Source organism: Ascaphus truei, chromosome 3, assembly GCF_040206685.1.
Source record: "Ascaphus truei isolate aAscTru1 chromosome 3, aAscTru1.hap1, whole genome shotgun sequence".
Classification (NCBI taxonomy): Eukaryota; Metazoa; Chordata; class Amphibia; order Anura; family Ascaphidae; genus Ascaphus; species Ascaphus truei.
In genome coordinates, this window is record NC_134485.1 from 79,059,703 (window position 1) to 79,199,832 (window position 140,130).

The 140,130-nt window shown below is 43.4% G+C and overlaps 2 protein-coding genes across 5 annotated transcripts in view; one reads left to right on the forward strand and one right to left on the reverse strand.

The window, feature by feature from the left end:
* Positions 1-18,389: 18,389 nt before the first annotated feature.
* Positions 18,390-80,353, reverse strand: CCDC92B (coiled-coil domain containing 92B). Of its 4 annotated transcripts, none has more exons than XM_075594375.1 (4): positions 79,947-80,353; positions 68,873-69,020; positions 38,702-38,749; positions 18,390-19,648 (listed from the first exon to the last, which is right to left on the reverse strand). In XM_075594375.1, the coding sequence occupies exons 2-4, from the start codon at positions 69,000-69,002 to the stop codon at positions 18,903-18,905; spliced, it is 924 nt and encodes a 307-aa protein (XP_075450490.1). In that variant the 5' UTR covers positions 69,003-69,020; positions 79,947-80,353; the 3' UTR covers positions 18,390-18,902. The 4 variants fall into 4 exon arrangements, with proteins under 4 accessions (XP_075450490.1, XP_075450489.1, XP_075450491.1 ...); XM_075594374.1 differs by lacking the exon at positions 79,947-80,353 and adding an exon at positions 78,926-79,007; XM_075594376.1 differs by lacking the exons at positions 38,702-38,749; positions 68,873-69,020; positions 79,947-80,353 and adding an exon at positions 37,567-38,685.
* A 55,010-nt stretch (positions 80,354-135,363) lies between these two features.
* LOC142490653 (uncharacterized) overlaps positions 135,364-140,130 on the forward strand; it is a 16,297-nt gene continuing 11,530 nt past the window's right edge. Inside the window, exons 1-2 of the mRNA XM_075593069.1 lie at positions 135,364-135,451; positions 139,478-139,783. Coding sequence (XP_075449184.1) covers positions 135,364-135,451; positions 139,478-139,783 — 394 coding nt within the window. The remainder of the gene's footprint in view (positions 135,452-139,477; positions 139,784-140,130) is intronic.

The following is a 140,130-nucleotide window of genomic DNA, read 5'->3' on the forward strand; positions in this document are numbered from 1 at the left end:
TTTATAATAAATCTGTCAAAATTAGTTGCATAGTTCTAAGTCTGATTGAAGCTTTTATTAACCTGTATAATACCAGGAAAAGCCCTCTGTATTAGATTTGTCGCAATCAAACTGCATGCAAGTTCCCAAGAGTGTGGAAGGTGGAATGGAGTGAGCTTTAACCATTTAAAAGTGGGAGGGGGTGAGCTTCAAACTAGGGAATGAGGAGCCACCCTCCAAATCAGCTAGGACCAGTTGAACAAGAATTACAAAACATACAGGACCACTATAAGCTCATTTTGAACCCCCAAAATAACCACAACCTACATATATGCATATAAGTGTCAAAGAGGAGTGCTACTGAGCATGGCAATATATATTTAAAACCAGAGACAGAACATGGAACACAGACAGAGCCCAGTGCTACATCCAATGAGACAAATACACAGTACAGTGCCTAAATATATAATATATATATAGATATCTTTTGAATAAAATGGTCTTTTAGTTTAACTCTTTGGCCAAAGTGTTGTAAGCCCTTGAGCCCCTCCAAGGCAGACCACGTCTCAAGGGTCCTAACACTAATATAAATTCTTAATAACCTGTACATTACCAGGAAGAATGATTTATAATAAATCTGTCAAAATTAGTTGCATAGTTCTAAGTCTGATTGAAGCTCTTATTAACCTGTATAATACCAGGAAAAGCACTCTGTATTAGATTTGTCGCAATCAAACTGCATGCAAGTTTCCATGAGTGTGGAAGGTGGAATGGAGTGAGCTTTAACCATTTAAAAGTGGGAGGGGGTGAGCTTCAAACTAGGGAAGGAGGAGCTACCCTCCAAATCAGATCTGATTTGGGCGAGCCGCTCACATGACCTGCCCGTCGCACTGTGGAATCAAATTGAACTGATTCCTCACGCACCCCCTCACGTCCATGGATGTGATCATTGCCTTAAGGCATTATGATCGCACCATGCACGCCCGCGCGGTTTTCGGGAGCATGGCCGCAGCTCAAGGGAGATTTTTATACTACGTGGTGTATCATGGTGCTGGTTAGCTCCAACTGGTGTGCTACCGGACTCACATCCTGGCCCATGTGAAAGGTATTTAACCCTAACACTGCCACTGCCTGCACTTACCAGGATTTATATGCTAGGGCCGGGAAACACATAGACAGGGGCACTAGGCTACACTTTTGTAATGGTGTTTCCCCCACCCAATTGCAGACAGGGGCCATTACAGGGTGTATGGTGCATATTTAAAACCAGAGACAGAACATAAAACACAGACAGAGCTCAGTGCATATCCAGTGAAACTTATACATGGTACAGTGCCTAAATATATATATGTATAGATATCTATTAAATAAAATGGTCTTTTAGTTTAACATTTTGGCCAAATTGTTGTAAGCCCCTGAGCCACTACACGGCAGACCACATCTCACGGATCTAGGAACTGAAGGTGATCTCCCACGGTAGAACTTATTACCTCTCCCCCCAGTAAGGTCACACACCAGGCAGAAGGTATATTGCAAAATAGGAACGGGTTTATTACTACACTCTGCAGTAACAGTTACACAGCAGTCTTCTGTCGGATACAGTCTGTCAGGTCAGATATCACTGAAGATGGTCCCTGGACCGTCACCACAGGCCAAGGGCACCCGCAGCTGTCGTAGCTCTTCCCTAGCAGAGGCAGAGGTATGGTCCACACTCACTCTCCCCCGGAGGGAAGAGCACATGGGCTCCCATGGGATCCCATGAGCACGTGTGATCTGCCTTCCTCAGAGAAAGAACAACCTCTAACTTTAGGGCGGTCCTGCCCTTAAGTACCAGAAGGTCCCAGCTACAACAGGATGTACCACCCTCTGCTGTCACTCAAGTGCAGTACCAAAGGTGAGGGGAAAAAACCCCATACCAACTACTGGCAACCTGATAGTACCAGGGTTTACTGCCAGCCCTATGGCAGAATAGTAGCCAGGGAGGTACCCTGCTACACTTACAATGGGGAAGTGTATATATTGTCTGTTCTTGTATAGCAATGCTAGTTTTTTAATAGTGCTTTACAGCGGCATTTTTGTTGTACCTGCCCTGTAGAGCTTACAATCTATGCTTTTGGTGCCTGGTGCACAGAGAGATAAAGTGACTTGCCCAAGGTCACAAGGAGCCGACACCAGGAATTGAACCAGGTTCCCCTGCTTCAACTCAGTGCCAGTCAGTGTCTTTACTCACTGAGCCGCTCCTTCTCAGTGCTTGTCAGTGTTATTTGCTACACTCGAGTTGTTAGGTTATCAGATTTATGGGCACCCACCCCATGTCCATGAGCACTAATGGGAACAAAGATGATAAAGAATAAAGAAGGATGTTCAATAAAATCACTCGAAACTTCAAATAACAGTACAGTACGTTAGAAGGAACGAATAGACCAAATGGTACCAAGATTAGACTAGGTTTTTCTGAGTTCAGAAAAGAGCAACTGTCGTCTGGATTATTAGACAACCGTGGATATGTATCACGCAGGATGCAGTGATGTAATGTAGTCATTCCACCAATTTGAGCTCCTTCATCTTGTTTACCAAATTTAAGTCATTTTTAGAAGGTGTTATACATTTGACACAAGTGCCTTAGGCAGATAAGTTTAACTACTTGCTCAAAAATGCGGCTTAATTCTTATGATAGGTGGAGTAAAATGATGGCAATTTACGAAATCATTATAATATGTGCATCAAGACACACCTTTGGTAGTTTTTCCTATTGTAACATACTCATTAAGGAGCAGTACCCCTTTGCTCCCCCTTTTTTCTTTTTAACATAGGTAACTGAACCGCATTTATTTCAGCCCCGAAGAACCCCATGTTCCTGGGATACTTGCCCTACGAGGTGCCACTGGTTAATTCCTACCTATTACGAGGACCAACAGGAAGCTGCAGCAGTTTCTCAGGAACCAGGGGGTCCGCAGAACTGAAAATGCTGCAGTTCAAATTTGGGCAACCCCTTGCTTCCTATGTACAGAAAAAAAAAACAAAAAAAAACTTTGAAGGCGGAACTGCTCCTTGATTCAGAAAAAAAAAGGGGTAAGACTGATACTGGGCACTTTCTATGTGAAGAGCCATATTAAGAATTAAAGTTTAAACAAAACTGTGTCAAAATGGCCAGTCTGTGAGCTTGTTACAAGTGTCAAGTTCTCTAACTCACAGTTTGTGTGGGAAAATTGAATTGGCAAGTTGTGAGTTTCCCAAGGACTGCGGGCTCTTGCAAGAAATCACCACCTTAAAAAGTTGATGGGCAACGTATGAAGGGGATTTGAACAAAAATTGACACAACTACGCATTTTTAACTTTGGCATCAATGTATCAAGGTACTTCTTCCAATTTTACCCGGTGTATATCAGCTTGGGATTTGGGAAGTGTTTGAGATAATTCCCTTATAATCTCAAATTCAGCATTCCTACCCCCCCCTCCACACTCCCACCCCCCATTTTTCTGCATGAAAAACTATTTGCTTTGGTAGATATAGAATAAGTTGGAGTAAATTCTGGCTAGTATTTGAGGTAGCTGAATGCAGAATATGGTGCGATGCGTTAAAGTAAATGTTTCTTTGCATTGATACATACATCTCTAAACTAGCTCGAGGTTTCCCTTCCTTAGTTGAATGGGCAGTAAGGTGTTCTCCGGCACAAGAAAAGTATTTCACAGTATTACACTTAGTGTCGGATTTCCAATTAGGCCCGGGCCTAAGGCGGCAACATTTGGAGGCGACATAAAATGTCCGCCCCCATTTGCCGCGCTCTCGGGCTTATCGGACCTAATGAGAAGGGATTTACTTACCTGCGCCGGCCGTCTCGGTTCTGCCGCCCTGCTTTTCCTTCAAAATCGAGCGTCAAATGACACCTCGGATGTCACATACGACATCACACGGCATATCGTTGACATGGCAACTGTGACGCCATGCAACGTCACGTTGGTGATGTCCACGGCGTCACTTGACACTTGATTCTGAAGGGAAAGCAGGGTGGCAGAACCGAGGCGGCCGTCACAGGTAAGTGCCAGAGGGCGGCGAATTTGGAAATGAGATTTGGATTTGGAAAGGAGATTACACTGCTAATAAATAAGGTTCTATATGCCTACACATATACAGATATATTTACTTAGCGGTGCTATTTCATAAGATATCTTGGACAGTGTATATAGATGCCAAAAGCCCTGCTTAGTACATATGGTCCATTCCGTGATATGTTAGGCAGTTCTACAGTTTCACCTCCCAAGAGTATTTTTTGATCTCCCAAATGAAAATGTAATATTTAGATATTTCTCTTAATTTAATGTTTTTAGTTAAGAGAGTGATATACTTCAGTACAAAGTCATACTCGGAGGGGAGTGGGGTAGATATATATATATACAGATATGCAGTGAGTGTGTTCATTTGTATGTATGTGTAAATATTATCATCATCATCATCTTTTGTCAATCCACTGCTGGATGAAGGCCTCCCCAATGATCTTCCAGGTACTGTGATTGCAAGTCTCTCTTCTCCACGTTGTTCCAACAAATGTTCGGATTTCATCCTGCCATCTTACCTTTGGTCGTCATTTTAGTCTTTTAACTTCCGCAGTTACAGAGTCCCCACGCTCTTCCCCACAGCAATTAAATGGATTGTCATCGAAGAGCGTGTGGCCTCTGTAACTCTCTTACCTTCTCCTGCGTGATTTCTTGCGGTCAATATCCCTCCTCACGGTGCCGTGACATGAAATGGCGCCACATTGCCGTGACATGAAATGGCGCCACATTGCCATGACAACGGGACAACACGCGATGCCATGCAGCGTTCCATTGTCATGGCAACGCGATGTCCTATGGCGCCGCGTTGCCATGGCAACGGAACGCCACATGACGTCATGTGGAAAGAGACTTGAACAGCAAAAGGTAAGAGGCCCTGCACCAAGCCCCGCAATTTACCATGACCGCTTGCAGAGGCACTTTACATAACACCCCACCCCTCTACTGTCTCTGTAAGTTCTCCCTACTTACCACTTAGATTGTAAGCTCTTTGGGGCAGGGACTTCCAACATTCATCGCTGATCTGTTTGCTGCAGCCGTGGAGAAATGACTATTCGAGTAGGTCCCCCTGAAGACACCTTCTGGCTCGGGACTGCAGGTCTATACAGTACATTTTCCCATCTGGTGTTTAGAAACTAGCACGGACGGTTGTGCTGAAACTGCGCGTTTGCATCTGAAATCCTGTGAGTGGGCATTTGTCACTTCTACATATTTTACTTTTGTTAATAAAAAGGTACTGCACTGTGGAGCGTGCGCTTCTCACTTTTGTTTTTTAGGTTTGATCTTTTGGATGTTGTTCACGTCTCCGGTGACGCATATTGGACACGAAGCTGGACACATTCTATTTATTCACTGGATTTATAAGAGGATTTTTAATGCATGTTCATTATCAAATTGATGATTGTTTACATGCTAGATTCATTTATCTTATTAGAGTATTTACTAACACCGCTGTTTTTGTTGCATTACACACACACACTGTTACACTAGCACAATCACTTAATATCTTCACAATTAGGCTAGTGCTTTTTGCACCTTGTTTTGTTTTTATATATACACATATATACACATATGTACTGTACACATACTGACCAGGGAACAGCACGGAAAGTATGACATCGCATTGGAGGATGAGGAAGTGCTTTACACACTGTATACAATGGCAGCTGTGACAGTCTTTTTTAAGCGTTAAGATCAGCAAAATATTTTTTATTTCACTGTTTGAATTCAAGTTATTACACTAATGGAGGTGGTTAGTGTGGTGCTTTTTTGTAGGATAATCTTTGGAAGGTGGAAGGACCTGAACCCATAAGATAGATCACCAATATAACGTCTTCCTATTGTCTCTCCCGGTGGACCAGCTCTCCTACTCCCTGCAATGGCCACTCCCTTAATCTGGTTTTCTCCCGCTTCTTCTCTAACACTCCCCTCTCTCTGATCATCACTTCCTAACCTTTCTCCTCCCTCTTCCTTCTGCACCCTCCACAACGCCTCCTTATACACAAGCATATTTAGAAACCTACATGCTCTACACCCCCTCTAGTTTTCAACATCTTTATAACCTCTCCTCTCTCCCATCTGTAACTTTTCTAGCCCAGACTTGGCAACCTCCCTATACAACAGTGCACTTTCTTTAGCCTTAGGCTGCGCTTATAGTGCCGGCGACAGCGACGTGACGTCAAAACAAATGCATTGTCGCCGTCATCGGCGCTTATAGTGCACGCGACCAAGCGACCAAGCGACAGCACTACCAAAAATCTGGTAGTCACTGTTATTTGATTTTTTCGGCAACGGTCTCTCCTTGTGGCCAATCAGAGAGCTTCTCCGTCCCTCTGCCTTCCCCTTTTATGATGTCACTGGCCTTGTAGCCAGCGACGTCGCCTAAACTTGAATTACAACTATCGCAATGGCGACGGGTGATGTAATCGGTCGCGTTGCCGGCACTCTAAGCGCAGCCTTAGACAAGCGAGCTCCTGCCACCACATGTCGCTCCCAACAATTTAAGTCACAACCATGGCAAACAAGCTCTTCCCACTACCTCCAAAAATGCTCACACACTGCTGAATGTTACTGGAGAAAATCACGCTGTAAAGCCGATTTCCTCCGCTATAAATTCCTACTCTCCTCCTATAACACTGCCCCTTCCCTTGCCAAGCAAACCTACTTATCATACTTGCCATACTAACACTGTCCTCTAAGCTTCAACGCCTATTTGCTTCTTTTAACTCTCTTCGCTGCCCAACTGCACCTTCGCCCTCTTCCACCATCACAGCCCAAGACCATGCCACCTACTTCACAGGTAAGATTGAATCCATGACCTTTTCATGTCATGCTCCACATGCATCACCTATCTCCCTTCGCATACCTAAATCCACCCTCAGCTCATTTTCCCCTGTAACTGAAGAGGAGGTCTCCACACTTCTCTTATCTCACCGTATAACCTGCCCCCTTGATCTCTCTCTCTCTCTCTCTCTCTCTCTCTCTCTCTCTCTCTCTCCACCCCTCTCACGCACTTGCCACCTTGTCAAAACTGGAAGCAGAGATTTTATTACTCATTTTTCTGGTGTAGGCAGGAGGACCAAGGGGTGGAGGCTCAGGCAATTGATCCAAAGGAGCAGAGGAATGGAGGGGAATTGATATGAATGGGGTTGATCTGGAAAAGCAGAGGGGAATTGATGCGGAGGGGAGGGGGAATTGATGCAGAAGGGCACGGGGTTGGTCATTTTGAAAGAATCATAATAATGAAAATATATAATTTAAGCCTATAATAGTAATGAGCCCCTCAGGACAGGGCATTCATTACCTGTCCATTAATGCTTGGGTGGTTTTAAAGGCCCTTGTCTTTGCCTCAACTCTTCTACCCTGGGAATTAATGGACAGGTAATGTCCCGTCCTTCTGGGATTATTATTTCAATCATGATCATTCCGCCCTACGACGTAAGGAAATGCCAGACACGGATGAAAATAAAATCAAGAACTTTCAAAGAAGATGCCCAGGCGCATGTTTTATTGAGCTAAAAAGTAACAAATGAACAAAATGCATTGTTTTATATAAAAAGCTTGTCCAGCTAATAACAATTAGTATCTATTGCAATATAAGATGTGCGCATTCAAATACATTATCTAGTGACTGGAGCCCCTTCACTGCACCGCAATGCATTGCAGTCCCCTCCAGCGGTGAAGGGATTACATGTCCAAGGGCTAGAGTGGATCTGGCATGCTAGCTAAATGTAGCTTGGTTAAGTGAATATTGATAGTGAGAACCTCCCACTGTTGTTGCTTGTGCTGCATCTACTCAGTGTATCAGCTAAGACTTCTATTTGCCAGTAATGCCAGCCTGGCAGCCTACACAAGAACTAAGGCACTCATAAGATGGTCCTCATGCCCCACACAACAGCAGATTGCCCTGCATTATTTATTAAAACACAGTGTAGCACGAATAAAAGACCGCTAGGGCTGGATATATTGGAGGGAGAGCAAATTTGATACATATTTCAGGCTCCAGAGCACACTTTTGCATTGTTTGTGTCTTATTCACTAAGGTTCATATGTGTAAATGGTGTGCAAACTAAGCCTTTACAATACTGTTTGCTGACACAGCACGATTACTGCTATTTCTGTCATCAGCGTTTCCAACAGAACAGACAAATGTTTTCCTATTTTTATTATGTAACTGTTTACAAGGTCAAAGTACGTTGTGTCATTTTCTTTCAGTATGAGGGATACATTGGGTGACACAATTGGAATAAGAGAATAACCCTAAATTTCAGCCATTCTTTTCAATGTGCATAAATATCACACATCAGAACACAGCCAGGTATGTACTCACCAGACTCACTTTAGCATATACTAAAGCACATTTTAATGAATAACTAAGAGCATTGTAATAACATTAGAACAAGAAAAACAACATTGTTTAAATAATAATAAAAAAAAGAATATCTTGATTGTGGCCCAATCTTGCCATGGAGAAGAGGTTGCTCATTTTAGCGCTAGCAAATCTAAAGAGTAAGTATTTTAGATTTGCTATCCTCCCCTCAAAAACATAAAATAACATATGTGATCACACAACAGATATTGAAAGCCCTGTATTTAGGGTTCTGCACGTATTAGAACATTGCACAGTGGTTTACATTCTTCGGTGACAAATATTATTTGAATTTTTTTTTTAACTAGATTCATCTATAGTTGGTGATGCATTTTAATAGACCAGCATGACAATTCTTTATCAAATTATTTTTTACATGAGCTTTCAAGACCCCCACAAATCTCTTCATCGGCTTTCAGGTGACTTGAGAGGTCTTAAAAGTAAACTACTGTATGATGGACAGCAACAAAAAATGCAAAAAGGCACTGTCCAGGAGAAAAGGGAAACAAGTGGTAAAAAAAATATGAAAAGTGTACACCTTCTTTTTGTAATGTTGGTTGGGCAATATATTGTTCATATTTTTTTACCACCTGTCTCCCTATTTTCCTGGGCAGTGCACTGCTTTGTGCATTTTTGCATTTGTTGTTGCTGTTCTGACATATATATGCGACTGGACACGCCTTCAAAGAATTAGTTTGGCTTTAAGAGTGGGTAAGATATAATGAAGATCTTTCAAGATTGACTACAAACTTTGGTGAGTTCTTTGGACTTTTATTATACAAATTGTCTCCAGTGAGGTGCGTCGAAGTGAGAAGATCATTTTTCTGTTACCTTCAGGAGGCCTACGAAATGTCAGACTATAGTCTCTCACCTAGTAGTATACGCACTCTTTAAGAAAGGCCTCAATTCTATGATATTTTGATGTAGATTAATTGATTATAATTCCGGAACAGTTGGAGCACCCACTACCTGCATACTCTACTGTATGATGGGGACTTATATTAGTTAATTAAAAGTTAATACTAACTGCAATAGGTTATCATTTTTTCTAGGATCAATAAAGCTAGTACAAATGTTCCCAACTCTTATGTAACTCGTGTTACTTGTTACCCTATAAAGCAGCAGCATGATATGCCTGTTATAATACACATAACATGATATGTAGGTTGGATGCCACTAAGTTTACCATACATTTTAAGCAAAGAAAACACTGTAAAATGAAATGTCTGCGTTTTGTACTCTCTCAATTGATCAAATGTGCAGTCAAGATTTTGTAAGTCTAATTTCAACCGAAGGATTAGTCAGATGTCAGGAATGTATCTGGTTTTAAGAGGAAACTTCCCCAAACACCAAGCTCTCCATGAACGGATGCTTTGCGTGGATCAATGCTTTTAATGTGCAGCTGCACTTAAACTTTAAGGGGCCGGCAAAATGTCCAGCAAAGTAATGTGTTGTGTTCCCTTCTAGCAGGGAAGGGTTAAAATAATAAGACCCTCTTTTTGATAAGTGGTTAAACCAAAAGATCTCTTAGTGGTGGCCCACTGTGGTCTCTCCCAGGTTATTGTTGCCCATTGGCTAGCACGCAGCTTCTTGCTACCTTCCTTTCTATGCTGCCGAAATAACTGAAATGCCTTGAACCAGAGGAGTGTCTGCAATTACAAAGCAGCGGCCCTGCACCTGGTTAAAGCCATGTAAAAAATGAATACAAATTTCTTGGTTTAATATCACTATGTTTTTCCATTGGAGTATCATTTTGTGGACCAAAGCTGGTTCAGTTAATTGGGCCATGAGAACCATGTCCCTTTGGTCGTCTGTCAGGGATTTCCCAAGCATAGGTTTGAAAACCACCGTACTTAAAAGCCGAAGAGATGTTACTGTGGGACCTGAATAATTACTATAAGGCAAACTTGTCATAATTAAGAAGTCCATGGGTTTTTTTTTATTACAGTGCCGTAGTGCTTAGCGTACATAGAAACTCCCCGGATGGCATTTTTGCTAACTCCTTAAGGCCTCGGATATAGTACATGACTTCCCACGCGCCTCTACTAGAAGCGATCTGTGGCCTGTAGGATTGTGCGACGGGGGTGTGTGGTGAAGGCGTGCCCATGACATCACATGAGCGGTTCGCCCTCATTGGCTGAACAACGCACGTGACCCGGCGTCGAGCGGCAAAATAAAACATTTTGTTTCGCAGCCGCCCCATCGCTCTCGTGCACGTGCACTCTATGGTCGTGCGCATTGCCTTACGGCCTTTTGTTTTTGTCACTCATACTACTGTATGAACGCGGGCTACGAATGACCTATGCAGAAAAATTGTCCGATTTGCTGCAACACCACCCAGAAAGTGACAGACATATCTCTCTGCGAAATAGGGCTTTTTTTCCCCCCAGTGGGGAGATGAAGAGAATGTGAGTTTATATACTGTACTCCACATGGTGACATGAAAGTAATTATGCAAATGCAAATAATAAATATGTCAAATGTGTTCACATATTTATTTGCATATTTCCCAGGTATCTCTTGCTCGGGTATCTTTCGTCTCACCACGTGGAGTACAGGTTCAGCTATTTGCAGGTAAATGGAACCACTCCTAAAATGATTGGTGTCGTCTGATTCCTGGCTGTTACTTTCCAGCTAATATGCAATTTTGCAGCTTACTGAATGGCCAGTGAATGTCATTTTGTGAGGTTGCTTCACTTGCATACACAATTTGCATGTTGGACAGAATGGCACAGCTCGAACCAAATAGCGTAAATAAAAGTTGTGTTTTGTATGGTCTGGACATGCTTAATAAACATGGTGATTATGCAAATTCGTATGAAAACAGAAATGCCATTATTGCAGTTTAATGAATAGGCCCCTAACATCCCTTTTATTTAAGCAGAAATATTCTAGTTTTGCCATGCCCGATTCTTGGAAATCTAGGTTTTTTGTTCACAATAGTGTTTTACATGAAATACTTCTGTGGTGGGAATGTCACAGAAGGAGTTGGGTGAACACATTGATGTTAACATAGCTGAACATCTGGAATGATTTAGTGCTGTAAAAATCAGATGCGATAACGATGGTGTTAGCTTTCATTTTTAAGGGCTTCCAATGTATTTCTTGATTTTGCCATTTTGAAGTTTTGCGATTCCTTCATCACCGCAGCGGTAGCACAACTAGAAAGACTTGTAAAACTTAACTGCAGATTCGTTACAAGCCATTACATCAACATCGTTTAATAAGGGCCAAATTAACTAAGCGCCCATTCACTTTAATGGGACCACTACAAATTTGCCAGTGCTGGAAGGTGTCTTACTTATATAACTTTTGTGTACTTTGTAGCAAAGTACGCTTAATAAATGTAGCTCTTAATATCTTTAGGGACAAGGAATAAACATGTGCCTAATGGAAACATTGCATTCCTATCCATTGTTTAATCAGTTGCTACATGAATTAGTGATGAACAGTCAATAGTCAGACAAATATAGGCAGAATCTCAGTAATCCTGTGAGAAACTATATATATATATATATATAGGCCCATGCAACAGGAAACATGGAACAGGTTTACCTTGTTTCTGCCAGAAATGCTAATAGAAGCAGCATCTTTAGCAATGTATGGAATCTTACTGGATGCTCTGACAGTATTCACTGCATTTATACGTACTGTAGTAGAATTTCAATGGCACAATGACTCCAAAGAGCTTACAGTGTATTCTAATGTAGGTGCCAGTGCCACAGTGATATAATGGGGGCTAATTATCCAAGCCTCTTGTCTATAGAACTTGAACAAAATTGATGCACAAAATGTCAGATTATGGAACAAAATGTTCATATAAAAAGCAACTGTCTTTTTCTTTGATAGACATGTTTGTGTTTTCAATTTCACGTTATCCATACAAAACGTTATCCATAACCCCCCCTCCCCCACCCCCCGGCTTTGGTATTACTGTTTAGTAAAAGGGCAGCTGAGGGAAGGATGTCGCCAAATGCACAAACGGGGGATACAGCAACAAAAAAAAATGATTACAATAGAAAACATTGTGTTACATTTATTCTATGAATGAGACATGAGACAAACACTGGACTGTTTGACAATTAATTGAACTGTGTAACTAAGACAGGGAACACATTAGTAAGGGTGCATAAAATTGGACCATACAAATGGGACTGCTGCTTCTAATCAAGTGAAACGGCTTTAACTTTTCCATTCTTTGTGTTTCTTATTGCTTCAATGGTTCCACAGCAATGGCGATAGCACTAACCATAGTTTGTTTATTTTACCATATTGGGGCAGCACAATTGACGTGTTTTCGACCATAAAAGATAAAACACCATTCCCCCTGCTTTATTTATTTTTCTTTAATCTATCTGGGTTGTATTAATCTTACTACCAGGAGATTTGATAAAGCAGCGATTGGTGCAAAACATGTTGGGGGACTTTTTGCCCCCTTTTTATTCATGGCATAAATATAATTCATATTTCTATGTGATTTCTGTCACCGTTTGCTGTGCGCTGCTTCAGGTTTTTTTTTAACCAACCAGGACACTCCAATCTTTTTAAGGAATAAAAACAGCCCCTTCAACATCATGCCAACGAGCCCGCAAATGTCCTTTTTTTCGTTTCTCGGTCTGCCTATGGTCACTGTATTCGCCAATTTCTGAAGATCCCGAGTAGCCCTTCAGCTGCCCAATCATCCCATTTAGCAACGGGAATCACATTAACAATGGTACTTACGTAATCAGATGAAGTGGATACACCTGTGACGTATACAATGCTAGCACAAACAAACGACCTTTTGGGGGGTTATATGGGGTGATGAAGGAGCGATATGGGGTGATGAAGGAGCAGGGTTGCCTTACCTGGTCATTCTGCTTTAACAGTTTTCCGGTTTACATACTGATTTGCTGTAGGTTGTCATACCTCTTATGGGACAAGCATGAACGTTCAGAGTAGATGGAATTATATTGTACAGTTTTCTTATACAGCTACCAATGTGGAGTCAAACTAGAACAGGAATCATCAACCAACAGGCAGTTGATATTTTAGGTTCTATTGATAGAACCTTCAGGACATGAGCTATTAGAGAGTCCTTAAGGAAAGCATTGCTTGGAGCTATTAAAGAGTCCTTAAGGAAAGCATTGCTTGGGGACTCCAGAGGAAAATATTAAGACAGTTTAAACATGGAATGGGACATTTGGGTCGCGGCCGTTTTGCCGTGATCAAATGGCCACCGGCGCTTCCGCGTCTCACCCTTCCGCCACCGCCGATACACTGCTGGTATTCCCGCCACCGGCCTCTTCTAAGGTTAGTTTTATTACTGTTAAGGGCTTTTAGCGCTAGGGGTTAATTTAAGGGGCTTAGGCACTTAGGTTAGGGGGTTCATTAGAGGGGTTTTAGTTGTAAGGTACAGGGTTAATTTGAAGGATATTAGCGGTTAGGGTAGGGTTTTTTTTAAGATAAGGGCTTAGAGTATGGGGTTTAAGCACTTACCTTAGCTGCGAAGTGGCCGGCGATAGCAGGTTCCGGTGGCGGGGTGAGTCGTGGCAAAGCACCGGCAGCCATTTGGTCGCGGCGAAACAGCCACGACCAAATTTCCTAGACCGGTTTAAACATATATATTTATCTCCCTCTATAATCTAAATATACTAATCTGAAATACGTGTTTTTGTATTTAATGGGAAGACAGAAAGTTTTAGGGTGAGCTCTTGGATAGGACAGCCATTATTGGATGCAGTAAAGATGAATGGGTTTACATGATACACCCTCATTGTGAGCTAGGGATTTTTGGACATGACTTATTAAAGTCTTCCGGCTGCAAAACTGGGCTATGTAAAAGAATTGCAACAGTTAAAGGAAAAACTCAAATAGCTTTCTATTGGATTAATTTCCGTTGATAAATACGGTGCTGTTAATTCTTCCTTTCCTTTGATAAATATGGTGTTTTTCGGGGTGGGGGGGAGGGGGGGTTGCACTGGTTTGGTTCCAGTTTTATAGCCGTGATACGTTTGTAAATAGATTCCTTTGTATTATCCGGTTGTTTTTTAGAGAAAAAACTGTGGTATGAAGCTCTGACTGCGATGTAAGCTTATTATAATGTACCATGGGTCTACATTTACATGACAAGTTACCTAAACACATATAGGAATTCATCACTTCTTTTGCTTTTCACCATCATTTAGAAACAATTTGCCACCATCATTTGTTTACAGACCATCTTCTTAAATCTCCAGTTTGTGCCAATGCCTCTAGTTTGGTAGATATGCAAAATGCTCATAGCCATTAAAAAACTTCAAAAGTGGTTCTCTGGACACAAACAAAATGTTGTTCTCATTTGAGCACGGTAAAAGGTCTAAGTTCTATTAGATACGAATAATACAAAATCCCCAAGTATTTGCATACACATTATTTACCAAACCAAAGAAGCAATGCTCACCTACCAGTAATTAATTGGTACACTTGCTCATATAAGGCCCTCTCAATACTGACATCTACTTTACTCACTAAGCTGAACGTATCCTATCCCATGAAATACTGAAGCGCCTGTAATAATTAGTTACGAGTGTTGAAGTCCAAACAATATAAAACCATAGATGAAAATGTCCAAAGCCATTAAAGAGCAGTTTCAACAATGTTTTCAGTTAAACTGTTAAGCTAAGCCCTATGGTGTCAAAACGGAAAACTGCATCATTTTACGATTAAAACACATTGAACATTCTCAAATTAGACTGCTTATTCTCAAATATCGCTAGTACTACGGTTGCTTGTACTGCATGGTACTGACCTGGTTGCACTGATATTATTTATGGTTACACCTGCAAACAGAATAATACATGAGAATAGCCTACTCATAAACACAAAAAAACAGAATTTTTTTTTATTCTGCATCAGAAAGAATTTATTTTTCCCCTTATGAGATATCATTTGATGATATTTCACTGGGGGTATTTTTTTGCCTTCCTCTGGATAAATATACTGTAAGTACAAATACAGAATAAGTACCTGTCGTTTAAATTTAGCATACAGTAGGTTGCATTTGATGGACGTACAGTAGGTATTTTTTCAACCTCATCTACTATGTAACCCCCAAATCAAGAGACTCCACTTTGGAGCACACCCAGGGACTAGTTAAAATATAATATCTATTTACATTATATTATAAATGATCAGAAATCTATGGTTACAGACAATAGTGCTATGTACCAGGTAAAAATAAAGAAGGAATGGTAAATAGGCAGAGCCCAGGGTACACCTATCAACAAAGTAGGTGTTGCTGCATACAGACATGAGGCTAATTTATTCCCCACTGTAAATTATCCTTATTCATTAGTGTTACTCCCTATTATTATGGATATGGGATTTTAGAATGTTAGTAGAAAGGCTAACTAGAGGCTACAGATCCGGTTAGTGTAGGCAGGGTATCTGTGCACTGAGCCAGCAAAGGTAGAGAACCCCAGGTATGATGGTTGCAGAGATACAGTATGTGTGAAGTGCATATGTACTGTACCAACGTAACGCAGAGATTTTGTGAAACAAGGGCTAGAAAGGCAACAATAGCTTAGCACAGCATGAAATCAGATACATGAATATAGATGAACAGCAATAGCAATGTTAGCTCTGTGAATTGCCCCTCTTGGTGTTTGGAGTGTGCTCTAAAAAACATTATACAAAGGATTTATTGATTATTTTCCTGACATTGGGGGTAATCACCCCAAACTCTGCAACCATCGTACCTTGGTTTCTTTACCTCTGCTACTGTAAATCTGTGTATAGATACACTGTCTACACTAGTCTGATCTCTACCCTCTAGTTAGCCTTTTTACTAGCATAGATCCCCAATCCAGAATAATAGGGAGTAACACTAATGAATACGGCTAATTTCTGGCGGGGAATAAATTAGCCTAATGTCTGTATGCAGCAACACCTACTTGGTATATACAGTCATACCCCGGTTTAAGGACCCTCACTTTAAGTACACTCGCGAGTAAGGACATATCGCCCAATAGGCAAACGGCAGATCGCGCATGCGCCTGTCAGCACGTCCTGGACAGCAATACCGGCTCCCTACCTGTACCGAAGCTGTGCACAAGCAGGGAGACTATAGAGCCTGTTACAAATGCGTTATTTCCATCAGTTATGCACGTATATGATGATTGCCGTACAGTACATGCATCGATAAGTGGAAAAAAGGGAGTGTTTCACTTTAAGTACATTTTCGCTTTACATACATGCTCTGGACCCATTGCGTACGTTAATGCGGGGCATGCCTGTGGTGTACACTGCACCCTGCCTATATGCCATTCCTACTTCATTTTTACTTTGTACATAGCACTATTGTCTGTAACAATTAGAGCTGTGATATTTTATAAAATATAAATAAGTATGGGTGTGCTCCAAAGTGGAGTCTCCTGATTGGGGGTTATTGCACAATCTTTACTAGACTCTTTTTTTCCCCAGCATATACATTATTATTTGTTGGTAATCCCCAGGACGCCTACTGTGGGGAATTTGACTACTTATTCCATTCATGTCTTATTGACTACATATACTAATGATATGTATGATAACTAAGTTGAGTGGTTCTGTTTCATTTGGATTTCTTACTGTAAACATTAGTGTGTCCTTGGTTTATCTAGAAACAATGTAACATAAAACGTATGCTGAGATCTTTTCTCTGAAGAGGCCATCCCATCAGTTTTACATGAGCCAGCTAAATGTGAGGATAGAGCCAAATTGTAAAGATAAACGAATTGCATTAAGAGCTGTGAAGTTTAATCATTTGTATCATAATAATTTGGCAATGCCATAACTTCACAACACGAATGAGCTTGTAAAGTGCCTTACAGTCCATCCAGTCAAATGATATCATAACCTTAAAACAACACTAATGATGTTACTTTCTAAACATAATACTGACTATTCCATAGACTGCTATATAGGAAGCATTAGGCATAAATGGCCTAATCAGTAAATGTCATGGGGATATTACTCCAGATTACTCTGTCGCAACATAACTTTGGTATGCACTGGAATGGTTTCCCATTGAAATGAGCGATATATTGCAATAAAAAAAACTGGCTAATCATTTTGCATTCGTGCAAAACTGGAGTATAACTTTGATAAATCTTTCCACTGTTGCCTGATGTAAAAAATAAATAAGTCTTTGTTTGCTTATTGCAAAAAAAAAAAAACTTAATACACTCCAACCAACTAAGGTACAAAGGTGTAGGATTCTTCAAGGTTTCACACTAGATTTTTAATGGAGTACAATTGACTCCATTTAGCATCGTTCTCCCATTGAAAAAGGAACCATCTTAAATAATGGCACTCAAACCATCTGAAGTTGAACCTTTCAAGGGAGAACTCCTTAAGGACTCCATTGTTCGGGAATCCTGAGTTTGGGCCAGGCATGTCTTACCTGGATTTTAGGTCCTGGGATTCCAGAGGAATAGTAAGGGCCAAACATATGTTTCAATGTGGCAAATTAAAATCCGTCGAGATCTTTACATTGAATCTCAGTCTACATACAACAGAGTTCTTCAGATATCTTCAAATGAGAATGGTTTTAAATGCAAGCTCCTGTCCTCATAATATATCCAATAGTATTGTATAAAAATAAACTTGCATTATCACTGTAAGAAAGTAACCCTATATACAGTACCCGACTGAAGCGATACATTGTGAACCCTTCCTTCGTACCCCTCTTAACCAACCCCCCTTTTTTTTCCTTCTGTACCCTCTCAACTGTCCATCTCTCCTAATGCTACATTATGCAATAAAAACTTTACATAAAAAAAAGAAACAGTCTTGTGATTTGGTGTAAAACTTTCAGAATTCTCCTGTTTCAGTTTCAATTTACCCTGAATATTCGGTTCCATTAGTTAAATACACATATTTTCTCCTAGTGGTCCTGCTCTAGTTTTCAATGTGTTATATTTAGCATGGCCGTGCAGAAGCAAAAAGGTCTACAGTTACAGCAAGAACTGTAATGACTTAAACATACTCCGAGTCCAATTTTATTTATAATATCAAAACTGCCACTTAGGGTGAGATGGCAGAATGAACTGCATAGGAAAGTCTCCAGTCTGTGTTTTTTTTTCTTTGCTTGCATGAGTATTAACTGGATTTTGATATGATCAATGAGGTCAATTAACTCTTTTGTTGCTAGAGACCTTGCAGAGCTACTCTGCATTACATGCAAGAAGATTCATTTATCACATCTGAAGTGAGACCTTAAGTAAGAAAATAGAACTATAGCAAAAGAAAGGTCTCTTTGACAATAAGACGTCCAAGGAACACATATAAGGGAGGAGATTTACTTTTCTAGTAATCCAGAGGCAGACAGTAAAAAGCCTACAATGTCCACATTGTACATGGATAGGTGGGGTCGTGAGAAGTCAATATTTCATATTTTAGTTTTAGTTTTTAGTATCTCTATAACCAGTTTGCTGCCAAATGGGCTTTTCCAGAAAGGCCCCCATAAGCAAAAGCAGTAGATCAAATCATTTGCCCTGCTTTATTCTGAATCTCTTGAATCTTGCCTGATCATAGCCCGGCGTTTCTCCGTCCCACTTTTTGGAAGCTTGGCTTTGACCACTGGAATGGTGGATGGTGTGTCGTCCTCTGTTGAAAGCTTTTCGCCCCGTTGAGAACAAAGTGTCATAGCTCCATCAGCATGGCCCGATCCAGGTTTAGCTAGGACGTGTGATTTGGATTCTGACCTGTGCCGGTGAGGATGCATGTACTTCTTGGGATATAAAAACAGCGCTGGGTCTGGCATGGCTTCCACGTCTTCAAAGCTGCTCATCCTCTCTCTCTGAAAGCAGTCTCTTGCCACGCCCTTGCTTGAGGGACATTCTGAAGCCTGTCGCCAAACACTGTGGGTCTTGTGGGTTCGCCTTTTCACCTTTCCCTCATGATGAGGTTGCCTGGGTACAGTGCAGTCAGGAGGCCTGTAGGACACCCGGGAGCCGTGCTGAGGACTGTGCAGCTTATGTTTGGTGGTGTGCAGCTGGAATGATAAATAGGCTGCAGCCTCGGTCTGCTTCTGCAGCTCCGTATTCAGGATTGTGACTCGGTGACTCCTCCTCTTTAGTTCTTCCAGAAATCTCCTTTCCTTGTCCCTCAATTTGGATCTCAGGGCAGCTACCCGAGTCTCACGGTAACAGAGCTCCTTTTTCAGCTCATAGTTCAGCTGTTCCTTTTCATCCCAATTGGCTTCTATTATCCGGCATTTTTCCTCCATCTCCTGCTCAATGTATTCTAGGTGAAGAAATATAAAAATGTGATTAGATAAGGATTCATTATTTCTGGACTAAATAAGATTAAGGGTACACATAGACTATTTTAGAATGTAAAAGGAAATGGGCAAAATACACCAAATTTAGCTCAGTAGTGAAGTACTGTACATTTAAACAACCTTATACAATACAATAAATGAAATAACACAATCAAAGATCAATGGTGAAAGCAAAGGTGTAAGAATAAAACTACAGCATGAACATACGTTCAAGGACGTTAAAAGGACAAACGGCCTTATTCAATAAGGTCTGAAAAAGTCAATCGTGCCTCAATCTGCCATGGCAGTTTTTGTCCGATCATAATGCGAAAAAATACTGAATACTGCCCATAGTCAGTAAACCAACAACATGTATATGATGTTATGTGAGCTATTTAAAAATCCAAGACAACTTTCATCCAGACCTCCTTTTTAGTGATGTACCGAGTACCCGGAAATTACCCGGTACCCGACACTATTTTAACTACCCGGAAATTACCCGGAACCAGGGGGCTGGACCCGGTCCCGGGTAATTTCCTTTCTGCTCTGCTCCCTCAGTCCTCCTCTTGGAGAACGTCAGGAGCAGAGCAACAGAACACTTACATAAACACTTACCTGCAGCCGGCGGTGGAGGGTGAGGAGGACCACGGCGACATCGTGGGAGGAGTGGCAGACATCCTGGTGGCGGTGGCAGCAGAGGACATCATTGTTGAGCCGGTTTGGAGCAGCAGAACACATCCTATCCTAGTTGATGCCAGTGGGAGCTGGTGAACATGTGACCGGAGCAGGAGCATTACTATTGGACAGCCCTGGCTGTCCAATAGTAACGCTCCTGCTCTGGAAACATGTTCCCCGGCTCCCACCGGCATCAGCTGTGATAGGATGCGTTCCAATGCTCCCACCAGCCCAACAATGACTTCCTCTGCTGCCACCGCCACCAAGATGTCTGCCGCTGCTCCCACGATGTCGCCGTGATCCTCCTCAACCTCCGCCGCCAGCTGCATGTAAGCCAAAGCTACCCAGTCGGATACCCGGCCCGCACATTTCCCCTGATACCCGGTACCCGGCAACCTCAGGACCCGGTACAACACTACTCCTTTTCAGATGCAGCTTCTCCTGAAGACTAAGAGCATGAGATACAAAAGGCATTATGACTAGATACACTAACAATGCAAGCACTTAAATGTCATTTGCACTAGATAAAATGCTTGAATTCGATAGCTAATTTAACAGGCAGTATAAAAGGAAAAGTGTGTGCTACATAATCTACACCATTCTTTTATGTTCATATTCATGGTTTACTATGAATACCTTTGATCATAAACAAAAAATAATGTATCTGATAGTATTTGTATAGTATCTGATAATTAAATACTGTAATTGCATGGAACTATAAATATATATCCTATTTATAGCATATAAAATCAAACAAGATAGTTCAACAAAGGTACAAATTCTTACCTCGAGCTTAGTGATTTACTATGGTACAATTAGTATTACATTTTCTCTGACATGGTAAGAAAGAGGTAACTGAATTAGTTATTAGGGAAATACTTGAGTGTAATCCGTGTGTAAATGTAAAGTACAGTTCCAAAGTGTGGGGAAATACTTTCAGGCGAGGAGAATCCTGCGTGTTCAGCCAACACAACATAGACAAACAAACGCTTCAAATTGCAGGTCTCCTCTAGGACAGAGGTACAAAGTAGAGCTCTACTCACAAGTTCACAATGCAATTCTTCATATATTGTAACAGCCAAGAACAGAGGAGGAACGATGTTTTAGCTCCCATATGGACTTTTCATGATGAAAGGTCCATATGGGACCTGAAACGTTGATCCTCCTCTGTTCTTTGCTGTTACAATATATGAAGAATTGCATTGTGAACTTGTGAGTAGAGCTCTACTTTGTACCTCTATCCTAGAGGAGACCTGCAATTTGAAGGATTTGTGGGTACATGTAAGATATCTACTGTACATTACAACCCATTCCTCGATATGCAGACTAGGACAGGTATTATTTTTGCTAAGGCATTTTTATTCTATATTAAGCATACACATGGTAATGGGGAGGATCCTCCTACGCCTTTGAAAGCCGCTTCCAAAAACAAAATAATGGCTGTTAATAGGATATAACTGAACAATTCGACTCGGGCGTCAAAAGCCCTCTGGGGAGTAAATAATTGTGGCCATTGTCTTGTGAAGGGGAACTTCTACAGCAGATAAATGATTAGGTGCAACATCCCTTTATGCTCAAGTACTATTTCTGAGTCATTCTGTGGGCTTTTTGTGTACAAAACCTGCTGTGTTATTACACTACATGTCTGTTTTAACCTTGCCAAATGTGAGTGAGTTTGTCACACGGTGTGTAATATATATATATATATATATATATATATATATATATATATATATATTTATATTTATATATATATATATATTATATATTTATATATATATATATTTACGTGCTATACAATATATATATTTACGTGCTACACAATGTCTTGCTTTTTCTTATTTTGAGTGTGATGCATGACCCCTATAAAGAGGAAAGAAAACACCAGAGTCCAGACCCTACATACCAATCGCAACAAGAGTCGACACGATTCCATTTGAGTGCACAGACCCGCACAATTATTCTCACGTTAATATTTCACTATCAAATGTTTTCATTTCTTTTTTCATTTTTTTTGTGCGCTCCACCAATCCAAACCAAATAGATTGTATTTGTGTACAAAGCCTGTATCATATTTATGCACGTTCTTAACATGAAGATGACACAAATGTGCTGAATACAAAGTAAAACCGTTTCATTGTAAATGAAAAGGCACAGCACAAAATAATATAAACGCTAATTTCGGTGCTAATCAACAAGCCTGCCTGCGCAATCAATCCAAGAGGATTTTGTAATAAGCTAGCCTCTGTTCATAACTTGTTATTCTTGCTGGAATGGTTCTATTCAAGTTGGATGACTATTTTTCCAATATTTTGTTGAGTCTCTGACAGCCCCAGGAATACCTCCGCCCAGCAGAACAGACTCTAACAATTTTGTTTCACTTGAGTCATTGCTCCAAACCTTTATGCTCTTCACAAATGCCTATCTAAAACCTGCTAAAACATGATTTAATTGGTACTGTTAATTAATCGTGTTGGCAATGTCGTAAAAATAAAATAAAAAAACCCTTTAAGATACTAACAGGCTTGTTTTCTCATGCTAGAAGATGTTCAATTGTTAGCTCTGGAAGGCTTGGAGATATTTTATAGTATGTGCTTATAGAAAAATAATAATGATAAAAACACTTTTGTTTTTAATTTAGTTCCACCAATGCGCGGATTGCTCTTTACTCTATGTATGTATATCTTTATTTATATAGCGCCATTAATGTACATAGCGCTTCACAGCAGTAATACACGCGACAATCATATAAATAACAAATAATACAAATAACACATAATGGGGAGAAGTGCTTCAGACATAAAAGTAACATTTAGGAAAAGGAGTCCTTGCTCTGAAGAGCTTTCAATCTAATTGGTAGGTAGGAAAAACGTACAGAGATAGCAGGTAAGGGCGTCTGCAAGGAGCCAAGCTTTATGTATAAGGTTTAAAGTGTCAGCCATGGAGCTACTCATTTGCTTTGTTAAGCAGGGGTGTTTTAAGGTGGGACTTAAAGGTGGATAGAGAGGGTGCTAGTCGGATATTGATGGGAAGGGCATACTAGAGGTGTTTGGGCAGTCAATGAGAAAGGTTTAAGGCGGGAGATGGCTTTAGATACAAAAGGGGTAGAGAGAAGACATCCTTGAGCAGAACGCAAGATTCGGGATGGTGTATAGCGAGAAATTAGGGCTGAGATATAAGGAGGAGCAGAAGAGTGTAAAGCTTTAAAAGTGAGGAGGAGAATTGAGTGTGTGATATGGGATTTGATAGGAAGCCAGGAGAGGGATTTCAGCAGGGGAGACGCTGATGCTTTTTCGGAAAGAGTAGAGTGATTCTGGCAGAAGTGTTTAGAATTGATTGTAGGGGAGACAGGTGAGAGGCAGGAAGGCTGGACAGCAGGAGGTTACAGTAGTTGAGACAGGAGAGAATGAGGGTCTGCATCAGAGTTTTTGCCGTATAGAAACAGAGGAAAGGGTGTATCTTTGTAATACTGCGGAGGAACAAACGGCAGGTTTAAGCTACCTTTTGAATGTGAGAGGAGAATGTGAGAGAGGAGTCGAATGTGACATCTAGGCAGCTGCTTGTGCTACTGGTTGTATAATAGTACTTCCAACAACAAAGTTTAAGGAAGGGCCAGGTTTGGGAGGAAATATGAGGAGCTCCGTTTATGTTATGTTAAGTTTAAGTCGGCAGAGGGCCATCCAGGATGATTTAGCAGAGAGACATTCAGAAACTTTGGTCGGTACAGCAGGTGTAAGGTCAGGGGTTGAAAAGTAAATGTGTGTGTCATCAGCATAGAGGTGATATTTCAACCCAAGAGATGTGATTAGGTCATCTAGAGAGAGTGTGTACAGAGAAAAGAGAAGATGTCCCAGGGCAGAGCCCTGGGGTACCCCCAAAGAGAGATCGATGAAAATACGATGGGAGAGGTAGGAAGAGATCCAGGATAGAGCTTTGTTACGAATTCCAAGAGTATGGAGAATGTGAAGGAGAAGATGGTGGTCCACAGTATCAAATGCTGCAGAGAGGCATAGTAAGATGAGCAGAGTATAATGCCCCCTGTCTTTGGCAGCATGGAGGTCATTAGTTATTTTAGTGAGGGCTGTTTCAGTGGAGTGAGCAGTGCGAAGGGTCTAGGAGAGAATAGGTGGTGAGAAAATGGAGAAAGCGAGAGAATACAAGACGTTCAAGGAGTTTAGAGGCAAAAGCCAGGAGGGAGACAGAACGATAGATAGAAAGACAGGTAGGGTCAAGATTGCTTTTATGAGTAAAGGTATAACTGTTGCATGCTTGAAGGTGGAGAGAAAGTACCTGAGTAGAAGGAGGAGTTAAAAATGTGTGTGAGCATAGGGATTATAGTAGGAGCAAGAGGTTTTAAGAGATGGGAAGGAATGGGGTCAAGCGATCAGGTGGTAGAGGGAGAAGAGGAGATCAGCAACGATACATCCTCCTCTGTGACAACAGTAAAAGAGTTGAGGAAGGCAGGAGGAGAGTTAGGAAGAGGTGTAGGATGGGAGGTGGATACAGAGGGGATGTCCTAACGTAAAACAATACATGCATGCTGTGAAAAGCTTAAAATGTGATTTGGGTGTAATGTAATAAGAATGTTTGTAAACTGTTGCATATACATCTATATTGTTGCTAGATTCCCCCCTCCCTTTTATTATTTTATTGGAACTATTATACTACAATCAATGATCAAAGATAAAGATTGAAGAATACGAACTAAACTAGGTTTTGAAAGTTCTGTAATTACATCTATGAAGGTCCCTGACTTCGGCCATCTAAAAGGTATCACAGCTAATCTACATTACTCTAGAACCGGCTACTAGAATTTTCAACTACCAATAAGATTAGAATTACACTGACTAGAAGAAAATAGAAACCTATTCCATATTACAGAGCAAGCAGACAAGTCAAAATATTACTTAAATGGTGATTGCATTTTTCTAAGGGAGCCAATTACAATGCTATGTAGTTAAAAAAATTATTTTTTATCTTTCCGATATGTCTTTTTTCCTCTAAGTGCTCCATGGCAGCCAGAACTGAATGGGTTAATATCCCTACTTTCACAAAAGGTAGAGCAAAATGACTTCTGTCCTCCAGCATAAGAACGTCCTTCGAGGACTGTCTGACAGTTAAAATCTCTATTAATGCAAACACAGCACAAAATACCACAAACTATGAAAACACAAGATAATATTCTCTCACCGTACCCCATCCAAACTGAATAAATATAGGGAGGGAAAATACTTCTGGTTACCATGGATGACTTGGAAGAAAAATAAATCGTCCCAGCCAGTACTGAATAGAATTGACTAAAGCAGTTCGGATACGGACAGAGAGACTAAATTGCTGCTTGTAGGACTTTTCTACCAAACTTTGTATCTGTAGATGAAGATAGATTTAGTCGGTAGTGTTTAACAAACGTATGGACTGATGACCAAATGACTGCTCTACAGATTTGTTCTGGCCAAGATGTTTTTCTGTGGCTTTTCTACATTGTGCCTTTATGTTTATGGGGGAAGGCTCCCCTGAGCTCAGCTATCCCTGCTGGATACAGCTTTTTAACCATTTAGAAATTGAAACTTTGGATGCTGGTAGACCCTTTTTCTTACCCGTCGATAGGATAAAGAGACGGTCTTTTGAGTATAGCTTTTCAGAGTTTTAAGAATGTTCAGAGTATGTAGACGTTGTGTAGCTAGATAAAGTTGTGTATCATTGGCATAGAGATGATAGGTGAATCCAAATGAGTTAATGTGGTCACTCAGTGAGAGGGTATATAGAGAGAAGAGCAAGAGCCCTAAAACTGAGCCTTGAGGTACACCTAGAGTTCCATAGATGTTGAGGAGGAGTTGGCATAAGAGACACTGAAGGAATGATGAGAGGTAGGAGAAAAAACAGGTAAGGGCAGTGCCACAGATGCCAGGAGGAGAAGAGAGTTGTCAACTGAAAGCTGAGTAGAGGACAAGACGAATCAGAATAGAGTAGTTTCTTTTAGACTTGGCAATATGGAGGTCATTAGATGTGCGGAAGCCTAATTGGCGAGGGTCAAGTAGGTTATGAGAGTTAAGATGGTGAAGTATATGTAATGAGACAACCCGTTCCAGAAGTTTAGAAGCAAAAGGCAAGAGGGAGACAAGGCGAAAGTTATTGTATTGTATTGTATGTCTTTATTTATATAGCGCCATTAATGTACATAGCGCTTCACAGTAGTAATACATGTGGTAATCAAATAAATAACAGAGCATGGGAATAAGTGCTTTAGACATAAAAGTAACATTAAGGAAGAGGAGTCCCTGCCCCGAGGAGCTTACAGTCTAAATGGTAGGTAGGGAGAACGTACAGAGACATTAGGAGGGAGTTCTGGTAAGTGCGTCTGCAGGGGGCCAAGCTTTATGTATCATGTGTTCAGAATATCCACAGTGCTATTCATATGCTTCTTTAAGCAAGTGTGTCTTAAGGTGTGTCTTAAAGGTGGATAGAGAGGGTGCTAGTCAGGTACTGAGGGGAAGGGCATTCCAGAGGTGTGGGGCAGTCAGTGAAAAGGGTTTAAGGCGGGAGAAGGCTTTAGATACAAAGGGGGTAGAAAGAAGACATCCTTGAGAAGAACACAAGAGTCTGGATGGTGCATAACGAGAAATTAGGGCTGAGATGTAAGGAGGGGCAAAAGAGTGTAAAGCTTTAAAAGTGAGGAGAAGAATGGAGTGTGAGATGCGGGATTTGATCGGAAGCCAGGAGAGGGATTTCATGAGTGGAGATGCTGAGACAGATCTAGGAAAGAGTAGAGTGATTCTGGCAGCAGCGTTTAGGATAGATTGTAGGGGAGACAGGTGAGAGGCAGGAAGGCCGGACAGCAGGAGGTTACAGTAATCAAGATGGGAGAGAATGAGGGCCTGAGTCAGAGTTTTAGCAGTCGAGCAACAGAGGAAAGGGTGTATCTTTGTTATATTGCGGAGGAAAAATCAACAGGTTTTAGAAATGTTTTGAATGTGAGGGGCGAATGTGAGAGAGGAGTCGAGTGTGACCCCTAGGCAGCGTGCTTGGGCTACTGGGTGAATGATCGTAGTTCCAACAGTAATGTGGAAGGAGGTAGTAGGGCCAGGTTTGGGAGGAAGTATGAGGAGCTCTGTTTTAGCCATGTTGAGTTTAAGGCGGCGGAGGGCCATCAAGGAAGACATAGCAGAGACATTCAGAAACTTTGGTTTGTACAGCAGGTGTAAGGTCGGGTGTTGAAAATTATATTTGTGTGTCGTCAGCATAGAGGTGATAATTAAACCCAAAAGATGTTATTAGGTCACCTAGAGAGAGTGTGTACAGAGAAAAGAGAAGAGGTCCCAGGACAGAGCCCTGGGGTACCCCCACAGAGAGATCAATAAAGGAGGAGGAGGTGTTAGCAGAAGAGACACTGAAAGTACGATGGGAGAGGTAGGATGAGATCCAGAGACTGTAGGGCCTAGGGTAGTATTTTAAAAATAGGTCTAACTATAGCTTGTTTAAAAGAGATGTAAAAATAGCAGAGTACAGAGATAAGTTACCAATGTTTGCGAGGATGGGGACCATGGTAGAAACGAGAGGTTTCAGGAGATGGGAGTGAAAGTGGTTGAGGCTGCATGTGGTGGGGGGTTGAGGAGAGTAGCAGTTTCCTATGTAACTGAAGCTGAAACAAAGTCTGATGGAGGAGTATTAGAAAGGAGGATGTGGAAGGGACAGATGGAATTTCTTTGCAGATATCTGTAGCTTCCACCTTGCACTTGAAATAATTGGCAAAGTCTTTGGTGTATTGGAAGGAGTGGAACATGGTTTGGCGGGAGGTCAAAGAAGGGTGTCGAAGACAAAAGAGGTTGCATGGGTTGGATTTATGCAGAGTTAAAGCAGGACAGGATACATTTGTAGGGAAGGAAATCAGCCAGAGTGTGACAACTCCTGACGAAGCCAGCCATTCCATTGGCGAAACGCGTAGAGTGGACCCGCCCAGGAAGTGAGAGGATTGGTGCTGCGAGCTGTCAATCTGTTGCCGGACCGGAAGTGACGCGACGGAGCTGATCATGCCTACCGGAAGTGACGTGTCGCGCCGGAGACACCGCTGGAGGCGATCCCCATACTGCATGGTGCAGAGGGAGTTACAGAAAGCCTGTGAATCAGCCCATCCGGGACGTCGGCGGTGCGGTGAGCTGCGGCAACCATCTACAGTACACACTCCTTTTCACTGATATAGTGATAAAACGTTGTTATTGATTTTAAACATTGTAAGTGCACATTTTTATTATTACATAAATATCATCCTTGTACCATTGATCTGCACCATGGAGGTCTGTCTTTATCTTTCCATGTACGTCTGCACCTGATATCCTAGTCCTAGCGCTTCCTGTCTGTGTCCAGAGAGACCCACCAGACTCCACATATCCCGCCACTGTTTTTATCCTACTGACATTTTGTGAGTAGGCAGCACATAGGAGCCAAGCATCACATTTTTGCACCATTGAACATTATTGTCTGCACTTAGTGTGTTTTTTCTTTGTTGTTTTTTTCCCATATGCTCCCCCTGGGTTGAGAAAAAGAGTGTGACTACATCCAGAGGTGTTTAGCAGAACAAGTGCAAGGGCGCAGAAAATGTGTCTGTGTATTTAGCTAGCGTTGTGGGTTAGAATGCTGTGAGTGTCGACATACAGGAGGAGCATTCTGGTCAAGTGGGGAGGCAAGGATAATGTTGTAAGTTGACAAGGTGGGCAGTAGTAAAGAAAACTTTGATTTTAGGTTGGATTTCAAAGACTGAAGGTCCTAAGAGGGGAGTGGGTGAGTCAGAAGAGAGGAAGAAGGATATCCAGGTTTTAAAGTATGAAAGGAAATTGGAGTGTGAGGATGTAGAATTAGGTGGCCTATATATGACAGAAATACGCAGAGAGAGTGGAGAGAAAAGGCGAATAATATAGGCATCAAAAGATGAGAATTTCAGAGAAGCGGGTAGGGGTTGAAACTTACAGTGAGAAGAGAGAAGTATTCCTACTCCACCCCCACGTTCCAAGGGGTGAAGTGTGTGTAAGAAGGATAGCCCACTATAGTATATAGCTGCCTTCAGGGCAGAGTCCGAGTGTTAGAGGCAAGTTTCTGCCAGTGCAAAGACGTGAAGAGAGCGAGAAACAACTAAAATATAGAGGTCGATATGATAGTGCTTGGGTCTTGCCCACCCTTCTTGCTGATGTTATGGCCATCAGGAAGACTGATTTTAAGGTAAGACTTTTGATTGAAACCCTCCAGGTAAGATGATTAAGGTCTGAATTAAGTTCCCAGGTGGATATATATATATATATATATATATATATATATATATATATATATATTTTATTATTACACACACACCTGTAAACCTTCAGGAACTCTGGTAAATGGGGTATTGGGACAGACTTAAACTCCAACATATGCTTTAAGCACCCATAAGATTAAGTTCTTCCATAGCCTCTAATACACTTGGGAGGTAGAATTTCTTCTGGATTGTAGTAAAGTCTGGATAACCCTCTTAGAGAGACCCTTTTTTTAAGGTTTCTACTCAATCTCGAAGCCGCTAAGGAGAAGCCGCCTGGATGCGGATGTTGGAACAGTTCCAGATGTAGAATCATTGGGAGTGTAGAAAAGACACACAGACACAGGAAAGACCAATGTATTGACATGGCTTCCGGGTTTGGTGCTTTTAGAATACTCCACCTTGAACAGTAGAGTGGGAGCTTGTGGTTTCTGTGTGATGCCATCAGCTCTATGGGAGGCTTTCCCCATCTTGATACATGACTAGAAATATCTGGTGAGATAATTCCTATTCTTCGGGATGAAGCTTGTTTCTGCTTAAGAAGTCTGCTCCTATATTGTTGATACATGCTAAACAAACAGGTTGAAATCTTGGGGACGCAGGCCTCTTGCCTAATGAAGTATGCCAGCTGCTTCTTGCATTAACCTGGTACTTCTGGTACCGCCCCACTTGTTGATATAAGAGACTGTCGCCGAGTTGTCAAAAAGTGTAGGATGTTTCAAAAGCGAAAGATGCCTTTGAAGATGGCTTTCAGCTCTGAAACATTGCCTGGATAATCCTTCTCCTGAGTTGACCATTGCCCTTTAATGGTGATCTTCCCGAACTCCTCCAATCTGAATGCACTGGCTTCTGTAAGGATTTGACAGACTGGCAGAGCTAGCTCCCAACCCTTTCTGAGATTGCTCTGATTCTACCACCAATCTCGATCTTTTGATTGACTTATTTTCCATTTGGTTTATAACTTGTGCATATGAAACCTTGCCAATGTGACTACTTATACTGAAGCATTACATGATCCCCCGCTGGGATCTCTTTCCCCAGAAAATGTTGGATTACATTCTGGATCTTCTGTATTGTTTCTGGACGCAGAATAAATTTTCCCTTTATGGTATTGAACCGGACTCCTAGCAATCAGATTTATTGAGATGGTATCAAACAACTTTTCTCTTGATTGATGAACCAGCTGTGACTGCCCGATACTGTGTGGACTACTTGGGTATGCGTCTCTGCCTCTTTTCTTGTCCTAGTCTTGATAAGCTAGTTGTTGAGGTACATTAAATTACATTTTCTGTAAGATCTCCCATTATTTTTGTAAACGTATGTAACAGGTTTCCCCCACCCAATCGCAGATAGGCCCCCCTAGGGAAATACTACTCTGGTTACACATGGCTATAGTGTGGTGCACCTGTTGGCTTACAGGACTCCTGAGTCTCCCGCTTGATGGTATTATGGGGAATAGCATCACGACTGGCTTATGAGGTAATGCTGAGTTATACTCACTCATGGTACAGCGCCTCCATCTCTTCCAGACCCCCAGCGTAGTAGGGAGGAGTCTCTGAAAGAGAACCTCTATGTGCACCTTCTTCCCAACTGACTCCACAATCAGGACAGAAGCATTCTCTCTCTTTGGCATCCTTTATTAACAGCAGACATGGGCAGCCGCCCATCATAGTGGCTGGTCGTCTAGCCACTCATTCTCAGGTTGCCAACCCAAAGGAAGTCCCTGACCGAACACTCCCAGTCAAGGGCACTGAAAGCAGGTCTAGCTCTTCCCTTACTCCCTAATGAAGTAAGAGGTATAGTCTTCCACACCACTCCCTAGAGGGAGAGCCACAAACACTGCCAGAGCCCTGACAGGTTGCTGGATAGACTCACCTCACTCAGATGGTGAGGCACACACTCTAAATTCAGGAAATGCTGCATATTATATAGCTTCAGTAGACACCACCCCTGTGTCACTGTTAGTGGACACAGAGCCTGATGTCACTTCCTTCACTAAATAATACACAGCATATGAGGTGAGGGCAAACCCCATGATTACTCCTGGCAAACCTGCCCTTTAACAGGGATTATTGCACAGGAGGAGAAAGACATTTAACCACTAAATTACACAGGGCTACACGTATGTGGGGCTGTGGCCATGGTGAATTGAACAGGGGAACATTGGATGCAGAAATGCAAGCTTTTGATGTTCTTCATGAAATATCCCCTTCTTATCCATGTATTGGTTGTCATCTGGGCCCACTGTTCACAAAACTAGGACAAACTGCCACCCACCAGATCTTGGGATGGGGCATTGCTGACCATCAGAAGTTAGGCCTTGTAACCTAGTGCTTGCCTATTCCCAGGTGGGGATGAAACTGCGGGGCCCCTGAGGACCTTGAAAATTCTGATTGGAGATCTGCCTAAAAAAGGCCTTCCTGGTCTGTACACGTACTGTACCTTTCTTATAGGATCTGGCAGGACACAAACTATTCCCATTACAAGCACGCTTCCTGTGGAAGTCAGAAACTTTTGGCTTTGGAGAGTTTTCCTAGAATAATATTCAACTCTTTGTGACGGTGGACGTCTCCAATCAGGAAGTGGACCCGCAGTGCTGAGGTATTAACTGACCAGTGCCCAGGGACAGAGTCCTGTAAGAGTATCCATAATCAGTAAGCAGGCAGGAGGTCAGGGCTGGCGGCAGTGGTGCAAAATCCAGGCAACAAAGGGTCAGGGGAGGTGGCAGGCAGCAAGGTGTGGATCACGGTTCGGGGGACAGCAACAAGGATTCCAAATGAACAGACTAGCCTCCAGAACAGGGAAGCCACAGGGGTGGCTCACGAACAAGGGAGGCTCAGCAACAGGCTAGGCACATTAACAGGCTAGCCTCAGGAAAAGGGAAGGCTCACGAACAAGGAAGGCTCAGTAATTAGAACCCAAGGTGGCCAGGAACACAGGGAAAAATATACAATGTTCAGGCAGGGGCTGGAAGTCATTGGCTGCTATTTAAGCCCTTGAACAGGTGCAGCCAATATAGCAGGCTGCCAGTAATCAAAATGTCCACAGCAGCCAGGTACGGGCAGGTTCCAGCCAAAGACTGGACTGGAACCCTTACACGCTTCTCCAAATAAATATGATCCTGTAAATGGAAGAGTAATTCGATTTTTTTTATCAAGTGTCTGCTGACCAAGCTTTTAGCTAGAAGGCACGTCCAGCAGTTAAGACAGGTATAAATCTCTCATTGTCATTCTGATCACGCCATAAGATGCATTCAAGATTAAGTCAATGGCCAACATTTGTAGGTGAGAAGTTCCCGCTCCTTGATCTTCTAGATGCTCCAAGAAGTGAAAATTACTTTGAAGCGTTCTCTCCATCCTTCTTTCCATGCCATCCGAAAAGGAAGATCTGTCTTCTAATGAAATAGTGCTAAGGAAGCGATAGCCGCATCAACCTTTGGTGGTTTATCCCAATATTTGGTATCTTGTTCTTTGAAGGGGTACAATCTATTAAACTTGTGATTAACCGAATGTCTTCACTTAGGAGAGATTCGTTCAGAAGAAACTATATTGGTCATCGACTGGATAATAGTTGGATTTCTTTGTCATTCCTACGATGGCTCTATATGTTTTTGTTTGTATATTTGGCTACGCTCAGTAGCACGGCTTTTTGACACAAATATATATGATGTGAGAGTGGGTTTTGGGGCTCTTGAGCTTGCTGGGTTATTGCAACTATTGTTGTTTGGAGGTGTGGCCCCTCCTCCCAGGGTTTAAGCTCGCCCGGGCCCACTTTCCAATTAGCAGTTTTTATCATGTTCCTGTGTATGACAGACCCAGTATGGTCTTTCTCCCTCCAGCAAAAAAAGAGGTACATGAGGATTTTACCAGGTACCGTAGAGTTAGGACCTGCAAATTGGTCATGCCTTGATATAGGCTGCAGGCTTATAATGCTTTGGCCAAAGGGTTTAACTAAATGACCCTTACTCATGAGCAGGTTAGCACTGAAGTATTGTACTATATGTTGTGCCCTTTTTCTGCAGCTGGATGGAAGCTTGGCATCACAATTACTACAAACCGTGCCATAAATCAGAAGGACAATTCTGAACTGACCTTCAAGTCTTCTGGGCTGCAGGACTCAGGACATTACATTTGGTATTGTATCTTGTCATATAATGCAAGGAATATACTTTTGAGCGCTAAGGTTGTGTACAACTAACATTCTGTTCACTACAAACCAAGTGTTTTGTTCTCAGATAAGGCCTTTTAAGTCTTCACAGCAGGATCAGCGTCTGAGGCGCCTGTCTTATGCATCAGGAAAGGTAAAATTAGACATTACTAACGTGCAGCGTTACAAATGAGACTATAAGGGGTGTTTAAATACCTCAATTAACACCACTTCAGGCCGGTGAAAAGAAGGAAGAATCCCCATAAGCGGGTGACCCATCCCCGTCGGTGGCCTAGCCCACGCCTGGACTATGTATAAAAATACCTGTTATTTCAGAGGAGCCACTTACTGGAAGCAGGATCTGACTGACACCCACAAAGATATGGTCTTGGTCTGGTGCTGATCCAAGGTGGCAGCTGACCAGTGGGGGAAGGAGGGACCACCCAGACACGCAGGCGTAAATTCAAAGTGGCTCTCACGCCGTGCACGGTTGGCGGCATCCACGTGTTGTCCCTCCATCTCTTCTCCCGGCATGCACTTGTAGCGTGGCTCCGAGAGGCATCAGTCATGTGGGCCTGGCAAAAGGTGGTGCGAAGGTGGCCCAGAAGGATCCAAAAAATAACAAAGTAATTGCTCCGAGGTAGTAACACTCCTACATCCAGAGAGAGTAGAGCACAAATGGCAGACGATCCTCGAAAGGCGCTTAAACTTAAGGACAGGAAGTGTTTTTGCTCTACCGTTTATGGAAGTAGGAGTGCTAATCTATTCAGTACGGGCTACCATGGGGACAACGAGGAAATAACTAGAGTGTAAACCTGCAGCACGTGTTTGTTTATCTTCTTTTTTGTGTTCATAAGTACAGCATAATTTGCTTATTACTTAGGGAACATTCGGGTCAATTTTAAAACAGAAATAAATACATATAAAAGAAAATATGAGGGATGTGAGAGAGAGAGGAGAGGAAAAAGAGAGAGAGAGACGGAGAGGGTAGAGGCGTAGAGAGAGAGAGGGAGGAGGAAGGGGGGGGAAAGAATGGGAGAAGAGAGGTGTAAAAGAGGAAGGAGAGAAAGGGGGGTTAGAGAGTAAGGAGAGAGGGGGAGAGATGGAGGAGGGAGAGGGAGGTGGGGCAAAAGAAGGGAGAGAGGGGGGAAGGAGAGAGGGGATAGGGGGCAGGAAAGAGAGAGGGACAAAGATAGAGAGTTGGGGAGAGGATAGCAAGGGAGTTAGACAGAGTGGGGTATATAGAGAGAGTGAGTTAGAGTGGGGAAAGATAGAGGGGTGAGAGGAGGATACGCCGATATAAAAAATGCTGCACTGTATAATGATGCTGATTATCTATTAGCTGATAACAAATACGCCGCGCTGTATAATGATGTTGAGTATACGCTGATATTGAAACCACTACTTTTAGGGATAGTCGAAGTCAAACTGCAGAAAGGACAGGGGGAAACACAAGACAGTGTAGCAACATTCTAAGCATCATGCAAGTGTCAGCCCTAAGAAAGTGGCTAAACATTCTAAGACCAGTGTAGACATTAAGGGGCATATTTACGAAGCCATTAAATTCTATGCTATTAAATTCGAGGCTATTACATAAGACTTTACTTGAATGGGCTGTAAGGTGTCTTCTGGCGTCAGAAGGTGCATTATGACAGCACAGCTTAGTAAATATACAGTAGGCCTAAGTGCTTGATTGCATTCAGTATTGCAAATGCCATATTGTTAGGGCTAAGCGGTGACTTTTACCAGTACTCAGGTGCTACAAAATCAGGTGCTATGTAAACACAGGACAAACTTCAGTGCCTTTGCATTTGGATTTCATTGATCCATTTGTTGACAGAAAGCGGCCTTATGGAATATCTATCACGTCACATAGTTAAGGAGTAGAAGTCAAGATAACAATTACAGTGCGCTGCACTCACTCTGGCAATAACAGTAGTATCCCAGTTTGGGCTGGCGTTTTCTGTTTGTTCTACACTTCCCCCTGCTGGGCAAAGCGTTACAACTTTTGAAACTGGAATTTTCTTAAAAGGATTGGAATTAGAGATGAGGCTGGTGTTATTACATACGTAGCAAGGAGTACAAAAGGGATACAAAATGTAGTCTTGCTGCAGGACCTAATCAAAGCGCCAGCAGGAGAATCGCCCACTATCAGCCACATGCAAAAAAGGGGGCAGGGTTAACATGATATTTCACCCGCGGTAGCGGGAGCAATAACGTCTGCTACATCTGTACCACCAACACCTCTATTCCGAACTCTGTGTAATACGAACATCAAATCACTCTCTCTCTCTCCGGCCAGGAGTCATCACAGAGCGATCCGCAGCCAAATCGGTGACATCAACCACTGACTTTGTCAGGTATCGCAGATTCGGTTGTGACTCCCGCCCTCTGTCTCTCTAACTGATTCTTTATCTATATGCTTCAAATCCCAACTGACACCCTCAATATTCCGAGCTTGTCCTCAGTAGTATTTGTGTTGTCATGTACTGCATGTCACCCCCTCTAAGCGGTTATCCATTAAAATAGCGGAGATCGGGGCACTATTGCACGGAAACTCCCATTCAAGTCAATGGCAGTTTAACCTGTTGAGTGCCGGTGGTCGGACACACGTCACCGCTTGTGATTACACTGTCACTGATGAGTCTTCCCCTTCAGTTCCACTTAGTGACAGATCGCATGCACAGAACATGATTTTCCCTACAAAAACAAGCAGGGAATTTAGGACTGAACAACTATGTTATGGGGCACCCCAAAGGGTAAATGTATAACCACCTTAGATATGAGTGACGTTCAATGTCATTGATTTATTTTGGGATGAGGGTACTTTTGTCAAAGACTAGGTAGCAAATGACCACATTTTTGTATGTAATTACCAGGGAGGCCCAGTTGCAAGCACTGTCCTAAGGTCAGGATTTACCCAGCGTTGATGTGGGGTATCCCACCCCGATCCGGCGTTAACGGTCATTGACTTAAATGGCAGATAATGTCTGATTGGGGCACTTCGGAAATCTGTGATGGTACTAGGTGACGTGCATTACTATTTCTTTCTCATTTACAAACCCCGAGTTCCTTTAGAATTTCCAAATCTATCATTCCACTTCCATTTTCAAGGAGAAAAATGATTAAAAATGCTCTCAATCTTTTTTTTTTAACGCGATATCTAACAGGTACAGTATAGCATTCCTTGCACAGTACCACTCTTTTTTTTTTTAAAGCATTATGACCTCTGTTTGCAAGAATTGGTTATGTACAGGCATACCCCGGTTTAAGGACACTCACTTTAAGTACACTCGCGAGTAAGGACATTTCGCCCAATAGGCAAATGGCAGCTCACGCATGCGCCTGTCAGCACGTCCTGAACAGCAATACTGGCTCCCTACCTGTACCGAAGCTGTGCGCAAGCGGGGAGACTATAGAGCCTGTTACAAATGCATTATTTACATCAGTTATGCACATATATGACAATTGCCATACAGTACATGCATCAATAAGTGGAAAAAAGGTAGTGCTTCACTGTAAGTACATTTTCGCTTTACATACATGCTCCGGTCCCATTGCGTACGTTAATGCGGGGTATGCCTGTACTCGTAACAAGGCTGGGACAATTCATTATAAATCCAGTGATCTGGTATGTTTTCATGATTATGCAAAATGAATGCTAGGTTTCAAGATATTTCCCAGCTACTGCCGGGGCATACAGAGCCTCTATTCATTTGATGTTTACATTTATGTATGTAGCCCTCTTCCCCCACCCTATGGAAGATGGTGTTGCTACAGGTGCGTAGTGGTGCATAGTGCCTGTTTGGCTTGCAGGAGAGCTGAGGTTCCACCAATGTTGTGGGGGAAACAGGACAGGCTTTTGTGGAAGTTGCATATTTCCTTCTCTGATGATGCCAGCACCTCCATCTTCAGCAGGCTCCAGGAGTGCTGGAGGCAGTCCCTGCAGAAGCACTATTCCCATACTCCCACTGAGAGACTGCAGACTCAGGCCAGGAGTGTGTTTGAACAGAGGACAGATTTATTCAGCAATCAGTATACCATAGCTATACACCGATTGCAGACTGGTTTTAGGTTCCAGACCTCTGGATGGTCCTTTGGTCAGCTTTGAGGCATGAGGACTTCCCAGCTGCCTTTGCTATGCTGCAGCCCGCTAGCTGGGGACTGATAATCTAGTCCCACCCTAGAGAGTGAGACTACACTACTGACTCAATTTAGAGTTTCAGCTTCTGAAGTATAGAGGGGGAAGGTACAAGTCTGATCCCCTGATTGGGCAGAACACAGACCCTGTCCCACCTCCACCCCTGTCAGTCAAGGACGCTGCTGGGGGTGGGGAAAACCCAAGATAGAGCCGGGCACTGCCTGTATTTTCCAGGACTTACATGTCAGGGAGGGCAGACTGGTAGCCAGACCAGGCATGGCTACACGTAAAATACAACAAAAATATAAATAATTCATAGATGGATGTGGATACCTAACAGTCTGTATTCTCAAATTTCCTCAAAGAAAGGGCATATGCTGTTTTCATTTTTGTTTCATAAAAAAACTGCTGACATACAGTTGAAGTGTTAAGATGATACATTTTGTGTTAAAATGGTCAAAAGAAGAAAAAACACACAAAAAGAGACAATGAGAATGTATTATATGCTCTTTACTTAAAGCATATTCGATCAAGAAAAGGGACCTAGTATGCCATAGGGGCTATTTAAAATTAATGTCATGTCCATATTTGCCTATTAACCCTTTGGGTTTCCCTGGAACCCAATGATGCAGTAACTAGTCATAATCATTGCTCATTTTTGTAGGGGAGATCTCTGGCACTCAAAGGGTTATAGCCATGATGCAGAAATTCAAATTGAAAGGCTTGCATTAGTGCATTGGGAATATAGTTGAATCCACGTTTCTATTTTTTTTTTAGGACCTTACCATACAGTACCTTGCTGTGTAAACTCTGCTTGCTTTGATTCCAGTTCCTGGGTTAGTTCTAGGACAAAAAGAGACAGAATATCATGTTAGTAGGTCAGACCTCAAGGTGAAAGGTAGAGGACATTAGCAGCAGTCATTGATAATTTACAGTTCCTAGCCACCCCACTCCAGTTACTAATCTGTTGACTGGATCAACCAAAAAGTTAAAACTTCTGGCTAGAATGTAAGGCTAAGGCCCCGCTGCCTCAGACCACGCGCCCGCACTGCAGACAGGCGGCGCGTGGAGAGGTACTTGACCGCTATCTGCGGTCTGTAGGGAGCGGGAGCTGGAGCAGGGGGCGTGGCCAAAACGGGTCGGTAGGAGCAGCAATGACGTCGGGGGGCGTGGCCATCACTGTGTGCCAGGGGGTTCCCTCCCCCGCCTCCCCACTCCCCGACGCCTCCCTGAGGAGAGAGTCTGTTGGAGGGAGCAGGGGGGCTCCCTTGGTGCTGCAGCTGCCTTCCCCGCTCCCCGAAGCCTCCTCTCCTCATTGCCAGGGGTTCCCTCCCCCTCGTGCATCTGCAGACACAGAGGAGAGAGTCTGTGGGAGGGAGCTGGGGGGCTCCCTTGGTGCTGGTGCTGCAGCTGCTTTCCCCGCTTCCCGAAGCCCTCCCCTCCTCCTCTCCGAAGCCCTCCCCTCCTCCTCTCCGAAGCCCTCCCCTCCTCCTCTCCGAAGCCCTCCACACCACGTGACGCGTCGCCGCCTGGGATTACAATTCTCTTGCATCCCCTGCCAGATGACGCGTCACAGTGTGTAGTGAGCCGTGCAGGGAGGAGGGACTGGGACCTGCTCGGGAGGATACCATCAGATGGTAAGTAGCGCGCACGCAGCCGCGCGCGCCGCCGGACGCAGCGGGACCAAAGCCTAACTATTCAAGAGCTCTGCAGTGAAAGTGGACGGCTGCCTTTCCAACTATTGTAGGAAAAGGAGACTGAAAAGTACTGCCTTAACACCATTGTCCAACCAATTTCTGGAACTTGTCTGATGTAACTGACACAATTAGATGGTATTTCTAGAAAATACTTAAATGGGTGACACTTTCATAATATTAGCATGATAGCTTATTTGAATGGCATTTGCTGAGTTTTAATGAATAACTCCATAAGGATAAAAATGCGTTGCGCATTTAAAATGAATGACTAGTAAATAATTAGGTTTCAGTTGGATTCTCCAAATAATAATGCCTCAGTAATGTGCTCTGATATGTACCAGTTTTGTATATCCATTCCTATAACAACAATGGAAATGTGTAGTTTATAGTAATGTACAGTATAACGAGATTCTGCAAATAGATCTATTGTGAAAATGACCTTCTCAAGTGCTAGAACATTTATAACTGTTTTCATTAGTGAAGCAGCAATGCCCTCCAAATGTATGTAGAGATAAATTAGTATTATGATCCGCAAAAAACAGCCTTTTTTCAAATATTCAAAACAATAAAGTAGTTATGGAAGGATTCAATACCAGGGATCCTTGTTTCGGCATGATGATACATGATGACACATAAAACAAGACTGTGTGATGTGCAGCTGAAATAACACAATTAATAATAATAATAATTTATCTATATATAATATATATATACAGGCATACCCCGGTTTAAGGACACTCACTTTAAGTACACTCGCGAGTAAGTACATCTCGCTCAATAGGCAAACGGCAGCTCGCGCATGCGCCTGTCAGCACGTCCTGAAAAGCAATATGGGCTCCCTACCTGTACCGAAGCTGTGCGCAAGCGGGGAGACTATAGAGCCTGTTACAAATGTGTTATTTCCATCTGTTCTACACGTATAGGACAATTGCAGTACAGTACATGCATCGATAAGTGGAAAAAGTTAGTGCTTCACTTTATGTACATTTTCGCTTTACATACATGCTCTGGTCCCATTGCGTATGTTAATGCGGGGTATGCCTATCTATATATATATATATATATATATATATATATATATATATATATATACATGTAGAGGTATCAGTACCGTGTTAGCCGAGCTTCAATAATCAAAAAATAAATAGATGATACCGTTCTGTGGCTAACGAAATGCTTTTATTTTATATATATTTTTTACAGTGTTCGACAAACCTATACATTTGCTCGCCCCGGGCGAGTGGATTTAACCCCCGGGCGAGTAAATATTGGCCACCTAGTAGATTTTTTTGTGTGGCGAGTAGATTTTTTGCTGATTTGTCAACCACTATATATATATATATATATATATATATATATATATATATATATATATATATATATATATATCCCTGGTGAAGTTCACAGGACGTCACAAGGGCCGGCATGTGTGTAGCCCTTATTATGTTTATGTGAACGTCAATCCTATAATGCTCGTTCCTAAGGGAGAGAGTGTCTACAGCTCTCAGGAACATGTGTATCCAATTGGAATGAACCTGGAGGACATACTCTTTAATTCCCAATGTCAGGGGCAGATCACAACCATACGCTTGCTACACAAGGAACCTCATGGTAACGATGACAGAATGTCCATCCTGCTCAAATGCTTTCGACATTGCGCCACTGAAAGGAGTAAGATAAAATTTCTCATCTCCTAAGGGAACCCCATCCAGACCAGCTTTTAGTAACAACCAGTTAATTAGAAAGAACACATATGTACTTCATTAATTTGTTCATTTGTGATTGGTTACTACCTCATCAAAAATGACTTGGCTATTGTTCGATCCATTCTCAAGAATAAGACCCTTGACCCTACCCCCACTTCTAGGTATCACACTATTTCTCTTGCCTTTCCCACTAAACATCTAGAACGCCTTGTTTCTTCACATATACTTCATTTCCTCATAACCTACTAGACCATCTCCAATCAGGCATCCACACTACATACTCAACCGAAACCATACTTGCCAAAGTAGCAAATGACCTCCATGCTGCCAAATGTCAAGGACACGTCTCCATTCTGATTCTTCTTGACCTTCCCTTTGCATTTGATAAGGTTGACCACCCTCTTCAACCTCTTGGCATCTATGTCACTTCTCTCTGCTGGTCCCCTTAGTGTGTCAAGCCAACCCCTCTTCTAAATCTACAGTATGGATATCTTGGTTGGTGTATCCCAAGGCTCTGTTTTAAGTCCCCTACTTTTCTATCTATGGCCCAGATCCACCAAGCTCAAGAAACTCGGGGCTCATAACATACTGTTATCAAAACTAATAACGAACATTACAGTATGTTCCTAGAGGTTAACGTAAATTTACAAAGCTAATTATGTGCAAATAGTGATCTCATTAGCATAGCCTTAAACATCATGTTAGCACAGCTAAGCTTCAAATAATGACGTTCATTCCCTACAGAGCTTAAAATATGGGCTTTGCGAGAGAAAGAAACACATTAGCACTTAACAAGGTATTAACATAACTGAGCTCTGTGTATCTGGGTCTATATACGCTCTTTCTGGGTGACCTCTTCAACCCGTTCGGCCTCAGCTGTCATCTGTATGCTGATGACAACTATATTGTTTTGCACCTGACCTTACACCCGAAGTAAAGTCACAAATCACAGATTGCCTTTCAGCAGTCTCTGATTTGAGGCCCTTTGTCATCTCAAACGCTATATGTCTAAGAAAGAGCTCCGCATACTCGCTGCCATAATAGGCTCCATTGTTTCCTTCTCCATTACAGTCAATAACACTACTATTCACCCAGTCTTGCAAATACTTTGCTTAGGGGTTACATTCGACTCCTCCCTCTCCTTCTCCGCCTATATAAACGCTATTACTAAATATTGCCTTTTTCCCATCCGCAACATTGCAAAGATTCATCCCTACCCCTGCTCCTTCACTATTTAAACTCTAATGCATGCCTTATTCTCTCTCCTATTGATTCCTGCAACATTATTTTATCTGGCGTCCCTGCCTCACACATCTCTCCATTTCAATTTGTTTAAAATGCTGCAGCTAAAATAGTTTCCTGCTGTACTAGACTTGTATTTGCTTGTGACTTCCTGAACTCTCCCGGCTTCCCATTAATCTCTGTATAGACTACAACCAGGTACAAAACAGCACAGTGTACAGCAAATAGAAATACCACTTGTGAGCACATTCACATGTCTCAGACAGGTCTGCAACGCTGCCTTTCCCTATTATCTCTTAGCATACAATGCTTCCACTGCAGCCAGGGATTCTGGGTAATGACATGTGTAGCCCCGGTGCCCTCCGGCTCCCAGAGACCCCCCTCACGAAGTGCCGAGCGGTCGTGGGTGCCGCCGGAGGCAGCGACGGACCCGCCGGCACAGCACGAAGGTGGGGGCCAGTGCAAGGAGCGCTCCGAGTCCCGGCGGCGCACCCGGCTAGCGGAGGCCGCCATGAAGGTTGCGCGAGCGTGTGAGTGATCGCGCATGCGCGGGGACAGTCAGGGAGTTGCGACGGCCTTTGGAGACTCGCGCATGCGCAGGAGAATCGCGCACGCGGCCCCAAGGGATTAGCAGCCTCCACGGGACAACAACTCCCATGAGGCATAGAGAGGCAGGCACCAGGTGCCTCAAGGTGGCCAATGAGAGACCAGGATTCCCAGACAGGCAGATAGATACATTTCGCGGGCTTTGGAGCACGGCAGTTGGAGCTGGGAGCAGGAAGGGGAAGGAAGGGTGTAGGGAGCAAGTGGCTCCTACACCAGGTAAGGTTCCCCAGATCCCAGGCAGGCCCCAACTCCCCACTAGGTTAGTGGGTAAGTACTGAGGGATGGCCCCTAGGTTAGGGACCCTGCCCTTAGGTGTGTGTGGTGTGCAGTCTTGTCAGTGTCACGGCTGTCAGTGCTGTGAGGGCTGACAAGAAGGCATCATGTGTGTGTGCAGCACGTTTGCTGCAGGTACCAAGCAGGTTGCAGTGCATTGCTGCAGGTGCTGTGAGTATTAGGTAGAAGTTAGTCAGAGGGGACCCGGGTGGTGAAGGGAGAGGTAGTGTGGGTGCAGGGGGTCAATGACCCACCTGCATAGGACAGGCTACCTCATAGGCCCCTATGAGTGTTCCCTGAAGTCACTTAAGGTTGCTGTGTTCTAGGGATGGCCTATAGTAGCCGCGAGCATCACCCTTACTGAGTACCAGCTAGGGACATAGGGAGAAGAGTGCGGAGCAGGTTTGCTGGCGAGTCGTCTGGGACCAGACGGCTGGACATTGAGACCCAGGAGGCAGACCGAGATCCGCCTGACCCTTTTCGAAGAGGTACCGGTCACCGCCGTGACCGGAAGGTACTATAACAACAAGTGCACCAACACCGGTCACCAGACGCTGATCCCGCCTTAGGCTCAACTATTTAAGGACACTAGCGAGTGGCTAGAGGATCGAGCCTATACCAACATATTGCTATACATGGACACGGTGTGTGGGGCACTGCGGTGAGGGGACGTAGACGTACTCCTGATGAGTGAGGGAGCCGCTAAGGTTATACCGTTAGAGTATAAGTGTACATGTTATGTGTTATTGCCACCCTTCGTTATCATAGTAAAGGCATTGGTTGTTATACATGCTGAGTGTGTGTGTATTAATATATATTGTCCTGCGAGGAACCACTCCCTCTCTGGTGGGAGCCATCGCAGGTGGAGGCGCTGCACCGAGTACAGGGTTACTCATATTGTACTTGCCCCAGGTTCCCCACGGCGGAAGCTCAGCCCTCCTGTGAGCCTAACAGGTAAAGCACCACACCAGGTAACATTAGGTTCCCCTTACATACGCCATATATGCGATTGGGTGGGGGAAGACCCGTTACACATGCAACTGAGCACACAGTGTGTCACCTTTTTCGTCTGTATATATGTAATCAAAGGGAATCAAAAGGAATTTCTAATAGCTATTTTCCATTCTCTATTAGGTTGCCCTAAGAGAATCACATTTCCAAGAAGGCCAATTTAAAACTGTCAAAATTCCCTCAAAGCAGCTAGAATGCGTTCAATTGAATATATTATGTGGCTAATCCATTTGTCACGTCCGACTGAAATGGAAAAAAATTATTTACTTGTGCAGCTGAGGCTATGGGTAGCCTGACAAAAAACGAAATATATACTCCACAATTCTGCTGGGTATTTTATAACTGACTAGAACTCTGCTTGAAGCATGAACGACTTGTAATGTGATTAATGCTTAATCATATGCCTCTCCCTTCATTCATAGTGGAGGATTGTGGGTTTATGAGGACTCAAGCCACAGCAAGAAGCTATGCAAACCTACTTGCTTATCATCTGAAGGTATAATGTAAATGACCCCATTCTGTGAACATGCAGGGCTGCAGCAAAACCAGTCCATTAAAACACAGGGGGGTGGTGGGGGGGGGGGGGGGAAGCAGGAATCTTGGCTTGAGTTACTTGTGTTTACAGCTCCTGTATGTAGGCAAGATTATTCACAAGCACATCTGGGTAATAAACCTCATACCTTGTACTTGGAAAGATGTGACTCTGGCTATATGGGAATCTTCGGTAGGTGAATATTGGTGCCTATAGCGTTAGTGACAACAACAATAATATGTGAATAACAACAATAATAATATCAGTGCAATAATAATAAAAAAATATAAGTCCAATATACTTGAAGTCCAGCTGCTGCCTAAAAAGTCAGGCTGGTTCTCTTGCAACCAGAATAGAACTGTAGTGTGGAAACAGACCTCTATGGCGCCTGGATAGATAATAATAAACCTAAGAGAAAGAACTCAGCTAGTAGCACTCTATAACAACCATTCCAATTTACCCACTTCGAGTTATAGAGTGCTCCTAGCTGAGTTCTTTCTCTTAGGTGTATTATTATCAGTATATTTCTCGGCACAGCACCATTTCTCACAAATTAATAATTCATGGCATACAGTTGAGCAGAGGTCACTGTTCCCCTCCCTCCCCCCCCCTCCCCTACCTAGTATACTGCCTGGATAGATAAACGTTAAATGAAGATATCTTAGTGGTAGCCAGGCCCATTCCAGTGTCGATTTCTTCTGGATCCCCTCCTGTTCTGCAGGTTCCTCTAAAGCCGCGGTGACGAGTCCGAGGAGTCGGAACCGCAAAGCTGATTGGAGACGCCGGCAGCCATGTCAAGCTACTAGCCGGGGAGAGAATCACTTAAGAATTCTACCTAGAAAAGGCGCATGTCCTATGAGCTTTTCCTAAGTAGAAAAATACTGAATTCAAGTGTATGGTGTTACATGTGTGCACCATTTTATGCTGAGATTGCGTTAGCGATATTTTTTATTTATTACTTACTTATTCATTCTTTTTGAATTACACTGCCCAGCTCATCACTGATCATCAGAGTTATCACACACACTGTATTATTTGAGATAATGCACTATTGCGGCATGTCCTGTCTTTTTGTCTCCCTTCCACAAGGATTTAGCCAGTGAGCTTTGCTGCAGTGATGTAAAAGAACCTGCAGAACAGGAGCGGATCCAGAAGAATCGGCACCGGAATGGGTCTGGCTCCCACTAAGATATCTTCATTTAAGGTTTATCTATCCTGGGGCCATAGAGGTCTGTTTCCACACTATAAGGGAATCTTGTTGCCAAAACAGAATCTAGAAACTGTCAGCTTTCTATATTAAAATATCGTTGGACAATTACACAAAGATGTAGGTTACAGCTGACATTTATTGCTGTGCTTCCATAATGGTCATCCTGTAGATACAGATATAATTCAAGGCATATTTCCCTAAAATTACAAGACTCTAGAAAGACATGTTTATGGATTGGCAGATTCTACAGTATATTTAGACAACAAATTCACAGCATAGTTGTAGGGTCTAAACTGAGCAACACTATTCTACTTCACTCACCATGAAGTGCCTTTGTGCCAACTATCTAAAATGAGTACTTCTTGAAAATGAATGTTTTTTTCATTTGTCCTATAAAACAGTTCTTGAAGTGTTTGGTTCCCTACTAGTTTAGATACTGAACTTAGAAATGTGAAAATATCAGGGCAGGGCGGTGTCGTTGTGCAGTCACAGAAGTTCTATTAGTAGATACACCCTTAGACTGTACACATGATGCAAGTTCAATGCACAGAACACGACACTAAAACATACATAGTATTATTATTTTGGTGCATTTATTCTCTGGTCATTCGATGAGATGGGCACAAAACTCCCCTTGCATGCAGTGGAGATGTTGCTTTTTGTTCAGAAGTATAGTGGGATGCAAGGATCAAGATATGAAAGGTTAGCAGATTATAGTGAATCATTTTGTTCAGAAACACTGCATGTGTATTGTAGGCTCTGAAACGGAACTCAAAAATCAAAATGCCAATGCATTCAACAGTGAAAAGCCAAAGAACACAGAAGCCGGTGACATGCAGAATTATCATACAGGAGTCAATGGAAGATGGAGGCTGAAAGTCTGAATCAATAACAGGTCACCTTGAGGGCAATAAATGAGTGGAGTAAATTGATACTACAAACATATACAGATTCCAGTTCCATTATTGAAAGTGATTGCGCCTAGAATGTATAGTCTTTCAAATGAGGTATTCCACTGCAAAACCAACAAAGGCATAGCTACTGTAACTGACATTTTCATGTGATTCTCCACCTCAACTTTCATCAGGATTCTTTTGAAGAAAGGTTTTAAAATCCTTCAAGCTCTTCTGATGCTGAACTATCTGTAAACCTTTGTTACAGTATACTGACAGTGGTGAACAGGAAATATTAGAATAGATCTAATGCAAGCACATTGTTTTATGGATCATCAGTCTTTTTCCACAACAACACTTATATATTTTTTTATTAGTTACAGTTTTCACAGGCTATGAGGATGAACATGCCTAAGGGCGCGTCCATAGCAGGGGAAGCCGCGCTGAGCCGTGCGGATGCTCCGCGCTGAGCCCCGGCATCCTCAATGAGGATGTCTTTAGAGGGGGCTCACGCGAGCGTCCGCAGGCGTGCTGAGGAGTTGGATTTTTCAGCCGACAGCCAAACTGTTTTTCAGCGCGAGCCTCAGCGTCAGCGCGGTTCAGCACTGCTCCCACCTCTATGGACGCAGCCTAACGGAGGACCCTAATGAAAGTCTGGTTTTATAACATGTGATTGGAACATTGCGTTGTCTCATAATCCCTTCCATCAATGGGATATCTTACTGCTTGGTAACACTTAGGAAATATAGGCTATATTTACTAAGCCACGCTGGAAGCCACCTTGCAGCTAATTCAAGTAAATAATTCAGGCGAATGAGCTGGAAGGTGTATTCTCTTGACAGAAGGTGTCTTGTGGAATAGTACCGCTTGGCAAATATGGGCCATCTCTTGCCTCTGTGCTACTGGTACCAAAATTAGAGTGCATGTGCTCTGGAGCCAGTCCTCATTTTGCCTGATGACCAGTCTCTTGAGCAAGGAATAAAGATTTTAGGAAAAACATAAAATATTAAATGCATGTTTTTCATTTGTAGGCGTCGTGGGGGCGAAATTGCGCTGCACATGTTTCAAACACGATCGTATGATGGCATTTTCTTATTGCTGATCAATCATTTATTTAATGAAGGCCAGTACTTAGCGGCTACTTCCCAAAGAAAATCAATGGGCCATAGTGCATAGTAGGAGGAAACATGAGCTTCATTATTGATGCCTAATTGGCTGAATTCATTCCAACAATATATATATGCATTTACTGAGCTACAGTAAATGTTATCTACCTAATAGAAAACAAAATAACTAGACAAGGATACATATTATATAATAAGTCTGCACTTACACACACTACCACAATAATGAAGGTGTTAATACCCAGTTGTAGGAGAAGCTTAGTGGTAAGAACGCTAAGTGAAACCGGTTTTAATACCAGTGTCAACCATCCTTGTAACCTTTTCACTTAATCCTCCTGTGCCCCAGAAACCAAAAATTAGATTGTAAGCTCTACAGGGCAGGGACTCGTTGTGCCTGCAAACTACTGTACTATGTACAGCGCTGTGTAAACTGTCAGCATTAAAAAAAGAAAAATCCCAACCCTTTCTAATAGCGTGTCTGAGATCGGATGCATCATAAATTCCTCTCTATTTGTATCATTTTCAAATAACCTGAAAATTGGGTCCTAGAAACTGCTGTTGAAAAACACTGTTTTATAGTAGTGTTGTATCGAGTCCTGAGGATTGCCGGATACCGGGTAGATGGGCCAATTTGCAGGCTGGGTACCCGGCCGGGTAGCATTGACTTACCTGCACCCGGTGGCGGAGGGTGAGGAGGACCGTGGCGACATCGATGGCGCAGCAGACGTGCTGGTGGCAGTGACAGCAGCAGAAGTCCTTGTTCAGCTGGCAGAAGCTGTCACCATCACCAGGACATCTGCTGCTGCTCCAACGATGTTGCCGTGGTCCTCCTCACTCTCTGCAATGGTCTTCCTCAACTTCCGTCGCCGGCTGCAGGTAAGTGTTGAAGTCTTTTTCAGCTGCTCTGAAATTACCAGGTGCCGGGTAAGCTGGGTAGCGGGTAATTTCCGGGTTCTCGGTACAGCACTATCTTAGAGTATAACTGACGGGGAAAGGGTTAACCAGGCTTTATAATAAACGTCAAGCCAACTTGGTTAACCCTGAACCATGTGTTAGGGTCTTAGAGTGTCAGCTCTGGGACCCAGGTGTCAAAAATGTATTACTGCAACTGTATACTAATTTTGCGACAATAAAGAATGATGTGATTTTTGCCTTTACTGGAATGCTGGGATCGGGAGATTTCTAGGCTGTAAGTTTCAGGATGGGTTTGTCGGAGAAAGTCTTTACAGAATGTGGCTATGTATCGAGGTTTCAAAGTTATGGGTGAGATTCTCGGATACAGCCAAGCACATTACTCCGCCAAACTCTGACTCTGAAAACGTTCTTGCGACTCACCGCCAGGATCCCTGCTGCAGGTAAATGGGTATGCAGGGGTTAAGCTATATCTGCAGCTATTCACAGAATCCCTAGTGTGGCAGGGGTTCCCCAATATAGCAGAGATACCCAGATACATGCCCAGGTATACTGAAACTGGTTTAGGGGTTATGGGGCTGCTCCAGATAGGTTATAAAGCTGAGCAGGTTTTTAAAGTGTCTAAAACTTTTAAAAGTTATTTTCTCATGTGTGCCAGAAATGAGGCTCGTGATTGTAGGGAATATATATACTCACTCCATTCATGACACCAGAATAGGAACCCATAACTTTTAGCACACAGAAACAGGACACCATATATTTTTTTTGACGGCTATAGTTTAATGTGTATAGATATTGATAACCTGTATATGAACGGAGGGCTTTCTAAGTCATGGATTCCGGAAGACTAAGATGGCGACCAAGCTTGGTGCCTCTGTGTCTGTCCAGAGTCCGTACTTGAAAGGCTCAGGGATGCCAAGGTGTTAGAACAGGAGGGGCATTGCAGTTATCCTTGAGTACCCACCTCCTGGCTAACACAAGGCGATCCAGCAACCATCTGCCAGAATCCAGACTCTGTGGAGCCTGAGCAGAGGGTGGGCTCAGTATGCAAAGAGGCAGAGGGGCCAGGTTAACCCATGCCCCCTTGTTACCTGAGAAAAGGTGCCCGCCGTGCTTTACAATACCGGCAAATCGGTGATTGGCTGGCAGGAGAATTCCCACGCTCTGATAAGCTGGTCAGGTTAGTGAATCAAAGCCTGAAGGCTTAAGAGAGCTTGCAGCCAATGGGGAGCGCAGATTCCAAGCGCAGAACAACAGCGGCAAATTCAAAGACGCTCAGAACCGAATAGACGTGAGCCGGCTTCAAGGATTTTAAAAGCAGAAAAGTTTCTAAGTCCAGCTTTTTACAACGGAGTGGTCGCAGCAGGCATTGCATGCAGAAAACAGTTCCAGAACTTTTGTGAGTAACTACCGGTCATTGGAAAGTGCTCTAAAAAGGTGATCTTAAGGAATTTCGTTCCGAAAATGGATTTATTCGTTAGCCCCATTCCCTGTAAGTGTGTTAATCTTGAATTGTGTAACTTTGTGTGTCTGTCTTTTATAAGAAATAAATTACCATTTATTTTACCATAGTGTTTTTGCTCAATCAAATGATCCCAGTTATAAAAAGGTGTTGTAGAACCTGGTGTCTGTGACAATAACACCAAAGAACTGTTATCTATCAGGAAACAATACGACAATGAGGTGTCAATATGAAAAGGTGTTGGAACAAAACATATGATACATTTTATTATATTGTAATTTGTATTAACGATGTATGTTTAGTATTTTTTATTTTATATTACTTATTACTTATTACTAATGTTTTCTTTAATTGGTTCTACCGAAATTTTAATTGCTTAATCACATGTCCCAGAAACATTTTCAATTTTTTTTTAGGGATTCTAAATGGATTTCTGTGATTCAGAATCGATTTTGCACTTATGGACTTCATTTGGCTCATGTCATTCAATCTCTATTTTGCCTGTTATAATTCATTTTTACCTGTCAGATGTGTCAGAAAACAGTTTTGTAAGGAAATTGTGAAATCAGATGACTTGTAGAAAAGATAAGAACAAGGGAATTGTTTAGAGCACAAGCTTATAGGCGTTGTGCCCAGACTTTTTGATAAGTAATTTCAAAGGATGAGAATATGTTTGTGAGGATCTGCGTTAGACCCCGCCCCCGCGACAGGTCCTGTGATGACACGCGTGACACGCTGCAGACCAGGGAACCCACCCACAAGCGCTGCACCGTCATACAGGGGCTTACCACTAGGTCCGGTCTCAGGCCCGCCTCCCGCGTCACGTGACGACATGGGTGATGCATCACGCCACAGGAAACCTCTCACCAGCACTGCACCACGGACCATACGAGGGGTTAATTCGTAACTCCACTCTGCACTAGGATCACCTACACCTGCAGCTCACTCCGCCTACGCTCTATCTTTGGGCGCCTGCTACCGAGTGGGCGGTTCACCATAATCTCTTAACTTCAAGAGAGGGTGTGCCTCGGTCACAGGGGTATGTCTCGAATCTCCTTGCTTAAAATGGTTGTAAGTGAAATGGTCTAGAATCAAAGGACCAAAGAAACAGCAAAAAAGAATAAAGATCCAGTGACATTTGCAGATTCATTTGTGAAGAGACACATGAGATGCTCTTGGACAGCATGGGGGAACAAACGAGATCCATCCAACACAATGATGTGCAATAACATTATCTGTCCATAGCATGCTTTTATTTAGCCTGGAAATGTAGATGAAGTGTTCATTGTTATTTTGCCTCACAATAAATAAATGAACTGGCAAGAGATCTGTCTTCGTATTTTTCATTTGATATTAGATAAGAAGAAACGCACAATTACAAATAAAGAACATTTATTTTCACTGACCTGTCATAAGGCAAAGGTGTATTTTTAAGTTATAAATTGGAACTCAAGTTAACTGTTCATGTGCCAGTTTATTAAAATACTGAATATTTTCATGGTATTATCATGACATACCCTATAAATAAAACTGCAATTTCAAAAATGATTTGAGGAAAGTCAACAAGGATGTGGATAATCTTGACATAGTTGACATAAAAAAAAGTCCATGTTAATGGTTCCATCGGTGCAACTTTGAGTGCCAGAACACGTCTACAGTATAATCCAGGGCACAGCGGGTTGGGCAGAGGCAACCAAGGGCAAAACAAAATCTCTTTGTCATAAGTATGGAGAGCTTTGCTGTGTGTCTTATGGCGCGGGCGGCCACATGCGAGTTCCCCACCAGCAGGGGAATCCTGCGGAGCCGGTCCCGGTCCCCCCTGGCTGCACAGCTTACTACACGCTGTGGCGCGTCAGCCACTATGGGATACAAGAGAATGGTGTTCCCTAGCGTTGACGCGTCACGTGGTGTGGCTGTGAGCCAATGGGGAGGGGAGGCTTCGGGAGGAGGAGAGGCTTCGGGGAGCGGGGAGGAGTGTGGAGTGACAGCAGCGTGAGTGCCTGTCTGTGTGTGTGTCTGAGTGCGTGCGTGCCTGTCTGTGTGTGTGTATGTGTGTGCCTGAGTGTGTGAGTGCCTGCCTCTGTGTGTGTGTCTGAGTGCGTGCGTGCCTGTCTGTGTGTGTGTATGTGTGTGCCTGAGTGCGTGCGTGCCTGTCTGTGTGTGTGTATGTGTGTGCCTGAGTGCGTGAGTGCCTGCCTCTGTCTGTGTGTGTATGTATGTGTGTGTGTGTGTGCCTGAGTGCGTGAGTGCTTGCCTCTGTCTGTGTGTGTGTGTGTTGCTTTACTTACCCGAGCCGTGGAGGGAGGGGGGGAAGAGTAGCGGTTCCCTCCGCTCAAGCCATGCCCCCCCTCCCGCTCAAACTTCCCACTCCCGCCCACCTCCTGCTCCCTACAGACCGCATATCGCGGTGGGTGTATGTCAGCGCCCCGCCTGTCTGCAGTGCGGGCACGCTGACTCTGGGAGCGGGGCCTTAGCCTTATGTTTTGGGTGCCTTGTTCTGTATTCTCTCTACATGCTTCCAGTGTTGATAACAGGATACTTGGCAGAACATATGGTCTGCCCTATTAGTGCCACTTTTTATGTTTTTATATTAATTAGGGACTTAGTGCCTGCTTTTTATTGAATTCAATATTTGAAAGGTGTTGACAATTGAATAATAATATTAGATTAAATAAATGATTAGAAGTGTGAATAGTGTTACCAGATGTCCCATATTTACTGGATTGTCCCTTATTTCATTGACTTGTCCTGCTGTCCCACAAAGGTCTGTCAGGACCCATAATTGTCCCGTATTTAAGTGCTTTGATGTGAAATGCCTGAACTTAAAATTACTGTAATGAAACCAGTCATAAAAACGTCATTGATTTCTACTTGAGTGTTTTCGTTACCTTTTCTGATAGGTGACGCCTTACTAAATTATTAAAATAATAAAGTTAGGACACTGCCTGGTCATCTCATAATACCATGGCACCCACCCCCTATAGGCGTTACTTGTTTCCCTTACCGCTACTTGTTTGTTCAGTGTGGGTCTTCCCTCGTCCTGTACAGAACAGAGATGATAAAAATAAAAAAAAGAATATAGCAGTCAAGCAGGAGATACCATTCAGCAAAAAGCATATGCAAATCATTCATCACTTTCAAACTGGATTTCAGCGTCCCCTATTATAAAAACTCAAATGTGGCAACCCAAGGCTGAAGATATAAAGGTGACTTTAGCATTCGTTTGTTAACTTTTGAAAGGTAAGAGAGGATCCCACTGAGGTCAATTCTATAGTTTTATTTTGAGAAATGACTGCACTAGCAGGATAGCATTGTAATCGGTGTACCTTCAATGCCTGAATCCTTCATGCTTAAACCTCTGTGCCAATTAATATGAGCTGCAAAGCTCAAACAAGACCTGCTGCTAATTCCAGCAGAGCTGGATGTCGCAGCCCCCTCGGGAGCCCAAAGGGTTAAATAAATGTAAACCCCCTCCTCACCCGGCTCCTTAGGCTAAGCTTATAGTGCCGGCGACGTCAGGCGACAGTCGCTGGCAACATCTAATTGGGATGACTTCCAGCGATCGCGACCAAGCCATCGCGCTGCGCTTACTATAAGCACACGTGACGGCGGAAATGCATTTGTTTTGATGCAGCGTCACGTCGCTGTCGCCGGCACTGTAAGCGCAGCCTTAGCAGTGTTACTGTGAGGTAGTGTAGGTGTGGTGCCATAGACTCTCTTTACCTTCTCAGGGTGCTGGCATTCGGCTGGCTGGGAGTGTAAGCTCTCAGGGTTGTAATAAAAGGCGCCAGAAACTTTATTATACAAATAGGACAGGCTTTATTGACAGGACAGGCTTTTACTCTTACTTTCTCTTCCCTGGAGTCCAGACATTTCCACAGGGAGGTACACACGGCTTACATCACTTTGTCTTGTACAGTGTCAAGGAAACATGCATTTCCATAACCACAATGAACCTGGAGTCATTTGCATGTACTTTCTTAGGCTTACATCCTCAGGCACAAGTTCTATCAGTGTTCCCATTTACCCATCATTAATACAAGATCACAGCTGTCCTTCTTAGTGACCTGGTGTGCTTACTTCTTCCAAGGATGGCATTGAATCAACCTTGATAGTGACAGCCCTGGAGACCCCATGTGTTTGGGAATCTCATGCATAGGAACCTGTCACGCACACACTCTCTCAGTGTACTGTGATGGCCTTGCCATCAGTTATTAAGGGGCCCCATCTATATAGAGTCACTTTCCCTGACTAGAAAACAACAAAGGTGACCTCATATCATTAAACATAGAGTTTCACACTTACTGGTCTAGGACTACATGCAGACAGTTGAGGCCCCTCCTCTTTCTCCTGGAGTCCTCGTGGGGTCTAAGGCCCAACCCCCTATACAGTACCTCCATCTTTATACTACCTAGTGACCTCACAGGTCACTATAGTTAGAGGAGTGGCTGGGCTCCCCACCACATACCTCACCCCTGTTACTGGACAGATGCAGGGTGGGATCCTTCTAGAATAGGGGCGGGGCTTAATCTTCAATTGGCTGAGTTGCAACACTATTTGAAAGGTCATTGCTTTGCAACAACTCACCAGACATTAACCCCATGTATAACTTTAGTAACCCAAAAGGTGGGTTACATACAGATGCAGCCACCCGTATCCGATCACTTGCCTGGGTAAAAACTAAGGCATCTCACAGTAAATGCCTCAACATTTCTGTGACATTCCTCGTGGCCCATCAGATTAACACAGCAGGGGTCCCTGCAGTCCCATTCAGTTTGAATGGGACTGCAGGGACGCCCTGCTGTGTTAATCCGATGGGCCATGAGGAATCTCACAGAAATGTTGAGGCATTTACAGTGAGATTGCCCCAGATTTTCCAAGGCAAGTGATCGGATACTGGTGGCTGCATTACTGGTGTAAATATAGCTACATTTCTCAAAATATAATGGACTCAACAAACGGAATTTGACTAATTCTTTAGGGGTACGAAATAAATTCCCGAGAACGTGGAACTACTTGCAAACGATAGGGATGGAAGGAAAAAAAAAAAAAAAGAGATTGGCATCTAAACAGAGATGTTTATGATCTAGTGGAATCAGTAAAAGATTCCCATATAAGCTGTAAAATATACAATCTCAATATTCTAAATCAGGAACTAGTCTGGTCTTGGACTCCACCCTGCTCTACGTATTTATAAAATTACCGTAGCGATAGTGAAATATTTGATAGTTTTAAGAATGTCCTCTTCTATGCTTGCCATGCAGTGTTAATCCTGTACTCTCCAAATGCTCTTGGATGTATGAGCTTCCCTCCTTCTGTTTTGCTGAAGAAACTGAATTATTGAATGTTTGTGTGCAACTTCATCTATATGGAACGCTCATATTGGTTCTCCGAAATGTTTCCCCATTTACAATGAACCTGTACAGTACACATCTCTCCGGGACCGATGTGTGCCTATTATGCTGCATTATTTATACAATCATCATTATGCAGCGGGCACTAATACACTGTGGACCCTACTCAATAAGCCGTGAAGCATCTGCTTCCTTGCACAGGAAGATTTCCCGGTCCATTTTATGAAAGCATGAAAAATACTATTTTGAAGCATATTGAATGTGTATTAGAAACAATCGCGCCCCAAAAAGTGAATGGCAATACGTTACAATGGTGGAAGATTGTGTAGCAGGGTACCCCCTGGTCCCCCTTACCCTCGCTGCTGCGGGGGCTCCCAGCGGCGTCGGAGGTTAGGGCGCCGCCATCTTGGTTGTGTCGAGGAGGTTCGCGCATGCGCAGTAGCGAAGCGGCGGCCATGTTGGTAAAGGAGAAGTGGCAGCAGAGGCGCTCCATAGCGCAGGGACGGCCCACAGTCGCGCATGTGCAGTTAGGGCGATGCGGCGGCCATTACAATGTTGCGCAGACTCAGCGGAGAGTAGCGGCGGCCATTACAGATCGCGCACGCGGCTCCAATAGGAAAGAGGGCCATGGAGGACTACAGCCCCCAGAGTGCTTAGAGGCAGACAGGCCACCTGACACCAGGGAGCCAATAAGGCTTACAGCTTTCCCTGAGAGGAAAGATACATTGTTGTGTGCTGCAGTGTGGAAGCAGAAGAAGCTCGGACACAGACAGGGGAGGGTGGGTAAGTGTAGAGAGCAAGTGGCTCATACACTAGGCCAGACATCCCCCTTAGGCCCCAGCTAGGCCCCAATCACCTCAGCTTGTTGTTACTACAGGGACTCCCCTTGGACAGGGACAGGGTCCTGTAGAACCCAGACAAGTGAGGGTACAGCCAGGAAGCGTGGATCTCCTGGTATTGCTGTGAATGTGAATCACTCTCTGCGGCTGCAGAGATAAGAGACTTTCTAAAGGTGGATCACTCCATGCGGGAGCCACCCACCGCCATGCAGAGTTACAGGACGTCGCTGAGGAGATCGCAGAGCGGCGGATCCTTTGTGAAGTGTCTGCAGCCCCAGGTGCTGGAGCACTGGGGTAGGTATCGTATTTTAAGTGCACCAACCTACCGGTACATCAGGCGCTGATCCCGCCTATAGGTTTTGGGTTTCTTAGAGGACTCGTGGGACTCTGGGTACACGGTGTTGGGGAGGAGTAAGGTGTAAGGGTATAGCCCTGTTAGGGGCAAGGTTATAGCTGCCAGCTAGTGGCAGAGGGTGACATGGCTGTGTTGCTATTATGTGAAGTGATGTGATGTTATTGTTTTGCCCATATAGTAAACAGTTAAATATATATATCTAGTGTATGTGTTCATTTGAATGTGTCCTGCGAGGAACAACTCCCGCTCTGCTGGGAGCCATCGCAGGTGGAGGCGCTGTACCATATAGTATTGTTCCAGAGGATACACCCCAGGCTCTCACTGGCGGAGGCTCAGGCCTCCTGTGAGCCTAACAGGTAAAGCACCACACCGGGTAATACATATATATTCTCCTCACATGCACCCTATCTGCGATTGGGAGGGGGAATATGGGTTACAATTGCAAGAAGACATTCTCTCTGGGGCAGACTGTAAAGGATGGGGTTGTCTCAATCCTGCAAAATCATGATGTTCCATAAGAAAAGATCTGTTATTTGGAATCTGTTTCTGTGCTAATAGGAAGAGTACGGAGAGTATTTGCTTGAGACAACTGAATCCCTGCAGTCCACGCTGATCGCCTTTGGTGTTTGCAATTTTTTATTTTTAACTCACTTTAAGAGATCTCTTCTTGCCCTTTCCAAGGGAGTTTTTATTTTGAAAAAGAGATGCTTCGGTAAGGATATATATGAATGTTTGCAATATTAAGTGTCCGGGGAGGTTAAAATGAAGCTCTCCCCCACAGCCTATTGTGGTCTAAAGGTAGAAGCTAAAGATAATAAAATCATGATTTTTAACACTAGAAAAATCGTTAAAATAAATAAATAAGCGAGACATACTCAGCGGGCAAGATACTAATATTCTATTAAACTCATATAGGGTTCTGGAGGGGATTGCTTCTTTAACATGCTCACTGTGCAGCTTTTGCCTTTTTAAGTGCTGATAACCAACATTAGCCAGTATGGCCAAACTGCAAACTCTTTACTCAACACATGTAACTACTCCGAGCTTGTTGCTATGAAACTTCGACTCTTGTGGTTGCAATCGTGAAAAGCAATGGAGAGCCAAATTAATTGGTGTGTATGTGTGTGCTTTACACTAGTGTCAACCTATAATTATAATGTACAAAAAGTTGCTTTCCTAAAGAAAGTACCAGCACTCCGCAGGTCTTGCAAAAATATCAACAATATGTATTCGGGTGGTTGACGTATCTCTCTCTTCATCCGATCATGCGAGTGCACCTATTACTTCCAGTTTTAGCATAAGACAGAGAAAGTGGGCGCTCAAATAGTTCCGGTCCCCGTATTGAATAATCACAGTGAAGATTGTAATAAAAGAACACTCGTGCATGGATTGGGTGCAAGATGAAATCCGTGAGATGTCTGGTATCTAAAGATTTATAACAATAAACCCTCCTGAAGGTGACAGCAACAAATGGTGTCCCAGGATGCTGCAGCCTCATTGGAGGGGAATAGCGCGCGCACGTTCGCCACTCTTGCGCTTTGGTGTGTGAGTTTTTAAACAGAAAACGACACCCGGCAGCGAAGAACAGCGTTGACGCCGCTGCACTTGAAGGAGACAACTGAAGTTGTGATTTCAAGCAGCAGCCGCATCACGTGTACTTCGCCAGCCAATCACAAACACACGTTGTTTCTTTAAAAAAATAAAAAATGGCGGAGTAGTCCCGCCTCCAAGTCACGTCATTCTGTCTGCTGGGCATGATCACACATCGCCCTTCAGGCAGCGGCGTGAACGCGTAGTAGCCTGTCTGAACTCAGCCTTACCCACTCCTAGAGCTTTTTCAGATGGGGTGTGCCAGCCGCTTGTAGAAGAATCCAAGAAGCATAAGGAGAAAAGGAGCAGCGCACAACCAAGGGAACCAGGCCAGTTGAATATTTCAAAAGAAAGCCCAAATCTGATTAAGTGCAGGGGTGGCATGACTACATGCCTAGGGTCCCCTCTGATTGGTGGGTTAAGGCAGGGGAGCGCAAACTTTTTGAGCTGCGCCCCCTCGCTTTCACGCCCCCCTCACCTTGTATGGCGGCGTCAAAATGATGCAGAGGGATCACGTGACGTCACACCATTGCCATGGAGACAGACGCGTGATGTCACTCCGTATGACACTTTGGCGGCATTTGATGGCAACGCGTCTTTGCAGCTCTGCAGAACCCCGGTACAGTGTCTGTAAGTTAGACAGGATATGAGGTGATGGGTGTCTGAAGGTGGGGGGGAATGGGTTGTCATATGCTATATATTGTATCACTTACCTTGTTCCAACCTCTTTTTTTTCAGACCACCTCGTGGAATTAGCACCAGCCTCCCTCCCTATGTATTTGGGTTTTGGAGTGGGTATTTGTCCAGTGATAGGTATCTGTTTGTAAGGGGTGCAAGAAAGGGGAGCATCTTGGGTATTAATGTGTCAATTGCGTCACAGCACTGGCGGTTAATTATGTTATTATCGTTGCAGCATGGCAAGATGGTGTAATTATAGTTGTGGGGAGCTTGCCGATTTGGCTCTTGGTAGAAGCCTCCTATGGTGGTAACGGGGGGAGGCGCTGCCATACGCGGCTAATGTGGCAGATGTGACAGTGCCCTCCGAGTAATGTGATTTGATCAGTGTCACCAGGCTTTTAGCGGCGCTGGCGATTTGGGGTTCAAGCTACAGGTATAATGGGGGCTTTATAGTGTGTGGTAATTCAGAGCAAACTGGCAAGTCCCTGGGGAAATAAAAATGATTGTGTTGCATATTGGTTATGTTGCATTTAATAAATGCGGTGACAATGTATATCCACTAGCTATCGCATCAGTGTATTTGTTCAAGGTTGGGAAGAGGGGATGAAATCCAAGGCTGGATAAGTGAGGTTACTTTTTTTTTTTTAACTTTAAGCCCACTCCCAAAGGAGCACATTTCTCTCCTTGATGCCAGTATTAAATAAGTATATATTTGTTATAATACATACTGCATTAAGTAGCAAGTCTTAGTGTATAATTTAATGAGGGCTTGCTAATTGGAATCACTTTTAAAAAAAATGCTACTCGTGCTTCACAATTGTACATTTTCATTTTTTCATTACTTTGGTACTTTGAGCTCTGAAAACCCCATCAGTGCCTGGCACGCTTACAGTATATTATAAACCTTTCAGAAAAGAATAAGACAACCAGGGTTGCCATTATTCCTGTGGCCAATAGAAACCTGTGCCGACAGGAAAAAAACAGCACTTGCCTGAACTTGACAGAAATGTACTGTACAGCATCGATGCTATAGAATCCTATAAAACAAATGCTATAGAACTTTATAGAGAATGCTTTACTCCCGTCTGTAAATTTAACTCGTAAACCCTGGATCACTAAGCACCTGTGGCTCCCGCATGTTATCATTGCGATTACCATGGTCTTTACAGTAGAAGTAGAAATCCGTGTTTATTTTGTAGTTTACATTTTTTGAATCAGGTGTTTATCAGTGTTAACCATTTTAAAAATATGGACATATTTGAATTCGGTGTTTCAGTGCACTTTTCTTTTACATTGCCATACTACCTTTGTGTTGCCTTTGTTTCCTACCTGTGGCTGTGCTGCTAAAAGTGTTTTATTCAATAGGAAATAATGTTTTATTTCTTTTTTTTTTAAATCGGTTTTAACTGGAAGTACAAGATGATCAGTTGATGGCGTTTTCCATTTAAAACCTAAAACCAGGATCCATAGAAATAATTGAGAGCTGATGTTGCAGGTTTCTATTGATGACCCCACAGTCATCTTGTTTTCGTTTACATTTCTGGCAGCTTTATATGAGGGGTAATTAGTAGGGTTGCCGGTTGTGTAGTGTTAGGACCTGCATACTGGTCATGCCGTGACGTGGCTGCAGGCTTATAACGCTTTGGCCAAAGGGTTTAACTAAATGACCCTTATTCATGAAAATACAAATATTGAAGTATTTAACTACGTATTTTGTCACATTGGATGTAGCATTGGGTATTTTTGTCTTTGGTTGTTTTCTCCAAAAATGCTGGACACAATGGTGAAAGGAGCGATGTGCTTGAAAAAAGTCGAGGGCGGGAGGGTGAGAGGATGAAAAAGGGTGCAACAATCTTGGAATATGTGGGAGAGGAGCATCAAAATCAGTATTGCTCGTCATGGGCCTGTATGACTGCTGGTATGTTGTTTATAAATGATCTGACTGCTACAGTACGTCATTTTTTCAGACGTTCACTCCAAATATGCACCAATTTGCACCATTTCATATTGTAATTTCGGCACAAAATTCTGGGTAGGAGTCTGGGGAGGGCGTGTTTTTTTATGAAATGGTGCACATAAAAATAAATTACATAACGGTCAGATCACCCCCCCATCCTCCCACTCCCCCACCACCTCACATCTCCTCTCTCCTCCCCCCGCCTGTCATTATTTTACCCCCGTCATTCTCACCCCCACAGGATAGCCACAGAAAATACACTGTCTCACATCTTTCCACTCCATGCTATTTCCTCCTCTCCTTGGCCCCACCTCCAGGTTCTTGACACCTCCGGAATGGCTGCATTACCCAGCAGCAGCCAGTCAGGGTGGTGGAAGCCGACCAACCCCCTAGCAACAGCCCTGATTTCTTCCTGCTCAGGGGAAACCCATGGCTCCAAGACATGCATACATGTCCATACATATATAGCCGTGGCTGGTCCATTCTATCTTTGTGCCCCCCTGTCACGTAAGTCCTAGTAGCTACAGGCAGTAACAGGCTATCCTGCGGGGTTGCAGGCAATCATGAGCAGCCTGTGCCCTCCCCTTTTGCATTAGGGAGGATGCCTTCCAAATTATAGTCAGTGCCTTCTCACCCGGGGAAGGGAGAGGAGCTTAGTGAACCAAGATCTGTGCATAGCACAAGGCCTCAACATTATCTGCTGGCCAGCACCATCCAAGGGTCTGATACCCATTCTCCACTACAGGCATACCCCGGTTTAAGGACACTCGCTTTAAGTACACTCGCGAGTAAGTACATATCGCTCAATAGGAAAACGGCAGCTCACGCATGCGCCTGTCAGCACGTGTGGAAACAGTGCTACACATACAACCCATACATGTCCGGTGTTACCTCATATTTTTTTTTACTGGAAAGAATGCCCAAATACAGGACAGTCCCTATCAGGTTCAATACCGGACACCTGGCAACCCTAGTACCAGAGCTGTAGAAGGGGTTACTTTCTGTATTCATAATACAGTCAAAAGCTCAGACTCCTTGAGTAGCAGACTCCACTTCAATGACTGATGTACAGTAAATCAGACTTCACAACTATTCAGCTTTGCTGATGTTTGGACTTTGCAGGAAATCACATAAAAAGCAAATTGTTAGGTTAGCGACAAAAAAAGTATTATCACATCTTTTTTCACTCTATTAAACAATAATGGTTACCAAGCTCCTTATATGCAACCTAGTAAAGCTATTTTCTAATATAGTATACAGTATTATCTGTACAGCTTTTTAATAGCTCCCTGCTGAATTTACTGACTGCACAGGCTCTCTGGAGGTATTCTTTCAGAAGCTCAAACTTGATGAGTAAGGTTGGCATTTAACAGCCAGTATTTTTAGATACGCTAGTACTGTGCTTTCTTTTGGGCAAAGAATAAAAACTAAAAAAAAGAAAAGAAGGCGTTTCAACCCTGTGTCCAATTTCATTGTGTCATTAAGTTTATACAGGATATTTAACAGTAAATGAAATGCAGGATAGACAAAAAAAAATGTCTACCATGTCTAATTTCTTTTATAACGTAATTTATTTTCCACCTCTTTATATAGTCACAAACATGACCAGTCACTTAAAATGGGACGTGAAGGTGGTTTATGGAAAAGCATCACTTAGTAAATATAGGCGTGTGTGGTAACAATTAAGTTCTATGCTTCTCTACAGAAGCTTTGCAACGCCAACCAACGCCAACCAAGAGATTCAATTTACAGAATATTAGTCTAGATGGAACTGCTGCATGGACCTATACCCCTTTGCTTTCCATTTGGTTACCTTAACATATTGACGATAACATATTGTGGAACTATAGTTGTAATGTTCAGAGAATGGCTTTGTTCTATCATTCCCAAAATCTCACTTGAAAATTTTTATTCTGAACTAAATGTAGAGTTTTTTTTAAACTTGTGGCTGGTCATCTTGAATGTGGGGGATTTATGTGGCTGACACCATTTGGAGTAGGATTATAAACGCTGACTTAATACTCTGTACAAAGTAGTGTTAGTTGCTTTTGCATTGCGCTCCACAGGGAAACTGTGCTCACATATGTAGGATTCTGAACACCACCCACCCTGCCTTTATCAATAAATCACAAATTATTGTATTTTAGATACTCTAGAATCCAGTTTGGGAAGCTCGCCATATACACATGTAATACCTCTTCCCCCGGCCGACAGAAAAGTACCACACCAGAGTGTCTAATGTCTGTTCATGTGGTGATCAGGGTCTTTGTTACCTTTTTCTCTGGGTGCTGGCATCCGTGCCGGCTGCTATGGTAAGCAATTATCAGAAGGGTGCCAATAACTTTTCTGTAACTTTATTCACATACATCCTTAACAACATCTTCTTTATGGTGCTCAGGCAGCATCCCTAAAAGAGGCACATTCTATTCACTTTGTTATCACTATCTTTCTGGCAATCCATTGCCTAGCTGCTGGCCGTTCCCACCTTCACTGAGACCAATTGGCAGGGTGCCATCTTGCATAGGGATTCACACCCTATCATCCTAACAGAGCAACTCTGGGGTGATACTTAGGCCTTTACTGAGCAGCTTCCTATCCCCTTGCTATCCCCTTGCTATCCCCTCTTGTGGGTGGGACACGCCTCAGAGCCATATATAGGGGTCCTATTCTTTAGGATTTACACTTTTCCCTATATTAGAAAAGAACAAAGTGATCCTACTACTAATACACATAGTTACAGACTAACAGGACTTACACTGTATTCAGCGAGTTCCCCCTTCTCTGTCTCCTCCTGGGATCTGATCCTTGAATGTTCCATCCCCATATATATACCCAGCAGTTACATCACTAGCCACTATGACTACTAGGGGAGGGATTTGACATTCTATTTAGTATCCTTTCTAATGACATCAGTAGGCCCCTTCTAGAAGGTGGATGTGTCTAGGTCCTGCCTAGTTATCCTACCCCATGTGATGGATAGAGGCGATACACTGTAGCTATATCTGCAGTTAACCCTCTAGGGCCCTTAAGTAAAATAGTGTTCTCACAGGGGTGCTGCACACAGTAATATTACACCTTACAGTTTCTATTGGGGTTTGACCCTGACCATAAAAGCAAAAGGATACTGTGGACGGACGTTCACAGAGGTACACAATTGGAGTCGTTATAATGTGAAATTATAATAGGCTTTATTGTGCCTTTTCCTTTTCATCAGGAAATTATCCAAACACAGGGGGGAACAAAGCTTCCATTCACTTGGGAGTATTTCTAGTGAAATCCTTGCAATTAGTTCACATCTCCATTAGTTAAGCATTTCTCCCATCCCAAACACATAGCATGAAAATAAGCAGATATAAGCAGTCTCTTAATAATGAAAGTCTTATCTGTTTATCAGCTGTAGAGTAAGCTTCTCTGCTCTCCTGGAACCGCACCCGTGCGTGCACAGAAAAATATCAGCATCCAGGTTTAGAAGTCTTATTGGGTGTCTTGCAATCAGCTCTGCTGTGTGGCTGGCAGAACTCAAGACTGGTCAGCTTCAGAGATCTGGGTTTCTTTTGGTCAGTCTCTCCTGGGACTCAAGAACCTCTGCTCTGTCTCTCCAAAGGTCAGCTCTCAGTCAGAGCTAAAGAGAGTTACTTCCTGTCTGAACAGACAGGTTTTTGTAAACAATCTAATCAGGCAGGTGGTGTTTAGTTATTAACTACCACACTGCTAGATTAAAGGCACATTACTGAACAGGGATAAGTCCCCTGTTACAGATACCAATGCACATCGCTCTAATTGGGAATATAGAGGGAGGAGGGTCGAAGCATTGGTGTCTTTTACATTTAATTTGAAATCATCTGAGAATATGTGGAATTTGTCGGCTTGTACTGTATATTCCCCATTGCACGATTCCAGAACAGAATTTGTGATCAAATGTGTTATTTCATATTGAAGCATTAGAGACCAGTCATGGTCTAACGTCACAGCTATCAATGCTCAGGGTTCAAAAAGTGAGATGTCTGGGTTTTCATATAAACCACATTCAGTTTGGTAATGAAAGTAGTTTATCATGCACTATGTATAATATTGAACAATCAAATGTATCTGATAATATCTAAATGCATGTGTACTTCAAGGACCAAAAGCCGTATAAAGGCCCTTTAAAAAGCCTTATGTCCAAAGGATGTGTGGAGCACACAGCCATGCACGCAACATTTTAAAATGTTCAGTTCCACTTGGCAATTGTTAAGTTGCTCAGCAATGCATCAAATTCAAGGACAGCTTTACCAGTCTAGTATGCAATTTGCAGCTTCGCAAGAATGTGCTCTACAAGTGCAGTAACAAACGCATAGCAAAACACCATACCTGTTAAATCGGGGCTTTAGTTATGCCTGACTGAAACAACCATGCAGCAGAGATTCCAAAACCACAGTTAACAGGGCTATGCTATAATTTATACAGGGCCATCTTAACGTATGGGCACACTGGGCAGTTGCCCGGGGGCCCCACAGCATAGGGGGGCCCCACGCGCCCGGCCCATGCGTGCTCACCAATGCTCTCCCCCCGTCCGGCACCGCTCGCTCTCCCCCCCGCCCGGCACCCTGGCTCCGCTCGCTCTCCCCCACCTCCCGGCACCGGCTCGCTCTTAGGGTTGCCAGGTGTCCGGTATTTGGTTCCCCTGTCCGGTAAAATATGAGAGATAATACTGGACATGGGATAGAGCAGGGCTGCTGCTGCTAGGGGGCTGGCCAGCATCTGATTGGTTGCTGCTGTGTAATTTAGCCAATCGGGAGGTGGCAGGAGCCTGGGGGTGGGGCCAAAGAGCGGAGGAAAAGCATGCAGCAGAGAGGTGAGGCTGTGTCTGTGTGTCTCAGTGTCCTGCCTGTGTGTGTGTCTCAGTGTGTCTGTCTATCTGTGTCCTGTCTGTATATGTGTGTGTGTCTGTCTATCTGTGTCCTGTCTGTATATGTGTGTGTGTGTCTCAGTGTGTATCTGTGTGTGAGTGTATGTGTGTGTCTCAGTGTGTGTGTGTGTGTGTGTGTGTGTGTGTGTGTTTGAGTGAGTGAATGTCTCAGTGTGTGTGTGTATATATGTCTTTGTGCGTGTGTGTGTATGTCTCAGTGTATGTGTGTGTGTGTCTCAGTGTGTCTGTCTTTCTGTCTGTGTCCTGCCTGTATATGTGTGTGCCTCAGTGTGTGTGTTTGAGTGAGTGTGTGTGAGTGAATGTCTCAGTGTGTGTGTGTGTTTATATGTCTCAGTGTGTGTGTGTGTGTGTGTGTGTGTGTGTGTGTGTGTGTGTGTGTGTGTATATATGTCTCAGTGTGTGTATGTCTCAGTGTGTGTGTGTGTGTGTGTGTGTTGACAGACAGTACATACAGTACTGGCAACTTTGTTTAATTGCTCACTCTCCTTACTTTTCTTTTACTATACTAACAGTCTTCCCATTTTCAAGATCTATTACAAATAACCCCCATTGTAAATTCTCAGAAAGGCTCCATAACTCAGCCCTCATCCCAGCAGCATTGCAATCTCTGCAGCACTCTTACTTACTGATCATCCCCAAGGAGAAAGAGCAGGTTACTTATTCAATGGCATGATTTAATATGCAATTTAAAGCTGGATTTGGAAGTCTAAATTTGAAAGCTACTGTACTGATGACAGGGAGGGGGGGGGGGTGAGAGGATGAAGGGATGGTGGGTAACAGAGGATGAAGTGAGGGGTGAGAGAGGATGAAGGGAGGGGGGATGGGGGGATGAGAGAGGATGAAGGGACGGGTGAGCGGACAAAGGGGGGTGGGAGGGTGAGAGGACAAGGGGGGAGAGAGAGGGTGAGGAGGGGGTGCAACAATCTTGGAATTTGTGGGAGGAGCAGTAAGATCAGTATTGCTCGCCATGTACAGTATGACTGCAGGTCAGTTATTTATAAATGATCTGACCATTACGTTCTAAACGTTCACTCCAAGCATGCACCAATTGGCACTACTGTATTTCATATTCTATTTTCTAAAACAATCCGCGGAAGGGCGCTCCCTCCCAAGACTCCTCCCCAGATTTTTTACGAAATAGAATATAAATTGGTGCAAATTGGTGAATAATTGGAGTGAAATTTAGAACAAATGACATAACAGTCAGGTCATTTATAAATAACATTCTTCCCCACCAACGATTCTTGAGTGCGTCGCACCTTTCACCATTGTGTCCAGTATTTTTGGACAAGCCACCTGGCAACCCTACTCGCTCTCCCCCGCCCGGCTCCCCGGCTCTGCTCGCTCTCCCCCCGCCCAGGAAACCCGGCTCTGCTCGCTCTCCGCCCGCCCAGCACCCCGGCTCTGCTCGCTCTCCCACCGCCCGGCACCCCGGCTCTGCTCGCTCTCCCACCGCCCGGCACCCCGGTTCTGATCGCTCTCCCACCGCCCGGCACCCCGGCTCTGCTCGCTCTCCCACCGCCCGGCACCCCGGTTCTGATCGCTCTCCCACCGCCCGGCACCCCGGCTCTGCTCGCTCTCCGCCCGCACCCCGGCTCGCGTCACAACCGCTCGCAGCCCAGCAGTGCAGCACTTCCGGTGCCTGCTGCTGTTAGTGAGCGCGTGGGAGGCTGGGAGCGACAGTGTAGGCAGGGCCCCGTGCACTGCTTTGCCCGGGGACCCCTAATGTTGTTAAGATGGCCCTGAATTTATATATATATATTTTAAAACAAAACAAAAATCAGGTAACAGATCTTTTTAAAGTGCTTCTTATGAAATATCCATGGATATTCATAGTCCAACTAAGGTAATCTCATGGATCCGTCTGCTAGACTTGTTCCCTCTCCACCTGTCCTGGAACAGCCACAGTGACATCAGAATTCTCTAGGCGAAGCATCAAAACTCCACCCAGAATCATCAGATGCCTAAACACTTGGTTGTAGTTTAAGCTCAGGCTAAACCTGGCCGTGCCATGATATTTATGACAGTTGGTTACATAAAATGCCAGCACACACATAATTCGCCATGAAAAGGTAATACGGTATCTTACTTGTTAAATGAAGTTTATATGATACTTAGACAAATAACAGGACCGTACCGTTTTCTAAAAGCCTATCCCGGGTTGTGGATGCCATGAACATGCCAGCATCCATCTTGTCTTAATATCCCACTTCCTCTAAATATCCATTGCAACCAAATAGCCCTCTTACAACTCTGTATATAATATCTGTTTCTGTATTTCTGCCATACAGTACCAGATCAGGAACCCTGAGAGGTGCAACAGCTTGTAACATATCAACTAGTTGAAAGATGTCAAACCACAAGTAGGACCACCTCTCCTCCTTTGTTATTTTACTATATGAAAGAAAGGACCAACAAGGCTACCCACCCTTCTTTGCCTACGTTCTTCTATAGTTACTAGTGTTTAGTAATGACTAGGGTAATAATTCAACGAGCAAAGGTAGTTGGCTAAACTCACATCTTGGTGGCTAGGGCAGGGAAGATAATCAATTCCACCGAATCGCATGTCAATTTAAAGCCAGCGTGACATTTGGCAGTCCTACTGTAGGTACTCACCCGTGCAGCGTTTCTGCAGTCGGAGGATCTCCAGGTGAAGATCATTTAATAATTCCAGCTGTTCCTTTTTTAGGAATGCAATGTTGCGTTGCACGCTCTGGATTTGCCGCTCCAGGGACTGAGTCTCCATCACAACGTGGGCCGGCTCCTGTGAGGATTTAACAGTAAGGGTTCAGAGATACTATAATTATGACACTGTTGCTGTCAGGGAATTATACCTGTTGAGTACAGTAAATGTCACTGGTTATCAGTTTACCTGACGTTTTAAAGGCGAGATACACTTCATGATGAAACTTTCCCCTTGGTTACTCAGGCCCTGCAGTATTATTCATACTAACATCATCTTAATGTAGAGAAGTATGACTCCATATTGAAATTAGCATGCTGTTTTAAGATTGCTTATTTATGGCAATAGAATAAGGTAAGATATACATACTATAATATCCACGCTGTAAATACAAATATCACTTGTGAGACAGGTCTGCAACCCTACCTTTCACCATTATCTCGAAGGCCTCGTCCATAGTGGATCCGACGGCGCGAGCGATGTCGCTCGCGCCAAATACAAGCCAATGGATGCTAATGCGCGTCTATAGTTTGCGTGTGCGTGCACGCGAGCGTCGAGGCGGACGATGTGTGGCGAGACAAACTGGTTTGAATTTGCTGCGCGATGGCCGGGTCATGTGCGCGGTACAGCCAAGGTGGGCAAACGCACACGCGACGTCACGGGCACGCCCCCCGGCATGCCCTCGCCTCACCCCCCCAGCACGCCCCCATCGCGCAACCATGCAGGACACGGATCTTCTCAAGTATAGGCGCGTGTGACGTCTCGCACTCAGTTGCAAGCGCGCGCGTGCCTACTATGGACCTTGCCTTAGCATACAGTGCTTCCACTGCAGCTAGCGATTCTGGGAAATGACATGCAAATGAGCATACAGTGTTACCTTTTGTTTCAAATCCATGTTAACATGGACCACTATGAGCTTATGCCTGCCGCATTACACAGCTATGAAACAAAAATTCATATCATAACAGTTCACAGTATGTCAAATGTAATAAACTTGGATTAGTTTGTATATGCAAAAAAAACAACCAAATAATTGATTTGTTTAGATGCGCATTTTAGAAGGTTTATACATAGCCCCCGTGGTTTTTATATGGTTACATCCGATTATAGGATTAGTTCTGGTTGCAGATTAATTAGATTATGAGGAGAAGGTAAGCAGGGAATGCTTCAGTAAGGAGGGAAGCAATATAGGGTTGCCAACTAAACCCAGATTGCCAGTTTTCCCTCAGTAGACTAGTGATTCCCAACATTTTTCAACTGGTTCCCCCAAAAACAATTGTTTTGCTTGCGTTTGGTGCACAAAGCAAGGGATTGGATCCCCCAAAATAATGTATTAATTGGGTTATTGATGCAGAGAAACTGCTCTTTTTCCTCTTTGTGACCCGCTCTGGCACCGACTGACCCACTGTGTCCCTCCCTTTGCCACTCTATGGACTCCTTTTTCTTTGACACTTTCTGGGCCACATTCACCAAGATTCATAACCTAAGTTAACGCCTATTAGTCATAATGTATTTGTCATGATAAAATCACGAGGTATTAAGTCTTTTAATCAATCTGGTGCTTCAGGGGTTAATTTAGGTACAGTTTGATTTTAAAAATACAATATGTTGGGTTTATGACAGGTGAAGACTTTTCCTGGGTCTGTGTTGATCTTCAAAAAGGGCTTAATGGGGGTAGCTGCTATTACTGATGGCCGACTACAAGTGGAATGTGTCGTTTATAAGGCAATAAAGTTTAGAAGGCAGATAGTAGTCTGTCAGCCTCAAAGGAAACGAACATTGCTGAGATATCCCTTGTGTATCCCAGAGAGAGGTGACGCACGGGTTGGAGGACTTTATTAAAAATGAGACTATCATGTGACATCATCAATTCTGCATAATAAGGAGGTACACATGTGGCATTGTGGCAATAGGACAAATCAAATCCTACCACACACTACATGGGTAAGAGGTGCCAAAGACAGATAATTGTTTCTCCTGCGAAAATAGACATTAGGTCGTCAAATTGTAGGTGCAAGCATGCGTGGAAGAGCACAGACGTAGCAATGAAGATGCCGTCTGTCTAAGTATTGGGGAAATTAAGTTATGAGTGTTTATATATTGAGTCACGATTTTAACGCCTTTTTAGAGCAGGGTTTTTTCTAAGTTGTAAAGCCGTCAACCAAACAGCGGATTTACGACAGGGATGGGCTTATGTGGTTTTCAATGGGAAAAGAATGGTATATAGGGATTGCCATGGAGTTATGAAACCAGAATTCAAAAGAGGTAATGTTTTGGGATCAAACACTTGAATTTTCATATTTCTACACCAGTGACATCTCTCGGGGAAAACCTATGAGATAGTAACGTACTGTATAGGGATTTCTGTTTTATCCTGTTATTTTAAAAAACAGTTCTGCATTTACTGTAATTTTGTAATATTTATATTTTCAGACACATTTTGCTACAACAGATTTCAATGTGTTAAATACATATTATTTTCTATAAAAAACAGGGACCAGAGACCCTGGCAGATATATATATATATATATATATATATATATATATACAGTGTTCGACAAACCTATACATTTGCACGCCCCGGGCGAGTGGATTTAACATCGTGGCGAGCTACTATTGGCCCAGGCATCACACGTTTGGTACTAGGTGGCAAGTAGATTTCTTTGTTGGGCGAGTAGATTTTTTGGTGTTTTGTCGACCACTGTATATATATATATATATATATATATATATATATAAATATATATATATATAAATATACACATACAGATGAATCCCGTTATAACGCGGTGCTCGGGGTCCACATAATGAGACCGCGTTATAACTGGGATCGCGAAATGGCCGCCGCGGTCAGGGGTTCCGCGAGGCCTTATCGGCATCTGCAGCTCTCTCCTCTCTGCAGCTCACTCCTCTCCCTGCTTCATGAGGCTGCATCCACGTGCACGGCGCTTACTTTCGACACAGAGGAGGGTCACATGACCCTTCTCTAACCAATGACAGCCCAACAGTGAATACATTTTATATAATACACATGCAGGAATCGAACCCATCTTTCATATGCTAGTGCAATTCTCTAGCTGCTACACCACTGGGTTGGTATATAATAATTTATAAATGATAAAATAAATAAAATAATAATTTATCAATTATACCATACCACCATGATGTGCTGCACTGTGCAGTAGATGTTACGTTTGTTTATAGAGTCCTATTCATCACACCAACCCTGTGGTGTATCAGTCAGAGCAGGGGAGGGCAAACTTTTCCGGCTGCGCCCCCTGTCTAGCTTGCCCTGGTAAGGCACCCCCCTCCCTACCTTACATCCACGTCACATGACCCGCGGCATCATTTGACGCATGTGACGTCACATGGCCCTGCGTCGTCATTTGAAGCTGCGTTGCCATGGCGACGCGTCACACAGCCGGCTGAAACAAGGTAAGTGGAGTGTTGCAGGTGTCGCACGCGATCCCCCGGCATTAAATTAAATGCCTGGAAGAAGAGCGCGGGGCCTCTACAACCGCCCACGCCCCCTCAGAAGAATCTCCTGCCCCCGCTGGGGGGGCGCGCCCCCCAGTTTGCGCTGAGTTAGAGAATTGTATATGAAATAGGTTGAGGTACCTTGCACCAAACACTGTTACAGTAGGGGGTCATATGGAGGTTGTGTGCTGCCAGGGAGATAGACAAAATGTCAGAAATAAGTGGTTTGTATCTGGAGAGTACTTGCCACTTGCAGAAAACCCTATCGTTGGTGCACAACAGACCATAAAATATATAGGTCCACAGATGCTCACATTGAGTCTGTTAAAAAATACACTTTATTAAGACTAAATGTCTACACAATATTTTTAATACATATTTTTTCAAAAATTAATAAATAAAAAATGGTTTCCCTGTTTGGTGTTTATTTGTATATAATAATGCTCAAAGCCTCAGCAACTCCTGTTATTGACACCAGTAGATCTTTTATAGGGGGTTCAGATAGTAGCTATTGGTGCACCTTAGAAGGTGGTTTACCAGTAGCTTTGCTATTAATAATGTATATGATGTATATACACCAGATCAGCGTAGTCTTGTTGCCGGTGAGGTGGATATTACCAAACTGAGATGTCTTGTTGCGTGATAAGACCAGTAGTCTCAACTGGAACACACACCATGTATACTTGATATAGGCAGTGATGTATGACTGCAAGCTGGCAAAGGTGCATATAGTAGCTGATGAAAAATATAATATATAATATATATCATATATGACGACCCCTAGTTAGATCTTAAGGTGATGGGCTATTTACTTTGTTTGGCAAGTATATACCATACACATTGGTTGCTTAGAGAGTTAAGATCTTTTGATATGGCTGTGCATTATATGCTAGCTATAAATCGGCGTCCAGCTGTGTGTTGCTGGTTTATATTCTCTCTCCTTATGCCTTGACTAGTTATTTGCAGTGTGCACGTTGTAATATTAACGTGGATCTGTTTTGTTTTAATGTGTTAGTTCCACTCTCAAGTGTACTAGGGCATGTTTTAGTTAGATGCCTGTGCAGTGATTTGTTATGGTCTCAGCAGATTCTGCAAACTTCACTGAAGTATTTGTTTCTTTGACAGATGTTAGTGACCTGTAGCAGTTCGTTTGTCTGATGAGTCACCGTGTTTGTAGTGTGCAGACTCAGTTGAACATGCGGCAGTGAAATACCTGGAGCTCTTTGATAACCCGAACACTTAGCTTACTGTAATTATCTGCAGTTATACGCTACAAGGTAAGTGTATTAGTTTGGTATGTAACTCTCTACGTATTTCACATCTCCATATTGAGGTGTATCAGACTAAGCTGTAATCAGGCTTATATGGAGAACCTTAATGTCCTTCTTGACATAACCTTAGCGCTGCCATAATTAAGTGTTTATACCAAGATTTTGTGTACTCTTTGGTAGATTTTACATGCAGCCATAAAGTTCTTATGGGGGTGGTTAGACCAGTGTTAATGTTCTGTGGCAGTACGTTTGTTTATGCTGATGAATCACCGTGTATATAGAAGACAGATTGCACTACGTGTAGACTCAGTTAAACGCTCGGCAAAGAGCAGCACACAACCCCTGGGTTAGAGAATTGCACCAGCATATGAAAGATCATGGGTTCAGATCCCACATGGTGTAGGGGGGAGGTGTGTGTGCGTGTGTATGTATGTATGTATGTATGTGTCTCCTCGTGTGTCCGTTAGCAATAAAGCTATGTTAATAATAAAAAAAAACCTTGGAGATGTTTTTAAATCGGGAGCCACTCTGAGACCGCGTTATAAGCAGATCCGTGTTGTAGCGGTGCTGTTCGTGACGGATTGAGGGGCTACATTGTTCATTTGAGGGACATTTGCGAAGGTGAAAGTGGGCCAGCTTGCGAGCTGTGTACTAACCCATGTTCCGTATGCAGGTCACGTGCTCACAGGTGCGCCATACATGACAGCAGTATTCACTAAAGGAATGACATGATGTTAACCATGATTTACTCCTGTGAGACTTCTGTAATATTTATTTTTGACTAGATGGGAAGCTGATCCTCATTGATTTCAGCTCCAGGGACTGCATGCTTCCCGAGATACTTACATCTGAAGGGATAGCAAAGGGAGGGAAATTTAATTCCCTAATAGGCGCTACTAACTCCTGCAGTTTATGAATAAAAATAAGTAATCTTGTAAGTATCATAGAATATTTATAGTGGAACAGTCCATGAAAAGCATTATATGCCCAATAAATGTATTAACAGCCCAATATTGTGTGGGTTAAATATGAACCAGATCCCTTCTGAATCACAAGGAGAACTACAGTATGTAGGGAGAACTATGTCAAACCTTTAGCTGTCTGATGGTGGACATTGCGTGAACGAAATCCTCCGCCGAGTAGCCAGGTCCTTCCCGTGGCTATCTCTTTGAAAAAGCGCCACAAGCGGGAAACGCGCCGAGGATCTTGTTTGTTCTTTGTAGTTGGCTCATATGCCTAATACAACTTTATGATTTTAATTGCCTCCAGCTTAATTCCCTCTGCTGTGCTCAGCCTTTTTTCACCCTTTTCCATCTGAAAGGGTTGTCGGTAGCAGCTCCGACTGGACACACAAACACTCTGTTTAAACATCCCGCGTCTCACGAGTCAATAGGAAGCCGCCAAGTTATCTATGTGGCTTCCTATTGGCCCACGGGATGCAGGCCCTTTAAACAGCAGTGAGTTACAGTACTGGCATCTCCTTTAGAGGTGGAAAACAGGGGGTGCCTGAAGTTTCCCACCTGGGAGGGGGGGATATACGTTTTTTTATTTTTTTGGCGATGTCCTTTAAATGCAATGCAAATTAGCTTATTACAGCCTCATGCATATTTATCACATGTTCACTAAGATTCGTTAGGGTTAATGCTGGGAAATAACTCTGTTATTTAGGTCATATCTAGCTCTGGCGTTACTCCCCGCCAGACCACAAAATAGGTTTTTTGCTGAAGAGGGAGAGAGAAAGAGGAAGAGAAAGAGGGAGACAGAGACAAATTTAGTGGGAGGTGGCCTAGTTGCTTATATACCTTCAAATAGGTTATCTATATTCAACATGATCAAATACCTGTGGACATACCTGGGAAATATGCAAATTTAAATATATATATATTTAGAGAAGAAAAAGTGCCCCATCCTAGTGTAATATCGTTGATAAAATTTTTGTTTATGTTCAAGACCATTACATTTTTATCAACGATATTACACTAGGATCGGGCGCTTTTTCTTCTATATATATAAAACTCAAAATCTGTTTGTGGGTTTGTGCGCGCTCTCATTGGCTGTCATTGGCTGTCAAGCCTCCCATTGGCTGACTGCGGGGCGGGCCTTGGCTGTCATTGGCTCTCATTGCCTGACTACGGGGCGGGCCTTGGCTCTCATAGCTCTCGCAGTCTCCGAGTGCAAGGCAGGGTGACATCATTATATACACACAGAGAGAGGGGAGATACATATATTATATACACACATAGAGAGGGGAGATACATATATCATATACAGTACACTCAGAGAGAGAGGGGAGATACATATATTATATACACTTACAGATAGAGTAGAGATACATATATTATATACACACAGAGAGTGGGGAGATACATATATTATATAAACACACACACACAGAGGGGAGATACATATATTATATACACACACAGAGAGAGCGGAGATGCAAATATTATATACACAGAGAGGGGAGATACATATATTATATACACTCACAGAGAGAGGGGAGATACCCCTCTGTGAAGGAAGGGGAACGGAGCTGTGAAGGGGGGGGGAAATCGGAGCTGTGAAGGGGGGGACGGAGCTGTGCAGGGGGGTGGGGGAACAGAGTTGTGAACAGGGGGGGGACAGGAGCTGTGAAGGGAGAGGGGAACGGAGCTGTGAAGGGGCGTGGGGGAACAGAGTTGTGAACAGGGGGGGGGACCGGAGCTGTGAAGGGAGGGGGGCCGCATTCATGTGCAGGGGTGGGGGACCGGATTGCTGTGAACGGGGGAGAAAGAGATAGGGGGGCAGAAAGGGGGAGAGGGAGAGAGAGCGGTGAATGGGGAGAGAGGGGAGCGGAGAGAGAGAGAGGGGGAGCGGGAAAATGATATCCCGGGTAACGCTGGGTATATCAGCTAGAAGATATATATATATATATATATCCTGACGAACTGGGCCAAAACCCACTCGCCCCCCAAAAAAGTCACTTGCCCCCCCCCCCCGACACTTACCTGCAGCGATGTCCAGTTGCAGGGTCTTGTCGGCGTCTCCCGCCCGCTGTTGTCTTGTCGCATTTAAAAGCATTGTTTTCTCCTGCAGCACTATTCAAAATGGCAGAAGTCACACAGCATCCCGTTACCATGGCAACGCGGCGTCGTCATACGATGCCACACGGCCATTTTTAATAGTGCTGCAGGAGAAAAACATGATTTTAAAGATCAAGACGGAGAAGCCCGGGAGACACCGCCACAGGTAAGCAGTCAACAGCAGCCACAATGCAATCGCCCCGGGCGACCGCATTTGCCGCACAATTAAAAACCCCAGTATATTAAAAGTCATGATTTAAGAAAAGCCGTATTACCTATTCTTAAAAATAAATTAAAATAATTATATATACATATATACACAGTATATGTATCCATATCGAACGGATTCTGTTAATTTTCATTACAAGGGCTGTGATCCTTTCATTACAAGCTAAGCAATTAAACAGAGCTCCTGTAATGTAAATCAAAGGTAGAGTTAGACAAAGCTATATAGAATCATTCATAAACACCTAGAGACTAGGCCCATATTAATTTCACTTGAAATGGCTGAAAAGTGTCTTCCGGTGCCAGAAGATTTCTTACGGAATAGCACCGATTAGTAACTCCCGATGTAGCCAATGTATTTATTACAAACCGATGGCTGCAGCGGGACATACACAAAGCACCAGCAGGAGAAGCAGCCATTGTTTTGAATCAGTCACACACGGGAAGGGGATGGGACTACCATGCTTCTACACCAGCGGGAACGAGCCAGCCGGTGCTATAACATTGACTACATCTGTATGGGCATATATTTAGATCTAAAAAGGGTCAGCAGCATATGAGCTGTACGTCAATAGCAATGGAGGCTGCTGTACAAAACGCCTTTTGAAGCTAGAACCGGAGGACCGCCGGGTCTTCCGGGATCTCGATCACGTTTTCACTTGGGGAAGTTACCACAGGGTTATGACAGCATTCAGTGATGTGAACGAAAGTGGAGAGGGCTCCACTTCTATACCAATCACATTCACCAGAATACGATCGTCATCTAGAAGAGGAGCATTAATAACATGACATTTCCTGAATGTGATAAGGGCCCATGGCAAAGAATTCACAATAATTTGTGGACATCATGGGCAAATTTGCACAGCCAAGTATGATATTGGTGCTTGCTGATTTTTGGCAAATATTGCCATATTGGAAGATGGCAAATGTTAAAATTGTACCAAATTTACAGATGTAAGAATGTTTCATTCTACCATTATGACTTGTCAACTCTCACTGATTTGGGGTCAGTCCCACTGATTTTTATCATTGGTCTCTGAGGCATCAGTAGAGTCCCACACATTTAATACATAATTTTTCATTGCAATACCATTTTTTTTAAATAATAAACCTCAAATGATTTGGGGCCCTTGAACGTTGGCTGCTCTGACATAGTCGATGTTTCGTTTCCAGCTGAGATGCTTCATCAGAATTATTGTCTGATGCTCATCCAAGTGCAGGTTTGCAGGTATTATAATGACAGAATATCAATCAATTAGAATGAATAAAGACCACCATTGGGTAGAATTAAAAACGTGGCATAGCATTATAGATTTGGATACTGTCTCAGTCAATTTAAAATGCCATATCTGTATGCAGTACAAATTGCTTCTTTAAGATCGTCACTTAAAGATGCTACTGCAACTCACATTACATTTCCTTCCTGCTGAAGAGGCCATTAATACATTGCTGCTCATTCAACCAGGAAAAGGGGTTATTAATGTAACAGCTTCATACCTTAATATGCCCAAAAATTCTGTGCTTACGGATGCGACCATCAAATAATGCGGCAACTGATTTTTTTTTTAAATTAAAAAAATATGTATCTGTTTTGAAAATGTCCATTATTTTTGTGAACACTGACAGACTTCATTCTGTTGTTAACTATTTTTAGTCTTCCTCCCTCCTCCCCCCCAAGGCAACAATTTTAAACCACATCGCAAACTGCGTCACAGTGTTTGACGAACCAGCAGCAACTGAAGAACAGAACGGTCGGTTTGTAATGAGATGAAACATTTTCTGAGATAGGAACAGTACGTAATACATGCACTACGCTCCCTTACAGCAAAGGGTTTGTTTCTTTAACATCTACCTGCTCTAAAAGCAATCTAGTATATTGCCAGGATTTCAGAAACAAATTAAGTAACTCATGTATAGAAAAGGGCCAAAGATGTATCCAAGAGACACTTACACAGGGGTCGCCATTGAAAGCTTTTCGAGAATAGTGCATCACTCTGTATGGTTAATTCCCGAGCTTCGTTGTTGGTAATCTGTGTTACTTGGTACCCCCCGGGTTCTGTGGGAGATTAGCAGGGGTTCCCTAAGAAAAATGTGGTAATGGCGCAATTGTAACTGTTCAATGCACCATCATTTTTGTTGTCCCCTTTGCTTATTTTAGCATTGCAAAGAGGCGATCACATGCTATAGATCACATGCTATAAATCACATTTAGAGAGCGGTTAGTTTATTTAAACTGTATTAGCCCTACAACAACAACAACAGTATTTTATATACACAGGATAAGTGGGCGGGGGTCCTGTGAAATCACAAAAAATATTAAAAGGGGACCAGTGGGAAGGGGGGGGGGGCAATATATTGATAACTACCCCTTTTGATGACCCCACTGCAGAATAAACATAGGTAAAAATCATTAATGCTAAGTGCATAGAGAAAGAAATAGTGATGGAGCTTTAGTGAGAGAAATAGTGATGGGTGTTGAGTACCACATATTTTTTATTTATAAGCCTATACCCTCAATTAAAAAAGCGTATATAAAAAAAACCCACTGCTTTTTTACATAAATATAATATAACCCTTTTGACAGCGTTATATTAAGGGATCTGCCTCCTAATTTAACAGGCTGTTATTTGTACACTTCCTAATGTACAATACAGCATCAGATCTGCAGTACTGAACTTCTGAGAAGTGCTTCTGTATACTAAATAGAAATAATAAAGCCACTCTAAAACATATATTTCCAGGGAGTGCAAAGTATCAACGAGGAAGAAAATATAAGTGGAAATCAATCTCTTCCAGAGCATCCTATCCTGGACCATACTGATGCATCTCATTGCTCCATAGCTCTCTATCCCTCTCTTCTAATTAGCCTGATAGGCGCTATCAATAGACAGAACACGTTTCCCCAGCACTTTCCCTGTGATCCATGCAGCCTGGAATGAATTGTTTACATGCAGAAAGCACAGCCATCTTACCTGCAGAGAAGGAGAATTGCTAGGAGGTTTGCACTGCAGAATCACCTCATTAGGGCTGCCTCAGCTTTGGAAGGACATATGGGCACAGAGGGGCTTGATGGTGTGTGTGTGTGTGCGTCTGTGTGTGGTGTGTTGGTAAATCCACTGAAAGCAATCCACACCAGCACAGATCCCATGCATCCCCCGAAACACCAGCAGACCCCTCTCAGTTCTTAGTATCAAAGAGCTAAGTGGCTGGGTAGCCTCCTTAAAAAAGTGGTATTGCTGCAGGCCTCCCTCTATGTAACAAGGCATCAGGCCAGGAGGTTGGGCAGAGGATGAGGCGTAAACAGAGCAACGTGACAGGAACTGGTGAGATCAGACTGGGGGCTTCTCCTAGCAGTAACCAGAAATAGAGATACCGCAGCTAGAAGGAGAGGGGGGGAAGGGGAGCACAGCTTCATCAGCATGATGAAATCATCATTGGCACCTCCCAGGGGATTTGCTAGTGCACTGGATGCTAAGCCAGCAAACCATGCCCTATCTCTGCAGGAAAAAAACCATAACCACTTTAACTTTCAAGTTTTAACTCATTTGCTGTCAGATGGGACAGCAAAGCAATGGCGGTTATGTATCAAGGTAAAAGTGGTGCATTTCTGCGGCTAAAACATTGCACCAGAAAAATAAAAACCTATTGATTTGAATGGGATTTTTTTTCTTTGATACATTTGGTGCAGTTTGTTGCTCTGAAATGACACCACTTGATACATATGCCCCAAAGTGTTGTAAGGTCCTCTGGCAATAACATGAGTAGACTTAATAGTCAACTCTTTTTACATCCTTTTTGAAGAACAAGGGGTCTATTTAAAAAAATGACAATTTCTATTTGATCATATTATATCATACATCATATATTGTATGCACAGTATAACAAATATTGAATTTCTTCGCTGTCAGAAGGACCAGCAATGCACTGATCAGATTCACGCATTCACATGTTAAAATGTCCAAAGAGCACTGTGCTGTTCTGCAATTAAAGTAGTACAACTATTTGATGGGGGGGGGGGGGGGGGTACATTTCCATCTTTTCTTTATTTTCAGTACATCCATTTATAGTTTGTTACACATACATTTGCTTTTTGACATAATTCACATTGCAGTCACATAATTTTGTGTAGGAGAAAAAATAAATAGAGATTCGTTAAACATTTGCTTCCCAATATATCATCCATGGCGCCCATATCTTCAGATAACCTTCGATCTGTCCTAAATTAAACTGGTACGTTTTTCCAGTTTTTCCATTACCATCATATAGTTTAGTTTGTTTTTTACTTCAGTCATTGTCGGTGGGTCAACCTGTTTCCAGTTTCTGGCTATTACTGCTTGGGCTGAGGAAAGAATATGTATCATCAGTTTATCTATATTCCTCTCTAAATCCTCCATTGGTTTTAAAATTAGTACTGTCTCCATATTCCAGGGGCAATCCAATCCCGTAATTCTCTTGATTAGCTTTTTCATTTTTCTCCAGAATAGTACTATCTTATGGCAGGTCCACCAAATATGTTTAAACGAGCCTATCTGGCCGCAGTTCCGCTTGCAGAGAGGGGAGGTGGCAGAAAAAGCGAGTGGGGTCTAGCTGGGGTATAATACCATCTATGTAATAACTTAAGATTGATTTCCCTGACTGCCGAGCACCTAGACGCTCTTGCTGATCTCTCATATTTCTCCAGCCACTCTTCCCTCTCCAGTGGTTGCCCAATATCGTTTTCCTAGTCTGAAATATTTTTACTTGGTTGCTCCACTTTTTGTGTGATCAGTATTTGATACAGTTGTGCTATTGTGCCCTTATGGTATTCTCCTGCTGTATATAGATTCTCGAAAATTGTCAAAGGTCTAAAAACATCTTGTGTGGGCTGTATTGAGGTAGCATAGTGCCTTAGGCTGAGTCCCCGCTGGCACTGACTGTGCTCATGCTTGGTGAGCGTTCCAAACATGATCCATGAGCGCTGGGTTTCCTGGCATTTACGCGCACGCGGGGGGGCATTACAGGTAGTTGAGCGCGCTAGAAATTCCGTTTTTTGTTTACATAAGCACCTAGCGCAGGTGAGCGTGTGTGCCCGCGCACTAATGCGCGCACTGAGTGAGCGGGGACTTGCATATATCTATGTAAGTAACCGCGGCAAGCTCTTTAATATCTTTTTGTGGGACTGTTACAGGGAGCACCTGAAATAGATACAGCATTCGAGGTAATGTGTTCATTTTTACCTTAGCTATTCTGCCTGTCCATGATATTTGGTGTTTATCCCAAATCTTTAGATCTTTTTTCAACTCTTTAATAAGTACCGGGTAATTTGCCACATAAAGTTTATCATATGTCCCCGTTATATAGACTCCCAGATATTTAATCGTCTGGTTTTCATCTAATAGGGAATTGTTTTTTCATAGATTGTTTATCCTCTGCCGAAATATTTAAACTTAGAGCCTCAGACTTAGTATGATTTATCTTGAAGTTTGTGTCAAATAGTTTTTGTAGTGATATTTTTGGACTTGTGAGTGAGAGTAGAACATCGTCTGCAAATAGGGACACCTTGTATTCCCTATCGTTACTCCCTGTATATCACGGTTCCCTCTTATTTTGGATGCTAAAGCTTCTATGCACAATGCAAACAGCAACGGTGACAGTTGTCATCCCTGTCTTGTGCCGTTTGTAATTTGGAATGGAGCTGAAATATAGCCTGAGGACCAAACTGTAGCTGTTGGGTCTTTATATAGCCTGGACTCCTTTAATAAAACTTTTGTGTATACCCATTTTGGTCATTACCTGGAACATAAAGGGCCACGCTACTCTGTCAAAGGCCTTCTCTGCATCCAGTCCCAGAATTAGAGTCGGGTTTTGGCTTCTTTTACTGTTGTGTATTAATATAATGTTTAAATCTCCCCCGATTATTAACTGCCTTATCTTGTGTTGCATAATAGTGTGAAGGGACTTATCTGTAAAGGACTCTTGATCCTCGTTGGGAGCATATAGATTTGCAATAGTAATATCCACTGTACCTAGTTTACCTGAGATGATAATCATCCTTACTGACTTGTCCCTTTTTATCTTTTCTAATGAGAAAGATACCGTTGTTCTAAAAAGTATCATAACTCCCATTTTGTTCTGTGCTGGTGAGTGATATATCTGAGGGAACATCTTGTCTCTGAGTCGTGTTGTATCCTCTCTATTTAGGTGACTTTCCTGTATAATATAAATGTCGCCCTGATTTTTCCTAAAGTCCCGAAACTTACAATTAGGTCCGGAAATAATTGGGCACGACACAATTTTCAGAATTTTGGCTTTGTACGCCACCACAATGGATTTGAAATGAAACAACCGAGATGCAATAGAAGTGCAGACTTTCAGCTTTAATTCAAGGGTTTGAACAAAAATATTGTATGAAACATTTAGGAATTGCAACCATTTTCATACACAGTCCCCTTATTTCAGGGGCTCAAATGTAATTGGACAAATTAACACAATCATAAATAAAATGTTCATTTTTAATACTTTGTCGAGAATCCTTTGCAGGCAATGACTGCTTGAAGTCTGGAACACATGGACATCACCAAACGCTGGGTTTCCTCCTTTGTGATGCTTTGCCAGGCCTTTACTGCAGCTGTCTTCAGTTGTTGTTTGTTCGTGGGTCTTTTTGCCTTAAGTTTTGTCTTCAGCAAGTGAAATGCATGCTCGATCGGGTTGAGATCAGGTGATTGACTCAGCCATTGTAGAATATTCCACTTCTTTGCCTTAAAAAACTCCTGGGTTGCTTTCGCAGTATGTTTTGGGTCATAGTCCATCTGTAAAGTGAAGCGCCGTCCAATCAACTTAGCTGAATTTGGCTGAAACTGAGCAGACAATATATCCCTATACACTTCAGAATTCACCTGGCTGCTTCTGTCTTCTGTCACATCATCAATAAACACTAGTGACCCAGTGCTATTATAATCCATGCATGCCCATGCCATCACACTGCCTCCACCGTGTTTTACAGGTGTTTTACACCTTCTCCATACTTTTTTCTTCCCATCATTCTGGTACAGGTTGATCTTAGTTTCATCTTTCCAAAGAATGCTGTTCCAGAACTGGGCTGGCTTTTTTAGATATTGTTTGGCAAAGTCTAATCTGGCCTTTCTATTCTTGAGGCTTATGAATGGTTTGCACCTTGTGGTGAACCCTCTGTATTTGCTCTCGTGAAGTCTTCTCTTTATGGTAGACTTGGATAATGATATGTCTACATCCTGGAGAGTGTTCTTCACTTGGCTGGATGTTGTGAAGGGGATTTTCTTTACCATGGAAAGGATCCTACGTTCATCCTCTACTGTTGTCTTTCGTGGACGTCCAGGCCTTTTTGTGTTGCAGAGCTCATTTTTTTCTCAGAATGTACCAAACTGTTGATTTGGCAACTCCTAATGTTCCTGCTATCTCTCTGATGGATTTTCTTTTTTTTTGCAGCCTAAGGATGCCTTTTTTCACTTGCATTGAGAGCTCATTTGACCGCATGTTGTGGGTTCACAGCAACAGCTTCCAAATGCGAATGCCACACCTGGAATCAACTCCAGACCTTTTACCTGCTTAATTCTTTTTAAAATGTACTGGGGCGGTGGGGGTCTTTTTAAAATGTACTCGGGCGGCGGGGGTCTTTTTAAAATGTATTAGGGTGGCGGGGGTCTTTTTAAAATGTTTTGTACCCACCCAGTCACCCAACCCACCCAGTCACCCAACCCACCCACTCAGTCACCCATCCCCTCACCCTGTCTCTGTCATCCACCACCTCACCTTGTCCCCCTAACCCTGTCCCCCTCACCCTGTCACCCTTTCACCCTCACACCGTCACACTGTCACCCTCCCACAGTTACCCTCATCCTGTCACACTGTCACCCTCACCCTGTTACACTGTCACCCCGTCTCCCTCATTGTAATACAATAAATAAACTTATGTCAAAAAAGAAAGTTGTTCTTAGTTCTTAATACGAATTTATTCCAAAAAAAATTCTGGGGCGGGGCTAGGTGGCGAGTAGATTTTTTTGTTCGGCGAGTAGATTTTTGGGTGATTTTTCGACCATTGTATATGTATGTATATGTATATATATATATATATATATATATATATATATATATATATATATATATATATATATATATATATATTTTTTTTTTTAAATAATGCTTTTATTACTAGTCCGATTCTAAATTGAGGAGTTATATTATCAAACATTATATATGCCGTCACTTTTTTTTGCTGCATTCCAAAAATGGATAATACACACTATTATGTTTTATTTGCATATAGATAAGAAGCCTTTTAAGCGTGGCCTTGAACTGTATATATTGTAATAGCATGTGGACGTGACAGAAATACCCGTTGTAATTTGCACTTAATAAAGGTAAAAAATTATTGTCAGCACTTTGCACAGCTTTTGCTATTTGTGGATTTTTTTCTCTCGGTTTTGCATATGACCCATTTTCAGTCTACAAATTAAATTTTCACTTTGAAGGTCGATAATATTATATGGAAACCTAACTCTTAGGGGGGCTCATGGTAGTATTTTATTTTGACCTCTTATCAATCAATTCAAATATTGTAGGGGAAGAAAAGGAACATTTTAAAACATGTAACTAATCTATTCTGCTTGCCTGTATAAGGATATGCATTGTGACTAGACATGCAAATGCACTTTATAAATTGTCAAGAGTAACAAGAGAAACAAGGCCAACTTCTAATTAAAACTCTCTGCTCGCTACTGTTTTCTGCTAGAAGAAAAAACGAATGGCGCACAGCCAGGGAGCCAGGTGTGGAGTAAAACGCTTTCTTTTATTGGTGCATCATGCACCAATAAAAGAAAGCGTTTTACTCCACACCTGGCTCCCTGGCTGCGCGCCATTCGTTTTTTCTTCTGGCTGTACCTGGATTCCGTATCCTTCATGGCTGGCACGCCTGCAAATCACCCCTGGAGATGACGTGAGTGGGTTTCACTGGTATTAGACTCTTATAGTTAAGTATTGACTGCTGTCATTTTGTCACTTACAAGTCTAGATTTTCCTACCCACTCCCACTGGTATCTCAAGGGTTAATGATTATTGTTTATTGAATTGGATGGAATCACTCTGGGTTGGAGCACCCTAACCTTTTCACCAAACTGTTTTCTGCTAAACTGGTGTAGTGAAACTTTGTTGATCATCATTTTATAACTTCATCTAAAGCAGTATTGTAGAATGCATCAAAGTTTGGCGTTTCAGTCACCTACAGCAAATATGTTTAATAATGCTGGACATCAAGTAAATGTGTATAAATTAGTCTTTACGTTAATGAGTCTTCAGGTTAATTTATTGAATTCCAAGTTCACGCTTTACAGCGTGAAACGCATAGAGGAGGAGGTGATGTTAGCCTGCTGTTTAGTGTGTGCCATGTATCAATAAAGCTTTTTCATTACCGGAACTACAGTGAACTCTGACTTACTTACTGCCGTGGCGCGATTCATCTTCATCTACCTGCATACTTCCCTTCGGACGCACGCAACGGGAGCAACAGTTAAGGAGAGCCGGGATCCAGGACGGATCAGCAGACAGGGGTAAGCAACGTTCCCCTGAACCTCAACCGCTATCGTGGTCCCCCTGGGCCCTCCGACTATTGTTCCTTACTGTCAGCACACTGACACGTCATGTTGTCAGCTCCTGCAACTGTTTATTAGCCTGAGCGCATGACAGTATTGGTACTCTCTAATTTATTGAACCTTTAGGTTTCTAATGTATAATTCTATAACTTAAAGACAGTGACTATACAACAACAACAACACTGTAAGCAGGGCAATTCTTAAATATTTTGATACAGTATATAAATATTTATATATATAAATATTTTGATATATTGTAAAATGCAACTTCTACAGCTTTACTGTTGATTAAATATGCTGTAATGATCTGTCCAGGGTCCTGAAACTAGTAATTTAGTTCACGCCTGCACACGTTTTCTTCCTGTCCAATTAAAGCAAGTCTCATGCATTATAAACAAGCACTGAGCTTATGTAACATTTCTTTATGCAAGACTTTAACCATTTATTCTGTACAGAAAAAAACCATATATTGGAAAAAAACAGAGAATATTGTAACGCGTAGCTCACCACAAACGAGGCGCGACCGCAGGGCTGAGGTAGGGATTGGTATAGAACGCCAACCACAACCGCGAGGGCGCGTATAGAGTGTAGGATGGGCTTGTAAGCTGGGTCGGGGTTATAGAAGACAGCGCAAATGTGGTACTTGCCGGGTCTAGAAGTGGAGAGTAGCGGATCATTGTGGTACGTAGCCGTGGTCAGGATTGGAGAGAGTAGAGTCGTCGTAAAGCCAAAGCCAGAGTCAGCGCAGGAGAGAGCAGGATCGTCGTATTCCAAAGCCAGAGTCAGCGCAGGAGAGAGCAGGATCGTCGTATTCCAAAGCCAGTGTCAGTGCAGGAGAGAATCACAAAGTCCAAGGTCCAAGGCAGAGTCAGGCAGCAAAGGTAAGAGGCAGGCAAGGCAGGGTTCAGGATTGTAGCGTCACAAACCAAGGTTATGCTCGGCAATTAAAAGAAGTTCAAACAGGGTATATAAAGGACCTCCCACCAATGGGAGGCATCCACGAAGTGATGGCACCTTCACTGATAGGCTGCTGGATCGCGCAGGTGCGCTCTATTGTGCTGCCGATTGAGTGGAGGAGGAGCCATTAGTGACTGCGCGCGCCGCGCGTAACCCGCATATCCGACGGACGACCCGATCGCGCCACGGCACCCGCGTCAAGTGCGGGGGCGGAGACCGGAGGAGGGACCCGAGGAGAGATGGGAGTCCCGTGCGTGACCGCTGTGCCGCGTACCTCAGCAGAGGTGGAGTCAGGAGGCGGAGACCACAGGAAGTCGTGGAGAGCATGAACCGCCCATACATCGCGCGTCATCGGGATTGGGACGGGAACACACCCTGGGAATGGGACCCGCGGAGAAGTACGGAGCCCGCGCACTGTCTGCGCGCCGCGCATGAGAATTGCCGCTGAGATGCCCTCTCGAGTGCCTTTAGATCCTGACGGACAAGTGGGGGTTAAGGGATCTGAACCACCAGAATGGCGGATCCTCACAAATATACAGGGATTTTAAGCTAAAATACAATCTTTGGGCAGCACATGGCTCAACCGAGTCACAAAAGCACACGTGTAACATTGTCTTATAGGACAATATCAAATTTTTGGAGTTAATTGCTGAAGGGGGCTGCAACACTCTGCTGATTAAAAAAGAAATCTTTAATGATTTTCATTGTATTTTTTATGGCTTGATACAATACAATATTGTCTAAGCCACTACTACAGTAGTACACAGATAAAAAGCCTATATACTATGCAGCTTATTCTAAACTGTATGTGCCAAAGCAGGCGATTGGGCTATTTGAAGTCAATGGGGAATTTCGGATAAAATCAACCAGATCGGGTGAGTCAGCACAAATATATAATCAGCCTCTATATATAAATGTATAATTAATACATTACTCCCTCCTTGATGGAACTACACTTGAGATCAGACTCTTTGTCAGCATACACCCTGAGCGCATGACAGCAACACATGGTCTATATATTAATGTAACCCTCCTTGCCCGGCTCTTAAGGAGTTTACATCAGTGAACTATGTAGATGGCTTTGCTCAGTCTGTCATACCTTGTCAGAGTGCTGGGTTGGCGCAGTCTGGGTGTAGCTATGCTGATAGAATAATGATGGGCACTGTAAGAGATGTGTGCAGAGGTACATTAATGGAGACCGATTTGGGTGAAATTAAAACATGGCTTTATTGAGCCTGTTCCTTTAAACACTGTACAGCATTCAAAAACAAAATAAACATAGCAACAAATACCTATCCCTGTGTAAGGACTAACTCACTCCCCTATCTGCAAGACTGGGAGGAAAAGCCCCTTACCAGCCTACCACCCCAAAGTCTCATCAGTACTTAAAGCAGGTGGCCCCTCAGGTCAGAGATGTCCGAGTGTCTTGGTGTGTGCTCAAGAATCTCTCCTCATGTCAGCACAGTTGGGTGTTAAGGAGTCCTCTTTCTCCTGTGTCAGCACTGTTGTGTGCTAAGAAGTCTCTGTAGCAGTTTCTCACAGGAGGCTTTTCTAGAGCTCTGATTTGCCAGGTGGAGTCTGGTTAATTGCCTGGCTGTAATTAACTAGCTCCCTGCTGGATTCCTCAGACTGTTTAGAGGCAGTTTAAACAGGGATAAATCCTGGTTACATGCGCCAGAACTTTTATGATACAATCATGAGCTTTATTAACAGCCGTTGATAATGCTCTTCACACTTAATAAATAATGAATACTTGTTTGTTCTTGTGTAGCGCTGCTAGTTTTACGTAGCGCTTTGTAGAGACATTTTGCAGGCACAGATCCCTGCCCCATGGAGCCTACAACCTATGTTTTTGGTGCTTGGGGCACAGGGAGATAAAGTGACTTACCCAAGGTCACAAGGAATTGAACCAGGTTCCCCTGCTTCAAACTCAGTGCCATGCAGTGTATTTACTCACTGAGCCGCTCAAACATCAAAAGCTCTGCAAAAAGCTGAAAAGTGTGACTTTGTCACACATATTCACAGTTCTGATATATTTACAGTGTTTGTACTATTTGCTTCTTCTCTTGGCTCCCTGGTTTATCTTTGTGTTTCTTAAATCGTCCCGCTTCTGTATAGCGTCTAACATGTTCCATTACTAGCGAGCCCCTTGCGTGCATTGGACGATATTTTATTCCCTCTAATCAATATCATGGGGCTATACACTGGGAAGACTGTGTCTGAATTAGCTATAGACCTTCCTATTAGGCCAATCTAACTATGCTCTAATGTTCCTATATGGGGAACCCCTTTTGGGCATAGGCTTCCTCATATCTGATTAATTGGATTAATCACGACCATTGCTAGGGACGCTATCTGGGTAGTGCAGATTCCCTAACTATAAAACAATAAACAGGGACAGATCAATCCTAATACACATATCTATACATAAAAACACGGAAACATATTTACATTAACAATGATGCTCCGCCAACTGTAACTCTCTGGAACCTAGTTCTAGAACCTTCAGACTTGCTATATACAGTTAGGTCCGGAAATAATAGGACACTGATACAAGTTTTGTTATTTCGGCTGTGTACCAAAACAAATTTAAGTTACAGTTAAATAATGAATATGGGCTTAAAGTGCAGTCTATCATCTTTAATTTGAGGGTATTCACATCCAAATTGGAGGAAGGGTTTAGGAATTACACTGGCGGCACACTTTATTAAAGTGCGGCCAGTTCTGCAAGCCGGGAGATTTCCCGGCTTGCTAGTGGCATCCCCTCGGCGTGCCGCGCGTCACCGATGCGCGGTCACGGGTGCCTGCGCCCCCTGCACGTGCGTCCAGGGCTCCCCGAGGGAGCCCTGGTGTCCCGCGATGTGGGGGACGGCGGCAGGGGGTTCCGGGGGACCCGGCGGACCCGGCAGCGGGAGGAAGAAAGCCCCGATCGGAGGGCGCTCCTCCGCTGCTTCGGCACGCGCCCGGCACCCTCCGGCGCGCGCCAGGTAACTGCTGCGGCCGAGAACGGGCAAATGCTCGAATAAATTCGGCCGCAGCAGTACATCTCTTTAATATGTAGCACCCTCTTTTTCAAGGGACCGAAAGTAATTGGCTCAAAATGCTGTTTCATGGACAGGTGTGGGTTATTCCTTTGTTATTTCATCATCAATTAAGCAGGTAAAAGGTCTCGAGTTGATTCCAGGTGTAGCATTCGCATTTGGAAGCTGTGAACCCACAACATGCGGTCAAAGGAGCTCTCAATGCAAGTGAAACAAGGCATCCTTAGGCTGCAAAAAAATAGAAGATCCATCAGAGAGATATCAGGAACATTAGGAGTGGTCAAATCAACAGTTTGGTACATTCTGAGAAAAAAAGAACGAACTGGTGAGCTCTGCAACACAAAAAGGCCTGGACGTCCACGGAAGACAACAGTGGTGGATGATCGTAGGATCCTTTCCATGGTAAAGAAAAATCCCTTCACAACATCCAGCCAAGTGAAGAACGCTCTCCAGGAGGTATGCATATCATTATCCAAGTCTACCATAAAGGGAAGACTTTACGAGAGCAAATACAGAGGGTTCACCACAAGGTGCAAACCATTCATAAGCCTCAAGAATAGAAAGGCCAGATTAGACTTTGCCAAACAATATCTAAAAAAGCCAGGCCAGTTCTGGAACAGCATTCTTTGGACAGATGGAACTAAGATCAACCTGAATGAGAATGATGGGAAGAAAAAAGTATGGAGAAGGCTTGGAACGGCTCATGATCCGAAGCATACCACATCATCTATAAAACACGGTGGAGGCAGTGTAATGGCATGGGCATGCATGGCTTACAATGGCACTGGGTCACTAGTGTTTATTGATGATGTGACAGAAGACAGAAGCAGCCGGATGAATTCTGAAGTGTATAGGGATATATTGTCTGCTCAGATTCAGCCAAATTCAGCGAAGTTGATTGGACAATGACCCAAAACATACTGCAAAAGCAACCCAGGAGTTTTTTAAGGCAAAGAAGGTGAATATTCTGCAATGGCCGAGTCAATCACCTGATCTCAACCCGATCGAGCATGCATTTCACTTGCTGAAGACAAAACTTAAGGCAGAAAGACCCATGAACAAACAACAACTGAAGACAGTTGCAGTAAAGGCCTGGCAAAGCATCACAAAGGAGGAAACCCAGCGTTTGGTGATGTCCATGCGTTCCAGACTTCAAGCAGTCATTGCCTGCAAAGGATTCTCGACAAAGTATTAAAAATGAACATTTTATTTATGATTGTGTTAATTTGTCCAATTACATTTGAGCCCCTGAAATAAGGGGACTGTGTATGAAAATGGTTGCAATTCCTAAATGTTTCATACAATATTTTTGTTCAAACCCTTGAATTAAAGCTGAAAGTCTGCACTTCTATTGCATCTCGGTTGTTTCATTTCAAATCCATTGCGGTGGCGTACAAAGCCAAAATTCTGAAAATTGTGTCGTGCCCAATTATTTCCGGACCTAACTGTAAGTTTCGGGACTTTAGGAAAAATCAGGGCGACATTTATATTATACAGGAAACCAAAATTATGAAAATTGTGTCAGTATCCAATTATTTCCGGACCTAACTGTATACCCCGATAGTGATTTTACTGGCCACAAAGCATATAGTGGATATGGCAGCTTTTCTGCCAAGTCACTTTATATATCGAGGGGAGAGGGGCGTTACTCTGCGTGAGATTACACAGTTAACGCGTTAGGGCCATTAAACACTTACACTTACTAGTAGTCCCTAGGGGGGCTACACTAAATTGGAGCAGGAATTTGTGTAAGTGCAGTATGTAGACAGGTGATAGAAAAATGTTAGTAGTCTAATGGAATCTAATAAAGAAAAATGCAGAGGGTTGCAGTTACGAAATGAAAATATATCTGGAACAATGTAACAGAGCAGAAAAGAGTGTTGTAATTTTATTTTTTACAATACACCACTTTATTACTAGAAAAGATGTCATTTGGCACAAGATTATTATTGGTAAAAACTGACTGTCAATGAGCAATCTTTCTCAATAAATGATGCACTTTGGTTTTATAAGAAACTGCTGTTGTGTGTCCCACTGTACACATATCCTGCAATCAGAACATAAACATATTTAAGTAATGGCTTTGGAAGGTTAACCCACTTCTCTGCCATTCACACAATACAAGCAATGTAATGTTAGAAATCACAAAGTTAAATTATAATCCCATGGAACAGCTTTGTAAACAAGCCCATTCAGTGCCAGAATATACATAGCAAGGATGTTCCGGTTCCACGGTTATGTTCTTGATATTAGAAAAAAGGGGGAGAAAAAGAAGAAAAAGAAAAAGCGGGAAACGCGTCAGAGTTTTTTAATCCGTGTGTTTGTCCTTTTGGCTAATATGCCCAATAAATAATTGCCCAATAAATAGTTGTTATTTTTTGCCCCAGCCCTTTTGATTTTCCTTTTTTGGCAGTGCTCTACTTTTTTCTATTTTCTCTATCATCGGTATAGCAGCACGCCCCGGTACAACTATCGCAGATCAGCTGTTCATCCAGAGGATTCTCTCTACGACCTGCAGAGTGGATAGGGTTTCCAGCCAGTGTGTAGCCGACTTCCCAGCCCCTTACCTGCACCAGATACTGAATATAGCTGACCGAGACGAAAAGCACAGAGCAGTGGATCGTCCTCCGTCTTCCCACCAGCAACCACCCCCTGTACAGCGGCGGACCGATACATCGCGGAGGATCCACCTGGCACCCGGTAAGGCGGCGGGAGACTCTGCTTGCAGATCTCTACTACCATCAGCTTGTCCTAACATACCGGGTAGCCGTTACCGCATGTCCGAGTGAGGAGGGTTTTTACCCCGTCTGTTACGGGGGGTGTGTACCATCAGCTTGGTTGGAGCATATCCTGGTTCCATACAGGTGAGGTGGGGGTCATCCAGGCTCACACACACCATCGGCACTACCCACGGGACACTCATTGCTTTATTTTTTCACATGTACCGGTTCATCATGGCATTTTATCTAAGTGCATAATTTAGACTTTGCAGTATTTGCAGCATCGACTTGGGGGTTCTCCCCTTTTTTTTCTACATGTTCTTGATATTGTAGCTATCACATGGCCACGACTCGGCCTGTGAAGTCAGAAATATACAGTAGGTGCAAGTCCTAATGTTACATTTACTATCATAACTGAGGAGAGTAGGAATCATTATCAGTGCTAAGCACATGCAAAAATGGTGGGATCCTTAGGCCCTTATCTTTACATTATCTAAAGTGGCTGTTCGCACCGTTTTCAGACAAAAAATCCACGAGCCGTCTCTTTGGACCTCAGTGAATTATCATTGGAATATATACTGTAGCATGACCTCAGTGAATGTTTTAAGTGTCTGTGTGCTGGCCCTTGTGATATTCACTAATATCATAATGGCAATGTAAGGGTTATAGGATAGATTGTCAAACAAACAAACAAACAAACAAACAAACAAACAAACAACAAACAGCATTTACTAAAAGATTTCTACTGTATCATGTTGTGCATTCTAACAGCATTACAATTCATATCAGAATGTATAATCTGTTTAATGTTTAAAAAGGCAATCCTCCTTAAGCAGCACATAAAAAATAATAATAAAAAAAAACCTTTATATATATATATATATATATATATATATATATATATATATATATGTATATATAAAAAGGTTTTTTTTTATTATTTTTTTTATGTGCTGCTTAAGGAGGATTGCCTTTTTAAACATTAAACAGATTATACATTCTGATATGAATTGTAATGCTGTTAGAATGCACAACATAATACAGTAGTTATCTTTTAGTAAATGCTGTTTGTTGTTTGTTTTTTTGTTTGTTTGTTTGACAATCTATCCTATAACCCTTTCATTGCCATTATGATATTAGTGAATATCACAAGGGCCAGCACACAGACACTTAAAACATTCACTGAGGTCATGCTACAGTATATATTGCAATGATAATTCACTGAGGTCGTGCTATAAAGTCCAAAGAGACGGCTCGTGGATTTTTTGTCTGAAAATATATGTATATATATTTGTAGGTTTTAATATATGCAGCCTTTAGTTACCTTTATTGAAAGCAAATTACCTAAGCTGCCAATCGATTGGTTCTCCCAGGATTCACTAAATGGCAGTTTCAATAAATCCTTCAGTCAGTGTAACTCAGCAGCTACAATGTATTCTTAGATTACTACGGTAATATTATCTATTGTTACAGATTGCAGCTCAAACTGTTGGGAATATTGGCAACAAATTATCACACACAGGAAAGTGTTGCAAATATCTTGCACTGCTGGGGAGGTGGCTAAAACCTGCTATAGAAATCAAAGAATGCTCAGTATATTAAAACTCATTAAAAATGGAATTAAGAGTTGAATAATAAAAAAAAAAAAAGCCGTAAGTAAAATCTAATACTACAGGACTGATTTACTGAAGAAGAAAAAAACACACAAGTAGGATATTGCTTGGATTGCTCCCTTAACCTTTTACCGAGGAAAGATACAGCACATGCTCTGTAGGGAAGGAGAACATTAAATGGTCACCCGAAAACCAATACTAGGAAGTTAAAAACCCCAGTTAAAATCTTTAGTTAGAGCATTACAGGGGCATATCAGGTATATTTTCAATTTAACTAAACTAGCAGTGGATAGGAGAGATAAATGTATTTATAAAGGTAATCATAATAAGTATACACACAACATAAGCTCTCCTTAGTTGCCTCACAGGGAGTGCTACATCTTGTAGTGTATTTACTGTGTTGCTCAGTCGCTCTTTCATACATTCCCAGGGTGAAGGACTTCATGCAGGCTGAGCGTGTGAGTGGGATGTTACAAGATGGGTGCCAGGAACTTTTAGTCTTTCCAACATATATGCTTTATTTACATTTGACATCTAACATACTTCTTCATTGGGTGCCTGTGTAGCATCCTCAAATAGTCTCTTTTCTTGTTATGGTGCTCATCAGGCACCCCCTTGTCCCTACCTATTGGATGTAGGTGTGGTTGTGACCTGTTTCTAAAGCAGGTCCCATCATGTACAAAGAAGCCATTGTTTGAGGGACTTCATCTTAAGTAAATGGCACTTTCCCCCTTTTATCTTCTGGGAACCAGCCTCTGTCCCATATCATGGCTCAATCTCTCAGAAGGGCACATTTCCTATCTATCAAAACAGTGACAGTTCCCTCACAACTCTATATTAATTATTCACAGTGAGGCTCCTCTTTCTTCATCTCTCAGATACCTGAGTTCCAGAACCTTCACTCCACTCTATATATATCCACTAGTGATGTCACTATCACCCAGGATACAATGGGCGGGCCCAACATTATGCAGCATCATCCTGCATTACCCTTAACTTAACCCCTTATTTAAACTTGTAGTCCCAGTGGGGGGGGGGGGGGGCGGGAGGTGGGAAGAGAGGGGAGGGGACGGACTATAATATATATATATATATATATTGTGACAAACGGCTTACTCTGGGGCTCCGTCGTTTGTCCGGGACTGTTTAGAACACGGTCTTTTAGGGTAGGTTAAATGATGAGGCGTCACGTACTGTTCCTTTAAACAGGCTATGCCTGGTTTATTCAGTCCCAGGCACTGAGACTGCCACAGTGCATACAACAGAAAACAGATCAAAACAAAAGCTGCTCACCTGAGCGATAACTTAACTTAGATATCCCTGACTCAGGGTTGGAAGTGGCTTTTCCACTTCCAACATCAAAACACGGTACTTTTGCAGTCTTACACAAATGAACAGAAAGATTGAACCTGTTTGGGGAAGAGGCTTCTCCCCTCTGTAGTTCAGCAGCCTTCCAGCCTCCTGGCTCTTGTGGGGAGACCAGAGCAAACAGGAAATCAGTCTTTCATACCTGATTCCTAATTAGCATGACAGGTGACAGAAATCAGGCAGCAGACAAACTCTGGTCTGGATCTCTCATCCCTCAGTTCCAGCGCTTGCCAAACTGTGGGATGGAGTTTATGTATTATAAGGCTGCACTCCCAGGCCAAACAGGATAGAAACTGTCTAGTATCCTGGGAGCCCTATATACGGAATTTATTACCATCCCCTGGTTTCTGTCACATATCCTCCCCCCCAGCTCAGACCTCGAGGGATGAGCGACCATGGATATTAGGGAGTGCATCCTTGACAACCCGTCAGCATTGCCATGTTTGTGCCCTGACCTGTGTTCCACAGAAAATTTAAAGGGTTGTAGGCTTAGGAACCACCTGGTCACTCTAGCATTCTTTTCCCTGTTTTGACACATCCAGGTAAGGGGTGCATGATCTGTGACCAACCGGAATTTTCTCCCCAACAGGTAGTATTTGAGCGTCTCTACAGCCCACTTTATTGCGAGACACTCTTTCTCTACTATGGAGTAATTTTTCTCCTGGGGATTTAGTTTCCTACTTAAATAAAGGATGGGGTGCTCCTCACCTTGAGACTCCTGGGAGAGTACGCCCCCAGCCCTACCTCAGATGCGTCGGTTTGGACTACGAACTCTTTGGAGAAGTCAGGTGTGACCAACACTGGTTGGGCACAGAGAGCTTCTTTCAGGCTTCTAAAGGCCTGTTCGGTTTCGGGGGACCACTTTACCATTAGCGGTCCTCTTGCTTTTGTGAGGTCAGTTAGTGGGGTTGCCTTAGTTGCAAAATTGGGAATAAACCTTCTATAGTACCCAATTAACCACAAAAAGGTCCTTACTTGTTTTTTTGTAACTGGCCTTGGCCAATTTTGTATCGCCTCCACTTTGAGTGTTTGGGGTTTGAGTAAACCTCTGCCAATAGAATATCCCAGATACTTGGCCTCCTCCAGACCAATAGTGCATTTAGCGGGGTTAGCAGTTAGTCCAGCAGACTGGACTGCGTCAAGCACAGCTTGGACCTTTGGAAGGTGGGATTGCCAATCTTCACTATGGATTACCACATCATCCAGGTAGGCGGCAGCATACCGAGCATGTGGTTTTAAAATTTTATCCATCATTCTTTGGAATGTGGCGGGAGCTCCATGTAAGCCAAAAGGCAACACCTTATACTGAAAGAGGCCGTCTGGGGTTGAGAAGGCTGTCTTTTCTTTTGCCCTTTCTGTGAGGGGAACCTGCCAGTACCCTTTTGTTAGGTCTAGGGTTGTGAGATATCGGGCTTTGCCCAGTCTCTCTACAAGTTCATCTACCCTGGGCATAGGATAAGTATCAAATTTTGACACCGCGTTTAGTTTCCGGTAGTCATTACAAAACCTTGTTGTACCATCTGGCTTTGGGACTAAGACTATAGGGCTGTTCCACCCACTTTGGGATTCCTCAATTACACCTAGTTTTAGCATTTTTTTAACCTCTAAACTTATAGCCTTTCTTTTGGCCTCTGGGATTCGGTACGGTTTAAGGTTAACTCGGACCCCCGGTTCAGAGACTAGGTCATGTTCAATTACGCTAGTTCTACCTGGCCGTATAGAGAAGATTTCTTTGTTTCTTTTCACTAAATTCTGAACCTCTCGTTTCTGATGAACAGACAGGGTTTCAGCTATGCTAACCTCTGGGTCAGTTTCTTGATTCTCTGACGGACCTGGGGGTACTAGGGTTAACAAGACTTCTCTATCTTTCCAGGGCTTGAGTAGGTTTATATGGTAAATTTGCTCAGGTTTCCTCCTACCTGGCTGTCTTACCTTATAATTTACTTCTCCCACTCTTTCCAAGACCTCATATGGCCCATGCCATTTAGCAAGGAATTTACTCTCCACGGTGGGAACCAGAACTAGTACCCTATCACCTGGAGAAAAAATTCTGACCCTAGCACCCTTATTATATGTATTCCTCTGTGCTTCTTGAGCTTTCTCCATGTGTTCCCTCACTATGGGTAGGACTGCAGCAATGCGGTCCTGCATCTGGGCAACATGCTCTATTACACTTCTGTAAGGGGTAACCTCATGTTCCCAAGTCTCTTTGGCTATATCCAGTAAGCCCCTTGGGTGTCGGCCATACAATAGTTCAAACGGGGAGAAGCCAGTAGATGATTGGGGAACTTCCCTAATGGCAAATAACAGGTACGGTAACAAACAATCCCAGTTTTTCCCATCTTTATCAACCGCCCGCCGTAACATGCTCTTTAAGGTTTTATTGAACCTTTCCACTAAACCATCTGTTTGTGGATGATAGACTGAGGTTCTGAGATGCTTGATTTTTAGGAGTTTACATAGCTCTTTCGTTACTTGGGACATAAATGGTGTTCCCTGGTCAGATAGAATCTCTTTAGGAATCCCGACCCGGGAAAACAGAACTACTAACTCTTTTGCTATGTTTTTAGCTGAGGTGCTACGTAGGGGAACTGCCTCCGGATATCGGGTGGCATAATCTAATATTACCAATATATGCTGATGTCCCCTAGCAGACTTTATTAGGGGTCCTACTAGATCCATAGCAATCCGGTCAAATGGTACCTCTATTATGGGAAGGGGTACCAATGGGCTGCGGTACGCCTTGAACGGGGCGGTGATCTGACATTCTGGGCATGAGGAACAATAATTCGTAATTTCTGCCAGAACCCCAGGCCAATAGAAGCTTCGGAGAACCTTTTCTTTTGTCTTTTCCACCCCTAGGTGTCCCCCCAATGGATGACTATGTGCGAGGTGTAATACTACGTTACGGAATGTCCGTGGTACCAACAATTGTTTAGTTGTAACTGATTTCCTTTTATCAACCCGATATACTAGGTCGTTCTCTACCTCGAAGTAGGGGTAAGCAAGTGACCTATCTGGTTGGCCAGGAGTACTATTCTGGTCCCGTATATTTCCCCTTGCTACCGCTAATGTGGGGTCCTCCCACTGGGCCTTCTTAAAACTCCCAGGACTGACCTCTATGTCAGCGAGGGTCTTATCCGGTTCTGGGGTGGTAAGTGTCTGCTCAACATCTTGATTTGGGGTATTCCCTACCAAAGTAGTGATGGGGAAGGGAATTTTACAGCACTCCTCCTTTTCCCCCTTCTTATTTGGGCCCTCGTCAACCTCCATTTCTGAAAAAGGGAAAGGATTTGTTTCTTCTAATACTTCATTATGGTCCGCTATTGAACTCTGGGCGCTATTCTGAGCGGGGGACCACATTTTTAGAAAATGGGGAAAGTCGGTCCCTATTAACACATCATGTGCCAGTTTGGGTACAATACCCACCTTGAAATCTAAAGAACCAAACTCTGTTTCAAAAAAACATCAACAGTGGAATATTCATGATTATCCCCATGTATACAACAAATTGCCACTCTTTGTGAACTGTTTCCCTGTTTCTTCTTAATGGGCAAGAGGTATTCGGACACTAGTGTGACCATGCTCCCAGAGTCAAGAAGTGCCCGAACCCTCTTACCATTAACCTTTACAAATGCCCACAGATGGTTATTCAAGGGGTCCTCTGGGCTAGGGCCCATACATTGGGACAACAGCGAATAAGGTTCCACGCTGTTGCATTGCATGGGCTCATCATTTAGTGGGCAGATTTTTGCTGTGTGGCCCCTCTCATGACAATTTACACATTTAGGTACATAGTCTGTGTCCCACTTAGAGCCTTTTCCCGGCTCCCCATGTTGGCTATTGCCCTTAGTGTGCGAACCACTGTTGCTGGTGCTGCGTGAAGGTGGTCGCCGCTCTTCAGCGCCCCTTAACCCCGGTACCCTTTTACCGTCTCTGGAAGAGTCCTGGAACCTCGGGTAGTGGGGTTGCTCCACGACTGTGGGTTGCGGGTGCTCTTCTGCTGCATTGTACCTTTCTACGAGGGCCACAAGCTCATCCGCATTGTGGGGGTCACTCCGACTGACCCAACGGCGTAAGGCAGAGGGAAGTTTCCTCAAGAACTGGTCCATGACCAACCGTTCCACGATGTGGCTGGCTGAGTTGATCTCGGGTTGTAGCCACTTCCGGGCGAGGTGGATGAGGTCATACATCTGGCTTCGGGTGGCTTTATCCATCGTGAAGGACCATTCGTGAAACCTTTGGGCGCGAACAGCCGTGGTTACGCCGAGGCGGGCGAGGATCTCGAACTTCAATTTTGCATAGACGTTAGCTTCGGCTGGCTCTAGATCAAAGTAAGCCTTCTGGGGTTCGCCGCTTAGGAAGGGTGCGATTAGACCAGCCCACTCAGCTTCTGGCCATCCCTCTCTCTGTGCCGTGCATTCAAACGTGAGAAGATAGGCTTCCACATCATCCGAGGGTCCCATCTTCTGAAGGTAGTGGCTTGCCCTGGTCATTTTTGGTACTGGGGCTGCCGCTGCCAGTGGAAGGTTACTGATAGTCCCCCTCAGGATCTCGAGTTCCTGCTGTAAGCCCTGAGCGAACCGCTGTTGCTCCTCTCTCAGCAAGCGGTTTGTCTCTTGCTGGTTTGCATTCGCGTTTTGCAGGGCTTCATTCGTCTGTTGCTGGTTTGCATTCGCCTGTTGCTGGTTGGCATTAATCTCTTGCTGGGCTATTAGCAGCTGTTGATGGGCTGCATTCGTCTGCTGCTGGTTTGCATTAGTTTCTTGCTGGGCTATTAACAGCTGTTGCTGGGTTTCATTCGCGTCTTTCTGGGCAGCGACATTGCGTACCAGCGCACCCACCACGTCTTCCATCTTGTTTGCAGAGGATGAAAAAACTTTTTTTTTTTTTTTTCAAAGTTCTTCAACCCGCAGACCCCCTAGTGTTCTGCCCGCATTCTCCACCATATGTGACAAACGGCTTACTCTGGGGCTCCGTCGTTTGTCCGGGACTGTTTAGAACACGGTCTTTTAGGGTAGGTTAAATGATGAGGCGTCACGTACTGTTCCTTTAAACAGGCTATGCCTGGTTTATTCAGTCCCAGGCACTGAGACTGCCACAGTGCATACAACAGAAAACAGATAAAAACAAAAGCTGCTCACCTGAGCGATAACTTAACTTAGATATCCCTGACTCAGGGTTGGAAGTGGCTTTTCCACTTCCAACATCAAAACACGGTACTTTTGCAGTCTTACACAAATGAACAGAAAGATTGAACCTGTTTGGGGAAGAGGCTTCTCCCCTATGTAGTTCAGCAGCCTTCCAGCCTCCTGGCTCTTGTGGGGAGACCAGAGCAAACAGGAAATCAGTCTTTCATACCTGATTCCTAATTAGCATGACAGGTGACAGAAATCAGGCAGCAGACAAACTCTGGTCTGGATCTCTCATCCCTCAGTTCCAGCGCTTGCCAAACTGTGGGATGGAGTGTATGTATTATAAGGCTGCACTCCCAGGCCAAACAGGATAGAAACTGTCTAGTATCCTGGGAGCCCTATATACGGAATTTATTACCATCCCCTGGTTTCTGTCACAATATATATATATATATATATATATATATATATATATATATATATAACTCTTTAGACTCATAATTGCAATTATAGGGATAGTTATTAACTTGTTATTAGTTATTTACAGTTACTGACACTCCTCTAATTCTGTTTCCCTCTCTTAATGTGCGCTGATGTGCTTCAATAGATCACTGACATGTGAAAGCAGTACAGATTCGGTTGGTGCAGAGATAGGAGAACACTGTCTTGTAACTCAAGGTCAGGAAATCTGATGGGTATGGAGCACTGTGTGTAGACTGTTTTGATCAGGAAAAACAACAGCTTTGAGAGCATGGACTAGAGTGAGCTATTGAAAAATTGGTATAGAGTAACTATTGGGAGTGGTTAATATGTATGGCTAATATAACTGAAAGGACATAGTAAAGAATAGTGTACCCATGTGATGGTCTTACATACATTTGCTTCTTGTGGGTACATTCGCATGCCTCAACCAGGTCTGCAGCCCTGCCTTTCCCTATTATCTCCTAGCATACAATGCTTCCACGGCAGCCAAGGATTCTGGGAAATGACATGCAAATGAGCACTCACAGTGTGTCACTCTTTACTACTTGTCCAATTTAACATGGAACCCTATAAGCTTATGCCTGTTTGCTGTACACTATATGGTTGATTTTTTTGTCACTTTTTTACCCACCATAACTTGTTTTGTGCCTGGTTATGCATTTTCTTGTAACATTTCTCTCATCCCACTGCTATCTGTGCTGTTTAGTGCAGTAACAAAGCTTTATACCTAACCAACACCTATTTGGACTTTTTATCGAGTCTTTAATCACATTGCCTTTTTTGATTAACCTCTATCGGTCTGTGTGTGAAGGCACCTATTTTTTTAACTATTGGGCAAATATTCACCACTGACACTAGCCACCACCATTGCCTTTTTTAAAATCCAAACCAATGCGTCTCTGGTGGCATGACCATCCGGCATTATCACCAGTTCAGGAGGTTTTTAACATTTTTGCTGCCAATGCTTATATAACTGTAGACTCTCTAGTCTCAGGTCAGTGGGACTTTAGTGGGACATCTTTGGAACTGGGCAGTTCGACGGAGGGTGTTGGAAGTCAATCACTGCATGTCTGGCTGAACCAGAGATTTGCGCTGATGATATCAAGGGTAGACATATATGTTGGCCACCAGGCTACTGGATGGTTGGGCAGTGGCGAGAAGAGGAAGATGAAATGGCACCAAGGACTTTTATACAAAAATAAAGTTCTTTAGAGACTTCAACAGTAACAGGAACAAATAGTAACTTCACTGTAAACCAGTAGTCTCACAGCACACAGTAAACCTCACCAAGCAGGGTGGATTCCAGGCAAGATCCCATCTGGGGGGGAGGAGGTAATATCTAGAAGAGTTGGGTGCTACCCAAGAGACGTGTTCCACCAGAGCTTGTACTAGGGTGAACGAAGGACTAATGTTCTTTAGTTTAGGTAAAGAGGACCTTTCTGCTTTAGGAAACCAATCACTCGTGGGTCCCCTGAATCCCTGTCCACATTTTGTCCTTGCTGGTCTCCTGGCCAGCTGTCCTGATCGCTCCTGTCCCTGGATCACATACCAGGATTGTACACAGTGAACTAAAACATAGCTATAGAGGGATGTGGCTATTTATAATGGAACCTAAACAAAGCCCCCTTTGCTAACACTAGCTACAGGGAGGGGAATGCCCAAACTATAATAACATAACCCATTATGGCCAGTATAGTTGGCTATATAAAAAAAGGTTGCTGGCAACAGCATTGTTGGTGAAATAATTAATAAGAGGAATATTGTGCATCATCACTATTTTCCCATAACATTGGTCCCAGCCTTATTATACTGTGAGCAGTACAGGTGACTGCTTTAAAGTCTTTTTATGTATCTCTTAGGAGTCCTCAGGGTAGTTTAATGCCATTTCCACACGAAGATACAGTATTTTACCAAGAAAGACAAATATAAATGCGGTATAGATATAATGTTTAAGAATAGCCAGGGAAGGGATACAGTGATATGTGCTGCTGCAGAACCTTGCCATGCATTATTTGTAAATGAGGATGATCTCCAATCAAACGCATTTTAGATTGTGAAATATTTCTTCAAGGATGAGAACTGAACATATGGTTCCATTTTTATTCTCTTGGGGAGTATAGAAGGAACATTTGATCCACCTGGCTTTAATGCCTCCTGGGACCTAGCTTCTGATGACAGTACATTAGGATCTGATGCAGTACATTAATTCTGCATTCCAGATGTACTATATACAAAAAGGGCATTTCCACCCCAAAATTCCTAATATTTTTCTTCAATATTTTTCTAAATAATGAATGCGTGATACCGTGGGTATAAAAGACAATATATAAAACAAAAAGTTACAGAATAGTGTAACTTTCCAAAATGCCCTCCTACTGTTTCTGTACGTTCCTCCTACATACCAATTAGATTGTAAGCTCCTCTGGGCAGGGACTCCTCTTCCTAAATGTTACGTTTGTCTGAAGCACTTATTCCCATGACCTGTTATTTATATCTGTTTATTATTTGTTATTTATATGATTACCACGTGTATTACTACTGTGAAGCGCTATGTACATTAATGGCGCTATACAAATAAAGACATACAATACAATACAATACTGTATTGTTAAATCAGCACCTACATTAGGTATTGAGGGCCCTGCATCAATGAGCCGATACCAGTGCTGAGAGAGCACTCGTGCATTGTCTTAAATGCTTTTACATACCCACCAGCTGGAAGGGAATACATTGATCCGACGTTGCTGGACAGATATATAACAGTTACCACTTAAAATAACCCGTTAAATAACACGTGTGTTATCTCTGCAACCATTGTTTTCAGTAGCTCTACTGTTAAATAATGTGCCAGTGTTAACTAAATGCACTGCATCAAGGCCTGCAATAACATCTGCTACATGTCGATTTTGTTAATTTGTGCTTCCTTTGGGAGCACGGTATAATTGTTACGCCGGTACTGCCCGCAGACCAGACCCGTCCCTTCTACTGAGGTGAGGAACGTATATGGACACGCACCCGCAGCAAAAGGAGCGTGTCCGGAGTGTGGTGATTTTGGCGTTGCCAGGCCAGGTGACGTTTAGCTAGCAATACTTGCCGGTACCGGTGTAGAAGTGCCGTCGTCGTTGCCGTTTTAGCCAAGGTCAGGGATAGGAGAATTCCGGAAGGTCGTTTGTCCAAGCAAGGGGTCGAGAGCCAGAGAAAGACGTCCGCCAAGCCAAGTCGTAACCTGAGTAAATGATAGAGAATGCCAGAATAGTGATCCTAGTGGAAACTATGTCGAGCAATGACTGAATGACAGGACAGGCAATATAAAGCATGGCTGACCAATAGGAAGAGGAGGCAGGCCTGGAGGAGTGCATGGAGCTGTCCTGGATAGGCTGTCCAAAGGAGGATACAGGTGAGTGGTATTTATGCCTGATTGATCCTTGTGTATGTGTTGGGGGCGGAGCCTCACTGCAGGAGCAGTGAATAAATTAAAAGAGTCCTGCGCGTGCTCTGTAACAGAGATGGGCGCGCGCTCGTAAGCGGTAGCAGCCGCATGAGAGAGGGAAGGTCCCGCAGGAGCGCAAGAACGCAGAGGACGGCGGGGAACCCCCAGAGCCGCCGGAGGTAAGTGACGCCAGCGAGGGGCGCGCGCCACGGCAGCAGGGGTTAATGAAGGTGAGGAGGCACCAGGGCGCGGGTGCCGCGATCCCAGAGTCCTCACAGTACCCCCCTTCAGGATCGGCCTCAGGACGATCCTTCCATGGTTTTGATGGAAACTTCTTTCGAAAGCGTTTGAGGAGTCCTGGAGCATGAATATCTTTCAGGGGTACCCATGACCTCTCTTCGGGTCCAAAACCTCTCCAGTGGACCAAGAAGTGGACTTTACCTCTTGAAAGACGGGAATCCAGTAGAGCCTGTATTTCATACTCTTCGTTACCCTGTACCATCACAGGATCTGGTTTAGAAGTGTGGTCCGGAAAGAGGCTACTGGAGATAAAAGGTTTGAGAAGTGAGGTGTGAAAGACATTCGGGATTCTCATGTTTTGAGGAAGTTGGAGTCGAAAAGAAACCGGATTAACCTGCTCCAAAATGGAAAAGGGACCCAGGAACCTAGGAGCCAATTTGAGGGAAGGCGTTTTGAGACGGATGTTCTTGGATGAAAGCCAAACCTTGTCCCCGGGTTTGTATTCGGGTGCCGGACGACGGTGACGATCAGCCTGATTTTTAGATGTCAAGGATGCTTTTTGTAATGCAGATTGTATTCTGGACCAAGAGTCTTGTAGGAGAGCAATATGTTCGTCCACGGCTGGTACCCCAGAGGATTCTTTGGTAATAGGTAGGCGAGCCGGATGGAATCCGTAGTTGATAAAGAAGGGGGTCTCGTGAGTGGACTCATTCCTGGAAGAATTGAATGCGTACTCAGCCCAGGTAAGTAATTCTGCCCAGTCATCCTGAGAATTAGAGACGAAGCACCTTAAGTATTTCTCGAGGGATTGATTAACCCTCTCGGTCTGTCCGTTGGATTGAGGGTGATATCCAGAAGAAAAGGAAGACGAGATACCTAGTCTCTTGGTGAAATTTCTCCAGAACTTGGAGACGAACTGGGAACCCCGATCGGACACTATGGATGTGGGAATCCCATGGATCCGGAAAATCTCTTTGGAAAAAATATCCGCAAGGGCGGGTGAGGAGGGTAATCCTTTCAGAGGGATAAAGTGTGCCATCTTGGAAAATCGATCCACTACCACAAGAATGGTATTCATGCCATTCGACCTAGGCAACTCCACAATAAAATCCATCGAAATGTGGGACCAGGGACGCTCCGGAATAGGTAAAGGTAAGAGAAGACCCTGAGGTTTCTGACGAGGAATCTTGTTACGCGCACATACCGGACAGGCCCGTGTAAATTCCAGAATGGTTTTAACCATATTGGGCCACCAAAAGGTACGACGGATGAGATCCAAGGTTTTCTTGAATCCAGGATGCCCTGCCGAACGGACGGCGTGTCCCCAGTCCAGTATTTCAGGGATAAATTTGGGTTCCACATACAAAGAGTCTTTAGGAACCACAAGACCGGACGGGAGGTTCTCTTGAGACTTGATGATCTTCTCAAGATTCTTGAATGCCACGGCTGCTAAGATTCTTTGTTTAGGAAGGATGGACTCAGTGGATTTCTCTGATCTCTCTTCAGAAGAGTATTGCCGGGAGAGAGCATCCGCCTTGACGTTCTTAGTGCCGGGAATGTATGAGAGAACAAAATTGAATCTAGAGAAAAATAACGCCCAGCGAGCTTGGCGAGGACCTAAGCGACGGGCATTCTCAATGTACAATAAGTTTTTATGGTCCGTAAGAATGGTGAATGGCTCTTTTGACCCCTCCAGAAGATGTCTCCATTCTTGAAGAGCCATTTTGACGGCCAAAAGTTCCCTATTGCCCACGTCATAATTCCTCTCTGCCGATGAAAATCTTTTGGAGAAAAACCCGCAAGGATGAAGTTTATCCTGGGGAGAAAATTTCTGAGACAGAACCGCACCAGCCCCACAATCCGAAGCGTCAACCTCTAGGGTGAATGGAAAATTAGTGTTTGGGTGTCGAAGGATGGGAGCAGAGACAAAAGCTTGTTTCAGTGTTTCGAATGCCGTGAGTGCCTCAGGAGACCAAGCTGAAGGATCTGCACCTTTTTGGGTTAGTGCTGTGATAGGAGCGACAATGGTAGAAAAGTTATGGATAAACTTCCGGTAATAGTTAGAAAAACCTAAAAACCGTTGAATAGATTTGAGGGAATTGAGTTGCGGCCAATCCACGACGGCTTTCAGTTTCTCTGGGTCCATGGCCAAACCTCTGTTGGAGATTATGTATCCGAGAAAGGCAGTGGTGGACTGATGAAAACTGCATTTCTCCATTTTAGCAAACAACCGGTTCTCTCGGAGGCGTGAAAGTACAAACTTCGTGTGAATGATATGATCCTGTAAGTTTTGAGAAAAAATGAGGATATCATCCAGGTAAACAATGACAAAGCGATTGAGGACGTCCCGAAAAATGTCATTGATGAAGTCCTGAAAAACTGCTGGTGCGTTGCACAACCCGAAGGGCATCACAAGATATTCGTAGTGTCCACTACGGGTGTTGAAGGCAGTCTTCCATTCATCGCCCTCACGGATGCGGATGAGGTTGTATGCCCCACGAAGGTCCAGTTTAGTGAAGAGGTTGGCCCCCTGAAGTCTGTCAAAGAGTTCGGAGATGAGTGGGAGTGGATAACGATTCTTCACCGTAATATGGTTCAGACCCCGGTAATCAATGCATGGTCTGAGAGTACCATCCTTCTTTTTGACAAAGAAGAATCCGGCCCCCGCAGGAGAATTGGAATGACGTATAAAGCCCCGTTTGAGATTCTCACGAATATATTCGTCCATAGCTTCTGTCTCGGGCAACGAGAGAGGGTAAGATTTGGCCTTAGGCAAGGTATAACCAGGTACCAGGTCAATTGGACAATCGTAGGAGCGATGAGGGGGTAGGAGCTCAGACTGTGTCTTGCTAAAAACGTCCAAAAATTCTGCGTACGGAGAAGGTAACTCTCTCAGAGAACTGGATGCGTTACCTAATAGGAATGATGATCGCTCGGTAGACACGGAAGATTCCTCTGACCTTGGCCTCCAGTTAATAGGATTAGAAGAAACCCAATCGATAAGTGGATTATGTTTCTGTAACCAGGGCAAGCCGAGCGTAATCGGTGTTCCTGGGGCGTGAATAACGTCAAAGCCCAGAGTCTCTTTGTGCGAATGAGTAGAAAGGGTGATAGGTCCGGTCTCCAAGGAGATATAAGCCGGAGTGAGAGGCTGATTATCGATCCCAACCAAGGCAACGGGAGAGTTCTTTTTGGAAAGTGGAATCTGATTTTGTTCAGAAAAGGTCTGATCCATGAAGTTTCCTCCTGCGCCGGAATCGATAAATGCTGCCGTGGAGGTGCGGAAAGTCGGGCCTGAAAGGGAGACGGGAATGGTCAGTCTTTTGGGAAGTTCCCTTTCGAGAGGGGGACAAGGAGATTTAGCACCCAGCGAGCGCCCCTTCGTACTCACTGGGTTTAGTCGTTTCCCGGAAATGGTGGATTGTTACGTGTACGCTGTTCAGAAGATCCGCAATGATGGCACGACTCTCCAGTAGAGCGAAGTTGAAGTAATGGTGTCCGAGGTTGCTGGACCCCGAGTTGCATCGGCTCTGGGGCCTCCAGCGCCGGCAGCGGAGAGAACACGGGTCTCGGGGTAGCAGAGAACCTGGAAAAGGAAGCACGGAAAGGAGTAGACCGGGAATGCTGACGCTGAGCGCGGCGTACCTGGAGACGCTGATCCATACGATTGGCCAGGGAGATGAGGTCCTCCAGTAGTCCTGGCCTGGGGTGAGAAGCAAGTTCATCCTTCAGGGAATCCGATAGACCTCTCCAGAAGACGGAGACTAAAGCCTCCTGACCCCAATGAGTCTCAGCTGCTATGGTTCTGAATTCCAAGGCGTATTGAGACACAGGCCGACGTCCCTGTGTAAGCTCCAGCAGGGAATCAGAAGCAGTCTCTTGTCGTGCAGGGGTGTCGAAGACCTGTCGGAAATCTCGTCTGAAGGCCGCGTAATCTCGGGTAATATCAGGGCGTAATTCCCAGATCGGGGAGGCCCACGCCAATGCGTTACCTGTGAGAAGACTATATACGTAGGCTACCTTTTTCCGGCCAGTGGTATACAACTGCGGAGCCATCTCGAACTGGATCTCACACTGATTGAGAAAACCACGACAGGCGTGGGGGTCCCCTGCGTAAGGCCTCGGAGCCGGAATCTTCGGAACTGAGGATGAAGTGAAAGTTAAGTCAGACTGCGCCGGCGGCGCAGCCGCAGGTGGTGCCTGTAGAGTACGGTCCTGTACCTGTTGGGAGAGGAGAGTCACTTGATCCGTTAAGGCCTGGATCTGTTGGTACATGGCCGTCATCATAGAGTCCACATCAGTCTGGTCTGCGTCTTGTGGGCTCGACATAATGTTACGCCGGTACTGCCCGCAGACCAGACCCGTCCCTTCTACTGAGGTGAGGAACGTATATGGACACGCACCCGCAGCAAAAGGAGCGTGTCCGGAGTGTGGTGATTTTGGCGTTGCCAGGCCAGGTGACGTTTAGCTAGCAATACTTGCCGGTACCGGTGTAGAAGTGCCGTCGTCGTTGCCGTTTTAGCCAAGGTCAGGGATAGGAGAATTCCGGAAGGTCGTTTGTCCAAGCAAGGGGTCGAGAGCCAGAGAAAGACGTCCGCCAAGCCAAGTCGTAACCTGAGTAAATGAGAGAGAATGCCAGAATAGTGATCCTAGTGGAAACTATGTCGAGCAATGACTGAATGACAGGACAGGCAATATAAAGCATGGCTGACCAATAGGAAGAGGAGGCAGGCCTGGAGGAGTGCATGGAGCTGTCCTGGATAGGCTGTCCAAAGGAGGATACAGGTGAGTGGTATTTATGCCTGATTGATCCTTGTGTATGTGTTGGGGGCGGAGCCTCACTGCAGGAGCAGTGAATAAATTAAAAGAGTCCTGCGCGTGCTCTGTAACAGAGATGGGCGCGCGCTCGTAAGCGGTAGCAGCCGCATGAGAGAGGGAAGGTCCCGCAGGAGCGCGAGAACGCAGAGGACGGCGGGGAACCCCCAGAGCCGCCGGAGGTAAGTGACGCCAGCGAGGGGCGCGCGCCACGGCAGCAGGGGTTAATGAAGGTGAGGAGGCACCAGGGCGCGGGTGCCGCGATCCCAGAGTCCTCACAATAATAATGTCTGTATACCCAAATTATTTCCATACAACCCTCTGATTGGTTACATATAAATTATCTTTAACTATCACAATACAAAAACACCATTAACGCATTGCAAAAATTAGGTTTAAGTACTCTATATTCTACTAAATATGCTGGAATTTAAAGTCTAAAATTACTGCCACTGCTGTAGGAAAAACCTATAGCCCCACCCTATTAGCTACTGTAGCATAGCTGTGTACAATAGCTTAAAGGTTGTCTGTTCAGCCACTGTCTGTACATGGAATTTTAATTGACAAATACTGCCACCTGGTGATATTTCATCTACTAGCATAAATAAAGAGAGGATGCAAATTCTGAAACATTTTTGCCTGGACATATTGTTCAGTACAGAATTACGAGCAGTAAAATTCTGCCGTCACACAGAAAGTGTGGTTGCAATTACTCATGCGCATTCAGCAGTGCCAATAATAATGTTGTTAAGGTAATTACCTTGTATGCTAATTTCCCGACTCAGTCACTGGCTCACAGTGTAATGTTCGCAAAATCACTTTATTTTTCAGTGCCACTTGTAACTGGGTAATAATATTAATAATATATATTTTTTTCTTAGATAGCACAGAGACAATGTACGCAGGACTATACATAGAATTTTGCAGACCCAAAGATCTCTCGCTTCAGGGAGAGAAAGTGACTAGTACGAGATCACAAGGAGAGCTGGGACCTGAACAAGGTGACCCTGCATCCAAGACAGTGTTCTTACAATTAAATTACTTCTAGTATGACAGGGGTTTATATTAGTTCTATGCCTGCACGTCCTTTGCTCCCTCTCATACAATGATTGCTAGCACTTGAATTTACCGCCAGCCGGAGCGCAGGGAAGCCAAATACACCAACACGAACGCGATGACGTCATACATACATATATACACATTTTAAGCTATGGTGGGTAAAAAAGGCGACAAAAAACCTCCACAGTTAGCATATAGCCAATAATGAATATCACTTGTGGGCACATTCACATGTCTTAGGCTATGTCCCCCGTGGATCACCAACTCTCCAAGCATGAGCGTTGGACTGTCCTACAACTTTCCTGCAAGTGCGAGGGGGGTCGTGGCCTGACAGTGACTGGCGCTTGTTGGCTGAGGAGGTCACGTGACCCCACAGCAGGCCTTAAATTCAACTTAATCTGTCTCGACAAGCTCCCAGCGTCCGCGAGCGTACGTGCATGCTCATGGGCGCGCATGCGCCGCGTGAGCATGGCCGGACAGACTTAAATTGATTGTGCTTACTGCGCCGAGCACCAAGAATGGTCAGCGGCTGCGTCCACGCTGCCTGACCGCGTTTGGTGCTTGAGCGGTCAGCACAATCAATTTAAAGTAGTCCGTCCATGCTCACGCAGCGTGCGCGCTTGTGAACATGAATGCACGCTCGCGGGCACTGGGCGCTTCCCAAGACAAATTAAATTGACTTTGAGGCACGCTGAGGGGGTCACATGACTTCCTCAGCCATTCAGCGCCAGTCACTGTTAGGCCACGACCCCCGCTCGCGCTTACCCAAAAAGTTGCCGGACACCCAGCGCTCATGCTTGCAGAGTTGCTGACGTCACCACTCTCAAGCATGAGCGCGGTCCGCGGCACGGGTGACGGAGCCTTAGACATGTCTGCAACCCTGCCTTTCACCATTATCACCTAGCATAGAGTGCTTACACTGCAGCAAGGGATTCTGGGAAATTACATGCAAATGGGAACACTATATGTCACCTTTTGCCTGTGTAACATGGTTAGTCCAGAAAAAAGATTAGTATTAAAAAAGGCGCCAACAGGAAAGGATATAATCACCAACAGGAGGAGACCGATGTGGATTCCAGGCGATGAAGATGTGCTTAAAAAGAATGTAAAAAAACACAAAACATAGTGTAATACTGTATAAACAAACAACATATATGTGAACAATATAATTAAATATATATCAGCTGAGATCAAGGGTGAGATGAAAATGACAACATTTAATAAAATGATTAAAACACTGGACATACAAAACATATGCAATAAAGAAATACAATTTATATAACAATTAATAGGACAATTAATATGGGACCAAATATCAGCTGCACCAGGTGGAGTGCCCACTCACCGGACGAAAGATATATGCAAACGGTGGATATATCTGAGAGTATCCCCTCTCTCTTTCCAGCTCACACTGCTACCGCATCAGGATCAGGGCCAGGGTGATGGTTGCAGCACGCCAGACTGCGTGTGGCTCCCTTGGTACTCGTTCTCCCTCACAGCTGCTGGCAGGTTAGAACAAAGTGGATTTGTGCAGCTCCCACCGCTGCTGCGCCGAGTTGGGGCCAAAGATGTCAGCTACACTGGCGACACACTTTATTCGAGCTCGGCTAGTCCCACGAATTCGGGTATACCCGGGTGTATTGAGGTTTGTGACTGTTTTCTGCCCCAGTGCATTGGGTTATTTTCCAGACAGGGATTGAAGCATTTTATTCCCGCTGGCTGCAATACTGCACAGTATATATATATACTGCATTACAATTCATGAATTTATGCCATCTGGTAGACACGCGAGCATTGCAGCCTATTAAATCCTAATCATTATCATTTAACAGATCAGCCGCCCGTCAGCCAGGCATGAACCCAGGCTGGGAAGGCAAATGCAACGGGGCTTGTCAGAGGTGAGGAGCGGCACATTCCAGGTATCTGCCAGGTACATACTGGGTATTTGCTCGAATAAAGTGTGTCGGTGCAGTACACACGCTGGGCAACGTGGGCCTCTCTCCGCCTTGGCGTTCTCTCCTCGCGGCTGTTGATAAATTTCCTACAGCCGATTCGAGCGGATTTGGTGGTTTAGATGACATACAGCAGATTCGTCACGGCTCTTGCAAGCAACTCAGATGCACTGATTCGGGTCCCAGCAAATTAACCCTACGCGTTTCGAGAGCGAGCTGCTCTCTTCCTCAGGGGTTCTAAAGATGTATCCCATAATGTCCTCTTTTATAGGTGTCCAAATAAGTCCAATTAACACCCTAATTTTATTGTTACACATGCGCAATCAACAATGTGTGGAAATCAATGTCCATTTGTTCACACATGCGCGGTGAATCTCAATAGTGGAAAACAAATGCAAACAAGGTTAAAATAACGATCTCAGCTGAAAATATATATATAAAACTTAATATAATGAGTGCTTTGTAAATGATAGCACTGAAATCAGTGCTAAAGAACTGTGTTGAAAAAATAAAAATAAAAATCTAAACTAAACTGTGTGGTGCATACTATGAATATGTGTATATGTGCTGTAATATGATATAATCTTAAGTGTGAGTGGTATGCGTGTAGGATATAACCATTTATAACCATTTATAAGATATGTAATTAATATTAGTATAAAGAGTGAATATCTATATATCAAATTAAGTGACGTGTTAAAAAACAATAATATAAATAATATAAATAATTCAATGTGTTAGTGATAATATTAAATGTGTCTAAATTTATAAATGTACAATAAAAAAAAAAAGAAATAAGTGTATAATGTATATAAACTCCATAATGGAAAGGAATAAGATTGTTTAATTCACTAATAAATATATATGTGCTTCTAAGGTGATAGTGCTTGCTACAGGTGTAATATGTGACATAATATTTCTAACAATATTTTAAATAATACTTCATTTAAAAATTACATTAAAAAAATTGTATGAAATACAATATTTATACATTGATATTTATCATCTTTATTGCAACCTTTAATATTGGAATAAAGAACAAAAACAGAATGGACAAATATCATCTTGGATTAATTAACCAAAAAGGATTTTAAATCGAAGTCAACGTTGAGGCCTAGTGGGGATAAGGTCTTTAGCTCGTATATCCAATAAGACTCTCGTCTCCCCAGTTGACTCACAGCGTTTCCTCCTCTCCAATTTGGAGTGATAGTTTCAATTGCCGTACATTTCAAACCAGTGGGATCTTGGTTGTGCACTTGTTGAAAATGATGCGATACGTTGTGCGTTATTAACCCTCTCCTGATGTTATATATATGTTCATATATGCGTCTTTGGACAGGTCTAGTAGTCATACCCACATATTGCAGACCACACGGACATTCCAAAAGATATATTACAAATGAACTTTTACAAGTGATGTGTTGTTGAATAATATAATTTTTGGATGTCTTATTAGATGTGTACTTGGATGTTTTTGTACTATATTTGCACGCAGTACACCTTTGGCATGGGAAGTAACCTTTATTTGTGACATTATTACGTAACTTTGTTTGTAAAGATGGGCAGCTGGGAGCTAATTTGCGTCCGATGTTTGGAGCTCTAGTAAATACTATCTGAGGATGTTCTGGCAAAATACCTTCAAGTTCTTTATCTTTTTTGAGGATAGGCCAATATTTTTTTAATATTTTCCTTATATTTGGTGCCATCTGATTGTATTGTGTTATAAAACTAAAATTAGCAGTTTTGTTTTTATCTTTGTTCTTATATTGTAAAAGATTAGATCTTTCCATTGCTGCCACTTCTGTTATCGTTTTGTCAAGATCTTTAGAGGAATACTCTCTATCCAAAATGTATAAATATTGTATTTCATACAATTTTTTAAATGTAATTTTTAAATGAAGTATTATGTAAAATATTGTTAGAAATATTATGTCACATATTACACCTGTAGCAAGCACTATCACCTTAGAAGCACATATATATTTATTAGTGAATTAAACAATCTTATTCCTTTCCATTATGGAGTTTATATACATTATACACTTATTTCTTTTTTTTTTTTATTGTACATTTATAAATTTAGACACATTTAATATTATCACTAACACATTGAATTATTTATATTATTTATATTATTGTTTTTTAACACGTCACTTAATTTGATATATAGATATTCACTCTTTATACTAATATTAATTACATATCTTATAAATGGTTATAAATGGTTATATCCTATACACATACCACTCACACTTAAGATTATATCATATTACAGCACATATACACATATTCATAGTATGCACCACACAGTTTAGTTTAGATTTTTATTTTTATTTTTTCAACACAGTTCTTTAGCACTGATTTCAGTGCTATCATTTACAAAGCACTCATTATATTAAGTTTTATATATATATTTTCAGCTGAGATCGTTATTTTAACCTTGTTTGCATTTGTTTTCCACTATTGAGATTCACTGCGCATGTGTGAACAAATGGACATTGATTTCCACACATTGTTGATTGCGCATGTGTAACAATAAAATTAGGGTGTTAATTGGACTTATTTGGACACCTATAAAAGAGGACATTATGGGATACATCTTTAGAACCCCTGAGGAAGAGAGCAGCTCGCTCTCGAAACGCGTAGGGTTAGTTTGCTGGGACCCGTATCAGTGCATCTGAGTTGCTTGCAAGAGCCGTGACGAATCTGCTGTTTGTCATCTAAACCACCAAATCCGCTCGAATCTGCTGTAGGAAATTTATCAACAGCCGCGAGGAGAGAACGCCAAGGCGGAGAGAGGCCCACGCTGCCCAGCGTGTGTAGCTGACATCTTTGGCCCCAACTCGGCGCAGCAGCGGTGGGAGCTGCACAAATCCACTGTGTTCTAACCTGCCAGCAGCTGTGAGCGAGAACGAGTGCCAAGGGAGCCACACGCAGTCTGGCGTGCTGCAACCATCACCCTGGCCCTGATCCTGATGCGGTAGCAGTGTGAGCTGGAAAGAGAGAGGGGATACTCTCAGATATATCCACCGTTTGCATATATCTTTCGTCCGGTGAGTGGGCACTCCACCTGGTGCAGCTGATATTTGGTCCCATATTAATTGTCCTATTAATTGTTATATAAATTGTATTTCTTTATTGCATATGTTTTGTATGTCCAGTGTTTTAATCATTTTATTAAATGTTGTCATTTTCATCTCACCCTTGATCTCAGCTGATATATATTTAATTATATTGTTCACATATATGTTGTTTGTTTATACAGTATTACACTATGTTTTGTGTTTTTTTACATTCTTTTTAAGCACATCTTCATCGCCTGGAATCCACATCGGTCTCCTCCTGTTGGTGATTATATCCTTTCCTGTTGGCGCCTTTTTTAATACTAATCTTTTTTCTCTACTTTGTTATCTGACCAGGGGGTCAGTTTTAGTATTTAGGCAGCCCCCTAATTTAGGGATTGATTATTTATATAGTTAGCGCTACCTAATCTGTGTTTGCACATGGTTAGTCCAGACTACCTCTCTTTCCACTGTCACATAAGTCCTTAGAAGTCTAGGCTGTGACAGGTTATTCAGTGGGCAGTGACACCCCCCTCATGCTACTCTCTGAGTGACAGAAGTGGTGGTGACTCATGGTCTCTGAACAGCCTATCAGGGTACCGACTTTGAGCCCTCCCCTTTTGGCTGTTCAGAGAGGAAGCAAATTATAGAGAGTCTGCTTCCATTCCTACTAGTGGAAGTGTGTGCCCTCTCCTCCCGGCTGGGAGGGAGAGAGGCCAACCAGTCCCCCAGGGGCTGGATGATCAAGAAAGATCCAGGGCTCCACATTGAAAGAGTGTAGCACCATCCAGAGGCAGACAACCGGGAGATTGGAGTTTCCACCATCCGAGTACCCGGGAAGCGACTGAGAAGGACCCTTCAGCGGAGCAGTTTCCCTCGCAGTGCCTGCACATCAAAGGTGGCGGTCTGGCTGAGAGTGAAGACCTCATCATACTCAGAATTCACAGATCCAGTCCACTGAGACCATTGTGTCTAAATTGCCCGTGTCCTATTTGAATCTTGTGAGTAGGCAACACTCATGAGCCAAGATAAAAAATCACTTTAATTCACCCAGTATCAAACTGTCTGCACTTAGTTTGTGTTTTTCTATATTCTTTTCTCCCATGCTCCCCCTGGATCACGCACGGACTTGTTCAACCTGAGGGACCAGTGGAACCAGTCCCTAACCAGCTGGGTCGAGCAGGGTTTTTTTATACAATATATATTTTTTATACACTTTGTTATTATATATATTCACGTATTGAACACGCATGTACATGAGTTTGTTATATTTCTGCATCAATTGATTTAATAATATCCACTGTATATTGATAGTGGACACTAGTAGAGTTAGCGCTTTATATTCTACTACATCGCAGACACCTCCGCTCTCCTGGACCCTCACAGGTATGGCCGCACCACTGACACCTGTAACACAGCGACATCTTCCAGAGAGAGAGAGGGGGGGGGGGGGGGGGTTACACCTGATTTTTTTTTACATGTTGCTTATAAGGGTTTCATGTAAAAATGGATTTCAGGCAAAAGGCGACACAGTCTTTCCATTTGCATGTCTTTTCCCAGAATCCCTTGCTGCAGTGGAAGCACTGTATGCTAGGTGATAATGGTGAAAGGCAGGGTTGCAGACCTGTCTAAGACATGTGAATGTGCTCACAAGTGATATTCTTCATTGGATGGATATATATACACTTAGTTAAGTTATGGTGGGTAAAAAAAGTGACAAAAACCCTCCACTGCAAAGCATATAGCAAATGGAAATATTACTGTATGCTCATTTGCATGTCTTAGACAGGTCTGCAACCCCGCCTTTCACCATTATCACCCAGCACAGCACTTCCACTGCAGCATGGGATTCTGGGAAATGATATGCACATGAGCACACAGTGCCACTTTTTGCTTCAAAACCATTTTTAACATGGTTCCCTATAGGCTTAAGCTTGCTGCATGGTCACAGCTTTGAGCACAGCCAGTATGTAAACCCCATCCTCATTGCTTCATTTTTGCATAGCCGGTATAACCAACCCCACACTGATGAGACCCATCAAGGTCGAAACAACTGTCTGTGGGTGGGTTTACTGGCTATGCATCTTAACCCTGGCTGTGCTGAAAGCTGTGACCATGCAGCAAGCTTAAGCCTATAGGTAACCATGTTAAAAATGGTTTTGAAGCAAAAGGTGGCACTGTATGCTCATTTGCATGCCATTTCCCAGAATCCATTGCTGCAGTGTGCTGGGTGATAATGGTGAAAGGCGGGGTTGCAGACCTGTCTAAGACATGCAAATGAGCATACAGTAATATTTCCATTTGCTATATATATATATATATATATTTATATCATATTAATTGACACTAATATTAGTATTTATTCTGCTTCAGATATGGTTGCATGACTGACTTACAGTAAATATTCTAAATTCCCCCACAATGTCTCATGATTTATGTATCCTTAAATCAGTGTGGTTAAACTGTTCTTCTATAAGCCATAAAAGGAACACTGCAATAACTTAAGCTAATGCATATGTATGAGTACATGTTGCAAGCAACACCTACTGTAGTTAAGTGAAAAATATATTTTGCTTATGCCGTGCAACAAACTACAGGAACCTAAGCGGTAAAGACACTTAATTTGCATTTATTACTCAAAATGCATGCCATTTTACATCATATGCTTTGGTAATTCTGTACATTATGGAAATAATCTGTAATAGAATCCTATTTTTTCACGCTGTATGTGACTGTAATCATAATAAGGCCAATGATTAAAGCTACAGACCAAGCAATATCCTTTACAGTATGTGATACAGGAAATGTAAGCAAACCCAAATTATATTAAAATAATAAATAGTTGAAAAATGATTCAAAAATAATTAATATCACCAAGAGGAGATGCTGCTGGTGTGAGGAATTTCTCAATCCCTCAAGGTTGCATCTGGAGGAGTGCACAAAGCGCAAAAACTCCTCTCACAGGTAAAGATGTGTGTTCACAGGAATCAGGTCTCAGTAAAAGCAGCATACGTTAAAAAGAAAAGAGAAGAAAAAATAGTGCAACACAGTTTTAATACATAAACAAAACTAGAGCAAGGAGCTCCAGTTCACTCACATGCTCCAGGATATAAAAAGTAGTTTAACCACTCTGGGTTCAGGAACGACGCAGCTTTGCTTGGCTCTGCTTAAATCTGCTGAATAGAGTCCTTCTCGTGTCTCTAACTCCCGCACTCTGGCGGCGTCAGACATCACGGACCTTCTCCTTCCGTCCTTCACTGGTAGGGGAGGGGTTACCTGGCTGGGTAGTCAGCGTCAGCGCGAGATTTGGATCTCTCAGCGAGGAGACAGCTATCGGCAAGGCAGAGGCTCCAAACTGCTACACAGGTCACAGCGCAAGTGATATCCCTACGCGTTTCATCCGAATGACCGGACTTCTTCAGGGGTGTAAGGTGTAAGGGGTGTTTTACACCCCTGAAGAAGTCCGGTCATTCGGATGAAATTGGATTTGAGCACCCTTGGCATAGGAGTTTGTGTTATAGCTATCCTTGTTAGCCCCCCTCCATCAGTATAAATCAATTATCAATAAATCTTGAGATACAACTTCCTCTCAGAGTGCCTCCTACGTTGACTGTGACATGACTGAGGGTAGCACTCCATTCCAGTGACCTTGACGTGATCTATAAAGTGCGCCAGCGGTGACGTCATCCGGCTGCGACGGGACCAGCTGGTCTGGAATCGGACGCGGTGGCGGGTGCAATGTCGGTGTCTGGAGTGCGGCCAACGTTCGCAGCAGCCTGCATTGAGATTGAACTTTGTTCCTAAGAGCTGTAATACTTCAGCCCTCTTGTGAGTAGGGTTCTGATTTTACTCCTCCGCATTTGCAATTATATAAGTGGTGTCTATCCTTTTGGCAATACAGTGCCATTTTATATTTTATTAAATACTTCCAGATTTTGAGCCACTTGTCTATTTGAGTGTCATAGAAATTGAGTGTGTTTGTATTTGTCTATTTGTGTATTATAGAGTCCAGTATGGTTGTATCTGTATGTGAGTGTTACGTCCACATTTATTACATTTATATTCATTTTTCTTTAGTGAGGGTAGTTTGTGAGTTGTGAGTGTCTGTTTTGATATACACATTTAGGTGTGTATATATTTATTGTTTCTTATTATTTCAGATTTTATTTCATTATTAGTTGTTTGTTTGTATTTGCTATGATGCAGTTCCAGTTTATCAGTGTTGCACTATGATGTTTTTTTATGTTTGTTTCCACATGGTTTGAGTCATCTATCAAGACTGCTCCGGGCAGATTGGACTTTTATAGGATTGGACTTCTATTTGGTCAGGATTCACATATTGGTGATTTTTGTATTTTTGTATTAGGCGCCGGATTGTATTGTTTTTTTTATTTTCGATAGTAACTTACCAAACTTGTTCGGGAAGTGCTTTTTCTCGAGCGGTCTCGGTCCTGCTCAAACATAACGAGCTGAAAAAAGCAAAATAGCGCCACTTTTATAAGATCACGCTATTCTAGTAACCCCGATAATCTCACCAGGGCTCTGAAATAGCGAGTTTATCACAGATCTCATCTCACCACCCCAAGGGTGGCGAGATGGGATTTGAGAGCAGGACTTAGACAAAAAAAATGTGCAGTATTTTTCCTGCATCGGATTGAAGCCGGGAGTCTCCGGAGCTGATACCCATCAATCCAATGCAATAAAAATACATTTACAGGCAGCCTCATTACCTTAGTGGTTAACCGCTAAGGTAATGAAGGGGTTAAATACTAGTGCCTGGTTTATTGTGGGTATCGGGGTGGGTGAGAGTGGTATTTGACCCACAGTGGGTGTTTATGCCTTGCGGGAGAGCAGCGGGAGGGGTTAACCCCTTCATTACCTTAGTGGTAATTACCGCTATGGTAATGAATGGGTTAACCCCTCCCGCCACTCAACTGGTAGGCATAAACACTCACCATGGGCCAAATACCACCTTCCCCCACCCCTGCTACCCACAATAGACATTAAAACATAATACAAACACCAATACTAGCTAATACACCCATTCATTGCCAGTGTGGCTACCTGTGCCCTCAATGGGAGCAAAGATAACCCCAATGACAATGAATGGGCACCCCCTCAACCCCCAACAACCCCCTGCCCCATAACACAGTAATGGGCAAAATTACTATTTTCCGGATCTGGATAATAGCTCATTTGCCCATTAAAAAAAAAAAACATTATACAGTAGCATAAAGTAAATAAAAGTTCTACTTACCCCTGCCAGGATAAAGGCAATCTCATTACCGTCCTCCGCGTCCATTTCCTCCGTGGGCTAGCAACAGTACAATAAAAAACAAACTAATGACCACTAACCCCTTAATCACTGTAGCGGTTAGTAACCGCCATACTAATTAAGGGGTTAACCCCCCTCCACCTCTACACACCCGGGTGGCCTAACCACCCTCCCCAGGGCAACTACCCCCACCTTCTACCCATTGATTGACACAGTGGTACATCATGCCCATATAATATGGGCATGATTTACCACTCTGGCAGTCAATGGACAACCTAAAAATAAAACCAGCATCAAAGAGACACAACAATTAAAAAGAAATCAGCAAAAAGACACAACTATTAATAAAACCAGCACCAAAAATACACAACAATAAAAAAAAACAATGACCAAAAATACAAAGCAATTAAAATAAAATCATCAAAAAAACACAATTAAACAAACCAATCACAAAAAAACGCAAAACAAACCAAGCAACAAAAAATACAATTAAAAAAGTAACAAAAATACACAATAAAAAAATAAGCACCAAAAATACACAATAAAAAAACGTAACAAAAACACACAATAAAAAAACAAGCACCAAAAATACACACTAAAAAAACCAAAACAATAAAATAAAAACAAGCATTTTCCAAAAAAATAATTGATGTCACATCCTTTTTTTTTTTTTTTAAATGGCTGCCATCACATGGTACTGCAACTGGATTTTTGCACTGAGCACAATCTTTGTGCATGATATCTGCCCTGGTCACAGCAACTTTGAAATGGCAGCTGCATTATTTTCTAAAGTAAGCTTCAGCCCTTAACTCCTTACTGCCAGAGGGGTCCTAAAAATAAGCAGCATGTAATATATATTCATTCATATATGTTATTGTGTTAATTGGCGTTAGTCTTTTGAGCCTACAGTATATTTGCTCATTTGTATTATACAGTTTACAAATGTAATTTCATCATAGTACACTAATACAATCTTATCATTCATTTTTATGTGTATAAGAAGATACATATTTTATACTTACTGTATATCATGCAAAGCATACATGTTACAATTTACAGCATTAATTTATATATAATATATAATACAAAGAACTACACCAGACATGAAAGTAAACATACAGAGATAGGAATTTGAGCCCTGAAAATAAGTCCTAATTGGACTTGAAAAAGATGAGCCCATCACCTGTTTTATGTGCAATATGAGGGATTAATGATATGGCTTTTTATATTTGAGCTGTTCGATCTGCTCTGCATGTTCTTTCCTCCTAATTATATGGCAGAAGGTGCTACATATTTATTGCACTGAACCTTATCACCTTTCTGCTGCTGCATCATATTACCTGTATTTATTACTCAAATGTCAGGTTATTCTGATGAGCTGTAGGGCTCTAAGGCAGCTGAGAAGATGGATTGATGAAAATGTGGTCAAGATTAGAGTCAAGATACAGTGACCTATTGCAGAAAGTGAAATTATAAAGTGCACAGGGTCTCTGTCCTGCATTATATGGGTAATGAATTAGTGCACATCACTATGCCTTTCAAACTGATGCATTAGATCTGACCTTGGTGCCTTTTACCCAGGAAGTAGCTTTCTCCCTTGCCTTGGGCACATCCTGCAGCCTACACAGGATTAATTCACTTTTGCACACAAATGCTAAAATATATTTTAGAAGCTCTTCCAACTATGGGTCTATGTATCAAGGCAATTTTGGAGCAAAGTCTGGGCATTTTCACTCTGCATCTATGTATCAAAGCATTTTGCTCCTGTAACCCCCTTGTGGGGTTTACTAGAAGTAGTGCCAGGGGTTAAAAAAATAGGAGATGCGAGCCCTGCCCAGTAGTGACACAGAGATGATGTGTCATAAGGGATATATAAAGCAGAGAGGCTGCTGGGATGTTCAAGTTTCTGCATGAGAGGAGAGGTGGGACCTCGGGGAGTAGAGGTAGGACATGTGCCTCCTAGGGTTGACAGGTGTCCGGTATTGAAGTGGACAGCCCGGTATTTGGCTACTCTGTCCAGTAAAAAAAATGAGAGATAATACTGGACATGTATGTGTGCGGGGGGGGGCAGGGGGGGGACGACATGTATGTGTCCGGTATTACCACTCTGGACGTAGTAACCAATTGTGGGATTTCCCCTGAGAAGGGATAGAGCAGGGCTGCTACTAGGGGGCTGAGCAGCTCCTCCATCCTGATTGGCTGCTGCTGTGTAATACAGCTAATCAGGAGGAGGTGGAAGGAGCCTGGGGGTGGGGCCAAAGAGTGGAGGAAATGCATGGAGCAGAGAGAGGTGAGACTGTGTGTCCTGCCGGTGTCCTGTGTGTATTTGTTCTGTTTTGTCCTGGTGTGTACTTGTACTGTTTTGTGTGTGTATGTTTTCTCTGGCTGTCCTGTGGGGGTGATAATCACAGGGAGCAGGGATGAAAGGAGGAAGAGGGGGGGAGAGGATGAAGGGAGGGGGGTGAGAGGATGAAGGGAGGGGGGTGAGAGGATGAAGGGAGGGGGGTGAGAGAGGATGAAGGGAGGGGGGTGAGAGGATGAATGGAGGGAGGGTGAGAGGATGAAGGGAGGGGGGTGAGAGGATGAAGGGAGGGGGTGAGAGGATGAAGGGAGGGAGGGTGAGAGGATGAAGGGAGGGTGAGAGGATGAAGGGAGGGGGGTTGAGAGAGGATGAAGGTAGGGGGGTTGAGAGAGGATGAAGGGAGGGGTTTGAGAGAGGATGAAGGGAGGGAGGATGAAGGGAGGGAGGGTGAGAGGTTAAAGGGAGGGGGGATGAGAGAGGTTAAAGGGAGGGTGGTGAGAGAGGATGAAGGGAGGGGGGTGAGAGGTTGAGGGGAGAGAGAGGATGAGGAAGGGTGCAACAATCTTGGAATTATGGGAGGAGAATTAAGATTAGTATTGCTCGCCATGTATAGTATGACTGCAGGTCCGTTATTTATAAATGATCTGTGTCATGGAACAAGAATCACATTCCTGCCCGACCCCCCTTCTGCTTGTGAGCTCCTTAAGTTCAGCTGCAGGCATTGGCAGAGGGGACAGTTGCGGAGACATTTCCCAAAAGGATTTACAAGGACAAAAGATACTGTTCTTCGTCATGTCCAGGGAGAAAACAACCTCCCGATGGCAGTCAACAAAGAAACACAAAAGCATTTCACCAAACTACGCGGAGATGTTCTCGTGCAAGAGAAATGTACCGATGAACTATGGTGCACAGCGTTCCAGACAACAAGGAACGATGACAAACAAACACCATCAAGGGAAGATAGAGGATTCCCGAAGTTAACAGTCAAGGAGCTCTCTAAAGACGGACTAAGCAGTCGGGTGACCCTGCTACCATTCCGTTCACCAAGGAGGCGCTTCCCAAACAATGGAGAACATGCCATCTCTAGGTTCACCTCGCACCCCTGCGGCCTACAAAGGGAACCAGAGACCAACAACAACTTTGTGGTCTTCATTCAGAAGATATTCTTTACCGGCCACGCAAAGTCAGCACGTCTAATGGAGGAAGGCGAAGAATGGCGGTACCTCCAATCACCTGGGGCCTACCACCCTCAGGAACCCGATCAAATCCGGGTAATGTTCAACCCCAGCGCTCAGTTTCAGGGAGTCTCCCTGAACGACGCCCCCTTTATTGGATTACATTCGACAACCAGTTTTCCAGGGACAGTAATCCGCTCCCACAAGGAGCCAAAAGCCCTCTCCTTCTGCCAAACGCCAGGTGATAGAGCAACAGGCTGCCACGGCTGGTATACCTACAAGGGGATACAAACTGTGGGTGAAACTACAGAGACAAAAGGACTGCTCTCTTACAAGACTAAAAGGAAACAGTGCCAGAGACTTTTATACAAAGACATTGTGGTGCAACCAGCAAACCTGGAGCTGTGCATCCACCCTGCATCCTTTGCCAAAGAACCTTGGCCAAGGGACCTTGATACCAGTGATACCGGCCGGTGTCACATCGCTATGTGGACATGGACTCTTGCATTGTTTGAGAATGTGATGTTATCTTTGTTATGCATTGCACATATGTTCCACATATTCCAGTTATATAGTGGTATCTCCAGATACCAGACGGGGAGTGTCATGGAACAAGAATCACATTCCTGCCCGACCCCCCTTCTGCTTGTCAGCTCCTTAAGTTCAGCTGCAGGCATTGGCTCCACATACACACACTGTGCCTGTGTAACATGCAACAATGTTGCATTTCTTGCCTCTGAGCACGTAATCAGTGAACTGCTACTGCAGCTTCTCCAGTCCTCCCAGTTAATGGACTTTCCCATGTTCTCCCCTGTCTTTTGCTGACAGTTAGTGCAGTCCCACTCAACCTTTAGTGTGACCCCTGCCCCTCACTTCCTTTTCCACCCTAGATTACAGTGAGTACAGACCTGTCTGCATCCACCCCTGGTAAGGCCTTTCTCTCTTACCATAGTCTAACCCCATAGAAGCATCCCACATAGAGAAGCACTCTCTGCCTACACTACACCCACAAGTTCCTGTGTTTTCTAATCCAGCAATAAAATTAAGAAAGACATTAAGGACTTGTCATGCTTTGGAAGAGGGAGGACATGAGTTGAGCTTACTGGAATCATTCATACATCATTCGTGACCCTGGTTCCAGGAAAATCTGGCCATTATGTAATTTGTTCTAAATTTCACTCCAAGCATGCACCAATTTTCATCAATTTGAACTTTCATATTCTATTTCCTAAAAAATCCTCGGAAGGGCACTCCCTCCCAAGACTCCTCCCCAGATTTTTTATGAAAGAGAATATAAATTGGTGCAAATTGGTGAACACTTGGAGTGACATTTAGAAAAACAAAAACAGTCCGGTCATTTATAAATAACATTCTTCTGCGCATGAGATTATCTGCAGGGGGCTTTAGCTATAGCAAAATGACATGACTCCCAGAACGCCAGAACCAAGGTAAGGGGGGTTTGAGGAGGCAAGTGGAGAGGGGGACAGCCGGTATGGGGGCGCAGGAGAAAAAGATTGCGCTCCCCTGCTCTCTTTCATCACCCCTCATTTCTCTCCATCCCTCCTCGTCATCATCATCTTCTATACCCCTCCTTCTCATCATCTCCTATACCCCTCCTTCTCATCATCTCCTCTCCACCTCCTCATTTCTTCTCCTCCTCATCATCATCTCTACTCCCTCCTCCCCACCATCTTATCTCTCCTCCCAATCGCTCTCTCCTCACTCCCATATATACACACAAACACTACACCATATACACACACATACCAAACATGCCACATTAGTTAACACACACATACCATATACAGTACAAATACACATTTATATTCAACATATAAAACCCCACGCTAAATATACAACATATACATGCACATAATACATGGAACACATGCATTACAAATATACACATTCCAACACACAATTATAAACACACACTTACCAACACAGACATACACACACACATACACACACACACACACACACACTTACCATCACAGACAACCCGCACCTTACCAACAGACATGGAACTGGGAGATGCAGGGGGGGGAGCAGCTATGGAGTGCTCAACAGCTCCAACTGCTGCCCGGAAGTGGTTAAGCAGGAAGAAAGCCCAACTCTCCTCCTCCCTCCAGCTGTTCTGTGATCAGCTCCGCACTCCTCCGCTCTCCTCCTACCAGCCCAAGCCTGTCTCTATCCGAAGAGAACAATGAGTAGCAAAGCTGCACACCAATGAAATATAATATAATATACTTGCAACAACCGGTGCTCCTGGTTCAGGGAATACTGCCTGTTGATCCTGAAATAGTTAATAGAATAGATGATCCAGGGCATAATGCGGATTTTCAAAAAGATTTAATTTATCAAAATAGCCCCAAATACAGTGGTTATTTGGAGCTATTTTGATAAATGAAATCTTTTTGAAAATCCGCATTGTGCCCTGGATGACCTGAAATGACTGTGGTTCGACTCCAGAGACCCCCTGCTTCCATAGTGTGTTCTAAAACTTTAAATAAACTAAAAGCAAAGCTTCATTACCACAGTGGCTAACCGCTAAGGTAATGAAGGGGTTAAACCATCCCGATATACCCCCGGGTCGCCTGCCCACTCACCCACCTCTAGACTAATGTCCAATATCCCTATTAGCCAAATATGGCTAATAGTGGTTGGAGGCATTAACCAAAATAAAATACACATACAGTAATTACCAAGTTAAAAAAAATACATTTGAAACATAAAACCATTGATTGTCACTTTGGATAGCTAGTCCCCCTCAATATCCACATTGCCAATCAATATTGAGTTGTAATTAAAAAAAAATAGATTAACAATTAAAATACATTAAACTCCCCCTCCCTTCATTACCTTAGTGGCTAACCACTAAGGTAATCAAGGGGTTAACCCCCCCCACCCCCTGCTACCCTCCGGGATGCCTAACTATTGTACTGTAGTTGCCCTGGGGCAACAATCTCCATCACTCACTCCCCCTACCCCCAACAAAACATATATAATTGTGCACGTTTCCAAAACTAATATGACTATAACTTCATGCCCCCCAGCGAAAAGTACAATGTAAAAGAACCAATACCAATTCATCTATGAATAAACCAGACAGCAGATGTCACTGTATGAATACAAATCAATTCCTGTGTCTCGCAAGCCTTAATCTATTTTACATACAAATGAAAAGAGCAGAGACAAAGTACGTAATAATAATAATAATATCAAAACAAAATGGGTGTCAACTACTTGATATCTCTTTAGCAACATCTTCCACGAATGTACCATGGACTACCATCTGGAGTGTGTGGGTGGGTGGGGGCGTGTTTAGGTTTTGTTGATTGAAAAGGAAAGATGCAGCAGGCATTGTGGGAGGCTCTGTTTGTGTGGGGGAGCCTAACATAAGTATATATCTGTAACTGCTGTTGAACTGTCAAACGCAAGCAGATATACTATATTTTAAAGTTTGGTGTTTCATGGAGCAGGATGCACATTTACTCTTTCACTTCAAGGTAACTTTAGCAGGACTGCACTGATAGCGACAATAACGTTATCATTACACCATTCATACTAATCCGATCTGTACAATCAGGTCATTGTAGAGAAATTCAAAACGTAGAAGGAGTGTTTGGCTAACTGACCTCAATGTTGCTACTGGTAATTGTGGATCATACAACATTGCTACTGTGCCGTTCTTTCAAAGTCATTGTAGGCAGTAGAAGACAGTTTTCTGCTAATTAATTCTGCGCTTGTCATCTTTATTAGTAAATCAGTTAGCTATACCACTGACACAGGCCCACTTAACTTTTGGAAGCTTAGCTGTCACTAGGGGTGCAATTACTTAGCTTCTGACATTTCATTTGAAAGTATTTAATGTGAGGGAAAGGACAGTGGTTTTTATGAAATAGCCTCCCAACAGAGATCCTAGAGGCTAATACAGTAAGGCAATTTAAAACATCTTGGGACAGCCGTAAGGCTATCTTAAAGATGAAAAAAAAGAGCAAAGGATCAAATAAAGTTTGAGATTTTGCAATAAAGAGGAAAATGGGCAGAATAGGTGGGCCAAGTGATTTGCAGCTGGTGAAAAAGATATGACATTTCTCCCAAAACTGGCAACGCCAGCTATATTACGTAAAAAGCCCTTAGGTAGCATCTTTCTTTTTTTTTAAAAGATCTTGGGGAATGTTGGCAAATATTTTTGAATGTCACTAATATTTGCATACAGCAAATAAAAATACTACTTGTGGGTACATTTGCATGGCTCGGGCAGGTCTGCAAACCTGTTTTTGCCATTTTTTTGTCACGGCACAGGAGGGAACTTGTCAGAAGTGGATTGATTGGGCAAGGCCGGGTGGGATGTTTGCCTTTGCTCGTGCTGGGACATGTGCGGGGCCTCGGCTCTTACCTTTTCTATCGGGTGGCACATGCTCCCAGTATCTCCCCCAGCATGGTCCAGTCATCATGATTCTGCAACATCAAATGGCGTCGCGTTGCCAAGACAATGGGATGTCACGCGACGTCGTGGCGCCTGAGGTGTTATGTTGTCATGGAAACGTGGCATTGCATGGCATCGCAACGTCCCATTGTCATGGCAACGCATCGCCATTGGACATCACGGAGCAATGATGACAGACAATGCATGAGGAGATGCCGCCGGAAAAGGTACAAGTTACAGAGGCCACGTGCTCTCACCCCGATAATCAGTTTAATTGCCGTGGGAGAGAGCACGGGACCTCTGTAATCACTGGGCTCGGTGCAGTGGCACCAACCACACTGCCCTCACGCCGGCACTGCGATTTGTAAGAGGTGGTGCTACAACCCAACAGTGAGTAGCAGGGTGTGGTGATGTCCTCATGATGAGAGAGGCCGTGCTTCATGGCAGAGTTTGCTAATGTCCTATCATTGAGGTTAAGGAAGCACTTTTACTCAGTTGTTAATGAATGTCAGGGCATGGTGGTGTCCTCTCATGCAATGTTGGCTATGAAATTTGGATTGGAATTCTACCTATATGTGGTGGTGGTCCTCTTAATTTATAAATAAGATTAGTAAGAAAATGCTGGGGCCATTTTTATCCACAATTGTGTCCTGGTGTTCTGTGCAGGAGTGAAATACAGAGAGGTATGTGCGTTTGATTGGGCACAAGGCTAAGGGGCAAGTAATGATTCCACCAGTCTTGTTCCTGCATTCCTACTTACATTTTTAATAGAGGTTGGCAAAGGGAATAACACATACTGTAATTACTTTTTTCCAACCTTTATTCAGACAAATATATAGCTGTTCAAAAGCCACCCCCCCAAAAAAAGATTAGTTTGCAGGCCATTGGGGGTTCAATAATTAATTAGATTCAAAAGCAGAGCTTGATTGCTCTAGTTGCATTTTGTTTTTAAAATATGGGGTTATTTTCGACATAAATATTTTTAATGGTTTCTTTCTCTAATGTTTCCATGAATCATCCCTAGAGTGCTCATTGCTTTCAAAGCATATGACTGGCAGAAAACAAGGTCATTTATGTTCTGATGTGTATCCTGTTAATACACATGGAAGCCTAGCGTAAAGTGTATGCAGAGCTCATTGTTACTATAAGGACTAATCTCTGATAGAGACTCTAACGATTGGCCCTATCTATATGCAGTATTATACCTTCGGCACACAGAAGGTTAATTTCAGCTACAGGTTATATCTTAAAAAATGCATGGTATTGTTTTATGGCTTGTCAGGCCAATGACCCGGCTTGTTTTCTGTGTTTGTCTGAAGGTGGGGTTATCTAAGAGCGACCTCCTTTGGAATTATGGGGTGATTAAACCATAACCCAACACAACCGTTTACAGTAAATTGTCAGAGTATACACAAAAATAGCCATTCTGCCTGAAGACCACCTTCAAGGGGATCATAAAATTTCTAGATCCAGATGCGTAAAGGTGACAAGTTCATTTTGTATTTTCATTAAACATTGACTAAATATGACATATTTTGCATACAGTACGATACAGTTCACAAGAAGGGGAAATATATATTTTTTACTGGTAGATTCCGCTGTTTAAATTTAAGACCAAAAACGACAAGTTGACTTAGTTACATATGTCAGATATCCATTTGTCACTCAAATTTAGGAGTATCCATGTCAAGACTAATCTCTTTGCCTGAAGCAAACTTACCCGAATGCGATGAGGTGGGTCACAATATTCTAGGAGTTATATAGAGTTATAAAACATATTATGCTCTGAGGCATAAAAATGTCATTAGAGATGAATGTGAGTGGGAAAATAGGATGTCAAGGGGGGTGGGCTTACTCTGATCTCATTGTAAAGGTTGTGGATAAAAACCCTGTATTTGGTGGAATCGGACATTTGGTCATGGCCATCTTGGGGGTTCCTTCGTCACAGCTGCTCCACCACTATACACTCAACCGCCAGTTGTTTCGCAAATAAGGTACAAGGTTATGATGAATAACAGAGCATAGCCAACGACGATCAAACTTGATAAAAAAATGAAAAAATCCAGGGCAAACTCCAAATAAACAGATTCGTTTATTGCAGGCTTCAGCAACAAAAGGACTACATGAACGCACCTACGCATTTCATGCCGGAGCACTTTATCAAGGTTATCGACACCTTGATAAAGTGCTCCGGCATGAAACGCATAGGTGTGTTCGTGTAGTCCTTTTGTTGCTGAAGCCTGCAATAAACTAATCTGTTTATTTGGAGTTTGTCCTGGATTTTTTAATTTTTTTATAAAGTTTGATCGGCGTTGGCTGTGCTCTGTTATACATCATAACCTTGGATCTTCACAATCTACAGATAGCACGCGTGGATGCCACAAAGGATCTTGGAAGTTAGCAGGTAACAGGCCTTATTGCCCTGATTTATATCCGGTTATTAACCAGAATTGCTGTGCATACTGCCTCGTGTTTGGGTGTTTATTTATGTGTCCATATTTGTGGTTGTCAGGTGGACACCACTAGGCACATATCCATCTCAGGCTTTATCAGCACTCATTATATATATTGGACATCCAATTAGCATCTGGACATTGATAGACCTTATTAATAAGTTGATTACAGAGACGTTTGATTTTGAGCACCACTATACTCACCACACAATCGCAAATAAGGTAAGTTAACTAGAAGTATTTAAATGGTTAGGGGTTAAAGATAGGGTTTTCTTGGGTTAATGGCTTTAGGGTAAAGGGCTTGGCGTAAGGGGCTTAGCATAAGGGGGTTTAGGGTAAGCTGCTAAAGTTTTTAGGGTAGGGGGTAGCGGTAGTATTAGGGGTTAAGATTAAGAGTTTTTAGGGTAAGATTAGGGCCTTACCTTGGTGGCAAAATGACAGGTTGTGAGATGTACCTACAGCGAGGTGACAACCAAATATCCTAGACTGGTATTTGGAATATGAAATTAGAATTCAACAAGAGGTGTGTTCTTTTGCCAACAAGACACATGGATTCTCATCTTCCATGCGCCCAATACATCTTCTAGGAGGGAACGGACTATGCTTTGCCAACATATACAGTAGGTTCTCTGTTTGTACATTGTTATTTTATGAAACTCTCTGCATATTGTACTGTATGTTTCTTGTAACATTCTTTTCTATAACTAAGCACTGTAATACTTTTGTACTTAGTTCACAGTGCGGTGCACTTACAGTATTTGAAATACTTTCCACCGGTACTCAGCTACTGTGGTCCCATGTTCAAACAGCTACCACTGACAAGCCAGAGGTACATCAAATGCATTTGATAATGATCATTATCAAATAAATGTGATACTTTTTTTTAACAAGACCACACGCGTACCACTTCTTCTATGACCTCTACTTTTGTATATTACATCTAAAATTTAATAAGTATTGTTTTGGTGCCCTAATTGAACATTTCCACATTTTGAAGAGCATAACTACATTTTTTGGGAGAGTGGGGAGAGTGAGAGATAGTGTAACAGGGACTTATCCCTTTTAAAAGTAAAACTGCCTCGAAATACTCTGAGGAATCAAGCAGGGAACTGGTTAATTGCTGCCAGTCAATTAACCAGGCTCCACCTGGCTAATCAGAGCTCTAGAAAAGCCTCCTGTAGGAAACTGCCAACAGAGATTCCTTAGCACACAACGGTGCTGACACAGGGCAGAGACACTCCTTAGCACGCAAGTGTGCTGACACAGGAGAGCAGAGATACCTGCACAAAGATTCCTTAACACACAACTGTGCTGACAAAGGTGAACAAAGACAGAAGAGAGAGTTTTGAAGCACACAACTGTGAGGATGAGGCGCAGGTATTGCGCCCGAGATGGCAGTATCAGCAGCAGACTCTGCTCCAGGGTTTAACACTAACTGCATTACATTATTTCTGATACAGGGTTCGCGATGGATCCTGATAAACTTGAAGCTGTCCTAGATTGGCCCAAACCCACTTCTCTCAAGGAGATTCAGCGCTTCCTTGGTTTTGCCAATTATTATCGTAAATTAATTCGTAATTTCTCTGCCACTGTGACTCCCATTACTGCCCTGACTAAGAAAGGAGCGGATCCCTCTACCTGCCCCCCCGAAGCATGCCTAGCCTTCGAATCTCTCAAGAAGGCTTTTGTTTCCGCCCCAATCTAACGTCATCCTGATCCTACTCTCCCTTTCACTTTGCCTCGGATATCGGAGCAGGAGCCATACTCTCTCAAAGGCGATCTCCCCAGGATAAGTTGCACCCCTGTGGATTGTTCTCTAAGAAATTCTCGTCTGCAGAACAAAAGTATGATGTTGGGAATGGAGAACTTTTGGCCATTAAACTTGCCCTATAAGAATGGAGACACCTCCTGGAGGGTACTGAAAACCCTATCTCAATCCTTACGGATCATACAAATGTATTATACATTGAGAGTGCTCGTCGTCTCGGTTCTCGTCAAGCCTGTTGGGCCCTTTTCTTCTCAAGTTTCAATTACATTATCTCATACATTCTTGGTACATTAATGTTACTTTAATGTCTAAAGCACTTATTCCCATGATCTGTTATTTATATTATCTGTTATTTATTTGATTACCACATGTATTACTACTGTGAAGCGCTATGTACATTAATGGCGCTATATAAATAAAGACATACAATACAATACAATACCAAGAATCTGAAGGCCGATGCTTTGTCCTGTCAGTTCATCAGCGAAGATAAATCTGAAGATATCCCTGAGAGCATTCTTCCCGCTAAGTATATCCTTTCGGCTAATTCCTTTGACATATTGGATAAGATATTGGAGTCTCAAATGCTTATTCCTGAGGGTATGGAGGTGAAGGACGGGTGCTGGTATGCTGCTCCACAATTCCACCAAAAGATCCTTGAGTGGGGTCACTCCTCTAAATCTGCCTGACAACAGGTACCAAGAGAACCTCAGACCGAATCAGATGCACGTTTTGGTGGCCAAACATGTTGAAGGAAATGAAAGAATTTGTCAGTTCCTGTTCTGCCTGTGCTCGAAACAAATCCGCTCACAACAAGCCGTTTGGTCTGCTTCGCCCTTTGCCTATTCCGGATCGCCCTTGGACACACATCTCTATGGACTTCATTGTCGAACTTCCATGCTCTAATGGTATGAATACCATCCTGGTCATTGTAGATAGATTTTCTAAGCAAGCTCATTTTATACCACTTAAAGGTCTCTCTAATTCTGCCACCCTAGCAGACATCTATGTGAAGGAAATCTTCCGTATCCACGGAGTTCCTGTCTCTATTGTTTCCGATCGCCGATCACAGTTCGTTTATAAGTTCTGGTGTGCCTTCGCCCAAAGACTGGACATTTCGCTTCTATTCTCTTCTGGATACCACCCACAAACTAACAGTCAGACAGAAAGAACGAACCAATCTCTTGAACAATTCCTGAGGTGTTTCATATCCGATGCACAAGATAACTGGGTGGATCTACTCCCATGGGCTGAATTTGCTCACAATTCCCTCAGGAACGAGTCCACCCAAGAGTCGCCCTTATCCTTAAATTATGGCTTCCACCCAGCCCGTCTCCCCATCTCATCCAATCTCTGTGGAGTCTCGGCAGCAGACTCCAGGGTAAACATTTTTTTCAAGTCTCATGGAGGAGAATTCAAAGAAACCTTCAGGAGGCAGTCCTCAGACAGAAGGGACAGCGGATCGCCATCGCCAAAAGGCACCCAAATATAGGCCAGGTGACAAGGTATGGTTATCTTCAAGGAATATAAGGTTGAAGACGCCTATGATGAAACTGGCTCCACGATTCCTGGGTCCCTTCAGCATTCAAGAGCAGGTAAATCCTGTGGCTTATCGCCTTCAACTGCCTCCGTCAATGAAGATACCATCTGTCTTCCATGTCTCGCTGTTAAAGCCTGTTCTTCAAAGCTCTCGATTCCCCAACATCTCGCCTAGGCCACCTCCGGTCATGCTTCAGGGGCAGGAGGAGTTCGAGATTCAGTCAATTATGGATTCTAGACACTCCAGAGGAGGAGTCCAATTTTTAGTTAATTGGAAAGGTTGCAGACCCGAAGAACGCTCATGGATACCATTTCGCCAGATCCATGCTCCGGGATTACTAAGGCGGTTCCATGCCAGGTCTCTGAATAAGCCATATAGGAATCATCCTGAGGCCGATCCTCAAGGGGGGGGGGAGTGGGGTACTATAAAGAATCGGGAAACACGTCCTTTGCGGCGTATTCCCTCCTTACCTGCCGCTGCGACCACTGTACCTGCCCATGCACGCTCCCCCGCTCTCATTACAGAGCGCGCGCGCACCCGCAGCTCTTCTAGCTGCTGCACAGAACCTGGTCCCACCTCCTGCACGCGTTGCGCGTCTCCCGCATGGCGCGCACATGCGATGATCCCTAGCTGCGTGGCAAGTCTCTCTTCCCTGCCTTGTTGCCTGCAGCCTATACCAGCTCCACTGGGGCCGCACCTCCGCTCCGCCCCCTGTCCCCATTGGCATTTTCATATAGGAAACCTCCACGTATCCAGCAGCAAGGGGCTTATTCCAATAATAACGTCTGACAGCACAAGCTTCCCTGCTTCCATTTAAGGGTACAATCCCTTGTAGCCGACCAAAAAAACCCCCAATACTTTGCAAAGAATTTCACAATCTAATTGGCTTCACTAAACAAATATAACCGTTCTTTAAGCCAAAATGTGTCTGTTTTGCTTATTTAGAAATCAACCGCCAATCTCTTTTCTTTGGGGTCTGTAAATGATGGAGTGTTTGTGAATCTCTTCTTATCCCAACCTGTCCTTATCAGAGAACCAATAAAGGTAAAGGAGGGGGCAGAGAGTGGTTTTGTCTGTGCAAACTCTTCATAAACATCCAGTGACATCAGTTAATACGGGATAGCCAGAGATAAATAAACCCTGTCAATGACTCACCATATTTACAAACTAATGTAAGAAAAATATATATTTTTAAATACTTATGGGTGTTGGATTTAGGTTAAAAAGGCATCACTTTTCCAAATGTAACCACTTTGCTGCAAGAGGGGCCAGCAGTGCATTGCTGGCCCCACTAGCAGAAAAGGGGTTAGGCATGTCACTTATATTAGTACACTCTGGTCTTATGTGTGACTGCCCTTGTAAGATAAAACAGCCTACTAATCACAGATAAAGCCTCTGAACATCAGTAAAAACAACAGCCAATGCTATGGGAAATAGACTACTATAACCAAGAACAGCAAAGAGAATGCTGCCATGTGCTCAGAAACGCCTTGAAAAAACACTGTGAAGATCCTCACCGGGATCAGGGGGGAGTATATAAAACAGTCTTGTATGACACTAAGATGTGACACTGAAAATGGAGCAATTCCCACAGGGAAGGGGTGGGGTAAGGAAAAGTAAAGGCGAGCGGTGTCCTCTTAGGCCGAGGCCCCGCTGCCTCCGTCAGTGCGCCCGCACTGCATGCAGGTGGCGCGCTGAGAGGCAATTGACCGCTACCTGCGGTCTGTAGGGAGCTGGAGTGGGGGGGGGGGCGTGGTTTGAGTGGAGGGTCTGTTCGTCTGTCCCCCCCCCGTCGGTCCGTTCCCCCCCCTCGGCTCCCCCCCCACACACAACACACATTTACTTACACACACACAGACACACACACACACACTTCCCCCCGCCTCCCTCCCGTAGCTCCTTCCCTGCTCCCCTGCTTACCTCCTCATTGCATCAACGCTTCAGAACACCACCTTCTGGTAGCACTGGCCGGCTGACGCGTCACAGCATGTAGTGAGCCACGGAGGGAGGAGGCAGCGGGGACCAACAGATTGCAGGTAAGGGGCTGGTGGCCGTACGCGTCGCCGACTGCAGTGGGTCCTCAGCCTTACCCCTCTGAGTGTCCTCTCTATTTTCCTTCCTCCCCAGTTAGGGCTATGTACAGTGATCTTCACGGGACAGCTGATACTTCTGGGCTGGGGAGGTAGGGAAATCCCCTCTTACCTCTCTACTCACGCCCTGTGTCAGCCTCCTACTCCCGTCTTCCACGATCTGACTGTACTGCACGTCCGCAGTGAAAGCTCCTCCTACTCCCCCTGCTAGGGTGCCTCCGAAGACCCGGTATCCACGATAGAAGAAAAATCGCTCCAAGGCACACACAATTAATCCTGGTGTTCTCTAGCGTGTCAAAAGAACCGGGGTCCCAAAATGTAGTGAAAATTGGACACATTTATTAATGCATACACAAAAGGTAAACAAAAAATCCTCCCACGCGTTTAACGCAAAATCTGCTCTCTCAAAAAAGCGCAGACTGCGTGAAACGCGTGGGAGGATTTTTTGTTCATCTTTTGTGTATGCATTCATAAATTTGTCCAATTTTCACTACATTTTTGGACCCCAGTTCTTTTTGACAAGCTAGAGAACACCAGGATTAAGGGCCTCATGCAGTAAGCGACGATTATGTGAAATCGGCAAGCTTATCGATTAGTCATGTTATTGGCGTTTTTCCCTCTCCGTATGCAGTAAGTGCCGAATACATTCAAAATCAACCAGAAAACAAATCCGCCCACTCTCACGATGATGAGCCGATCACACACAGGTGTATCGGCGTGCGTGGCGGGGTGCTGTTAGGTTGCACAATCACAAATCTTGCTGAATCAGGCGAAACAAGCATGTTTTTGATTGCGCGCCATATTTAAAGGCAACGTGTACTGCTAATCATTCTCTGTGTTGTTGGGAGTGAGAGAGAGAGAGAGACGCACAGAGCTGGACGATTGAAGATTTGCATATTGACTGAGAGACTTGTTGTGTATTGGGTGAGCTTTGTCCTTTGTTGTTTTGTTTACATCTTTGTCTTGTTTTATATGTGGAAGTGGGTCGTGTGATTGCCTGTACATTTCTTGTCTGTTTTTTGTGAGTGCTGGAAGTATGCCCGCAAAGCGTGGGAAGAGTGATGCTGGTGGGAGTGGGAGTGCTACTCGTGGGAGTACGCGTCGGAGTGAACGTACTGTTCAGGGGAGTGATGTTGCTGGTGCACCGAGTGGTGTTGCTGGGAGTGGGAGTGCTGTTGCTGGGAGTGGGAGTGCTGTTGCTGGGAGTGGGAGTGCTGTTGCTGGGAGTGGGAGTGCTGTTGCTGGGAGTGGGAGTGCTGTTGCTGGGAGTGGGAGTGCTGGTGCTGGGAGTGCTGGTGCTAGGAGTGTGAGTGCTGGTGCTAGGAGTGTGAGTGCTGGTGCTAGGAGTGTGAGTGCTGGTGCTGGTGCTAGGAGTGGGAGTGCTGGTGCTGGGAGTGCTGCTGGTGGCGCAGTTGCTGATGGGGTGTCTGGTGGTGGCGTGCTTGCTGGTGGCCAGCTTTTGGAGGCTCTTCCATTGGAAGAAGGAGAGTCCAGTCAGCACCAGCCAAGCTCTGACCCTAAACCTGCTCAGAAAAAACGTGTGGAGAAGCCACGTAATCCTCGCTTCAATGACCAGGAAAATAGGGCTCTTGTCACTGGCATTCTGGAGCACTATGACAGTCTCTATGGACATTTAGTAGGTAAGTGTAACTTTACATTTATTATTCAAATACATGTGATCCTAGGTCATCTGAGTTTTGTTCATATGCAAATATGGGTACACAATATCTTTCTATGTTCATTAGTGTGGAAACACAGCTTTTTATCATGCCTTACAAGGACAAATAAACACAGGCGGTCAATTTGCCAGAACTGCATACAATATGAATGCAACCTTGCTTACATGTATAGGTTTAGTAGTGAATGCTCATGTGCTGCACATATTACACATAAAACAGCATGTTTGCTATCTCTTGGAACAGCTAGCAGTGTAGGAAACTGGTGCTTATATTATTATTAATTTACCTCATATCTTTTATATGTTTTTCAAGGGCGGACAAGTGCAGCAAGCAAAAAAGAAATGTGGGACACAATAGTCATTGGTGTCAATGCCTGTGGGAATAGTGTCAGGGACAAGTATCATTGTCGGAAAAGATTTGATGATATTAGGTCCAAATTGAAAAAGAAAATACAAGACCAACGCGTGCATGCTACTGGCACTGGAGGTGGGCCCACACCACAACGTCTCATATTGACTCCATTGGAGGAGCTGCTTCGGCCAAAATTACTTACCGTCGTCGTGGAAGGCTTGGCTGGTGACCGTGACATTGGAATTTATCCGTCACAATTTCCAGCAGGTGATAAATATTACTGTACTAGGCGTGTCGTTGCTTACACTTATTTTGCATATTTACACTGCTTTTTATACTGTCTTCACAATATAAGCATACCTGCATCTATATATGTATATGTCTGATTCTGTATATATATATCTCAAAATAGACATATATGTAGTAGTCCTACTAAAAGCAGTAACTAATATAGCACGTGCCATTGCGTGCTCATTTACATGTGAATTCCCAAAATGCATAGCTGCAGTGGAAGCAATTGATGGTGGGCGAAGATGGGGAACAACAGGGTAGTACACATGTGTAACACATGTTCATGAGAAATTATTAGTAGCTACAGGTACAGAACAGAAATA

Bases quoted from the DNA above. Each gene is read 5' to 3' on its own strand.
- CCDC92B (XM_075594374.1), bottom strand. From the start codon at position 78,964: ATGCACTATTCTCGAAAAGCTTTCAATGGCGACCCCTGT. The intron at 69,021-78,925 runs GTAAGTGTCTCT...AAATCCTCACAG, and splicing joins CTTTCAATGGCGACCCCTGT to GAGCCGGCCCACGTTGTGAT. The intron at 19,649-38,701 runs GTACTGTATGGT...TTCTTCACCTAG, and splicing joins AGCAGAGTTTACACAGCAAG to AATACATTGAGCAGGAGATG.